At 45.0% G+C, this 120236-nt stretch overlaps 2 protein-coding genes across 2 annotated transcripts; one reads left to right on the top strand and one right to left on the bottom strand.

Annotated features, from left to right (window-relative positions):
* Positions 1–45308: 45308 nt before the first annotated feature.
* TSEN15 (tRNA splicing endonuclease subunit 15) lies at positions 45309–57961 on the bottom strand. The gene is made up of 4 exons (XM_062581465.1): positions 57807–57961; positions 56303–56384; positions 55078–55213; positions 45309–45763 (listed from the first exon to the last, which is right to left on the bottom strand). The coding sequence occupies exons 1-4, from the start codon at positions 57936–57938 to the stop codon at positions 45559–45561; spliced, it is 555 nt and encodes a 184-aa protein (XP_062437449.1). The 5' UTR covers positions 57939–57961; the 3' UTR covers positions 45309–45558.
* Positions 57962–62443: 4482 nt separating this feature from the next.
* On the top strand, positions 62444–119503 carry COLGALT2 (collagen beta(1-O)galactosyltransferase 2). Its single transcript, XM_062581079.1, has 12 exons — positions 62444–62639; positions 99676–99786; positions 101372–101489; positions 102265–102399; positions 106281–106485; positions 111190–111309; positions 111817–111893; positions 113670–113776; positions 114845–114977; positions 116507–116634; positions 117163–117369; positions 117838–119503. The coding sequence occupies exons 2-12, from the start codon at positions 99773–99775 to the stop codon at positions 118112–118114; spliced, it is 1521 nt and encodes a 506-aa protein (XP_062437063.1). The 5' UTR covers positions 62444–62639; positions 99676–99772; the 3' UTR covers positions 118115–119503.
* Positions 119504–120236: the final 733 nt, after the last annotated feature.

The following is a 120236-nucleotide window of genomic DNA, read 5'->3' as shown; positions in this document are numbered from 1 at the left end:
TACGCGCTGCCCAAACCTTGGCCGCTTGGGCCTGTGGGGTAGCTGGTGACGGCTGTTGTCAGGCAGCTCTCAGAGGAGATGGATGGGACACATCGGAGGGAACTGCAGAGTCCAGCCCCGGGGGCTGACTAGTTGGAGAGCAGCTCTGCACAGAAGGGCCCGGGGGTCCTGCTAGACAACAAGTTGGACATGAGCCAGCAATGTGCCCTTGTGGCAAAGCTGGTCCACAGGGTCTTGGGCTGCATTAGGCTGCCGGCAGGTGAAGGGAGGTGATCCTGCCTCTTCATCAGCCTTGGTGAGACCACATCTGGAGTGCTGGGTCCACTGCTGGACTCCTAGTACAACAGAGACGTGGACATAATGGAGCGAGTGCAGCAAAGGGCCGTGAAGATGATTAAGGGACTGGAGCATCTCTCAAACGAGGAGAGGCTGAGAGAGCTGAGACTTTTCGAGCAGGCTCGAGGGAGGCTCATCCCTCAGAGGGGTCACCTTTCCCCGCAGCTTCCCTCTTCCAGCACCTTTCTCACTTCAGCCCCCCCAGATGCCCCTTTTTGTCCCCTCCGTGTCCAGGCTGGACGTCATCCCTGGCTGCGTGGGGGAGATAACCCACGGGCTCTCTACTGAGCGTGTGCAAATTGCAGTTTTTCGAAGGCTCGTAACTTGGCCGAATGTGGGCGGTTTTTCTGAACGACGCAACACGCTCAGCATGGAAAAACATCTCGGCCCCAGCGGTTGGCGTGGGGCGACGCTCGACGCCAGCGAGGACGGCCAGGTGGCAGGCGCTGGGGGCTTCCCACGCAGCGAGGCCACCGGCAGCACCAGCCGCTCCAGCTCTGCGGGTCTGCGCCGTCCTTCCGGGACCGCTGCGGCGCAGAAGGACCTTCGGGAACTCGACACCAGGCACGGGCGACGCCACAACTTCCATTTCAGTTTAGTCCGGACCGAGACCAAACTCATGGTAAATTAAGTCACCGTTCTGCACAACCCTCTGACCTGTCTAGACTTTCAAATTTATCATCTTCAGGAAAAAAAACTTGATAAAACGTGTTGTCAAGGACCTCGTTATACTGCAGTATAAACCTGGACGTTGCCATTGGCAGCGTCAACCCTGGCCAAATCTCCACCTCCCCCAATCCGAGCAGCCCCCGGGCCCCGTCGCCTCTTCTGCAGCCCCCCGGGAAAACGGCATCTTGCCTGCAGCCAGAGCTCCTGCCGCTTCGGTCCTGGGGGCGGTTTAGCCCGGGAAGAGAGGGAAATGCTCGGAAAGGGAGTACTCATTGCTCCATCTCCTCCAGGAACTGCAGGACCCTCGTTGCTATTTACAGGCTGCCCAAGCTTGGCAAGAGGCAGGGTTGGGCTTCCCGGGATTTTCCACTTGCTCCGATTGCCCGAGGCATTACAGTTGCATTGAAGGGTTGCCCAGCAGGGCAAGTATTTATTTGAGAGAAAGAAAACAAAACAAAACAAACTCAGAATAAGAGTGTTTCCCCTTTGGTATTTATTCTTGCGTTAACGAACAAAGTCGCTAATGGTGTCGTAGGCCTTTTGCTCTTTGGGGTTACCTGTGCCTCATAATTTCGTCGTCGCTTGCTCTAATGTTCAGGATGCTTAAATATGTCTACACACAACGTGCGATTAGAGAGACCAAAATAGCCTCTTGCAGAGCGTTGGCTTGGGGTAGCATCTGAGTCAGTATTTTGGCTCCAGTTAACCCTGTTTTGATGGTTTCAGCGGGGATGAGATAAGTCTTTAGCTGGCCCCGGACGCCTGGTACTTGGTGTCTAAGTGATGCTCCCTTCTGCACCCAGGACTGCTGCCTTTTCCTGACGGGCAATCGCAGCCCGAACAAAACGCTTAGACAACCCGTGGGAGCAGCAAAACTCACCCCTAAAGCAGCCACCTCCAAGCGCCAGCCCCGGTCCTTTGGGAGCCTGGAAAATGCCTGCCAGCGACGCGAGGAGCAGGCACGCAGTGGCGATGCCTCTGCCCAGCAGCGCTGGAGGAAATTCCCACTGCTCCAAATGCCAAACGAGTGCCGCGCTTTCGCGGCGTTATTTTTGCTAAACTGGACGACTAGCGCTGGGGCTGGGGGGAGCCGTTGTTATATGGATATTTAACCCTCCCGCCTCGCCGTTTGATTTGACGTTAGCGACAAGCTTGCTCACCGCAATCTCAGCTCTGCGCTGGGGCGTGGGAAAGCGGTAAGGCGGTGGGAGGCGAAGGATATAGGGGGTAGAGGAGGGCGAAAGGGGGCTGGGAGTGCAGGAAACGCTTAATTTAATAAGCTTTGAGCAATTTCTGCGTGGACGTCGACTGGCGCCAGCCCTGCTAGAGCGAAGCGCAGCCGACACGAGAGCGCTGCAGAGATGGGACGTCAAAGCGCGCGCTTCAGCGCCGCCGCGGCTCCCGCCGCCGCCGCCGCCAGCGGCAGGCCCGCCTGCGCCGCGAGGTCGGAGAAGATCCCTCGGTCGGTTAAGCGGCTCGAGCTGCAGCTCGCTGGCTTGCTGAAGGCCGTTTCCAAGATGGGTCAAGTATCTGGAAGCGTGAGAAGCGGCGTTTTCTAGGGGAGCCTCTGAGTCACTCCCAGATCTCATGCCTCCGGTCCCCAGGGCTTCTGGAAACAAATGGTGAGTATTTTTCTCCCGATGTTTGGAACTTGCCCGTGCCAGGAAGCAACAGGAAAGACTGAGCGCGGAGGGCAAAAGGCCCTATTTTTTCCTTTCTGTTCATTCTAGCAGGATAAATATAGCCGCCAGCAGAGCGGCCTCCTCCACCCGGGGAAATCTGCGTGTTGCCAGCCGAGACCGTGAAGTTTCGCTCTTCCTTGCTTGGAGACCGGCTATTGTTTCGCTCCGCCGCGAGGTTACGTCGCCCGGCTCTAAATATAGTTAATCAGCCCGAGGCCGGCTGCCTTTGGAGACCGGCGACGGAAGCTCCTTATTTCGCTTGCAAACTGGTTTCGTCTTTACCGGCGGCGAATAAAGACCGAATGAAGACATGAGCCGGGCTTCCCAAAGACGTGTTTTTGTTTGAAGACGAGCCTCCCATTGACTGCCCGGCTGAGGCGGGTGGGTGTCCAGGTCCTCAGATCGGTTTTTCCTGTTGGCTCGGGTCCTCTTCGATTTCTGTCTTCTGCCATCCGCGCAGAGCCGAGCTCTCTTCCCAAATCCCAGTCCGAAAGGCTGTGAAAAGCGCGTCCACGTACAGCCGAAAGGTGCCGACAGCACCTCCGAAGTGCGTCACGGTGGCGTCGTGGGGAGCAGAAGAACGAAACCTGAAGAGTCAAGATCACCGAGTAACAGAGCCACCGAGGTGGGAAGGCACCTCTGGAGGTCGCCCGGTCCAACCCCTGCTCAAGCAGGGTCACCCAGAGCGAGATGCCCAGGACCGGCTGGGATTTGAGTATCTCCAAGGACGGAGCCTCCACAACCTCTCTGGGCGACCCAGTCCTGTATTCAATCTCCCCTCACAGTGGAAACATCTTTTTTCCTTATGTTCAGATGGAATTTCCTGTGTTTCAGTTTATGCCCATTGCCTCCTGCCCTGTTACTGGGCACCACAGAGAAGGGTCTGGCCCCGTCCTCCCCCCTCCCATCACGTGCTTTTAGGTAGGACGGGGCCAACTCAAGTATCCTCCCTGAAGCGCAAGCTGCAGCTCAGGGGCAAAGAGCTGCAATGGATGCATGTGATAAATGATGTCTCTGAGTTTTACCCAGCCCTGGCGGTGATATTCTTCGTCCGGGGCTTAAAAAACAGTCGCAGCCTCTGACGCGTTTTCCCGTAGGGGATAGTCCGAATTAGCTTGCGTTCCTGCTAGTCCGTCTTGTCAGGGAAAACCGAACAGCGAGATAGTGGTCGCATCAAGCCAGACTCCCTCTCCGTCTGGCCTTCATTGATTTTTGTCTTTTCCGATAGTTTTAGTACTTCTGTTTTCTAAAATGGGAACGGTAACTACCCTCTAGGTGCACTGAAGTGCGGAGCTTTTGCTTTGAGTACACAATTACGGCTAGTTCATCTAAGCTAAAAGCTGGCTCTGCTACCGAAACGCTGTTTACTGCCCCTCTGGGTAAGTCCCGCTGATCGTGGAGGAGGTCCTCGGTCTGCCTTGCCTGGAGCGGGACCTTGGAGCTGCTGCTGTCAGAGCGCGCCGTGATAGCCCGAAGCTTTACACTTAATTTGTGACTCCACCAGACCCCGATCATAATCATTTATATCACATGGAAGCGCAAAGCGTGTTTGCCAGATCATCTGAAATAATTACACTTGCAAGCCAAAATCTGCTCCTTTTTACCCTGGGAAAATGCAAGAGCCATTTTCTCTGACTGGGTTTACCCCAAAGTAATAGAAAATAACTGAGTGTGGAGCATGATCTGGGAGGGAAACAAGAGTCTTTTGAGGGTGCTGGGTAGCGGGCTGGTGCTAGACAGCAAATACCTGGTCGTGCAAAGCCCAGGGCAAAGTCCTGCCGGCATTCAGTGTCCTGGGACCTCCAGAGAGGGAGAGCATCTCCATCCACCGTGTGCTGATGTGGCCGAGTGGGACTCCGGCACGCTCCTGATGAAGGGCGCTGGACGAGCTGGGTGCTGCTTAGCTCCCTTTGGTGCTTTCACGGGAGGCATCAGCGTGAAAAAGAGGAACGTGGGAGCGGGAAGCTCAGCTGTATGGATTTTGTATGGATTCCTGTGTTCAGGCTCGCAGTCCTGTTTATTCTGGACTTCTCATTTCTTAAGGAAGAAGACAGTTTGGTTCTGAGATAGCTTTGAATAGGACTTTATCCCCTGTTTTTCCTTTGATTTAGAGTTCTCTAATCATAAACGATGCGCCTTATCATAAACATAGATTGAAGTTCCCTATGTTATGGAAAATGTTCACTTCTCTGAACCGTCAGCTGAGATATGCAGCAAGCGTGACATGTAGTTCCTGCTAGACCATGAGCAGAGACGTTCCCCTGAGTCATCACAAAACCAAGCCCTGAGCAAAGGCCGGAGGGTTTCATTCCTTCACTGAGGTATAGGGCCCCCTTCTTCAGCGGGTTGTACCGAGATAGATCTGCGCAGAATTCGCTAGCAGTCTTGCGTCCTGCAGATCTAGCGGATTAGCAGGCTTATCTTTGAAACGGGCTCCACAACGAACCTGTTTCTGAACCAAGATAGAAAACCAGAACTGAAGAACACGTGGTGAACAGGGCGTAAGACAGTCGGTAGGACGCAGCCCGGCGACAAGGAGTCATCAGTTAGGTAGGAAGCTCAAAGCCGTAATCTGTTTGGAGGTGCTTCTCCCTGTGAAATAACGAGCTGAGCCAAAGGGTTACGGACTCAAGTCCTGGCCTTAGGTAAATGCTTCCTCTGACGTGGTGGGCCCTGAGCGGATGCGAGCGACAGCAGAACTTGAGCTCAAGGACTTGGTTTGAAGTGCCCTTCTCGGCTTCCTGTTTTCGTGGGATCACTGGATGTCATAAGTGCTGGCAAACTGACTATTCCCAAAATAATCAGCAAGCTGAGAATTAAATGGAGTCAGAGCACCACTTTGATTTCTGAGCGGAAAAACATGGGCGTTGAACCCTGTTTTATGTACTTTTTGATTCTTTGCATGAAAGAAGTTCTGACCGTGGAGCTGGGCTTGCTCAGCTTCTCCATCTGAGTCCAGTATCTAGTCAATGGTACTCTTGAGCAGCCTTTCCCTTTCTCTCCCTCCCACACTGAAGGCTGAATATATGAATTATTTCTAAAGATGCCTGGTATTTTCAAATATATTAACTGCTTAACTTTTGTATTAATAGTCAAAAACTACTGAGCAGTGTCCCTATCTGGTAGTACCACCCGCCCTCTGCCACTTAAATCTGTCGTCTCTGGATACCACAGGTCCCTTTAAAAGAAGCAGCACGCTCAGACCCTAGAAGCTCAAACAGGCTTGAGATTGCTGCTCCTGTTTTCAGGAGACAAGCACAAAATGTACCAGCTTGGGATGCACCAAAGTAGGTCTGTGCCAGCAGAATGTGCCACTTGCTTCTATGACAACACCGGAGACATAGAAGAAATGATATACTGCACATCCCACATGTTAAAGAAACAAAAGCCCCTGCCAGCCTGAAGTGACCGTGAAGTTCCCTCATAAACTCCAGGACTCGAAGGCTACGCTCCTTACCCACGTGCCCGCACGGTTAGGTTGTCCCAGCCCCGAGCTGAGTCTCCGTTCAGGAGCTGGCGAGACGGGACCGCTCTATCTCCTGCCGCAGGCTGGTGTCTCCACACTGGGGAGTCTTGAGTTGGCTGTAGCCGTGGTGCCTCCTAGCTATATTTTAAGAGCCTTCAAGCAAAGCGATGACCTCCTGGCTGAGGAAGACTGTAGGCAGCCCTGCTTTCTGCTGTCCTAATTATGTGGGGAGAAGACGATTTCCCATGCTGGAGGCAAGAGCGCGCAGCAGCCTATTACCGCAAAGCTAAAATACTCTCTCTGCCAGAGATCCTCGAGCGGCTGCTCGAGTTCGGCTCGAGAGCGACGTGTTTCATGAAGGCGATTCGACGACAAACCGGTTTGCTTGCTCCTTGCACACCGCAGAGCCGAGCGCGAGGCGGGGAAGAACGTGAGGAGGCACTTTGGGACCTCCGGAAAGCGGCGGCCGGAGCCTGGCTGCATGCAGACGCTGCGCGCCTTTCGCCGGCCTCCGCGAGCGACGGGCCGGGAGGCCCCGCTCGATGTCGGAGCAGTAAGACGCCGTTTTTGCCTCGACAGTAGGGACCCCAGACCCCCCCCCCAAATCCTCCCGTGGCTCCTCACGGGAGGGCCTTGCTGCAGCGGCGAGCGGCGCGAGGAAAGGAGGGTAACCGGACCTCTAACCCACCCCCAGGCGCCCAGAAAGCATCAGCAGGAATGAAGAGCGGAGCCCTGGGGGTAAGAAAACCCATCGTCTCCCGCTGAGGAGCAGTCTGGTTAGCTCGGAGGACCAGCCACCGTCTGCCGCCCTGGAGGTGCCTGCAAGCGGGCGGCGCGGTTGGGCCGGCGTCTCGCTGTCCGCTCTCGCGGCGCTCCAGGAGCGGGGCCGATCTGGACGTAACGTCCTTAATCGGGTTTCCTGCTTGCTCTGAGTAGCTAAGGGGAGGGTTGTTTTGCTGTCGCAGTACGTCTTTCCCCCGGCTGCACCTCTCCTCCTCCATCCCCGCTCCAGCCGGCGGGAGCGACGGAGGAAGCTTCCCGACGAAGGGCGACTCGTGACTTGGCAGCTGGCGGGCTGCAGCAGATGAAATCATTTGCGTCGCTGTCTGCGCCGGGCTATAAAGCAAGGCAGAGGAGGCAGCTTTAATTAAAGCCGACCGCCGTAGGTCACGCAGCGATCACGTTAGCGACCTGCGGGCGCCGCGCGGCGTGGCCCGGAGAGCGCTGGGCTGCGGGGAACCGAGGCGGCCCCCCGGCGTGAGCGCCAGCAGCTACGTGTACGCAACGAGCGCTGGGATTTACTGCGGCGTAAATCCGCCAGCTCCGCTTCTTGCTTTTTTTTTTCCCCAGGAGAAAGAGACCTTTCAGCAGCCTGCTCCATGCGGGAGCCGCCGGCACCGAGCGCGAGCGCTGCTTCCGGGGCCATCCGCGGCTCTCCGAGGCTGCTCCGCTGTGAATTTTATATACGCTTAAGGCTTCCCGTAGTGGAAGTCCGGGAATTGCGGTTCCTGTTTGTGGAATAGGACTGATGCTCCTTCAGGTTGCTGCTTCTCGCGCACCAAGTAACCTACGGTGTTCGAAACGGGGTGCGCGGAGTATGAAAGCTGCAAGAATCCCGAGATGCTCTCTGACGGCGCTGGAAGACGGTGTCCTACAATGTCAGCCAGCATGTTTGGTCTGCCTTTTAAAACGAGTCAAACGGGACAATTCAAGCGAAGCTTTAGCCTTGCCTTGTGTTTTTTTTTTTTAGCTAGTGTGTGCTTCAGGCTGAGCTAGAGCAAAGGTCTCTGTCCCGCTCCTGAGCGTGGATCTGCAGCGCTGGGGTCCGCCCGGACGCTCAGCAGAGCTCAAACGGGGCATGAGCCTCTGCTTTTCATTAGAGGCCTGAACTCACTGAAAACAGCTAGATGTATTATTCATGAATGTCTCCTACAGAAGTCACAGACCAGCTTTTCCTATAGTCAGTGAAACGGATTTCAGCCCGATATAGCTATGGGGTTGAAAGGCTTGCGGGAAGCTTCTGCTAGCTGTGTGCAAAGAAGCCCAAGAAAGTCCTAATCCACAAGAGACTACAGAATTACTAAGTTCGCTACCTCCAAGAATTCAAAAATCATAAGTCAGGCCTCGGTCATAACTTTTTTTAAATACAAAGAAACCTCAGGGTCTTTTTTTGCTTACTGGCTGCTGAACATTGAGTTCTTGTTCTCAAACATTGAGGCCCTCATGGTTGCGGAAAGGAGCCTATTGCTAAATGAAAAGCCAGATTCTCTTCCAGGAGCAGCCTTATAAAAGCCGATCTTTAACTGCAAGTTTTATAACTTTTGGGGGGTAAACTGAACGCTCCTATGGTTCTAATGCTACCACCTCCTATTCCTTCTCTGTTTGGACTTGTATGTAGTCTAGGTGATCAGCACAGACATTATGAGCTGTGAACCGGTTTTATGAACTTCCCAAGCAGACAGCTTGTCCGAGAGAAGAGCTATATGCACGTCTCCAAAAAATAGCCAGCAAAAAAAAGAGGAGGTTTCTCGCTTGAGCAAGAAAGAAGGAGGTTTCTTCTCATGAGCAGCCAGAGCTCACACGGGGGCCTGGAGCCGTCGGCAGGGGCAGGAGGGCTGCCAAAGCGTGGTGCAGTCCCCTGCCTTCTCCTTGGGGCGACACACAGAGGGCTGTTTCGAAATCTGAACTGCTGCCAAACTTCATTTAAAATATATATATTTATATATATAAAAGAAGGCAAGCATTCAAATCGTGGGACACTTCCGGGAATATTTTAAGCATCTGGATAGGGTGACACGTGTTTCCATTCCCGATTTGCTCCTCCCATCCGCAGACCTGGTACTTCTGACTTGTCTCTTCACTCTGTCAGAAGCGCGGTGGAGAAAAGATGCAATGAACATTTCAGATGCAAGCGCCCAGGGACTGTGTCTTATTGCTGTTTCCAGCAGGATGCTGCCCTTAGCTGTAGCAGGGCAAAAAGCAGATGCCGACACACAAGGAAGGTTTCGAAACCTCAGATGTAGTGAAAATTTCTTAACAGACGCCGAGAGCTGCCTTTACCCTAGAGGACAGCATAAGCAAAGAACATTTTCAGAAATTCAGCTGCTTCTGTAGGACACCATCCTTAAAGGTCCTTAACTGTGGCAAGTTTGGGGTTGCAAAGTGCCTTCTGGAGCAGGTACATCGCAGTCACCTAGGGCCGGCGGTGAACCCGGTGCACCAGCTCTCCGAGCTGCGCTTAACCTTCAAGCACTTTCCCTGGTTTAATTTCAATCTCATTTGCTGTTAATCACTTTGGTTCAAAGCTGATCTCTGGACAGCAGGTCCCTGTTTGCCAGATAACCGTGCGTCCCTAAAGCAACGGGTACTCAGCTTCCCGCGTTCACCTGGGTTTGCATTTCAGCGTCCGAGCGTCGGTTCTCGTCGCGGACGTTTGGCACCGCTTTGCTGGCAGCCCCCTCGCAGCCGCCCTCTCCCACTGGCGACCACCACCGTTTGTCAGCCCGGCCCCAAAGGCCCTTCCTGGGGCATCCCGCTCCTGGGGAAAGGGATGGGAAGGGCTCCCAAGGGTTAATTGGCAGAAACTGGAGGAAACTGGAGTAAAAGTATTTACCCAGAACACTTTCCACACCAAACTTGGAGATAGTTTAATGGTAGTTCTTTGAGATGCTCTTTGCAACTTCCGTGGTGGTTTTGACCTTTGAAGGTCTCTAAAATGAAATTATGCCAGTGAGAGCACTGTACTGATGTGGAGACATGTGACCTTGTCACTGGTTTTGCCATGCCCTTTCAGTGGCCTTTGGCAAGTTGCTTTCTTTCCTTGGATATTCCTTTCTCCCTTGGCTTAAACACTTGGTGAACATTTTTTTTTAAAAAAAAGAAAGAAACAAAAAGACCTGTAAGAAATGCAATATTACCATAAAGCTTAATTACTTAGGGATAACGGATTCCCTGTAACGTGGAAATGTCTTCTGCAAACTTAGCACAGGATATCAAATGTAGAGTATACTTAAAATGTACTTTACATAAAGTTGTTTTTTTACTCCTGCAGACCCTTTAAATGGCTTGTGAGAGTAATTAAATGCTGGCTGGCTCCATACGAGCCAACGTATAAAGATTCGTCTCTGATTTCTTCAGATTTCCTTGGAGCGCGCAACACATGAAGCACAAGCCTTGGATCGAACACGGCTAATCCCGCACAGCACCCTTGGCTAAACGTTGCTCACGTAATCGTGCCGTTCTCTTGCTAAAGATAACCCCAGAGTAGGGCAAAGCAATGATATCATACTCAAATTAAGGGCTTTGCCAGCCCGCCGCAAAGGGCAGAGGACACTACGTGCTGCTGAGCCGGGCGCGCTGTGTCCCGGGCCTCGTCCGAGGCTTGCACAGCGCGCTGACGTGCGTTATAATTGTCCCTAACAGGTCTGCCTAGTCTGCTGGCTTTACTAGCTGTAAACAGGTCTCCAAAGCAGGTGACACAAGCTGCTATATCTCTTAAGCAGTTAAGGAAATAATATGTTTAACTCGTGACTGTTTCCCATCAACAATAGTAGCTCCTCGCCTCTGCTTGCAGGCGGATGCTGTACAGCCCTGGGAGCAATGACAGCCACTCTGAGGCAATTAAAAAATTAGCAAGGGCTTTCAGGTACAGCTGCAAAGCTCGATGCAACCAGCTGCTATTCTGAGTGGGGCTAGAAGTGTGTGTGCCTGAGCTGCTGCTTACCCAGATCTCCAAAATCTGGGCTGGGAAAGTGGTTGCAAGCACTAAAGATGCTGATCAGACCTACAAAAAAAAATAGTTTGCCTTATGCAGATAGCGAGTAGCATCACTAATGCGGTATAGTCGTGGGAAAACCTCACGGGTATCGATATAGATCTCAAACAGTCATTTGAGGTAAACTTAATAGTCATGTTCCTCTGCTGCGTCTGATGAACCTGGGGCCCTATGGACATCGATGCAAGAACGGCGCTTGTTCAGAGGCTTCCTGTGAGGTTTTAAATGTCAATGTTGATTAGTGACATAACGAGAGGCGTATGTGATGTATGCGTAAAGAGGTGCTCCAGTTGCAGTATCCTATTAAGATTCAAATATTTCCTACCAGCCATCAAACAAAATAATAGAGCAACACGATACTAAAAGCTTACACTTTATGTGAGCCAAGTGCCCGACTGCATTTTCTTCAGATGGTCCCTAAATTGCAAAGACATCTACTTTTTCATGTACCTGAATTCATAAGTGTTGCTTTTTTTATTCTAATTTATCCATAACTGTCTCATGGTCTGGTATTTTGTGTGCAAAAAAATGATCCCCTCTGGTGCAAAATTCTCGCTTGTAAGCAAATGAGCGAAAGGACTATTAGCAGCAAGCCATCCTACAGATTTAGGTAGTGGAAAATTGCAAATGTCCTTTAAAACAGAAAACGTACTGGAAAATCCTCTGAAAACTGGATGACTTTATCTTTGCTGACACCAGTCAGCTCTTGGGTTAATAAATCAGTATTTTACGGGCTAAAATATCTCGTCCAGAGGGTCAATAGCCTGCTTGCTCTTTTGCTCTGCATGCTCGGTGGGAATGGACTGACGACTTCAGACTCTTCAGGGACCAGAAGTTCCCTTTGGAGTCCCAGATTCATCCTTTTTCTCCATCTCTCTTTTTGGATTTTGGCATTTATTTCTGGGGTTTGTTGTATTTTTAGATGGTTCTTTTGTTGTTGTTGTTCCAATTTTGGACAGGAGGTTGGACTAGAGCCTTTCTGAGGTCCTTGCCAGCCCGAATGATTGGTTTATTCTAACGAACTGGTGTCAAGAGGAGCCAGTGCCGGTGGCCTGTTAGAGACAACTATTTTTGCATAGATGTCTAGCTGTTTTTCCACTTCAGTTCCTCAGCCAGCTCTGTCATTGCGAGGAGGACGGCGATGACGGAAGACGCACGAATGCAGTGTTTCCATACTTGCGCTACCACAGTTCCTTGATCTCTAGGCTCTGTGGACTTAATTTTTTTTTTTTTTTTTTTTTTTTTTTTTGCACTTCTTCGTGGTATCCAAATAGTGCCTCCGAGGTTGATTTCTTGAAGTGCTGATCCCATAAGGCATTAAAAAAATAACGTTGCTTTACCTGCTCTACAGATAGCTAGTGGTCACATGGGAAAATTTGTCCATCTGCCTTAGCACCTTCCCAGAAAAGGCCACCTCCAGAAAGAGGGTTTTTTCCTCTACCCTAAAACATTCTTTCTAACTAGTTTTCTTCCTTCTCCTCTTCACCTCAAATATCACTGGGGATGTCAAGTCTAATAATCCAAATTAAAAAGATAGAGGAAGGTCTACAGCTGGTTGAAAAACAGTGACCACTTGAATTTTCTGGATTGCTTAGCTGAACAAAACTGAAATTTGGAAGCCAAAGCGTTAGGGGTTTCAATTTTTTCTCCTGAGCTTTCTAATTTCTTCTTCTTTAGGGGTTAAGAGAAGGAGGATGCTTCCTCTTGCCTTGCTTTCTTCCCCCTCCTTATCTCCAAATCTACCTTCCGGGGAAGCTTTGGACTAGAAGAATACGGTTCTTGCGACTCTAAAGGAACCAGTACACTGGTGCACCTTCCCCACTGATTTTGCCATAAGTAAAATCTTGTTTTAGCCTTCTCAAACAAAACAAAACAGAACATACACACACACACACACACACACGAAGTAAAAACTCAAACAAACAAGAAAAATCTGCCTAGGAAGTAGCAGGCTTACTTAAACCATAATACAGAAATCCAAGTTGTCCCGAAGTTGGTTTAATAATTCTGCAAAAGGCCACAGTTCCCTACTGAGCTCTTCCGCTAGCATCTAATTTTGAGTTTCCTGACAGCTCTTTAAGTGGAGGCTCCTAAAGACCATATTACGGCTGGTCACATGCTGTAACAGGAACCTTTGGGGCATTAACTTTTTTTTTTCCTGAAGCAGTGACACGTAAGTTGATTAAACATTTTTGTCCGTTTTACCAGCCATAAAATGGATACATGTGACACAGTGGGATTTTGCTGGGCTTAGGCAAATCAAGGGTTTCAATTTATCAGATTTGAGTCTTTGATTCAAACTCGCTTAGACTTGTGTTAGATGTTTTTCCTTCTGACTACTTCCCTGGATTTAAGGTGTCCACAGATTGACGCGGAGGTGCCTGATCTCCCTCCCTTCGGATGTTTTGTGTTGGCAGGGCTTAAAATTTAAACCGTAACACCTCTCTCCTTTCTCCGTGCTAAGGAAGCCTTCCTCTTTCCCTCCCCTCCAGGAGATAGCGGAACACACTTAACTTCAGTCTACTGAAACCACCCGGTGAAAAACACTGTGTGAGAGACTGTGCTTATACTCAGAATTCATCTTTACTGAAAGGTGGGAGATTGGGCGGGTTTTAACGGCTAGAAACAAGGAGTATTGAGTCCCCAGAGCTGGGGCCGAAGCAAGGCTTGGAAACAAAGGTATCAAGGATGCCCTGGCCTCGGATCTCCTTCAGACCTTTACCCTCCGCAGAGGGTGCAAGCAGGTGCGTGTCTGTATCACCCCGCACGCACGCACGCACGCACGCACGCAGGGAACCATTTTGCACAAATTGCTTCATTCGCTCGCCAACGAGGGGAAAAAATTACGCCTGGAGGGGCCGGTCTGCCCGCGAAGAGGAGACGCCAGCAGGGTACGGAGGAGTTTTCCGGCGCACCCGGGGCGCCTCGGCGCTGCGGGAGGTGGCGGTGGGGCTGAACATCCGTCCGCCCCGATGCGTGCTGGGTTTTGCGTTACCCGGCAAAACGAGCCGGGCAAGAAACCGGCCGGCTCGGCGGAGCGCGGTGCTTTCCGAGACTTCCTTCCGGAAGGACGAGGCGGCCTCTTCCCAGCGCTGGAACCCGGAGCTGGGGGACCTGAAAAAGTTTACGGAAAAACGTCAAAACGAGGTACAGTTCCCCCTAGCAGTGATGGCTATTTTTTGGCAGCGCGATGAAGCTGTGGAAAGCAGCGATTTTTCTCCTTTTGCCTGAGAGATTTGTATTGAGCGGAGCCGCCCTGCCGAAAAGCAGGTACGGGGCTGCGTCTTGGCCGAGTCCGACGTATCCGGATGCCTGTCTGCCAAACCTCACCCCCAACAACCTTCGGAGGGGATCTGCGCTTCCTCGCAGCCTCGCAGGCCGGGGCTGTTGTCAGCTCCTGGAGACAAGCGGCACTGTGCAACAATAACACACTCTCCTTCTTTCCTCTTTCCCTGCCTTTTTTTTTTTTTTTTTTTTTTTTTTTTTTTTGCTCAGAACAGGGAGACTTTGTTCATCCGGGCTGTGCTAGCCCCAAAAACCAGCCATCGCTTGGAGGAGCGTTGGCTTGTGCAGGAGCACGCCGGAGACGGCGCAGCCCCTGTCCTGGCCCCGTAGAGAGCTGTTCAATCCGCTCTGGAGCTGCAGTCCCGGTTCTGGAAAGTCCTTAGGGGTGCTTTGAACTCTCAGGCACTTCAGCACGTGCAAGTACTTGCAAAACACGTTCCCAAACGTGGCTGCTCTCGGTTGCGCCCCCGTTGCTCAGCTTCGGCGCTCACGGCTGCCCCTCGCTTCGCCCGCCTGCCTGCGGTAAGCGGTTATATTGGGGACAACCAAGGATCTCGCGCTCCGTGACCAAGCGTTGAACAGCGCGGAGGAATTCCCGCCTCAGACCTGTGCCTCGGTGCCGTGGCCTCGTTCGCACCGGCAGCAGTGCGCTTGGGTCCCTTCTAGCCGGCGTGTTCGGCGTGTGCTGCCTGTGCTTGGATACGTGAGGATGGCCTCGGCCATGCGGGTGACCTCCTGCGGGAGGAGCTGGTTGAACAGGGGATGGACAGGGCAGATCTCCCTTGTAGCTGGTAAAACCCTGCGTGAATTCCACTGATGTCCAAGCAGCGCAACTTGGCCCTGAGAGGGAGAGGGTAAACGAACAACAAAAAATAGGTAGACATTAAAAAGGATTAGGCATTTGATTGCAGCTGGCTTCTCAAACAGCGATTTCAGAGTACCCATCCCCTGTGCTGCTGACAAATGAGTGCTGACAGAACACTCTGAGCAACCCACGTGTCCGCGCCTGTTATCATCATCTCTTCATAATTTTTTTTCAACATCTGCGTTTGTCCCTGAGCGAGATGGCAGTCTCCTTGGGGCAGGGAGCGCGTTTTCTCTGGTGTGCTACCGACAGCGAGGCTCTCATCCGTTCGGTTCTCTGGCACGGCCGTAACGTAAATGGATAAAATAAGCAATTCACCCAGAAGAGTTTAATTACCCCAAACAGCCTTTTCATTCCTCTCAAAGGAATTTTGGCTTCTGTAACTCATGTTGGATGATGCTGCAGTCCAGAGGAACTGTTGCACCGAGAGATGATGCATTTGTGCTGAAGAAAGCACCTGCTACAGCACTGAGCTCCGGTGATGACCCTCGCCTGTGCGGGCTTGCACGTATTGCCCCGGGCCCTCATGGAAAGAGATGGGTCTAAGACAGCCCTGCGACATCCGGGGAGGACTCCCCGCAGCAAGCCGGCAGCAGGCTGATCTCGGTGGCGGTGCTGCAGGCTGCCGTAGCAGCCAGCAGAGCCCACGCGGGCTGCCAGCGCTCTCTGCCTCGCGCAGCTGGAGAGCTCTCCGGGTATCGACCACGCAGCGCCGAAGCTGCCTCTGCGCTCACAGGCTAGAAATGGGAGCAAAATAGCCTTGCATGCTCCTGTTTTCTTTCTGTTTGTCCTTTTTCCTACTTGTGGGGTGGCCAGTCTTTAAAAACAAATGTAGGAAGCAGGCCCCCCAAGCTGGGTCATGTAATCTGACCCTGCACTTGGATAATGACCTTAGGAAGAGCCAGTCGTCCTCGTCCCCTGCTGGGAACAAGTTAGTTCCCAGGGCTGCAGCCGGGGTGGGGGCACAGCAGATAGCACGAATCCTACACCCTGCTTAGACCCCAAGGCAGTGTTCAGTGATCTTGCTGGTCTGCCAGGACAGCCCCAGTTAAACCAGGACATCTGGCCACCTCATCGGTTCCTCCTGAGTCTTGTCCCTTGCCCTGCGCTGCCTGGGACTCTGAGCTAGCCTTGGAGCGATCACGGTCCAGGTTCTTGTTCAAAAGTTGAAAAGAAAAAAGAAGTGTGTACATCTCCGGTCATCTTATTCTTCAGAGGGGTACGCTCTGGGCTAGCTAGCTAGCTAGCTTGGGAGCCTTTTCTTTCTTCAGCTTAACCCAAAAGAAAATAGAAAAGAGTTTTTCGACACTGGATGAATGAATAAATGAATGAATTGTGATTCAAAGCAGCAGCCTGCCTTCTGCATGGCACCATATCAGCAAGTACGAAGAGGCAACACAGTCTTATTTCTGAGGCACAGGAGATGTCTAGACATCAAGGTTCGACTCATGACCCTGCTACCCATTTGCTTTCTGATCTGCCTTTCAGCTTTGCTGTCTGTAAAATGCAGAACAATCCCAACTGCAGGGGAATTTGAAGACTAAGAAGGAAGCAGTAGATGTTGGGGGTTTTTTTTGTTTGTATAAAGCAATATTTAGTTCATGCCCTGTGGGTCTTTGTAATCTGGAGAGTAGACCCTATAATCCTTTACTCTTCCAGAATATCATTGCACTAACTCAGCTTTACTTACCTGAGTCAGATCAAGTAGGAAGGCTGTAAGGTTTTCAGTTGAAGGAAGAGAGGAGGAAGAATTCTTTCTCTCTCCTAATTTTTAAAAATATACGGGGAAAATGCATGTATTTTAGCACTTAGGGTTAAATTTCAGACTGACCGCTGGAAGTGCTGAGCTCCAGCTGATGCTGCCCTATGGGGCAGCGAGGCTGGTGCTTTAAAACTGGCCAAAGCTTGTTTCCTTGTGATGCAGCTGAGAATTGTGAATTGGGTGTTTGTTCCAGTTTCCAATCAGTGCTTTGCGCTCGCACGCTCTGTACCGCCGCTCACTTGAAGAGCACTTACAATTTTTTCCTTAATTCTTCACAATTCTCATGCTCTATCTGTATCTCCTCCAGGCCTTTAGCTGAAAGCATAGCAACATCTCCTGGAACGGGATGGCTATTGCAAGTTCCGCTGTCAAACTGTCCTTAAACGCTGAATGGAGATGTTCACCTCATTTGGAGACTCCAGGTTCATCCCCAGTGCGCAAGTGCAGAGGATGGGGCAGGGGAAACGCGTGGTGCTGCGCGTCTCCTCACCTCCACGAGGAGGAGGAAAGGACCAGCTCCCCAGAACTGCCCAGTCGTTTTCTGGTTGTCCCTCCCCATCAGGTTTGTCACGTCTGATGATGCCGATCACCATATTGTACTTCAGAGGGAAACTAGGGAGAGAAAAAAAGGAGAACCGGACTGGTGACACCGGACCAAACGAGGTGGGAGGGATCCAACCAGGCAACGAGCGCGTGAGCTGTCGAATGTCTGAGTTTAGCTACCACTAGGTTCGCAACATCTCCTGCTGACACGGAAAACGTTTTTCCTCGGCATGAATAGTTGGTGCACACACCGCACACGAGCTACGGCCCGTGTTCGTTCGCTCGCTAGCGGGACTTGGCTCATCGTGCTCCAGCTGGTAGTGGTGCTATGTGCAGCTAATGGTCCAGCTAGCTCACTGACGCTCTTCACTTCCCCTTCCCCCCGATCTTACTAGAGAAACTGTGTTGGCACTGACTGTTCTTGCTGAAGATACGTTAAAAAAAACTCACAGGAAACAGTGATTTTTTTCCCCCATTGAATCAGTTCCCCCCAGTCCAGTGTTATTTCAGCTGCAAGGACTAAAAACAGGTGCTTCCAAAAGGGAGAAAAAAAAAAAGAAAGGTGTCCAGCAGTGGCGTCTGTGTGCAACGTGGGCAGAAGTTCCTGCCACACTCACGTTACCTAAGGGATAAACAAATTCCTGAAGCAGGAGTGTCATATCTTTACAGTTTTGCCACGTAGGTCATTGCCTTCTACCTTTCTGGAGCCTTCCCCCTTTTTTCCTCCCACAAACAGAGACAGAGGCAATAATAACAAAATGTTATTAGTGGAAAGTCTTATTTGGCTTTTCTGCTGAAACTCCAAGAAAGACTTTTCGTCCGAAAGGCACCGGCCCGGCACAGGTTGGGCAGCTCAGTGCTCCTTGGCCAAGAAGCCGCAGCCGGTGTCTCTGGTCGCTCCTGCGCCCGTTGTGCCCTCGGCAAAGGAAAGGAAGGGCCATGTATTATTTAAACATAGCTGCGCTTTTTGGAAAGAGAAGTCTTTCCTTTTGTTGCAGCAATTAACCTAGCGGATCGCATCGCCGGAACGTAGGAAAAGCAGGAAAGGGGCCTGGGAGCATGGCTGTGAATGCAGATGTGTTGTCTGGTGGGGTACAAAGACACTGCTTGTGCTACAGAAAGTGCAGCTGCGTCAGCAGCCAAATGTTTTGCTTAATTTTTACCGCTGTCCCTGTGAAATCTTGACTTGCTAATCACTGTCTGAAGTGCTTGTAAGATAGTCGAGGTGTTTTCCTTCGGCTTTGGCAGAGGGGTCTGCCGCTATCACTAGCCCTTCTTCCCGCCCGGTGCGATCACCTAAGAAAGAGTTCTGCTTCCAGACGGGTTGAATTCTTTAAAGCAGGAGGAAAACTGAATCTTCTTTGCTTATTCACGCACGGAGTACTCTTATTTGCATGAGAAGAGAGAAGTCTGGAGAACAGCATTCCCTAAAGGCTGTGAGAGCGGGAACCTCGGCGCGCTCGCAAACAGGGACAAGGAGGCCCAAATGCAGATGAGCTGGATTATTGTTCTGCACTTACCACGTGCTTTATTTTTTTTCCTTTTTATCCCGTTTGCAGCATTCAAAGTGCTCTGCACAGCTAATACCTAGCAATAATGGTCGAGAACAACACCGGCAGCTTCGGCTGGATTTCACCGGGCGATTGCTTTGGTAACATGCAGCACAACTACAGAAAGGTCAGGGGAGGAGGATGTCCTAAATGACTGGACTTAACAAATAGGAACGGGTTTCTGAATGAATGGAGCATTTCCTGGTGACCAGCGTGTTGTAATGCGACACGCTGCTACAGCTCAATCCCCGGTAACCTTAGGAGGCATCGCTTGGTGACGGGCAGCGGCAGCGAGCCAGGTGGACCTGCTGCACCTGAATGCTACCGTGGGGAAAGTGTTCAACTGCCCAGATGAACTTTACATTATCCTGAGAGAGAAACTTAACTGATAGTTTTTGCAAGTAGTATCTGGCAGTCGTCCAAAGGACAGGGGAAAAAGAAAGCTCATTCTAAAGATCTTTCAGTTTTTTGAACGTAGCTTTGCATAAGCACACAGTTAATAGCTACTAAAAATAATTTTCAGTGGTCATAGTTTTCAAAGAACATGGTTACCCCAGTTGCTGTTTATTAATGATGATGGGAAGGTTCTACAAATAGAAGAATAAATACATTTTTGTACGTGCGCAGTTATGGATGTTCAGTACACAGAGGCACTTCCCAGAAGTTTTGTGAGAACAAAAAGCCCTTTAAGTGACTGTTTACAGATGACTTGCAAAGAATAAGGAAGAGGCCTGAGCCTGGGTGAACTGGGCAGCTGCTGAGAATTCAAATAGATGGTCACAAATCCTGCTTTCTGCACAAGCTCCGCTTTCGGAGAGGCAGGAATGAGAAAGGTCACAGAGAAGGAAAAACCTGCTTTCATTCCCAAATGCTTGACTCGCTCTTCGAAAGCTGCTTCTTTAACCGTTACCATTTCCAAAAGCTTTTTAGTCTGTAGGATCCAGCCACGATCTCACGGGCTTTGATGCGATTTTTTTTCTCTTTTTCGGCCTGAAAGGAGGCGAGGTGAACGATGTGTCTGTACGCCACGTGCGCCACGACGTATCAATCCCTACGATAACCCATGCACTTATCGACACCTTTGGTCTTCCCTCGTGTTTATTTTCGTCTCTCGCATGTCGCCAGCGGGGCCAGTTCTGCCTTGCCGGCTCTTCGGGGCTCTCCGAGCGCGTCTGCTGTAGCTGTAACGCTCTGTGCTCTTGAATGCAGGATTTCTTCCGAAGCCAGGCTGGCCCCAAAGCCCCGTGCTGTCAGCACCTGCATTTGAAAGGGTGGAAAACAAAGTCACACGTAGGATGTGCGGTATGTCACCAGTCATCAGAGCTAATAAGGTAATGCCTTGTTAGCCACAGGGGAGCTGTCTCATGCAAGGCTGTAAAAACAGGTTTTAATCACAGAGCTGTTACACTGCAACATCAGCGGTCTGTTTTTTTTCCTAAGTTTGTTTCATATTTCTTGACTGTTCATGGATTCGGGAGCCTCTGAAGAGCTCAAGTCCTGTTCAGGACGTTTCTGTTTTTCCAGGTGGGGTTTCTGGGCCCTCAGGAATACTTGGCTCAGACTTCGCAGGAAGGAAGCTAAGAGCTCAAACACTGTTTAAAACAAAGCAAAATCAGAAGAAAAAATGCATGTGTCTTGAAGAGGTGTTTCTCCACTGCAGGTGTGGCACATCCAGAATCCCTGTGAGGTGCCCCAAAGCGCCTTAGACTTAACCTACTTACCATGGCGCTTTTAGCACACGAGTAGAAGACGTCTCCGAACTCGCGCTACCGATGATGTGGTAGAGATGTTTTCTTCTCTTCTGTCACGTAGTTTTGGCCATGCTCCAAGCTCTAGCTCTGCCGCAATAGCAACAGCACTCTGAAGAAAGGGTAAATCAACTGTGACTGCCTTCTCTATCATGCATCAGTCTTTAACATGAAATCTCCTACCATCTTGGCGTAACATGGAAGTGAAATAATAAAAAGGTTAAATTTCCATCCTTACTGTAAAAGGTGTTTTTCAGACAAACATGATTCAGTGTACCTCAGCTTCTAGCTTCACCCGTGTCCTGCTTTGGAATACACAAGTTGACTAAACTTGGTCTGAGCTGGTGTCCCTTGGGTGGGAGTGGGTATCACGCTGATCTGTCTTGCGCAGAAAAGGGAGATCTTAGCAGCGGATCCAAAGCAGCCGTTGCTCTGCCTGTTGAGGACAGCTTTGGGAAGGTACTCTTTTTTTGGTCCTTGATGCAGCAAATGCCCAAGAAGTTGGCTGTTACAAAAACCATCAGAAGCAAATGGAATAGATGAGTTGAGGCAAGGTTCAAAACCCTTCTAGACTGAAAGGTCAAGTATTAGTGAAATAAACTTGGGGCCAAGCTCATCTGGCCAACTTGAGCTCACTTTTGTGTGCAGTTAACTAGACCGTGCTGCAGACAGAAGCTTTGTCAGTGGTTGTATTTCATCTGGGGACTTTTCTGTAATTCTCTACAGACAAGGGGAGGATTTCTGAGCGGGAAAACCCATCTGGGGTCCCGTCTGCCTTCCTGGAGCAAAACTGCTGTTTGTACTGCTACCTCTGGAAAGTCTGTGCTCCCACACAGAAAACTTTGTTTCCCATGCCTACATGGTGACCACTTTAATCAGACTTCTTCAGGAAGTGCCTGCATATTCAGCATGTGAGTCTTGAGGTCATGGTGGATGGTGGGCTAGACTGAACTAAACCTGGTTCGCATGACGTGAGCTCATGTCATCCATTCTTTGGATCAAAGACTGATTGCAAAAATGCATAATAATGAATTAATAGAGACCTAAAGGGACTAGGAAGTCAACCGTTTGACAGCAGAGGTCTGGTTGCTTGTTTTCTGACAGTTTCCCTGTCAGGCTGTATTACATGGTCACTTCCAAGTCTGAAGGGTGACAAAATGGATTAGCATGTCCAAGTTAGACGGTGTTGAAAACAAGCATCTTCTATCTGTTAGACATCCTTTATGGAGCCATTCCCACACCGATCACAGCAAGGGCCTGTTCGAGACTGCACGCTTTCTGCTCCTTTCTTCTGCAAAACGGCTCACATGCAGTAACAGCCTCCAAGAGTTCAGAAAGCTGTCTGCCAGCGTGAGCCGCTGTCCTGGGCTCGTCGCCTCGGCTGGCTTTCTGCTCGTGGCTTCGCAGCTCGCAAGCTGTGCAGCTGTAGATAAGCAGCTTCGAAGTGCTCTAGGGCTCCCATACTCCCAGTCATGAAGACATGAATAACTCATAAGGCGCTACAGTGCCATCAGCTGTAATCAGCAAAGCATGTAAAGGCTATTGAAATCAGAGGGAAGATGCTCTATGGTCTTGAAATACTGTAGGCTTAATCTTGAGATCCTTGCTAATGGTCTACTCCATTCATGATCCTCCTGAAGTCAACAGGAGCTTGCTTGTTAAACTATATATCCTTTTTTTTATGTTTGCCTCAGATTAACCCTGAAAAAATGTTTTTACATATCTGTGCTCAGAACACTGATTTTGACACGTGAAAATTTACCACTTTGGAAAACAGTAATGTTCAGCGGCAGCACTGCAAATTTGTAATGAGCTCTGAGCTGACCCGTTGTGTGCATCTGTGGCGGCTCTCAGAGCTGCCGGTTTAATTGAAAAGCTTTTACAAGGGAAAGCGCACACAGGGTGAAACCTTGCACGTCACCGCAAAGGCAGCCACATTTAACAAGGGGGAAATGCTATGAGGATTGAGGAATTGCAGCAGCCCGGCTTGGCTGACCTACCCCGTTTTGTTGCAGTCTTGTTCCCACACCAAGGTGCATTGGGAGGTACGTTCCTGTGCATCGTGCAAAGCTAACTCCTTACGCTCCTGAGCTCTCCAGAGGCGTTTCTTGCCATGGCCCTTCCAAAATGTTGGCCTATACCAACACTAGATGCCAACAGTAACAGTGCTCAGCTGGTTCTCATTAGCTGGTTCTGTCTTGTTCTTTTGGTCTTTGGTGTTTACAAGCGCTTTTCGGCCAGGATTCTCATTTCTCCTGTTTAAACATGATTACCTGATCAAGGCCTAGCACCTAAGAGGAGCAGGGTAATAAGAAACCCAATCCTTTTTGTGTTCCAGCAATACACAGATTGGAAATTCATGTTTGGTCTGCAGCGCGCAGGCTGATGAACTAACTGGTGGCACCTCTGCTGACGACTGCTTCCCCGTAAGTGCGGCACAGCCTTTCCTAGACAGTCCTGGAAGACCAGTCTTACCCAGAAATTATGCCCAGGAGCTTTTCAAACGAAGAGCCAGGATGCTCATCCTGTTCCCTCTGTGTGGCAAGTGGTTTCAGAGTGACCCAGTTTTAAATGAGGAAGTTCCTGAGCTGCTTGAGAGCGCGGTTTCCTAAGCAGTTGTATCAGCACAGCCCAGAGGCTGTGAACTGTGGCAGCGGAGAGAGGACGAGGAGCAGGGAGTGAGCGAGGGAAAGGACCAGCGTAATCTAGATTTGCTGCTGCAGGTTCATCAGGTAGACACTTTCCCACCCCAAGTCAGTGCATCCATTAGGCTGGTTGTGTTAGAGCTTGAATTAGTTTGTTGTCAGTCATCTTCTGTTAATAAAAGTGAGTGTAAGTGCAAATGAAAACCCAAAATGACACATAAAGTTCAAAGGTGAGCCACTGCTTAGTAGTGTCCACAATCTTGTCTAAAACTAGGTTGATTGCCAGTGGGAGCGACATCTCTCGTACGTTTGCGCTTGTTCCCTGCTGACCGCGGAGCTAGTTCTGGTCTCACTCACAATGACGTACCTCCGCGGTAGCACCAGAGACGTGCTCTCCATCCCTTTCTTATGCTGAGAAGAGGCCCAAACAAATGCGGTTTAGACTCTCAGTCTGGGTACCGCAGTGCTGGACTGGAGAAGTCACCACTCACAGCTCTATGAACAGAGAGGGAAGCATGATGCTATGAACACATTTAGGTGTTAACACGATCTCTCCAATGGCAGTCCTCGAGTCTCGAGTTTCTGGTGTGAACCGAAGTATATTTACAGGTATGTGAGCTATGGCCAGTAGTCTGCAGCCAGAAGCTCTGCACTGCAAAGCTCAGGCCATTTCCAATGTTCAACACTGCACGTGTGATGCCAGAGCAACCCTGAGCTGCTGGCGGACAGCGGGACGGAAGGGCCGTGTTTGTGCCAAGGGCTGCGACCTTGACCGCAAGAGTCAAATTCAAGTCCTCCGTGCTGATATCATGTTGTAAAGAAAAAGTCGTCACGGCAGCATCTAACGCTGCCTGTGATCATGCCTTTTGACACTGCTATCCATAAAGCCCCAGCTCTACTCGAACATCGCAGGAGGTGCGCTTCTACCCATTTGAACGATCGGATTTGTTCCACCACAGACAATAACAGTAATTTTCCGAGGCAGAACTGACATTGAAAACAAATTGTTGGTTAATTTCCTGCTTTCTTAACATCTTTGATCCTATATCTATGCCCTTAAGCAGCGATGCCTGAATATAAACTACCACAGCAGCAAAATAACTCAATTTGGATTCGCAGCACAGCTCTCTTATCAATAGACTTCAAATCCCATCAAGAGTTTTAGGGTTACTCATGCAAAAATAGTCTGTCTGCTTGAGTGAGCTTATGAGGGCTGTTCATCAGCATCGTACTAGAGGTGTCAGCGTTCGCAAACGCCACGGTCGTGAGTTACGGCATAGCGTCGGAAAAATCTGTCCTTTCTGATCCGCATAAAGCTGTCTGCAGGGACTTCCTCACTGAACTCTGAGTAATATTAATGGGCCCAGCAGCAAAGTATTACCCCACTTTACATACACAGCGCTAGCTCAGCTTGTTCAGTTCCACACAATAAATCCGTGGCAGAACTGGGAAGCTACTCCGGTGAGGACAGAGCTGAAATTCACCCATAGGCCTGTCTTGGTGGCTACTCGGTGTGGTGCTAGGTAGGGAAATAAGTGTTCAAGAGGGGCCGAATACTGCTGTGACTGATGAAGCAAACCCAGTGATAGACCATGACCCCACAAACGTGGCTCATGGAAGAAGTTGTGTGCATTTTGGGAGAGGGACAGGTTACAGGCTACTCATCTGTCTCAGGAGCTCACATCTCCTCTTTGGACTTGCAGCACCTGCAGAAGGTTTGTAGGCCGTGGTTTTCCATCAGGCACATCCGGAGGCGCACACTGTATGGCAAGGGAATCTCACGGGATACTCAGTTTGAGGAGGAACCATAAGAAAGAAGCAGAGCTGAGGCAGCAGGGCAGGGTTGAAAGACCAGCAGATGGGTCCTGTACAACCTGTCAGTAGAAAGGTTTTCTTTCTTTCTTCTAAGAGAGGTTCTCTCTTTCTTCTTTTTTTTTCTCATCCAGTAAATTTATGGCTAGTTTAGTATTTGGATTTAAAATCACTCAGGGGAGAGGTTTTAACAATTATAGTAGTTAAACCATGAAGACAGTAAACCTTGAAGACAGTGGTCTTTAGCTCAGTGGATTTCAAGCTCTCTTTAAAACTCAGATGCCCTCTAGAATTCAAGCCCTCTCTGGACCACCCAGCCAAAACTGGAATGAAGCAGCACCCACGTACAGATAGCCTGGTTTCACCCTGTGGCTGAGGAAAGGGCCTTTACATTCCCGGTCCTTTGGAAAAGGGACCTGCCCCCAGGCAGACACTGTTGGGAGTGACTCTTGGAGAAGCTTCGCAGCAAAAAATAAAGGAAACTGGAGAAAATGTGTAGGAACGTCCAACAGCGGGAGAGTAACTGTGCAAAAAGGGGAGCACGAATAGCAGAACCGAGCGATGGGAGGCAAATGAAGAGCCCGTAACGTGAAGGGGCTGAGGCAGAGAGCGGAGCTACGGGACAGTGCCGGAGGCTGCTGCTCTTTCCCTAGAGAGCCTGCCGTGCTTTGCAAGGCCGTGCACCACGAAACCGCTTCTCCCCTTTCTGCAAAACGTTACAGATGGGAGGTTAGAAAAAATTATTCCATTTGGTTACTTGTGTCCACTTGAGAAAAAAGAAGGTTTAAAAATATTCTTTTAGGTAAGAGAGAAGGACAGTCCAACCTTTTTTCTTTAGGCAGAAGGAAGGGGGACTTGGTTAAATAAATGTTATCTTAAGGTAAAACAATTAGCTTTTACAGTAAAATCTGACCACTTCAGGCTTTCTGCTCTGGGAGATGGATTTGGCTCACGCCGAAAGCCAGCTTGTTTGTAGGAAAGGGCAACTGCCGGAAAATTGGTTTGTGAGACTCTGTTAATAATATTGGCAATGAGAAATGTGCCGCCCAAGGTCGGTGGGAACTGCTGTATGGCAAAATAGGCAAGTTTCTTATGCAGCCTTGTGTTGTTTTCCTAGTTTGTCAGCTTTGGGCTATTTTTAATCAATTAAATATTAGCGATGTAGTGCCACATTCGGTATCTATTCAGACAAAAGCTGACTTATGAGGGCAGCCCGGATGCGTCACTGGAGACACCTGAAGGCATACTTGTCTCATTTATAAATGATCCACAGAGTTTCCCTTTCCTTCAGAACTGGGCTGATTTATGCTAAATAAGTTTTTTTGCCATTTTGTTCATCTTCTTACTTGATCTCTCAAAGGGCAAGTGAGGGATGAGCAGGTTTTGGTCCTGCAAACTTCAAGACGCCCCACGCAGCTCCTGGTTCCTCAGGAGCTGAGAAGCGGGAGAATAATGTTGCTTCTCCAGAGGTATGTGCCCAGAGCATCAGACCCTTAATTATATAAAGAACTGGAGCCAGCTTCCTCCTGACTTTTTGGATAGGTAGTTTTGCTGAGTTCACAAGAGATTATAGCAAGCAAAATTTGGCACCTGGCTCCTTTGGCATGAAGGGGCTCTTTTGCCCACGCAGACTTCTGCCATGGAAATTGTGCTTATTCAAGGATCCACCCTAGTGGATCCAGTTGCCGTGTCAGCAGATTAGTGCATACAAAAGACTAGTAATTCTGGGCAGAAATTTAGCATCCTGTCTCCTAAGGCTGTGAGCTGAATCCTAAGCACACTTATTTATCCTCTTAATACCATGTGGGAAAACTTGGCTTGAGCCCATCTTGCTCTACTCCCCTCGACTTTCATAGCTGGAAAGGCAGTACACAACCCTCCTTCTCAACATGAATGTCTTCTTCCTCAGTTGGTTTGTTGCTGCAGGCTATTTTGCTGAAGAAGAAACTGGTTATGTGTGTATTGTGATACCTGGGCCATGACAAATTGCATAAGCCGTAAGAAATCCTGCAGGCTCTGTAGTACTGACTTGGCAACTCAAAACTGAATTGCACTGTCTGATCATTAGAATATGCTCTTGCTCCACTTTGCTGCAGTCATATACTGGATGGTTATAGTAGGGTAAATAATCAAAATAAGGGCATGTTATCCAGAAGCATCACTGGCAGCAGAAAAACAGGGCAGGCCTGACACTGTAGGTATTACAGGCAGACTGCAAAAGGAGCTGTCGCTCTCGTACGTTTTGAATAATTTCATATCCAGAGGGCTGTATTTAGCTGAAGAGAAATCAGATCTATAAAAAGGGTCTTTTAAGTTCCTATGGATACAGTAAATTGCTGCATATACATGAAATGTGCAAAATATGTCTTCAGAGACTTTGGGATAAGAAATCCTAATAGGAGAAACTTGGGTGGAGGCTTTTGAAATTGCCTCAGTGTTGGACTAATGCTGCTAATTGAAGTGAATACTAAAACTAACACAGACTTCAAGGGGAGCAGTTACCTCAAGGATGAATCTTGACGATAATTATGGTACTTTTCCTGGATTTCAATGTTTACATGGAGGAAAGACTTCATAGCTGTGCATTTACTGTGGCTGCATGTGAGGGAAAGCGACATCTGAAGAAACATATGTAGGCTTTCTTCTCCAAAGAGAAAATTGGATCAAGACAAAAATGACCTAAATAAACATTGGAAGATCATAGGAAAAGGCCCCCTTGAGGCAGAATGGAGGAATATATACTTGTAGATAAGCACTATGTGCAAAAGTTGAGTATTGCTCTTTAGAGAATTTCAGTGCATCAAAGGAGCCTAATATCAGTCCTGATAACATCAGAAGAAATGTTTTCTGAAGAAAATAAGTACACTGGGTGAAAGAAAATCATCTGGGCAGGGATGATATAACGGACTCTCTACAACGGGAAATTTGGAGGTGGCTTCTGCCCTTTCTATGTTTTGCTCACACGGCTCAGGAAAGCATGACTTCTGCCTGTTCAGGTGCTGTTTTGAGTGGTAGGAAGATGATTGACTTCATGGTGGGGCTAGAAAATTTGACAGTAATTTGCTGAGTCGGTATGGACTGAGTTTTCTGTTACAAGCATAGACTAAAATCAATTCTGCTTTTGATGGCATGTTTCTATACGGCATTGTTTCATTTATACTTTTTTCTGCATCTGCCATTAGTTACTAATTAAATTTGTCGAGGGTAAAGTAATTTAACTCTAGTCTGTTACCCGGGGATCGGTTGGTGTTAGAGACCACGACAGAAAGGTAGCTTGCCTGCAGAGTGAGGCCACATACTGCTTTTTCGTCTTTGCACGTTGTGAAACAAGGAAAGCAACCCGCGCAACTCACGGCTGCGAGCTCAGTAAACTCATAAGACATTTGAAAGCTGACAAAAATACCGTATCTGCTTTCCCTATGGGCAGGGAACAGGTTCTTAACCCTTTCTGTAGGCACCTGGAGCTGTCATGGGCAGGACGCTGGTTTAGTAACCAGGGTCACCCCGGGAACGGCTTGTATTGGCCCGGGTGTTCAACCAGGGAAGGGCGCTTTGTAGTTGGGTGTTGCAGCACTTTTTTGAGGAGGAGGCAAAAGTCGATAAATGGCACTAGGGGTACGGAGGGAGCCAAATGACCTGGCCGGGACAAGAGGCTGGGATAAGGGCAACAAGCGATGCTTTAAGAACGTATATCCGTAACTTCCCTACGTGTCCTCAAGACCTGGCGATGCGCCCTGGTTACTCTGTAGTAACCTATGCATGGACACCCCACATTACCAAAACTGAATTAACTTTTAAAAGTAGACTGTGCTTCCGAGCCCAGCTCAGTTTCTCTTCTTCAGTTTACTTTTGCTTGTGTGCCAGTAATGCAGCAGTCAGTAGCTTATTTATATGTGCTGGACCAGTCAGTCCTGCTGGCACTATTCATTTAAGAGAGCTTTGAGTAATTGCTGAGCTGTATTTTTAGCTTCAGGTTTCTCTAGTTCTCATGCCTGAGCCTGACAGCACCACTCCGCTCGCATATTTTGCATGAGTCACTTTATCATACGGCCTGAATTAATCCTGCTGTAGGTCTGGAGTTTGGCTTAAAAAATGGAGGAGGTGAGGAGCAACCAAATTCTGCCCTGCATGGACTTTTTTTCCTTCTTTGCAAAACACCTGAATTCTGTCCCCAGATGACATGTCGTGATATCCTTTCAGTTGCAGTCTGAGGTCAGGGCTCAGTAGTGTACATCCTCTTCAGGGTTTCAGGAAAAAACGCTCTGATTTGCCACAAGAGCAGACGAGGGACTGCTCTGTTTGGAAGGAAAGAGGTCACTCGCCCTTTTCGTGCAGCTCCGCGCTCTGCTTCGTCAACTCAATTTGCCGAGCAGCTCTGCGAAAATGTCTCCCTGTCTCTTCAATTCCGTCACTTACACTATTCGCTTCAGTGGATTTTTCCTTGCTGAACTATCCCATAGGTTTATTACTCTTCGAAGCGAATACGTATGCCCAGACAGAGGAGCACCGTTCAGAGGCAGAGCGCGGCCTCACGGCAGCAGTTGATCCCTCTGTGCCTACGCCTTCACCCCCTCCCGGCTGGCTCGGTGCTGGGAGCTCCGGCTCCGCTCTCCCGCCAGCTCCACTGACTCCTGACGAGCCCACGCTCTCTCTGGATGTGGCTGTGGGCCGCGCGAGGTCTAGTTTATCATAATTTTCCCAATATTTGCTACCTGTTTGCATAGCTCTTTGCTAAGGATTTTTCAAGCGGAATACACAGGAAATACCTTGGAGATCTGGGGAGAAAGCTGGCCCAGCTTGGAAGACCATGCACAGCCCCAAGACGCTCGTCCAGGCCGTCACTGCCCCTAGAAACCAGACAAAGGCAGAATAAAGTTTAACATCTTCAGCACGAAGTACCGATGAGTAGGGTGAAACACTCTGGAGACATGCAGCTTAACTGGCAAGAGTCCACTGACCACTAGCCCCAAGAGATACAAGGGCCAAGGAGATGAGAAAACCTGGAAGGATCAGGCCAGCCACTGTTTGTGTTTTAAACGACACCTTTCTCTTCTTCCTCTCTCAGCTACATTTACTGCAGCGGCTCGTGTGAGCACTGCAGGGTACACCGTGTTTGCAAGCCTCTTACCTCCTGCTCGAAAGATGTGGAAAGAAGCGGCATATTTAGATACCTTTTACAACCTCAAAGGCTAGGCAAGTACATCACGATGTTCCGCATTTCAGGGCTTTATTAGTCTAACAAATTGCACAGTAATAAAAGGGTTCTTCCCACTGAAGAAAACACAGTGAAATCCTGTTGTCATAGTTACTATCCAGGGAGAAACTTGTCATGCCAAAGGCAAAACTGGCTGTGGTACATCGCGGGAACGTGCCCTGAAGGGAGACAGATGCCTCAGCATTTCATTTAGTAAAATGCTCCAAACTGTTCTTGATCTCATGGCCATGATCCCAAGGCGATGATAACAGGGAGTCTTTCTGAGGGGAAACTGCCACGGGCAGATCTTTCTAAGGTAGCTAGGAAATAGCCCTATCCTACTCTTGGTTTGTGGACACCAAGGAGTAGTCACACACTTCTCCCAGGTGTTCCCTCTCTTTTGTTTCTGTACTCACTCCAGGATGCCACAGGCACCGGATGGTGGAGTAGACGCCCCAGTGACGTTGGGGAGATTGCCCCAGGGGAAGCAGCGGGGTGTTTGGGACACCCAGACTTCTCTCTGCAGATCTCCTGGGGCTTTGGAAAGACAAAACGTGTGTTGTTGCCATGAGGAGAGCATCAGGAGAGTTTCTCTTTGGATGTCTGTGAGAGCGCTCGGCCCAGTTTCATTCAGGTCGACCAAGAGGTGTGAGGGAAGGTGGGTGGAGATAGACTACATGTTACCCTTTCTCCTTGTTTCCTCTGAAATTGGGCAAAAACAGTGCTTTGCTAATGCATTGCTTATTTAACTTGTTGCTGGAAAGCCAGATGAGTTAGAATTGCAAAGCTCCAGCCCCTCCGAACTTTTTCAAATACACAACAGGGAAAAAAAAAAAAAAAAAAAAGAAGAAAAAGAGAGATCCAAGAAGCCAGGCCATGGCCGTCCTGGCGTGAGCCGCAGTGGCCGCTCTGAGCTTTCCCTGCCGCACAGATGGATTGCAGCGGGCTGAAGGCTCAGTCCTGAGCCCGGCACTGCCCAAAACCAGGCCAGTCCCCCCCTGCCCAGCTGTCCTCCTACCCCAGAGGTGCCCAAGGCTGGGCCTCCTGCCTTCCTGTCCCGGCTTGACAGGGAAGTTAACCCGGGCTCTGTATTCGGTTTGCCGAACAAAAGCGCGATTGGCAGCAGAAGATTGTGTCCATGGCAACTTCACGTTCGGCTCTGAGCACGTGAAACAGGCATTTTCTTCAGCTGCTGCCCTGCGCGTTGGTTTGGCCGGCCCGCTCCGGGCGTTTTCACGCGCCGGGTCGGGGGACGTGCGGAGCACCGCGCTCGGCCAGCACCGAGCGGTGGCACAGCCCTGCACGGGGATGCTGGCGGCAAGCGTGAGCTGCAGGAGGAACAGAGCTGCTCCAAGGGGAAACCCTGGCCCGGTACAAAACAGAACCCGGGAAGTGTCCTAGCTGTCCTTTAAAATAATGCTTTCATCCCTAACGCCTTATAAGATGTGAGCGGAAACGCTGGTCGTCACTGGGGCTTTTTCCTTCAAGACCTTTTGTAGTAAAATATTAACCATTCAGTAAACGGAGAGTCACTCGATCGTCCTTCTGATCCTTCTCATCGGAGTATTGCATTATGTATTATTCATCGAAGAGCATCCAGACCTGACTCTGAATCCAGAACTCCTGTCTTTGGGGTGCTGCGCCGGAATATCAAAATGAGTCCCAGGCATTAGTGAGCTGCAAGCGTTGTAATCCTATGTAATTAGATGATGAAATTAGACGATGAAATTAGACGGTGGTGATACGGCTCCTGTTTGCAGCTAGAGATCGGAGGAACAGAGATTAGGCTGTAAGTGTCTATTAATTTTTGGTGCTCAGTTTCAGATAATAAGAGCTTAACTTTTTAATTTAATTCAATTTAATTGTTCATGCCTAGCAATTAAATTGTACCTCACTGGTCCAACCTGCTGTGGAAACAACAGCTCAGCCAAAAGTTTCTGCACCTTGAAATGAACCTCGTTTTAGGGGGCTAAAGTGGTAAAGTGGCTTGTTCAACATGAGCGTGTGCTCCCACGACTGCGAGGTACAATGTGGCTCTTCTGCTTATGCCAGTCTCCCCCGAGAGCCCCCGGAAGGGAAGCCCAGCTCCGGCCGCGGAGCACGTCCCTCCGCACCCGCCACCCACCTGCCCCTGCGATGGGCTCACGCAGAGACTGAGCTGCAAAAACATCTCTGATTGGATTTTTTTTTTTTCTCCATAGGGTTGTTTTTCTACCAGCATAGTCAAATATTGTGGGATTTTTTCCAGACCTCTCCAGGAGTGTTATTTTTCCATTGAGTGTACAGTTCTCAGATCTTGGTTGATTTTTTGCAGTTTTGCTCAGGTCTTTTATTGCCTCCAGGCCAAAGAAACCCCTGTCCACGTTAAATCACCCAAAGCCTTATAATATCCCAGTAAATGCCACTTTCTTTCACTTTTCCTTAGATCAACGCTTTTGCTAGCCCAACAAAATAACCACACGAAGGCACGGGGGACACTCCAAGGTGTGTGGGGAGTTGCTTCTGCAATAAGCTGGGGTAGAAGCCAAATAAAAGCATGGTGCAACTCGAAATCGGGATCTGAAGGCTGCCAAGATGAGGGCAACAGAAAGGAGACGTGGGGCAAACCCTAAATTTTGCAGTGTGCTTGTGACGCCATGGACTGACCTCAGCCTCGAGCCTAACAAACTGTAAAGCCATCGGGCGTTCAGATATCTCTGACTGGACTTGACTTCTAAGCTCTGCACTCATCTCTAATGGTGATGTGTATTGCTTTGATACACATATTTATTTATATACATAAACTCTGTTCTTTAATGCCTCCTACAGCAGCAAGCTGTTTTCTCTTCTCCCAGAGTTTCCAGATGGTGCTGAAATCTTCAGAGCTTTGGGGTTTTGTTTGTTTATTTTTAGACAACTTCTGCCCTAATCAGAATGCCTCAGTCTCTCTCCACATACCAAACACCCGCGCTTTCGTTTGGTTTTTGCCCTCTCTGCCAGGTCCCTTCCCAAATGAGTCGGCTCTGAATCATCACTTCTTATTATTAGCGTGGGTGCTGAAGTTTGCTTTCTAAACCTCAGGTGTTCTTCCTCTTCCCAAAATAATTTGCAGATTTGCAAAGTCTTTTTTTTTTTTTTTTCCTGCGTTGTGATCTCCATTTTTTGCTTACCTGCACACTGGAGCAAGCCCAGGGATGATCTCCAAGTGGATTTGAAGCCCTTTCAGCAGGAGAGCAGCTAGTAGAAAAAGTGACCGATCCGATGCAGTGGTTCCCATCGGAGTGGAGACAGGGAGCCCATGAAACAAGGACTGCCAGGCATGTTTTTGCGCTGTGCAGAATTAGCTCGGGGGGCTTCGCATGGCAAAGCTGTCTGTTCTCCAAGAAGGCTTGGTTATTAAAAGCAAAATAAAAAGGAGAACAACTGGTCTCATGTGCTTTTGGAATAGCACTAAAGAAATAAATTCTTTTTAGCACTTGAGGCTCCTTTATTTGTTTCAGAAAAAGAAAAGCATAACCTCATATTGCTGAGACTCATTTTAAGTCTCTAGAGGTATGTGCTTCCACCTCTGCACTCGGGAAGGCTGGGATGGGTTTGGGGCCCAGTCCTGGTCCCGGCTGCCTTGCCGCTCCACCAAGTGCAGCAGACAAACAGAGTTTTACCGATGCTTTCTCCCAAACTTCCTTTTCAGTCAGCTGCCTTTCAGGTGTGCAACAGATGTTCCTTTTTCTAATTGGATTGTTAAAAAGAAATAAGAAACCACAAATCCTTCATCCTTTAGGACTCTGATTTGTCTTGCTGAAGTTTATATCAATCCTATTTTAATTGTATTGCTATTCCCTCACACAGAGGCTGCTAATTTGAGGGGAGGCCAGCCATCTACAAACAGTAAATTGATTTTTGCCTACAATTTGCAATGCTAGAGGTTAGCAGGCCAAACCACCGCACCACATCGATGAGAACAGGAAAGCCAGCTTTCTCAGCAATCCAGAATATCATAGTCACTGACGTGCTCTGGACTGCATATGATACATTCCAGCACCATCTGCACTGCTCTGGAGATAACCCCAGGTATTTTATGCTTAGAAAAACGGGCATTTTCACTGTGGTGCCGTTCTATTGTAATACTTCAAAGCTCAGGTGGGGCACAGCAGGGTCTCAAGAGGGAGGACTGGGAGAGGAGGTGGTCACCACCAAGGTGAACTTCTTCCCAGGGGATCTCCCAGGTCGAGACTGCGTCTCCCCGGCAGCCACGCCGGAGCACTTGGCCGGGACGTGGGGCTGGCTCGGTCTGACGCAGGGGAGGCCCAGGGACCCGTGGCTGCTGGCCCCTGTGAAGGTATTGAGACTATGGAGCCAGGCTCTTCACGACAGTGCGACTGCTCGTGGAGAGAATTTAATGCCCTCACGTGGAAAGGATTCAGAGGAAGTCTGACTTACGGCTCGGGATCGCGCTGGGAGGGATGGCTCCTACGGAAGAGCTGCAGACCTTACAACCGCCAGTAATGCTTTCCCATGCATTCGCAGCCTGCAGCTGTCTTTGGTCCTTGCTTATTCCTGGATGGAGACACACAAACCTATGGAGTCACTGTGGTTTTCCCCCTATTCCTATTCTTAAACGAATATTCACCGAGAATTGGATGAAGACAAGTGAAAAGCACATCCTTGGCTCTACTCTGGTTTTCTGTTCGATTTGCTCAAGGTTCATCTTTTCTCTCCAGAGCTTCTCCTGGCATGACCAAGCTGCCCTACATTAGTGTCAGGGCTTTTCTGTCTCCTCTTGTATTCCTAAAAACTGGGATCTTGTGGAACGGGAGAGAAATCTTTCTTTGGCCTTTGCCAACAAAATTCAGCTCCCTGCAGAGAGCAAGGGATGTGAGAGCCCCTCCTCCAGCGCTGCATAGCAAAATGCAAATACTCTCTTTTTGTCCCAGTTCTCCCTTCTGACAATCCCCTAGAACACAATTATTTAACCAAATAATAAGTGTTTGAAAGACTGGTCCCTGCAGACTGACAACAAAGGCGAGAAAAATGCTAGGCTAATTATTATCTTCCTTTTTTATGCAGGCCTTTCTGCGAGGCTCAAGCAGTTGAGGAAGCTGCTGGGGAACAAGCTAGACAGGAATTTGTCTGGCTTGGGGAAATTACCACCCAGACGTTTTGGGGTTTTTTATGCTGCTTGTACGTAAATTCCCTTCGCTCAGCTTAAACTCTTTTAACCAGATGCATTGCTTTCACAACTCATTTTAATAACTGGTTTTAATAAATACACTTTAAAAAGGGGCATGTTTCCAGCTAGCTCTGATCCTGGCCCGCATTTCTGCTGGTGGTCTTCAAACCAAATTCCTGGCCTTGCACACTTTCCTGGCCTCCTGTCTCAGCTCTCCCTTGCCGGCCGTGTACAGCTCCGACGGAGACGTACAAGCCAAGAGGATAAAATGCTTGCCTGATTATTCATGTATTCCAGTCACTTCTCTTCCTGTGAAAACAAACCCGTAATCCCAACATAACATCAGCACTGTATGAAATAGCTGCTCTGTGGCAACTGTTTTCTCTCGCTGCCGCTGCCATGAAAAAGGGCTGTGTGTGGAAGCCTCCGAGTAATCGTTGCCTTCTCCAGCGTCAGGAGCGGCAAGCTGAGCGTTGGCCGGCGGGACAGCCCCTGGCACGGCGTTATCCGCAGCCTGTGCTCCGGACAGGCTCCTTCGTGGGCCCAGGGACAGGGGCTTGACTCTCCGGTCAGTAGACGCGTTTGGGAGACGCCACGCTCCACGGGTGATTCTGTTTGCAGGGTTAGGTTTCTCCATCTGAAAGGGCCATCACAGCAGAAACGGACCTGGTCAGATGAAATGTTACGGGCTTGGTGGTGAGGATGGGTACTCAGCCTCCTTCAGCCTCTTTTCTATCTCCTGCTGCCCCCAACCCCCCAAAGCACGACCTGCCTAATCAATACGGTTCAGCAGGTTTGGGGAGGACTGCCAGAGCAGGGGGAAGAGAGAGACCTTCTCCCGCAGAAAAACTGTAGGAGGTTTAAAAATCTCAGTAATAAAACACCTAAGAAAACGAACATGAAATTTAGCATGGAAGCAAATATCACTCGTGAAGAAGGATTCTGGGAGTTCCTCATGAGAACTGGTTTCGTTCAGATGATAAAGAAACCTTTGGTAGAAAACATGCCCTGCATATTCTGCCTGTTCAGCCTCCTGCCCAGGGACCCGCTTTGCAATCTCCAACCCCCATAGCAGCTCCTTCACGCACCTGTTCTAGGAGGAGTTCACCTTCACCGAGTGCCACCGATAGGACCTGGGTGCCCAGCACTGTGTATAGCATCGTAGAGACTGAAGTGCCTTACCCAATGGCATTAGTGCTGGCAGCTACTAGATTTCATACCTCTGCTGGAAATAGTTCTCCCTAAGTTTGGTGTCTGCTGACTCTCAGTGTCATTTGCTCCTTCTCACGTGGTATTTTGCTCCTCTTTGTGTTTTTCTTGCTGCCTTTCCACTTTATGGTACCAGTAGGCTTAATTAGCTTCATGCTTGGGTTAGTCTAAGTTCATCAGTAAAAACAGTGAATAATACTAGACCCAAGATCAACTCTTGAACAAATCCATGAGAAACCTCCTTCCGTCCTGATTCTTCCCTGATGTGCGCAACTCACGATTTCTCTTAAACAGTTTCTCATCTATCTTACATTTTTATCTACAAATCCACTTTGCCAGTGTAAATTATGATCCCTCTGTTTGATGGTTTAGTTTTAGCAATAGATTGGACAGCATGTCAGCTCAGCCCATGAATTCTTTGCTTTTTAGGACACTAATGATTATAAATGCTTAACTAGTAGAAACCTAGTTAAAAAATCCCAGTAGTAAAATACCTAAGAATATAAGCATGAAATTTAGCATGGAAACAAATATTAGCAGGAAAATAAACAATGTGTTTTGAATGCTGGAGTTCCTCATCTTTGATGTAATATTTCTTTTCAGTGCCTTTATGAATAGTTCATGTGTTAATATCTATTCTAATTCAATATTTGATTTTGCTTTGTGGGTAAATTAATCTTTCTCAGGAGAATGACCATTTTCGCTTTTGCTCTATTATTTTCTGCAATGCCCCGTATTTCTAAAGTATAACTAATATTTCCAGCCTCTCCCAGTTGCTTTGGTTTGAGTCAAGAGAATAGGCTGGGTTCTTTGACCTGAGTCCGGTGCTGCAGATAGAGTCATGGCAGAGAGAAGGGATAGGACTGGGGACATGTGAAACTTTGCTCATCTTGGTTTGATGACTGATTACTGAGCTTAGAATATGCTCTGTCAGCACAGATATAATCAGGCTATTTTGCAGTCATAAACGTAATTGGCATTGGACCCTAGTGCAAACACCACCGACTTTTGTCCATTTTCCTTTCAGCTCCATCTGAAGAATTTAGCAAGAAGATTGGATCATACGAGAGGTTTCTCCTCTAAAGAGGAACAAGAGAGCAACAAAAATGTTTGTTGGCCAACAGCATAGCAAATGTATATAGGATGTAAGCGCTTTCTTTTTTTTTAAAGTTTGATCTTTCTTTTTTAACTATGATCTTCTATGCCTAGCTGCAAGCTGGATTTTCCCTCTGGATATTCAGTCTAAGTAATAGCTTTCGAAAAATGCAGATACGAATCCAGAACTATTCACACAGATAGCAAGGTTCTGCACAGGAGACAGGCAGCAATGGATTACCTCATGCCAGGGTCAACTTCCCATCACAGCTGATATAATTTTGTAACATGTTGTTCTCGAGAAACCCTTTTAATGGGTAGTGTGCACAACGCAGTGCTTAAACGAAAGGCAGAATTTGGTCCTGAATATCTCCCCAGCTGTTTTAAAGCACAGTGGTAGCATGCTTGTTGGGAAGGGGAATTAAATGGGAAAGAGTGAGTCTGGGGCAGGTTTGGAGGAAAAAAAAAATTATGCTGGCTGTTTAGTTGGAGGATACCAGAGTATCTAATATGTGCAGACAGAAAGGGCAAAGTGTACTGGCTGGGTAAAAAACGCTTTTGTGGTATTTTGCTGTCAAGCTTGGCAAGGCTGCCCTTGCTTCACACCCTGCCTTCCTTGCTAAGGCACTGTGATGGAAAAATCATCTGAGGAGAACACAGACCCTGACTGCAGAGAGGGAGTTAAATACTACAAAGACTTGTTCTTGCCTTTTCTAATAGATGGAAAAATGGGCAGTCAGCGTCCTGAACACTGTACTGTTCAGCCTAATTAAGTCAGATAATGCTATTAATAACAAGGGAGGCTTAGCTGAAACTCTGGGAAAAACTTAGATCAAGTAGTCTTTGATTCCATTATTTAAAAGTCAGTTGTGATGGAAAATCTCGGCCAGCACATGACTGGTGATGCCATGAAAAGGCCGCACCACACCAGCTGTTTGCAGAAGAGATGCTCACCTTTCATGGGGAAGGTGACACCAAGGTAAAAGTCTCCTGAGCTGACTGTCCTTTTGAGGGTGGCTCTGCTGGTCAGGCTAAGAGCATGTTAACAAGGAAGGATGGGGAGAACACGGAACAGCTGCAGGTCCTCAAAGTGTTTGGCATCCACTTCCTTCAGAAATCGGTGGCACTGGGAGACAAACACGTTCTGATACATTTAGTTTCCATGGCTTTCAATGTGTCTATTGTGTATTAAAAAGTAAGAGTCACTTGTGGACCTCTAAATTAATAACTGAGTTATTTTGGCCTCCCGTACAGCTCAGGGTGCAGAATTTCACCTTGTGAGTCACTACCATGCTGGAGAAGGGATATAAACCCCATCCCTGCCAAGGATGTGGTGCTCCAGCTGCAGCATGGTGTCCCCCAATTCACACACAGGCAGATGAGGGCAGCCCTGGCCTCTGCTGCCCTTTGGCTAGTTGTTTTGGGAGACCCAAAACTAAACTAAAGCTGCCAGCAGGTGAGCTTTGCCTGTGAGCCAAAGTCTGGTTTTCAACCCAGAAATGCTGGACACCATTTCTTTAGTCTCAATAAGGCTATCTTTTTTGTAGTGTCATTTCAGCATTTGAGAAAGGAAGAATGCAAACACCTGGGATGCTGTTTACAGATTTTTTTTCCTCCTTTTGTTTGCAAGAGCAAAGCAGCAGAGTGCAAGTGAAGTTTTGCAAAGCACTGGGTTTTCCCAAAGAGGAAAAACCCTGCTCAGCAGTGTGTAAGCGCCCTCTGGTGCAAGCACAGCCAGCTGGCTTCAGAGAGCTCTGTCCCGCAGAATTACTCAACACAACGACAGCTGGTCTGAAAATCTCCTTGCAGGTGGTGACTTGGGTGTTTTGGATAGAGGAACAAGCTACAGCCACCCTGCACCATGAAAGCAACACCCTCCAAGAAATAAGGATCCTTGGCAGGTTGGATATTGGCATTCCATTCGTGAGTCCTGGCTTCAAATTGGATTGAGATCTGCAGTGGTAAATGGGCTTGGTCTGGTGGAATTGAGATGTCCAGTTGATAACCAAATTAGGAGAGGGAAACATCTTACAGCTCTTTGGCCAAGCTGCGGGCACCCCAGTGGAAGACAAGGTGGTAGCAGGAAGGCTGGAAAGGAAGGGGAGCTCAGATGGGGCAGATGGCATGAAGAGATAAATTTGAAGGTAATTAAGGGATGGCCTGGTTTAAGGGGTGTTACTCATGAGGCATGGGCCAGAAGGACAGAGAATGACGGCTAAAGACTTGCTATCAATAGGACTAGGGCAGTGAGAAAGGGAAAAAAAGGCCATGGAAGAGATGAGCAGAGCTATGCAGGGTTAGTAAACTGAGCTTTACAGCCAGACAAGAAGTATGTGGAGAAAATTATAGCTAGGTGGGAATGCCAAAGAATGATTAATGAGACAATAAATCATTAGGGCAATAAATCATGTCTGTTAGATGCAGAGAACACAACATGCAGTATGTAGCTAATCAGGAGTTGGAGCGCTCACTAATTCACCCAAGCAAATAGGCTGTTATTCAGGTTTGCTGAAGGTAGGGGCTGAGACTGGGGTTCCTCAGGCTCATGGCACTGCTAAAGTGGAAGCATCTGAGAAACAGGGAAAGCAAATGAAAAAGAGTTCAAATCCTGGAGAAACTCTGAAATGTGAGATGCAGTTGTAGCTGTTTTTGAAGTGTTAGGAGGAAAACCTAGTTGCTCACAATTATCTTCCTTTCTATATAAGGGGTATTTGCCAGAACAGCAATCTGCTGCTGTTTGAAGTAGTCAGAGATGCTTGGCAACCTTGGTCTGTCTTGCTTCACCTCCTGGGTAACCGCTGTAGCTGGGAGTGCCGAGGCAGGATATGCATCCAGGGATACACCAAACTCCTCAGAGTCCTGCAAAATCAGGGCAGGCTGAGGTGTGAAAGATAGAGATATGAAAGGTAGTAACAACATTACTTAAAAAGTAAATAGGAGGAAGATAAAGGAAAATAGGTGTCTATTAACAGAAGGGATTGAAAGTGCCAAAGAGTTTGATGTTCTTGCTTCAGCCTTCCAAAGTAAGCTTTATCATGATGGGATGATTAAGATGAGATAGCAATAAGGAAAGAGGTGAAAGGCTATTCAGTTTGAAAACTTTAAGTTAGTGAGGCCTAAATTTATCTTAGTTTATTTTCCTTGGCTAATGACTTATGGAAGTTTTAAACTGTTGGGTTATAATGGGGGACTGAAACATCCCTGGAGGGTACAGAAGATTAACAGTAAGCCCACGTATAAAAAAGAGGACTTATAGGCTAGTTGATTGAATTTAAATTCCTCAAAACTACTGGGACAAACCATTAAATAGCTAATTCCTACAGACCTAGAATACTCATAGATGATTAATAAATGGACTGGTTTTTAGAAAAAAAAAAGTTTTAAATTAAAACAAAAAGCTTCTTTGCTGGACTGCTGACACAGAAGGGAAAGCAATGGATTGAGATAGCTTGGCTTTACTAATATTATTGATATTTCCGTGTTGTCCAAGCTAAAAATACTGTGGAAAATCTCAGCCCAGCCTGAGAAGAGGTCATAAGGAGGCTGTGCCTTTCCTCCAGTGATTTCTGAAAAATAGAACGGTTTTGTAGGGATGCTGAGGGCCTCTTTGGAGGGGACAGCATCCTGCTTAGGATGCATTTTGGAAACAACATACCTTCATCTGGTCACTGCTTGCCAGCCTACCTACAGCTGCCTTTGGCCCAGCGAGCATCTGCTGCCAGGGCTCCGCTTGTTCAGGCGGCACTGCCGGGGACCGCGCTGCTGCCGCGCAGACGTGCCCTTACAAGCAGGGCAGATCACAGGATGACTTCCTGGCATCCACTGCTCACCCAGCTGCGCTGCACTGCCGGATCACGCGCAGCACATGCACAGTCACGTACGCATAGGTGATTTCAACGGGAGAGGCCCACTACCCAAACATGCACGTGGTTTTGCTTACTCAGCACGTTAAAGGGGAAGCTTGTGGTAGTTGCTCACTCCTGGCAGCTTACTGTCTGCTGCAATGCATATTTCTTATCTGCTTCTTGCGACCACAGCCTCTCTTTACACATCTGAAGAGGCTTCCTCCTTCTTGGCTGGTGTTTTTCCATATAAAATATTCTGCGTGCGTTGCATGCAGTCAGGCTGAATACAGGAAAGTTTGGGTGATGGTGCCAGTAATGCCTCAAGGAAACCTAGTTTGCATAAACCAAAGCAGACGTTTACTTATGTAACTGGGCATCTAGTCACACTGTCAAATCCGTACAGAAAAAAAATCACTTTGCTTTGCTATCATTCCTTACTTGGTGAGGAAGCTCTCAGAGGAAGCTTTTTCCCTCTGAAGAGAGAAAAGAACTGAAACAATCATTTACCAGAGAAAGGATACACTTGTTCTAAGATTTTAAAACACATCTTCTGTTGGTCATGGGTCATTAGTAACACAAATCAAGCTGTGCTTAGCAACTAAAACTTTAAAGATGGCAAGATGTAGCCTCTGAAATAATCCGGACTGAAGCAAGATGAATTTGAGAAGCAGTAAAGATGACGTGTCACAGGTCACGTTTCTTGTGCTGCTGCAGATGTTTCAGAAACATTTAAAGCAGAGCAAGTCCTTGACACTAAAGCACAGCACCAAGATACTATTGATTTGGGAAATTAAATGTGCTACTGCTCTAAGCTGGTACACTTCCAAGGGAAGTCTTTTCCATTCTTTATTCAGTGCCTAAAACTGACTTGACACAGAGAAATAATACTACACTTCAGGGGAATGTAAAGGAACAGCACATCTGGCTCTAAACTCATATAAGTCCAGGTGCTTGCATTGCAATACATATTGGACAAACAGTGCAGTGATATTTACTCTTCTAGCTTTTGTTTGTTTGTTTAGAATTACAGATTTTTTTTTTCTTAGAATCTGAAGAGACTGGAAAAAGGCCTATACTTGCTTAGTGGGATACAGAGCAGAAATCAAAGCCTGTGGCCACTTCTTGTTGGGGACAAAAATATAGAGTTTCCCCAACTCAGCTTCTAAAACCAAGTAAAACTAGGTAAGTAGTATTATGTATCTAGAAAAGAAGGCTTGAATTATGCCACTTTTTCTGTACCTGGAAATAATAAAATGAAGGAGAAAAGCCAAGCTAGCATCAGTCCTGCAGCAAACTACAAAATACATGCATTTCCCTGAAAATGAAGGAAATGCAGAAGAACTTACTTGGGGTTAAGCACATGTAGCTTAAGAATAAATTCTGCACTGCGTTTTATTTGTTACAGCCTTCTTCACACAAAACCAGCTCTTTTCCAGCACACACTCACACTGAGGTTGAAGTATTTGACTGCTTATGCAAGGACAATTTAGCTGGTGGTATGTAGCCTAGCAAAGCGTAAGATTTACTTTATGGACTGAGCAGTAGAGTACATGAAATATAGACATTAAGGTCAAATACAGCATGTCAAGAGTCAGTACACTGTTACCTTTTTAAGGCAATCTGGCTTTGAACCAAAATAAAATTATATTTTTCCTCCGTGAGGGGAGAAAGACTGAGAAAGATATTCTTCCAATTTTTTCTTTGCATTTTTCCGTGACTGAAGCCCACAGAGCTACAGTCTCCCTTTGTTGTATGGAAATGCCAGAAGGCAGCGAGTGGAGAAGGTGAAATGCCAGAAGCAAACCTTTCTGAGCTCGTTTCAGTGGAACCATAGTCCAAAAGCAATGAGCTTACCCTAAGAAAAAGTGCTGTCACGATGTATGCCAGGGAGACATGCTACCAACAAAGAGATGAAGAAAATACTGGTATTGCAAAGGGCTAATTTTGTAACTCAAAGAGTTGCTAAAGAGCTTTAGCTCTCAGAAGCAGCTTACCCAGACTAGCAGGGTGAGGTGCAGAGGCCTCCGATGAGCATAGCAAGCACCTGGACACGTACACCAGCCTGTCCTCTGTAGCTTAACAAGTTCTCTAAGTCAACAAGGTGCCCCCAGATGACGGTGCTGGTGGCAAAGCTGCTCTAAGAGGTTCCTGTGTCACCTTTGCCTGAGGGTGCCATGCAGCGCTCAGGGTCACAGCGCAACCTTCTCCCCTCCTCCAGTTTTGCTGGCAAAATGGAGAGGGGTCGATGTGTGCTCAAGGGCAGGAACACCCCAAGGGGGCTGCAGTCAGAACAAGCTGGAGGAGCTGTTGCAGGCTCCAAGACAGGCTTCACGGGATCCACGCCTAAACACAATGCTGAAGGCCACACTGGGTGTCCTTCCAGAAGATGGAGCTAGAGCCCAGATCACCTTCCTGCCCTGTGCTTCCCCAGCTACACCACACTGCCTCCTGGCATATTTGTCTAAACTAGATCAAACTCCACAACCATAAAAACACCAGGTATTTCCAGCCATTTCAGTCACAGGGATACTAAAGCTCTGAATAGCCTTTCATTTCCAGCTCAATTTTCGGGTTTCTCTCATGCAAAAAAAAAAAAAAAGAGTTCTTGTGCTTCAAAGTTTGAGTGTGTGGTCCTTGGCCACACAAATGTCAAATGGGCATTTTTTTACTCAAGAAGCTGCTTCTGGGATGGCATTTGATTGGCAAGAAGTTCTAAGTTCAATCTGAAGATGATTGTTATATGAAAGACATGGAAAATTCCTGTAGAAGAAACTGAAGATCAATTTAAGTTTTTTTTCCCCCTTAATTTACCCCTGACCAAAGCACAAGACAGCCAATTTAACTAGCAGAAGCTACATTAATTTCTACCAAAAAAAAAAAAAAAAATTTTACAGTGAGTGTAGGAACCCGCTTGCTGTGCTGAGCAGATAAAGGCTAGTGACCACTCAGAGCCTCAAAGGTGATGTACTTCATTGATGCAGGAAAACACACCCAATTACTCTCCTCTTCAGAGGACTTTAAGCACTACTATGACAGGGAAGCACTGAAAGCACAGTGAAGCAATTTTACACACAGGAGCCTAAAAAGAGGGCAGGGCATCATGCAGACAACTTCATTATACTGTGATTCAGCTCTTATAGCAGCCTCCAACACTGTGCTCAAGCCTGGTAGATTTTTCAGATCCTGACCTCTAACATGGTGTGTGTTCAGCTACGTCAGTGACACCATCCTGGATCAATCAAACCCTGAAGTAATGACCCAGTCACAACCTACCTCCACTTGAACCTACTAGCAGAGGCTGGTACTTCTTCATGCAGATGCAAGGACTCCAAACCCTCTTATTAGTTTAGGATTTGTTCTAGTAGCTAGTAGCCTCTGGTATTGCAGTAGTCAGTTTTCTCTCTGCAGAAGAAAAAAGTTTACAATTGGGTGTTTCTGTGGAAAAAAAAATCTTCTCAAAAAACTGGGGGCAAGATGGTAAGTACTCAGCAAAGGAAACTTAGAGACAGCATGAGCCTTTCTACACTGTTAAAACAAAGGGACTCTGTAAGCTACAAAGCCTTTAACTTGATATCAATACTCCTGCCAGAAATCCTTAAGATTTGCCTTTAATAAATATTTATAATATGGGTAATGATGAGTTTATTCTGTTATATAACTGAATAAAGGAGAGACTAGCTTTGAAAACTTCTCAGAAGTACATTTATTAGTCAGATTAGTCAGGAGCAATCTGTCTCAGAAGTGTGACCCATGTAATATTTTAAATAGCATTTTATTTCTATACATCTGCACAAGCCTCCATTCTTCTCTGTGAACAGTTGCTTGATATGCAGAAGTGAGACTTTATCACATTACTTATTTACATGCATAAGTTCCTGGATTTGTTTAATTCTGAGGATAGCAGTTCAAGAAAAGTCTATTTGTCTTAATCATTTCAAAAGCTTCTTTCTTTTCTTTCTCCACTGTTTATTGTCCATATCTTCAGGATCATCAGGAGGATCTGGCATTACAAAGCCATCAGTTACTTTATAGTAGACTACTGTGGAATCTGACTCAACTATGGCCAGAGTAACTGACTGTGGGGTTTCGGGTTTGTCTTGTGGGAGAGATGCTTTCTGCATGATTTCTCTTATCCTAGAGGGGAAAGAAAGAAAAAAGATAGAAATCAGTCCATAATCATATACTCATGGCACAAAACCAGAAGCGTACCGTCGATTATTTTTTGTAGATTTTGATGCTGACAATATTGAAAACAGAAAACTGACCTTTTCTTACTGTCAGGTAAATCCTCTAATTTCATCTACAAACATCTACAAAGTAAACTCTACAAAGTAGAAGCAGGTTGGTTTTATTTTCTGATCTTTAATATTGTCCCAGCAGAAGAACATTTGCCCTAGAAAGCAAAAGGCAATTCCTAAAAAGCTTGGGAGGATGAAGAAACAGTAGAAGCTCATGTTTGAGCCTTTTAACTGGGCTTTAACACAACTGCTATTTAAAAAGACGGAGCAGGGAAAGATTATCCAATAAAAAGTCAAATTTTATTCTGCAAGTTTGTCTTCACTGAAGAATATAACATCTGCTCTAGTAAAAATCAAAGGTCCTATAAACTAGTTTCAACATGATGCTCAATAATTCTGGAGCAACAAACAATTTCTTAAATAACAAACAACCTTGCTTTTACTTTAAAATATATTCAGGTGCATAAATCTCTGCTGGAAATTGCTCAGTGCACGCTTCTAAGCCTTCCCCAGGTATTCTCACATATATGCCTCGACCACCCTTCCACTACCATAATTACAGTACAGTAATTTCTAACGTTCTTGTTTTCATTAGATTAAAAAATAAATTATTTTATGCACACATGATAATTAGACAATACTACAACTAAGACTTATTGTTTGTAGAGATAAGTCTTTCAGTCTCTGCATGACAATTCTACCTAATTAAGTTCCCTCTGCATAAATTATGTTTTTCCTAAAAATTCAAAACAAAGGCATGCCATTTTCCCGCACTCAATTTGAGTTAAGAATAACACGCCAATTACTTTTTAGATCAGAGCTGAGGACAGCATTGTTTCTTGGAGTCCTTGTACTACAGTTCTGATGGGGGAACAAGTACTGAAGGAGCCTAATAGGTGTACGGCCTAGGGACAGAGCAGTAACACTCCTTAGAGCAGGCACTACCACAGAGAGATTTATCCCTCACTTAAAGATCTGGTGTGATTGGGATTGCTGGGACAGGTTACACCCTGCAGAGAGGTCAGCTCTGCAGTGGGAAAAATCTCCCCCTTGTTTCATGTGCCCATGAGTTCTCAGGCACTAGAAAATGCATGTTTTTCAAGTTGATCTTGTAGCTGAAAATTAGGGTCTTTCTAAATGCATCAGTTTTCAAATTTCAAACATCATCTTCCCTTCCAAACCTCTTTGATCCCATAATAAAAGCCAAATAGAAAGCGGCAAAGAATAAGCAGCAGCCTGGAAAGCCTATGCTGTTAAACCCATGACTCTCTTAAGTATCCATCTGTGCTCTGAATTGTTCATAATTCAACTTGGCTAAATTCAGGAGTGTCTTCTAATTCGCTTCCACTATTGGCCCACATATACCACTAGGGAAAACAATATAGTGCAGAGTTAGTCAGTCAGTTGTTTCATGTAACAGAGACATTAAGGTTTTATGTAAAGAGTACAAAGACATGTCTTTGCTTCAGGATGATCTACTAACACTTCCATCCTCGGGGCCCAACATTATCCACCACAAATGGAGCATCAGCTGCTATCACCTTAAAAAATTAAAATTGTAAATGCAAGATTCTCCTCTTCGCCCTTTCTTTAACGTAGGGAGAACCAAAAGAAGAGTTCTCATACAGGCATACCACAGCTAGCCATAACACAATGCAGCACATCTGCAGATTAGTGGGAGGGTATCTTTTAAAAGAATAAGCTTTGGAATTCAGGAAGTCTGTATCAGATGCCTGCATTTCCTCTCTCAGCCTCCACATACAGCATGTTCCCAAAGTTTCTTTACAGCAATGGATTTTTCAAAGGAGTCAAAGAAGAAGAACAACCAGCTTTATGCCAGTTTCACTACACTTGCTACCTGCCATGAATGGAAAAATGAAATGTTTCTCAAAAGGTGTAGGATTTTTTTTAATCCTTTTGACACATCTAATACATTCTGTATGAGAAAAAGGAAGAACTATTCTTGGCCTTCTGAAATTTGAAGGAATGCATTTGTTTGACGTCCTGAACAAGGCCAGAAACCTTTACCTCCACAGATGCTGCCATATACACTCACCCAGCTCGCGCAACAGCCTCAGTGATTAAAATGAAGTCTAAAACAAAAGCCCATATGTAACATCTCCCCCTGAGAAAACTATCTGACCAATTAAAAGGATTTATTGACTAAGTTCACACTAACAAATTACTATAATGACTGGTGAATCTGCTAGCATGTACACATGATTGCAGTTGTAAAAGATAGCATTTGCTTAAGTAACAGTGTATTTAGTACTTCTGAAACTGTCAAATATTAGAAGTATTTGGAACAGAGGAGTTCAATACATACAGTACTCTGGCAAACTCCATCAATAGTCCCAGTATCTTCCATTCATCAGCATCTTAACTAGCCCTTTTCTCTTCACCATCCCAGCTTTGTTGGACACACTCTGCAAACATCATTCCCAGTGATGCCAAAGGGGCTGCAATCACTCTGTCCTTGGTGCACAAGCCTTTATAGATCATGCTCCAACAGCCTGCTCGCCATGCAAGTCCTGGTGTCAAGCATTTGGCATGGACTGGCTCCACCTGGCTCCTCCTTTTCAAAAAGCATTGAAGTATGATGTTGCAATTCCACTCCACTAACTAGACACCAAGTCTTAAGCAGAATTTCAAGACTCACCATGGGAAAAAGGTACAACCGAGAAACTGTTACAACTGTGTCCGAAACAGTTAATACTGTTGTCTAGTTTTTGAATAAAATCTTAGTATGTCTTGAACACATTCTCAAGTAAATCCCAGGCTGGAAGAACGTACCTTTTCACCTTGTCATATCCAGAAGAACATCGTACAACAAAGCACTCGATCATTATAGTACCTGAAGCCCAGAATAGCCTTGTTCATCCACAGGTTCAGCCTGAATAGGAAGACTGGGGACAGACACCCTACACATGCTACCTTCATGGGATTTATGCCAATGACTGTCCAGTAAAAATAAAGAGCTCCAAGAAGGCAGAGAACAATCAAGCATGTGTGCTGCTGCGTGCACAGTGGAAGTTTGCAGAGCTAAAATATCCTGCAACCACTCTTCTCTCCTCCCTCTCCTCATAGAGAAAAGCCACTGCTAAAAGAGACAATCCTGAGGTTTTAGGTTTCACAGAAGTTGTATGTCTTGAACAAAGGTGCTGTGAAAGTAAAGTAACATATCTAAGCTGAGGGAATGCAGGTACCACAAGTACTACTGGAAAGTCTGCCTTTCACAAGCATGATTAAAAATGAAGTTCCACAAATAGAGTAAAACTAAATATATTCTGAAAATAATAATTTTCCTCTGTCCTAGATCCTATAGTACAGTTTTCAAAATAGCTTAGAAATCCATTTAAAAGTGGTAGATTTTGCATGTTCACTGTTATAAATCTGCATACTGTTATATCAAGTTAAAGAACTGGCATTTCTAAAGCCCTCTGTATCAGAGAACCTTAGAAGGGCTTTCCAAGTACCTGCAAACTACATCCAACAGGAGTTGCTTCTCTTCTACCAGTCAGTCGTGCAGGCAATTTTAACTTAACATCACACAAAGACAATTGCAGCTAAGGTAGCAGTGCTGAGTGTCATTCTGCATCTGCCTTTACTGCTGCATTCAAACTAAAAGGCCACTGGGAAATTACTTGCAACAGTAATTAAAGAACAGGTAATAGCTTAAAAAACAAAGCAAAACTCCAACAAGCGCAAAATCATACTCCACACCCCCCAAAGAAGTTTTTTTTTTAAAAAAAAAAAAACATTTCCCCAATTTTAATTTTTACGAACAAGAGTCTTTTGTGTCAGGTAGGCCTTCTATGTACATCAGAAATTTGTAGCACATTATATAATGATTTGCTACTAACAAAGCGATGCTATCCTTTTCTGCGCAGAGGGAAATAAAAACGGTTTAAGACTGGTGATCTTTAGTTTTAGATGGTAACTTGAGGTTCCACTGACTGTTCAAGAAATAAAGAGAATAGAACAATCGTAAAGGAAAGCTATCAGCAGCAGCAAACTGCGTGACAAACAAAGGTGTTTCAATGGTATATCCCACACAAGTACCTCTGAAAAGCAAAAGGAAACACTGGAAGCTCGGAGTATTTTTATGGAAGTTGTATAACTATTTGGCTTAAACGGAACTACTACCTTCCTTACCTGAAAACCCAGAAGGTTTTCAATCTGCCCTTTATGTCTGGATGAATAATTCATTGCAGGCTTTGTCAGTTAGAACAACCTCCACCCCTTCCATGCAAGGCAGGACTGGAGAACTGATACAAGTTAGTTTCTGCACCACTACATCAGAAACCATTACCCTATGCACTGGAGTGTACCATTGTACTAGGTTCCATTATGGAGAGGACCAAAGCTCTTATAAAGCACAATACCTTGAATTTAACTAGCATTTCAAAAAACAGCACAGCATGTCCTCTAGGCTCATCATCAAGAAAACAATACTGCTCCAGGCATTGCTGCCTGCCCCAAAGTTGGACTGTGCCTTGAAATATTTGAGAAGTAGGGTTGGGGGTGGAGGAAGGGAAATGGACACATACTGCTGCTTGGGATATGTTTCTAAACTACAGCAACATGAGATGCCAGAAGAAACTCAAGATTTTGTTATTAACAGCAACAAAATAAAACACACACAACAAATAACACCACATACCTCACTGGGCAGGAAAAGGAAAGTCACTTCTAAACAACTGCTAAAGAGTTTGTATTTAGAAACCATTAATTACATTTTCCTTGAGTGATTTACTATGTGACTAAATTCAAATAATGCTAACAGCAGAAAAAGCTACCAACAAAACTGCAAAGGGGAGGCAAGATAAGAGGATGTCATACTTAAATACTACCTATGAGGAAAACCACTTCAGATTAGAGGAAGATCTATTTCACAAACTACAGATTTAGAAGAGGATAAATCACTTCCAACCCTCAGACTTGTTTCTAAGGATGCTTATTAGCTTTCAAATGAAATATTTAAAATAGTAACTTGATTTTGGAAAAAAAATATTTAACAAAATACCAAAACGTATCCCAAGCAGCAGTATGTGTCCATTTCCCTTCCTCCACCCCCAACCCTACTTCTCAAATATTTCAAGGCACAGTCCAACTTTCCCTCCAACTTTCCCTCCCAAGTTGAAAGGGACTTTACAGTCTTCATAAACTGGTGTCACTGACTTCATCAAGCTTCAGCTCCCACACTTACATACAAGAAAAACAGAACAGTGAAATATCAATTAATCTGAGGGTTTATTAGCCATGGACATTTTGTTTAGACAATGTTACTTTTTTTAGAACAGACACTGCCTAATTCCTGGGGAAAAAAAAAGCAATTTTTTTAGCACTTTTTAGAATATCCAGGTGTCAACGTTGCAAAGTCATTTGCTGACTTTGGTTTAGGCAAATCATTTCTGCCAGCTTTGAAACAGGACTACCTGTATTTAACTACTTTATTCCATGCAGCGAACTGCAATTCTGGGATGTACTGGTCATTAGCTACTCAGTACACACTGAGACTGTCTGCAGTAATGAAAGGCAAACACCTCACAGTCAGTAGACCCATGGATTCCTCTTGCAGATTCATAAAAAATTATGAATTACTGTTCAATACAACAGAGTACAAAAAGAGGTTCTCTGAACCTCAACCAGCTATGTGTGTTTGGGAGAGTGGTCCAAGACAGAAGGAAGCTGCATTTCGTTCTCCAGGTCTTTACTGACACAAGACTCGGCAGCCTTCACATTAAGTGCACATACACGCAGCATGAAATCACTTTTCAGACTGTGTAAGACTATTATTTGCATTGGCAGTCACTTGCTCCAGACCCCATAATTTCAGGATTCAGCAAAAGGCATGCTGAATTACTGTGCAGCATTACACTGACAGGGCAGGACAATCAGTTTCCATCTGGTTGTTTGTAAAGTGGGCACTGAGCTTGTAGGCTGAACAGCTTTTGCCTTAAACAGTTAATTGTCATAAATAAATTGGACAAGACGAAATCTTAGAATAGGCTAAAACAACAACAGCAACAACCACCACCACGGAGCAGTTACAGGTTTTGGTTCTGTTATTTTAAAGGACACTCACATTTACCATTTGCTTATATATCTTGCTGGTAATTTCCACAGCAACTTTATTATGATCTCTAAGGGCACATTCCTCTGCTGTCTGAGTGACAGCCAAAGAGAAATCTTCATGAGACACCTGGGAAGGCAGAGTTTGGCAGCTCTTTGCTGAAGTGGCTCAGAAAAGAAAACTACTCCAGCAGCCCCTACCGTGGTCTTACTGGTTAAGGAGGGAAGCGTGGCCAACAAACACTGCCAATTGCTAGCTGCTTTTGCAGTTAGCGTAGAATTTCCAGATTCAGCAATGGGGACAGAACATTTCCAGCTTCCCGACCCCTTCTGATGGCTTAAGTTTCAATGTTAAGTGAGTTGCATTTATTTATACTCATACTTTTTCCCTCTACCTTAGAGAGGAGGGTAATAGAAAACCACAAAACATTGCTTTGAACAAACAGCAAAGAGGCTAAGTACAAAAGCTTTCCTGACCACCAATAACTTGTGAAGTCAAATGAGAAATTTGACTTTAAGACATTTAAGACATCAGATACCCCCAAGACTCCGCTATCAACAGTCACAACAACAAAATATGCATCATTATCAGGAAAAAGAGGCAGCAATACACAAATTAGAGCAGTACACAGTAACGTACTGTGCTTCCAACTCCCTCTGTACGATGCATTTTTAATGTCCGAACTCTACACTACATAACTTTGAGCTGCAGTTATTGTCCATAACCCCTTTTTTGTCCCCTGTTCTAACAAAGGAGCTGAGTATTTGATGCTGTCTAACCTCTATGATGACAGATCAGGCCTGGTTGGATCAGCAGCAACCTGCTAATGAAATTCCAAGTACACATACGCATGAGCATAACACAGTTTAAAATGGAGTCCTAGAGTTACACAAGACTCCAGTCACAATCATTGTATTATTTTACTACTGACACTTAAGACAGCAGTTCCTGAGCCCTGAAGACAACACGTTCAGTAACACAAATACAAGCATACTCTTTACTGTTGTCAGGCAGAAAGATAGTGTATCCAGAACATAAAAGTCTCTAAAGCACCCATCTAGCACTACAACCCTGTACTAAGCTCATTTTAGTGACAATACACACTATGTATTTGCTCTATAGCAAAACCTGGTCACAAACTGTACTTTCAATCAATGTGACGCATTCATTCTTTGCTTCTCTAACACACATCCTTCCAGTAATGGATTCCATCCACACTGGTGCCAGAAACAGAGCAAACAGTATCACCACAGTACAAACAAGGTCAGAGGCTCCAAATGAAAAGCCCCAATGAAACAGTAAAAGATAGGACATACACGCAGCACATGCAGCACAATATCTCCCTGTCATTAAAAACCAATTAGAAAATACTTGCTGGCATTAACCCAATGCCAGGAATCAAAGTTTCCAACCCAGGAGGAAACTTACTACATTAAACAAGCACAACAACTCAGCACACAGGAATAACTTCTCAAAAATCCTGTCTCGTACCTTGCTGCCTTCTTTCCCCACCCAAAACCCAGTTCAAATCTCAACACTGTTAATTATGTATGGATCTATGTTCCTTTCACACATACGCAGTGATCTACTTCTTGCAGAGCAGCTGAATGACGCTCAGACCTACAGGCCCTCTCTCAGCAGCTTTGTTCCTGTTGCAGAGAGAGCACCATATTTCTCTGTAAAACCAAGTCTACAAGAATGATTGACCACTTTTTGCAAATGGAAGATTTTTTCAGTAACTACACAGTACTTGAATCCGTCAGTATCTAGTAAGGTATTTTCTCCTCCCTCAAAAATGAATTGCTTCTGAGAACATCCTTTCAGGAGAACACATGGCAGAATTAAGATGAAAATCTGCTTGTACGAGACAAACTCATCATTTCTAAAACTTAAAGAGAAAGCAAAAAAAGCCACAGTAAGTCTAAAATATCATTCCCAGAGCATACACACACACACATCTGCTAAGTGTGATTAATTAGCCATCTACCACTGTGCCAGGCTGCTGGAAAAAAAAAAAAAGAGAGAGAGAGAGAGAAGGATGATACAGCAAACACTGACAAGATGTTCTCAAGGCTGGCTTTACAGATGTTCTGAGGGAGAGTAAGAACACAGAATCAAAAAATGCACTACCATATGATGCAGCTGAAATAATTCAAATCTTCAGAGATATCACAGGAAGGAACAGCAGATACCAGTAACAGACAAGGCAGATGCAATCAGACAATAAATCATACTGCATACTTGAGGCTACTCCAATAGTCATATAAAATATTCTGTAAAAATACTGTAATGGAATTTCTCTGAGCTGGAAATATTTATAAGATCAGAAAGCCATAGCTATGTTTCTCTCCACTTGAGAATTATTTGGCCTTGCATGTGCCACCAGGATGTTAGGTACCTACAAGGCATTTTTGAACAGATGCAAGTTAAAATCATAGCTCAAGAAACAGATACACACTAGATTCTGGGTAAATAAGAGGAATCTCTGGTTGAAAGTAGCTGGATTATATTTCAAAAGCAAAAAGCAAAACAGACCAAATACACCAGACTTATTCTTGAGACTCAACAATACAAAAAAAAATGTTTATTCTTAGACAGATCCAAGGGGACTTTTTTTTTCTTATTTTCCTTTTAGGTACTTTAAAGCCCACAGACAGAAGAAACTATTACTAGATTTCCCAGACAACTAAAATTCAGCACAAGAATGTTGAAAGCATAAGTTCTGAAGCTCTTGTATTCTAATCTCGTCTCTCAAATGCATACTTTGATATCCATTGTTATCTCCGAGACCACATGCTACTTTTAAACAATATGAGGTGTTTATCAACAAAAAGAGGTAGTTGCTGTGGGAAACTTGCATCAAAGGATTACCACTTCCCAGGAGGAAGCAGAGAAACTGATGTAGCTCAGAAAATTGAAGAAATATCAATTTCACATATGTTTGCAACATATATGTGTCCTAGAGTCCTAGAGTAACTCTGCCCACAGATTGAAATACAGTTTCTCTCTGATTTCTTGTTTCCCTTCCCATTCCCTCCATAGTTCCCAATGAAGTTACCAGAAGCCTGTTAAATATGTCTATTCTTCATTTTATCTTACTGGTAATTTAACCCAAACACTGATCATATCCTTACCTCTCATGACTTAATGATATGTGCACAGGTACTGGCACCACAACTTGTTGACTGTCCTCTTCTCTTTCACGTGCATGTAAACATACGAGTTGCAGTTCTGCTAATCCAACGTACTTAACTTCATGCCAGTTTCTCCCTAGAAAGGTTCATTGATGAGATGGACCAGAACACAAAAGACAAGTTTTTACCATTCATACACCAAGCTTGGAATTTAGTTTAACATTTCAGGTTCTGTTTTCCCACCCTCAGCTCATAGAGCATTCCCCATGAGAAGATGACAAAAGTATTTACTTGTTTTAAAATCATCTGTACCATAAAACTGTAATCCAAGTTTGAAATTTATCATGACCTAAGCTGAGAAGGAGCAGGTGCTAAAAGCATGATAACCAATGCTACATAATTTTTCCCTTCTGTTTGAAGGGATAAGGCTAAAAGTTTTTGCTGTCCAACTAGAGGAGTCCTCTCTTAAGGCTTTTTTTTTTTGGGGGGGGGGCATTTTCTGTGGAGGTGTAACAATAATGATAACAAATACAGTGATTTCTGGTCTGTAAAATTTCTCCATTCCTGACCTTGAGAACCAACCTCCAAGAGAAACTGCAGTAGTTTTATTATGCTGGCTGCCTGCCTATGTACAGTTCCTTTTCAATAAAGCCCATTTGGGAGAATCGCAGACAGAGATTTATGCATCACATAACTCTCTGTATTTCACTGTTGTAAGACTGCAGAAGACTACACTAAGTTTGTCATAATTATTGCCACTAGATTTCAAAATTGTCTTCTTTCCTATAGGAATATTTCCCTTTTCAAGGGAAGGGCATCCTAATTAGGCTGGCACACATCAACCATTTGCTAAGTGGGATTCCTAATAATGTAGTAAGTTAAACATTAATCTAGAAATGAGGATTCTATTACCAGCACAATTACAGAATTAATAAGTTTCCCTTTCTGTATCCTTCTTCTTTCCTTTAGTCCTCTTTTGCTGGAACACTCACATCTCTAACTGCAACTGCTGGCTGAACCCAGCCCCAGTTGTGGTAAAGACCCTAAGCAGGTACATGGAAGTCTTCACCGACAAAATACCACCCACTCACTATGTTAAGGTTCAGAAAGAATGTTAAAATCTACTCTATAATAGATCTTGCTGGTACACAAACTTTAATATTCTGATACCTAAGATTAACAAGACATTTCTTGAGATGTCCATTCATTCACTTCACTGAATTACCTTCTAAGAGGTCCAGGTAAACTAGGAATGCAGCATAGATTTGAGCACTGTCAGATATATCAAGGGACATCATCTCTGTGAACTGAAACCCAAAATATAGTAGTGGTCAAAGAAAGGTTAAGTTTTATTAAAAATTCACAGACCAAGCCAAGAAACCATTTTAAAAGACTAACAGGTGATTTTGTTTTCTAATAATATTAAAAGGTCCCCTTTTCAACATTTTCTTTTCTGTAGGCCAAGATAAGGGGAGGGAAAAAAAAAAAAAAAGAAAGAAAAGTAATCACAACTATCTCTGAAACAGAGCTGGCTTTGGGGAGAAGGTCTACCTATTTTTGCTACAGTGTATCAACCTAAAGGTGACAGCCAAAATAAATAGCTCCGCATTTTCAGTACACTAAAAATGAATACAAATTTAAAGTTTTAAGATATTTGCCTTTTCCCCGCTGCAATTTCAGCGTTTACAACCCCACCCCCTGTAAAGCCGGTATTCCCCGGCAACCCCATGAGCCTCACCAGCTCGAAGAGGAGCCTCCCCCCCCCCCCCCCTCCAGCGGGCCCGCGCTCCAAGCGGCAACTTATATACACGGTACTATAGACGTGCCGCCCCCCAACCCACCCTCAGAGCGCGCGGGGTCCTACGCCCGCCCGCCCGCCGCCTCCCCCAACCCTCAGCGCGCGCGGGGTCCTAACACCCGCCGCCGTCCTCCCCCCAACCCTTAGCGCGCGCGGGGTCCTAATGGTCGCCCCCCCCCCAAGCCCTCAGCGCGCGCAGGGTCTCAACGTCCGCCGCCTCCCCCCAACCCTCAGCGCGCGCACGCGGGGCCCTAACGGCGGCCACCGCCGCCCCCCTCACCCCCCCCCCCCCCCCCCCAGCGCGCGGGGCCCTAACGGCCGCCGCCGCCCCCCCCCTCAACCCCAGCGCGCGGGGCCCTAACGGCCGCCGCCCCACCCCCCCAACGCCAGCGCGCGGGGCCCTAACGGCCGCCGCCGCCCCCCCCCAACGCCAGCGCGCGGGGCCCTAACGGCCGCCGCCCCACCCCCCCAACGCCAGCGCGCGGGGCCCTAACGGCCGCCGCCACCACCCTCACCCCCCCACAAGCGCGCGGGGCCCTAACGGCCGCCGCCGCCCCCCCTCAACCCCAGCGCGCGGGGCCCTAACGGCCACCGCCCCACCCCCCCAACGCCAGCGCGCGGGGCCCTAACGGCCGCCGCCACCACCCTCACCCCCCCCCCAAGCGCGCGGGGCCCTAACGGCCGCCGCCGCCCCCCCTCAACCCCAGCGCGCGGGGCCCTAACGGCCGCCGCCCCACCCCCCCAACGCCAGCGCGCGGGGCCCTAACGGCCGCCGCCGCCCCCCTCATCCCCCCCCCAAGCGCGCGGGGCCCTAACGGCCGCCGCCGCCCCCCCTCAACCCCAGCGCGCGGGGCCCTAACGGCCGCCCATCCCCTGCGCGCCGGCCATTACAGGCCCCGAGCGCCGCCGCCCCCGACGCGCGCAGGCCTACCGTGGGGTGAGCCACCATCCAGTTGCCGCCAGCGCCCCCCGCCCAGCCCCCTTCTCTCGCATCCTGCCCGCCCGCGGAGGCGCCCCCCGCGGGACCGCTACCCCCGGCCGCCGGGCCGGCCTCCGGCTCCATGCGCTCCCCTGTGTAACACGACTTCGCTCCGGGCAGCGCCTCGCAGCCGAGCGCTCCCCTTCCAACTACCGCGCCACTCCTGTTCCGCCTTCGCTCCGTTCCCCTCGGCCAGAAGCGCTGTGTTAAACACTGTCTGATGCCTGCAGGATATATCTTATCACGGTCGGTCCTTTCGCAGACCATTTTCTACCGCAAGATCTTATTTCACAAGGAAACTAGAGGATTTAAAATAAACACTGCAAGCAGGAGGAGGAGGTAGCCTGGAAACCAGGACTGATGCTGCCCTGTCTGGTGTGAAGACTCAGCAGGAGAGGAGGCTGCAGAGGAGACCTGGTGCTGGCAGAAGGAAAGGTTTAGGGAAACAAGGCACAGATTTCAGCCTGTCGGTGCAGGGCTAGCAGGGTAGCCAGCATGGCCATCCTGAGAAAGGCAGGTGAGCAGAGCCATAAGGCTGGAGGGAAATGTGTGGAAGCCATGGTAAATGGTTGAGAGGGAGGTACTAAGGGGAAAGCAGCGACGTCCACATCACTGGAAGGCATCCATGATAAAGGAGGAAGACTAATAGCTGGAGAAGAGAAGGAAAAAATGAACATGGGGAGAATAACTTGCAGATGCACATATGAAAATCTAGTCTGACTGAAAGTCCCTCTGGAATTGTTTGGAGAGAAAGTATAAAAGGAGAAAAAGAATAAAAACAGAAACAAAAGCAAATAGCATATATTCTTAATGTATAGTATTCAGAGTATGAGCATGATTTGCCTGATGCAAAGTGTCTCAGGTCTATCTGGAGTTCAGCAGCTCCATCTGTCTTGGCACTCTTTTGATAAATTTCAAACACTGGCTCAAACTAAGTCAGACCGTCTCTGGTGGCATTTTGAATAGTTTCAAGCTGGTGTTCTTGCACAGAAAAGCTACATGCTGTTTTTAACAGATCTAAAAAGCAAGCTGTAACATCAGATGAAAGACTGTAAAGCGCTGACTATTGCACTGTGCTTGTTCTTGATCAGGATACACTGAGAAAAATCTGGCAGAGATTGAAAACAGCCAGTCAGCTACACTGATGAGAGGAAACAAAACCGTGTTCTTGACACGATCGGACTGGTGCAGGGCATAGTGAAAAATGAACAATGCTGTCTTTAGTCCATCTTATTATATAATAATCATTAAGCCTATAAACAAAGCATAAATTAAAATTATTTATTTAATTACAGGTGTTTACTGAATACACAGATTGGTGTTTCACTCATAGCTGCAGGAAGTCATCATATTAGACCGATCTTGTTCTTCTTATTCAAGCAATTTTGAGGAGGTTGGCCTGTTTAAAAAGCATAGTTTTAGCAGACCCTTTGGTTCCCTCTGCACAAAAGCAAGACCTGACTGAAAAACCAAACAAACAAACAAAAAACTTTTCCAATCTCTGAGACTTGCAGGGAAGAGTTGGTGGTTTACTTAGCTGCTGGGAAAAGGACTGGACAGATCTGGGAGCTCAGAGAAGAAAAAATGAAAGAAAATAGATGCTTCTAGGCCCATGTATATGATATACTTTATCAGAAATGTGGAGCATCTGTATTTTCTACTGATATGGAAACCAGAAATTCTAATTAGAAGAGAGCTATCTTTGAGAGAATTTGTTTACCTGCCTAACCTAGGGAGTATGCTCCTGCTAGAGAGACAGTTCTCACAGTTGGAATGTTTCTGTTTGGTGTGGATGTTTAGCATAAGATAAAACAACTGGCCCAAATTTATTTCTGTGTGACTTAATTTGCAAAAAAGCTGTTTCTTCCCCAGAGCTAGACTATTTCAACCATAGGCAATTAATTGTCTTGTCACAGCAGGATTCGGGTCTGGTGAAAAAAACACAGACTATTACATTCACCACTAATAAAGAAGATAAGAATTTATATAATGTGTATGTGTGTATGAGCGTGTGTTTACATATGTATACATACACATATGTATTGATGCATAAGTGTATGCATATATACATATATGTATATAAGCATGTGCATCTGTAAGAACTGTATAAATTGTAACTGTTGACCTCTTCTTTTAATAGAAATCAGACATTTCCAAACTTTCAACTATGCTACATGGCTCTAGGACTAAGAAATAAAGCTGATTTCTCTCTCTTATGCTTGGAGAAACACATCTCATGTTTCAGCCATCTACTGACCCTTCTCCAGGTAAGGACAAATTTTCTTTTGTACACCAACATGACACAGCCAGCGAAGCAAATTGTGTGGGTGAGAAGAAAGTCACTTTGAAGTGGAAATTACTGGTTGTTGGATGCTGCTGGAGGCATTGCATTTGAAGAGATTGCTATGGTTCTGATGCTGTTCACAGAACAAAAGGTAGGAAGAAGCCTGCAAACTGTGGAAGCCACTTTAGATTTTGCTGAGGACAACAGAAGGCCAAAATGCATGCTTAACCTTCAGTGAACACACAGACCACAATAATGCGTAACTGGATAGTCTCTTTACACTTTGCTTTGCACGCAGAATAAAGCCATAGCTTTGCAGGCTTTTCCTCCTAGATCTTCCCTTGTTCCTAGGAGGAAACAATCTGTGCTTGGCCCTGACCTTGAACTAACTCAGCCAGGCTGGCACTGGGTTATGGGGGCATGGCAGACCTTGTATTTCCTCACCTGAGTAAGAAAGCGCTTGCTGTGTTGTTCCACCTGCAGCTACAGAGGAGGTATAGCAAAATGGAATTACGGGACACTCACATCCCCCTGAAGGTGCAGCATAGCCTCTTCAGAGCTGGGTTGTGACCCAGCTTGAATATACATGAGTTAGTAGACTGAAAAAAGCTGGCTGTCAGCCCTCTGTGTCAAGTATAGTTTAGTAGCATTAGTCTCCATTCTCCAAATGCGAGTGGTCCCGTGGGCTACACTGGTACTATTTGTGTGGAGTAGGCTGGGTCCTGTAAAACTCTAATGATTTCATACAGACTACAAAGCTGTTCCTTCTATTTGGTTAATGAATCCAAGCATAAAAGCAACATGTGGTTGCTTTCATAGCAAAACTAACCATGAAAGAAAAGCCTCATTAATGTATTGTTCTAGAAGGACAATTATAAAGGTGTCATAAAGGGCAAATAGAAGGAATATATCCTCATTAATTGTTTAGGAAGATGCCTGCAAATTGCAGAACTTTCTTGAATTTCAGTGCAGCTGATTTGACCTCTGGAGATTTTTTATTGAAGTTTAATGTTTTCTCAGGATGTTCTTTTTTGTTTTATTTTTGGGGAGAGTCATCTGATCAGGAAACTGAGACAATGTAATTTGGTGTTGGTAATACATTCTATAAACAAAGAACAGCAAACAATTCACAGGGTATGGATGTTTACAGATTATTTAGTTGCTAAATGTTTACTTTTATCTGAATCTTGCAAGCACATGGGCAACAACTCCAGGAACTAGCATGACTCGCTTTAAGTGGATCTGTTCAGTTTGGAAGGAGCACCTACCCACGGCAAAAAACAGATACACAGTGATAAGGTCCTTAGAGTTAATTAGGGATTTGATCTTGAAAAGGGTTTAACATGCCCAAATCCTATTAACTTCTAAAGGAGTTGTGATTACTATGCCTCTTTTAAGATCATGACCCAATAACTTTAATTGCTATAACATAGTTTAATTTATTTCGTTGTTAAACTGTCATCCATTCCTTAATGCCAATATTTCATGTCCGTTCATGGGAACGTTGCTGGGGAGGGTGACTCAATGAAACATGCAGAATATTTCCATCTTCCAGCCAAATTCAAGCTTGGATAATTTTATGCTGCTTATCCTTCCTGCAGTTTCAGATGGGTACTATGTATGAGTCTGCTTCACATGGGCACCCCGAGGATGCTTGTAAAACATTTTTTTTTTAATATAAAAGCAGTAAAACAGTTTCCTTCCCGAGTGGATGGGATGGATGGGTGTGAAATCTTCACCTAAGTAGCACACGCAGAGATCTCTTTGTGCTAGTTTCTATACTCGAAGAGCAGCCTACAGCAGGACTGGCGAAGGTCTCGTTCCAAAACGCAAACGTCGTTGTTAAACGCATTTCGCGTTCCTCCTGCGCGTAGCGGGTGCAACCCCCCGCCAGGGGCTCAGGCAGGTGCGCAGAGGCTGCGCCAAGCGATCCCCCCCCGCCGCCTGCCCTCCCACCTGGCCGGGCCCGGGCAGCGCCCCCCGACCCCTCGGCACGGCCCGGGGGCTGCGGCGCGCTGCCGCGGCGTCGCGCCCTCGCCCGGCAGCCGGCTGGGGGGAGGTGCGGCGGGCCGGGCCGGGCCGGGCTGGGCCGGGCTGGGCCGGGGGAGGTGCGGCGAGCGGCGCTGCCCGCGCAGGCCGGCTTTGGGGGCGCTGCTGCTCCTCCCCGCGGCGCCGGGCGCGCTGCAGCGGCCGCCCCGCACTGCCGGCGCGGCTCCCCGCGGCCGCCGCGCGCCCATCATGGCTGCGTGCGCCGGGCCCCGCGCCCCCCGTCCCCTCCTCCTGCTGCTGTTGCTGCTGCTGCTGCTGGGCGGCTGCGGGGCCAGCCTGCCCCCGGAGCCGCCGCCGCCGCCGCCGCCGAGCCCCCAGCCCCTGCCCGAGTCGGCTCTGCAGAAGCCCACCGTGTTCCTGGCCATCATCGCCCGCAACGCGGCGCACGCGCTGCCCCACTTCCTCGGCTGCATCGAGAGGCTGCACTACCCCAAGAGCAGGATCGCCCTCTGGTAAGGGCGGCGGGAGCCCGCCGCGCCGCGCCGCGGCTTGCCGCCCCCTCCGCCGCCGGGCGCAGCCCCTGCGTGCCCGCGCCGCCGGCGCGCGGGGCTCGCGGGGAGCTGACGGCGTGGCCGTGCCGCGGCCGGGGAGAGGGCTGTCTGCGCGCCCCGCGCCTCCTCGCCGGCGGCCGCGCGGGCCGGGGCCGCGGCCGCCCCGCTTCCCTGCGGCGGCGCAGGTAGCAGGGCTCGGCGTCTGCCCGGCCGGGCGGAGGGAAAACAGCAAAAGCAGGGCGCAGCTCCCACCTCCGAGCCGGCGAGCGGGAGTTTCGCAGCTTTCCAGCGACCTGGCAAAAGCCAAAGTGGCGAAGGAGCTGGCGCACCTGGCCGTGGGGCGAGGGGCCCCGGCCCGGCGGCCCCCGACCCACGCGGGCAGGACACCGGCCCGGCGGCACCCGGAGCAGCAGACGGCTCCGCGGTAGCGGGCTGGGCAGCCGCGCTGCGCGTTGCGGGGCGAGCGAAGCTGGCCTGAAGCCTGGGGATATTCGCCCTCCTAGCGTGTGTGCAAACGCACAGACGTGATGCAGTTGTAGCTCAGTGAGGAGAACTGGGCTGGGAGAGCGGTGTTCTGCTTCCTGGCTTGTAAATACGAGGCTTTGTGGGGAGATTGTCCGGGTTTGCCAGGGTTGAAGAGTGGACGTGCTGAGTAGGTGCTGATGGGCATTGAAAAGGAGCATTGTTGCAGGGCTCTAGTCTGAAAGATGTATTCAGAAATCACAGCATGTGGGCAGCTGTGCCTCCAAGTGCGTGTCCGGAGGAGGAATTAGACCAGTTTGGGAGCTGGTTACTCTGCCCTTATCTATAAGGAGGGGAGGGGGGAATCTTCTCAACTTGACATAAATGTTTGGAGCAACAGGAGCTGCCTGAAAGGAATCAAAAATAATGTGGGGGAGCGATGTAAAATAAGAAATGGTGATTTAGGGCCTGATCCAAAATTCACTAAAGTGAATGGGAAGTTTTCTGTTGACTGCAGAAGTTAATGAAGTAAAGCCCTTTGGCTGAAGGGCTTTGGGGACTTCCTCCCCCACCCATCATATGACTGATCCTAAAACATCATTAAACAAACAGGGTTAGATATTTCTGTAAATACTTCAGGGATGTGTTTGTCACTTCTCTTGAAGTCCTCTACAGATCTTAATAGAAAACTAGTGGCTTGGTTTAGTCACTTTGTAGCTTTTTCTTAAAAAAAAAATAGAGTGCACAAAACAAATTCTGATATGGGCATAAATGTGGTGTTCTACACAAAGGAACTGGTTATAGAATTAAAACCTGATGGATAGCGGTGGATCAGTCTCAAACACGTTTGTGTGTGTAGGTACCTCGTTCTAAGTGCATTTGCATCACTAAAAAAAATTTGCTGTTTTAGCTAAAAAGCAAGATTATAGAAAAGTCTTTGATTTTTCTTTTATCAGATGTGTGTAAGAGTAGATATTAATGCACCCTAGATATCAACTGTCATTCAGTGAAGTGTGTTTGCATGGTGTTTACAAAATTTATTGTAATGGAAGTTGCAAGTGTTGACCTGATCACAAAAGCCAGGCAGATTCTCACTCCATCTTGTAGAAGTACAAAATAACTTGTTTTGAAGTCCTGTTAGGTATTGACTGTACTTAAAATTACTTTTGTATGTTCCCTGCACTATGCATATTTTTACTTATTGTCTTTGCAGTGTTGTGTAAATGTATTTGTGGCAACTATTCATGAAATTGTAGTGCAGAATAATTTAAAAATATGCTGAGATGATTATAAAAGTGAAGTGGTATTCTCAGAAAGATTGTGCACAGGCACAAACCTTGGTTGAATGGTAAAAGTTTAACCATTTCCCATGGTTAAACTGGAAAATGCCTCTCTTGAATTTTTAAAAAGAAAAGGACAAAATGTCGTGGCCACTGAAAATGAAATTTTTAGACTCTGAGTTGCCACAGAGAGTGAGCACTACTTACAGTGTGGCAGTGATTCCTTGGAGGGGTTTAGTCCTGTTATTTGAACATCCCAATAGTGTGAGCTTTTTCAGAAGGGCGATGTTTACAGTTTACTCACCAAGAAGCAGCTGACAGATGATGTCTGTCAAGTCTTTTGGAAACAAATAGAATAATAAAATCAATTTCTGGAGGTAGATTGCATTTCGGAGTCTTTTTGTCTGACAGTATTCTTTCAAGTGATAAATTCTAGGACTTACCTTTTCCCTGTGTTGTTGCATTACTGGAATTGTTGGTTTGAATGGCAGTGGAGTGGTGGTTGCCAGTGTTGTCTTCTTTCACCACCATTTGTGTTCTACTTAAAAAAAAACTGACCTACTCAAGAAATTTTGAAAATATCCAAATGTAGATCTTGAGAATTAAAATAAAAATGTATATCATCTCTTAAACTTTTACGTGCCCTTTGTATTGCTAAGGGCTTAAATTTGATGGTGGATTCCTTGGACAAATTTTTAGGGTGGAAGATGTGTGTGTGACAGACAGCAAAGAAGGGTTAAGAGACAGTGAATGAGTTTGAAGATTTGATAGCTTTCAATTCTTAGCCTATGTTACTTAATGGTGGTGCTCCATCTTTGTTAGCCCAATACAGAGCACATAATGTGCTCTGGACAGTCTTATCCTCTCTTCTTTCCTTTGGCCTTAGTTCTGAGTTCTTCAGTTTCTGCCATTGTGAGCACCCTTGGAAGGACTGGCTGACTGTGTGTGTCCTAATGAATCAAGTGGACTATCTGGTCTGAGGCCAACTGGCATGACATGACCCATGTGTTTTCAGTTAAATGCTTCCTTCCTCCTCTCTCCAAAACCAGGAAGCTGCATCCAACGTGACTATTGGGAATGGTCCCTGGCCCATGTTAACCCCAGTCATAGTCGTCTGGGAGAGCAGGACTTGGCACAGGCCGGATCATTCCAGGATTGTGTTAATGACTTAATAGTGGGGATTTTTATGCAACAGTGCTCAGGCTTTTGTCCTGGCCCAGTTTAGTTTACTTGGGTAGACTTGGCCATAGGCAATCTGCCTGTGAGCCATTGATGCTAGCCACTGCCTTGTGGTAGCTCTTGCTTGACAACAGAAAATGAATACTTCTTGTGGGGCTGGCTTTGGCTAAATGCAAGCCTGTACTACAGGTGTGGCATGCTGAGCTGGCATGCCTCCATCGCTGTCCCACAGAGAAGGCTTTGGCACCCCAGCGTTCCCAAGAAGAACTATGTCCTATGTCCTCTAGAGGTGGGAACAGCAAAGGCTCCATACCTTGGCAGCAGACCCCAACTTCCCACTTCAACTTTCTGACAAGCTGGTGCCTGTGGAGTAGTCAAAGAATGATGGCAGTTGGGGCTTCTTGCGAAGGAGGCGTGATGGGAGTAAGGGGCTGGAGCCCTCCCCTTAGATGCCTGTAGAAAGACCAGACAATGTTTGGGTTAAAAATATGTAATGTAAGAAACAGGCTAGTGCCCAGCACCAGCAGAGAGGCTTGAGAAAACAAAGAGTATTGGATCTCAAACCTGACTGGGTCTATGTATTGAAGAATATTAATCGCCATTCTCTTTTAATGTTGTTTTCTAGCTAGGGAGTGTTCTTCTAATAGACTCCTTGTATATTGGCATGTCTACTGCAGTGGGCTGAGCTTCCAAGGCCTGTGTTGGAGATACTGTGCTGTAAATCCAGACTCGCTGAGTTAAAAAATTTGGGTATGTTAAGAAGACATTTTCGCCCTTTTTTTTTCATTAGTGTCAGAAGAGAACTCCAGAAAAGATGGAAAATTTGTGGTCTTTATTTTGGACAAAAATGACCCAGAAGTTATGTAGTCAGTGTGCCCCAACCCGTCTTTTGGATGGTTTGGAGACTTTTCTTATTTTGAACAGTAACAATGCTGAGTTTTAGTTTTCCTTGCTAATTCCAGAATCTCTCTGTTAATATCAGCAAAGGCTGAGAAGTGTGTTCTAGCTCTCCCAAATGCTGAAGTCTTCCATGTAAAGTAGTTTCCAGGTTGTGTTAATTAGCTGCATAATAGATATTGCTTAAACTTCAAGTTAGAAAAAATGGACTTGATTCATCAGTAACGTTTCAGTAGCATTAGTTGCCACTGAAATCATGAGAGATGCAGATTTTTTTATGAGATTCACTCAAGTATAAAGGATTAATTTGTCAGGTTCATCGTGGCTGTAGTAAACACTTGCAAAGTAGAGGTGTATGTGTGTTCATCAGAATGAGAACTGAGTCAGTGCTGGTTGGACCTTGCATTCAGGGGAAGTCTTTCATTCCCTTCCAAAGCATTTTTCAGTTGTTTATCACACTGGCTTGCACTTTCCTTGTCCTTGTATTAGGTGATGGTATAACCAAGACAGTTGACCATAATTTCATTTTTAAATATCTATTCTTAACAGTGAGCTGTACCTTATCACTTTCTCATCTTTTACTAATCTGGGGAATTAAGTATCTGCATAAATGAGTTGGAGCTTTGGCAGTAATAAATAGGTTCTGTTGTGGATATTAGTGCACGTTTATACTTTGGAAATGATAACATGTACTGTATATGAGATTGCTAGAAAGTTGTAATAAATCCCAGGTGATAGCTTACTGTAACACTGGCTCTAGTGAGTGAATGGCTTAAACTTAAAAGAACTAGTTGTAGCTGAAAATATTAGCTGATGAGAGCAGTATAATACTGATAACCTCCATAAAGATGTATTTTTAGCCTACAACTAGCTAATAATAGTATATCTGAGTATTTTCTTATTCTGCAACAGTTTACTCTCGAATGTGAAAAGCTTTACGTAGGTGACAGTTTCCAGTAAGATGGAGAGAATATTTGAAACCTTAATGGATATTATTACTCACTGGAAAGTTTTGGTTTTCCAGTGTACTGTGTTTTCTGTGCTGGTTTCTGTTAGTGAAGCAAGGTCATTTTAATCTTCATGAGCAGTATCAATCACTTAGAAATGCTGATAGTCCATTCTGCTGCTTTTGTGTGTTGCTTCTGTCCACTGGTGTTTTGATTCTATTTAAAAATTGCTCACTTACTACGGTTTGCATATCAAATGTTAAAACTGAGGTTTTAAATTAACTTTTCACTTGCTTGTCTTTTAAAACTAACCTTGTTGGGTTTAACTTCTCTTTCATATTTGTAAATGGATTTTCATGTTTTTTTAGCTTTAATAGCATAATCATAGACTATCTAAGTAAGAGTTAGATGGGTCTGTACTGCTTTGGAATTACAATTACAGTGATGATCATGTTGTGCAAGATGTTGTATAGCCTTCCTTCTAAAGTGCTTGCATTTAGATAACAACACCAAAGGAAAGAACAGGTCGTCTAAAATACTTCAATTTTCTAGCTGGGGAAGTTGGGGCAGAAAGGTTAATTAACCAACAATATTCTTGAATTTATTAGGGTCAGAGATAGTAGTCATAATTGACATTTCTTGATTGTTCTTTCTTACCGAGGTAACTTTTACACTATTTTTGCTCTAAGTTGTTTATATATGAAATGAAAAACTAGAGAAAGCAAGCTATTTAAAAAAAAATCCCCAAACCCACCAACTTTATGCTAAAGAAATGACCCCATGCTCAAAGAGCATCTTGTCCTACTTTTTATGTTAGAGTCTGTTAGATATGAGTAGGAATATTGGGACCTTTCAATAAATGAATAATGGAGCTCCCCGGGGCAGGAGGTTATGCCACTAAAAATGAGATGCTGAAATGTGCAGCAATTCTATGAGACACTTTCTAGTGAATATAATACACTACATCTTTTTGGTCTGAATCCTGTATGCTTGATATCTTTGAAATTGCAGCCATTTATTTAGGCTGCTAACTTTTGGCAACCATATTTTGAGACAGATAAGTGGAAAACAGGGTAGACAGACCGATCTTCATGTAACTGTCAATGTTTTGTAATGCATGTGTGTGTTTGGAAGCTAGACAGCAGTAAAACACTGTGTTGTGACAATGAAACAGTGGGCGAGAGAGTTCTATATTGGGGTTGCTGTTCATTGTAAGTCTGTGTATGCTTTCAAAGGTCAGAGAGAATTAAGGGTCATCTTGTTCATTCCTGCCCAAGGCAGGATCTCACACCTTCCTGAGATGTTTGTCTAGCTGACTCTAAAATTTCTTGGGGCTGGGATTCCACACATAGTCAAAGCTGCAAACTGTCAAGGTTGTGTAGTGTCATGTCTTCTGAAGCCTGCTCAACTGTGGGGAAAGAGGTAAGCAGATGTGTTAGTGTCTTGGAGAACCAGCTGCAAACAAAGTTGGCTATAAAGTGCCAGGATTAATTAGTCCTTTAAAAATGACAATTCCACTTGCATGTTCTTGGTGTACAGGCTATTTCAGCTCCTTAACTCGGATCTGGAAGGTGGGTCAGTTAGATATGATCCAGATGAGATCTGCACAATTCCCGCTGCCATTCGCCTACCTCCAAACACTCTTTCCCTTCTATAATGCTCTTTTGACTGGGATGTCTCTGTGCTAATGCATGGATCTTGCAGAGCAGCTGAGGTTGGAAGGTGTCTCTGGAGAGAGGTTTTGGCCTGGCCTCTGTAATTCCAAAGTATTTCTCCTCTTACTCTCTGAGTCCGTTTTCCTTTTGTTCTTTTTCACTGCTCCTGCTAGTACTTACTGATTGCCTGGTATGCTGTCTCAAATCTATGTCCTTCTACCACCCAAGCTTTCTGTGTGTCCTTGAGTCTCTCCCAACTTAACTCACTCTAAGATCTGAAAGGTTGGTGTCATCATATATGCTTATTGTTGTTCTCAGGGAATTTTCTTCTTCCTAGATTTGGTGCTCTCCAGGGAGATGGGAGCAACGGGATTCTCTCTGAACTTCTCTCATCACTTCATGGGGAATGGTTCTAGTTAAGCAAGCAATTTATTAAATTTCAATGAACCAACATTGTTTGCTGTGGGTGAAAACACAGTCCTTCTTTATGGCACATAAAAGCTTCTTTTTGTAGTGTTTCTCCTGCAGACCCCAGAGTATACTTTTTTTAATTAAAAAATGCATGCCTCAGACAACATGCTTTTTTTTTTTTTTTTTTTTCCCCAAGTTTGTATCTGTGAATTCACAGAGGTTGTCATCCATATTAACTTTCTCCATCCCTCCTAAGTTAGGAAGTGGATGGTTTGACTGAGTGTGAGGCATACTGTTTCTGATGAGTCTTGGTGTTGGCTTGTATCTGCTGAGCCTCACCTCAGTCCCTGGAAGGATTATGGAGAAAACCCTGCAAAGCCATTTCCGGCCACACGATGGACAGACTGTGAACAGGCAGTGTGGATTTGCAAAGGGCAAAATGTGCCTCTAATCTGGTAGCCTTCTAAGAGGCGATGACTGGCTTGGCAGATAAGGGGAGAGTACTGGATGTTTTATGCTTTTGCTTTACTTAGCAAGGTGGTTGATGTTGTTTCCTATACTATCTCATAATTGAATTGGTGAAATGTGGACTATAAAGTGGGTGGGAAATTGGGGTGACCACTGGGCTCAAGAGAGTGATTAGTGGTATACAGACCAGTGATGTTGATGCTGGGACTGATACCATTTAGTGTCTTTACTAACGGCGTAGATGATGGAATGCAGCCTCAGCAAGCTGGAGGTGATAGCAAATTGGACAGGAGGGAAGTGTTTGATAGTGGGGGGTCAGGATTGTCATTGCCCTTTTATGTACCAATTGACGTTGGAGTAGAGCAATTAAATGATTTTGTTGGTTAGTGAAGCACAACATTAAAGATGATCCTGAGAAACTGAATTGCTGCTGAAGTCAGTGGGAGTTGAAAGTACTTTTTGAGTCTGTCTTTGTTCTAGATAAAATATTTTAATACATATAAGCTCTAAGCTACCTAGCGAAAGAGAAAATTAAATAATATGTCTATGAAGTTAAATAAAGCAGGGATGAAAATCAGTATATTAATTTTATAACTGAGCAGGAATTTGAACACAAATTAACATCATGTCTATGACCTCACTAAACTTGCTCTAACTTGCATTGACAGAGGATCACTCTGTGTGAGTGACAAATTTGGACAGATTACTGTGATAATTCAAATACTATATACCAGTCTAGTTACTCAAATGGTTAGCGCATTAATACATTAGGTTAAATTGGTAGAGGACCCTCTGGATCAGCTAGCAGGAAGGTAAAAAATGTCTTTGTGCAGATGTTCAAGATTTGTTAATGCACAACACAGGAGCTATTAGATGTGACATTTTGCCTCCTCTGTAGCGAAACACAGCTGTATTTAATGTGTGTATGTATTTAGTGCTGTTGCTACATTCCCTATAATTTTCTTAGAACTCTATTTAAAACCAAAACCCCCTAAAAAGCAGCTGAAAGATAGGTTTAATTCTTTGTACAGAAGAGAGCAGATAGATATTCTTTAGCCCTGATTGATTCCAAACTAGATCCCTTAAATGTAGACGGAACAGTTGCAATGTAGGTTGTTATTAAAAAGATGAGGAAACTGTTGGGGAATCAGGCTGAGAGCTTCTACTAAAAGGAGTTTCTCAGAAGTTGGTGGTGGGCCTAGCAGGATGATATACCTTTTGGAGAAAGATAAACCTGCATGCGGACTGTTGTCCTAGAAGTCCTCTTCCCCTCCCCGCCCCCTTTTTTCATTCACCTTTGCTTGTTTTACTGTTAAATTAAACGTGTTCTTTTCAGAAAGCTACTTGATCACTGCTAGTCAGTCTCTGGAAGAAGAGACCCCTGGTGTCTGAGCACAGCTGGAGCTGTGGGTGCGAATGGCTTGGCTTGTTCCTGGGAGGTATGGCACGCAGGGCCTGCCTTAGGAGAGGGAAACATGAAGAGAGGGAGCTTTGGCCTGAGGGACCAGAGCGCAGGGCAGCTAGCCCTGTTGCATGTCAGAATGTACCATATATTGAAGAACATTTTTGATGTTTTACTTAAAGTATGACAACAACTTTAATTATTTATCTGAACCCCTGAGACTGAATGTCTTCACGTACTCAGTCAGGATTCTCTAAATGCACATGCTATGCAGAAAGTTGCGAGCTGTCCATCGCTAATGTGTGCCTTCATTTTTGGTGCTCTGGGACTCTCTGAAAGACCATATGGGCTACAGGGCAGAGAGAGGACCAAGATGAGTGCAGGTTGCTGTGCCTGACTGAACTTGGAATTTCCTTCCTGTGGGATGATGTCTGAGACCTAATGTTATTTCAACCTATTTAGGTGCTTTTCATTTCCTTTATTTTAATGAAGTATAGCTTACACCAATGATGTTTTTATCCTTATCTTTAAAGGTGGATTACAGCTAAATGGGGCCCACATGCATCAAAGTTTCAGACTAAACAAAGGCAGGAATAAGAAACTTGTTAGTGTTCTCTCCAATGTGGATTTTTGGCTATATTTTGCCAAGATGCCTAGCTCCTTCTAACAGGCACATGGCACTACTAATAATAATTAGTAAAGAAAAAGAATAGATTTTTTTTCAACATTCAGTGCTGAAGTTCAGTTTTAACAGTGGAATGATTGGGTTTTGTGTGTGTGTGTGTGTGTTATTTATTTATTTATTTTTAAAGTTCCCAAGCTCTAAGTAATGTGGTGTTCTTAGACCAGAGTATCTTTTATTACTGTAGAATTCCTCAGTTTTCCTCCTGGAAAGTTAATGAGGGGAGCCTAATATGTGGCAATTTAAACTTTTGCCAGCTAACTGTGAAACTGGTATATGCTTTCAAATGCAGTAGAGTTCAATTACCAAAGCTTTCTGAGCATCAGTTTGGTTATTACATGTTTTGTAATATATTGATGCTGTTCTGTGATTCTGCTAAATACATGGCTTAATGTTGTATTAGATACTGAATAAAAAGTTTCACTGTGCAGGGCTTAAATGATCGTCATGCAGTATTTCTTATGTTTCTTTGAGAGGTGTTTTGTTTAAAAATGATCACCTCTTCCAAACTGCCTTAAGGCAGCATGTAGGGAAATAACAGATACCCTTGTTTAGGCATGAAGGCTGGTATATCCTCTACTTTAATTCTGACTGGTGGTTTATACAGTCAGTTTGTCTTCTCTGCTCACTAATGTACAACTGTAATGTCAGGTAAAACTGCATGAAAATCTAGAATGTTATTTTGGGAAAGGAGTGTGTTTTTTGCAAAAGTCTGCCAGGGTTTCTTTTTCAGAGATGCTTCAAAAACTGGCACTGCTAAAGATACCAGTTCCTATGTTATTCCTGATGAGCATGTGGTTGTCTTATATGGAAGTAAATGCACCTCTAACTCTTTTTCGTTGTCACTACACACTGATAGAAATAATGCACCTCTTCCTAAATGTAACTAATCTTCATCCAGCCTAAATAAGGAATTAAATTTGAGGCCGTTGCAGCTGGCTGTGAGATTGATAAAAATTCAAATTCATGCTGAAGCAGAAAGTAGGGGAAACGCATGCAAACTAAAATGCAATGGTAGACCTCTCGCAAGTCCTCTCGCATTAGTTTTGAAATGGTCTGGCTTCAACAGGGCTTGATACTTTTTTTTTTCTTTCTCTTTCTTGGTAAGGAGAATTTTTTTGTTTTGTTTTTGTTTTTTTTGTTTTTGTTTGTTTTTTTGAGACGGAGTACAGGCTTCTTTTTATTCTAAAATGATTGTTTGTTTATTTTTGCTCTTTGATCCCTCTGCAGAGGAAGGTTATGTGTGGCTGCAGTCTGGTTTGAATCTTGCCCAGTGGCAAAAGCTAAGTTGTATTCACTATGAAGTGTTAGCTTGCGTCTGGAAGCTGATAGCAGGTGGTTATCTCTTCTGTTAGCAGATCAGAATCTTGTTTTTGTTGCTTGCTCAACAGCTGCTCTTAAAACAGATATTGCATTATACTTTTGGGAGTGGAATTTTTTTAAGGCTGTAGTTTGAGTTACTTCCTTAGCACTTTAAATCATGTGTGTCCTTAGAAGCACTTTGAAAATTAGAGGAAAAGGCTGTTTTCTAGCATTTACACTTTGAATGGCTAATTCTGACATGAAAGTTAAATGTTAAACTCTACCAAATGCAAACACTTTGACTTTTCCCCCTCCCCCATTGATTGGTTTGAATCTATGAGTTATTTCTCACTAGCTTTCCACCAAGTAAACTTAAGTAAATTCCCATAGTCAGTCTGATAAACATGTTTTATCATTTAAAAAATCAAAAGCTGTCTTGCTGCAAGTCCCAGAAGGAGAACAGCTAGGAAGCATGAGCTTTAGACATTCAGAAGAAGGTGTGAGAACCCCCCGCCCCATATTTTTATGCCTATGAGGCAAAGAGGAACATTGAATATTTGCCTTTGATGGTAATGTTACTGACATGTCAGCAAGCCTTTTATCTCTCCTTTAATCACCTTTCCTTGCATTCTCACATAACTTGATATTATGTCATCTTTACATCAAAAAAAAAAAGTAAGATTAAAAAGTCATTGGAGGGGAGTCACTATGTTTCCTAACTGCTGCAGAGGGGAGCACAGGTGCAGAGCATTGGCCTCAGCTGCCCTGACTTAGGCTGTCATGACTAGTTGAATATTTTCCCTGATGAGTACTGAGTGTGGTCCCTGGCTTCTTCATCTTGCAGTTTGCCAACAGGGAAGTGACTTTTCAGGGTTGTTATGTCTCCCAGCTGTAGCTCTGAGTGAGAAGATAAATAAATGCTTCAACAGTAACATTCACAGCCCTTGGAAGGGGAAAGATAATGTACAATCTGGTATACTGAGTTTGTAATCTCCCAGGGTCCTTGTCTTCAAGGACCTTCATGTCCTAGGTGTGAATCTCCAGGATCCTGAGGCTGAGCTTCATGTTTGCTACTCAGGAGAGTTTCAGTGTTGGGGTACATATTAGTACTATTAACTCCCCATGACCTTTATTGAGAGATGTGGGGTTTTTTTTTTGTTTGTTTGTTTTTTGTTTTTTTGCTTTTGAAAATTCTCCTTAAAGGAATAATACCAGTTCTTCTAGACCAGCCAGAATTGGTAATTGACAGTAGAACCCATAATGACAATGACCAAAAAAACCCTCCAAAACTAAAGATAAGTGAAAAGCATAGCAATAACATATACAAGTCATTATATTAGGATAGCAAGAATGCTGACAAAATGAGCTTACTAAAGGATGAGAAACAAATTTGGGAAGTGTGTGGGTAGGGCTAAGGCTTATGTTTGTTTTTCAGAAGACAACAGAACCCATGTTACTTTTCATTTCTGGGAACTGAGAGGTTAAAAAGAGTGCTAGTGTCTTCAGGAGCCGATGGCCTGTGCTCTATTTTTCCCTTATTTTTTTAGAATTAAGGCTAGACGTAGTGATTGGTAAAAGGAGGATTGATGTGCCTAATATATTACTGGATACTCCAAGATTTTGGTTTAGGATTGCAGTAGCAATTGTATAGTATTACATTTGTGGTAGCCTCCCTTGTGGGAGGTGTGGTGTTTTTGAGGTACTGAGTAGCCAGGTGAGCAAGCTGTGGGAGGAGATGAGCACACTGCACCTTTTGGGGGGATGAATGGGAGGGAAGCAGGGTCTTCACAGAGACCCTTCAGGGCAAAGAACTCAAACTTCATGTTTAAGGAAGGAGGAATGTAGACTAGCAAAAAGGAGGAGGCTGGAAACTCAGCACTTCTGGCAACACATCAAAGGCCTTTGTCTGTGGTTCTGCAACTACAAAACAGGTATAGGACTCTACAAACAGGTGAGGAAGAGGTTGTCCCATCAGAGACATGATCAGAGCCAGCTGAGTCTCAGGCAAGTGTTCGCATGAAGGAAAAAGAGGATAATAGTTGTTACGGATACAGCAGAGGCTATCTGCTATGGGGAATGCCAGTATCCACCTACCAGCCTGCATTATGTTTTGGGAGGTTTGCTGCTTGGATTTGGGATGCTGCAGAGAGATTGCCAAAGCTTCTTTGGTTTTGTGGCTGTGCTGCTCATCTGTGTGGTCATCAGTGATCCTGCCAGGAGTTGACCCCGAGCTTAACAGGAGTAAGTACTGCACTCTGGGGCTTAAGTGGTATTTTCCTTGGTAAGGAAAGAGGCAATGAGGCAGAGAGGCTCTTTTATTATCCCAGCCCACTCACCCCAACCTATGATTCTATGATGTTGACTAGAATCAAGGTTAGATTGCTGGTCAGGGCTAAAGTTTGGGGAATTAAGTAACCCACTTTATTTCCAGATTTGGTGGTACCTGTGGGATTATGATGAGCGTTGGTGCAGGAAAGAACCATTATTTTTGGTTTTAGTGTTTGATTCAGTCCTCTCAGTACCGTTAGGATCTGGGGCAAGATGGCAAGATCTCTTTTATTGTGTGAAACAATCCCTTATTTGGTTAATGTTAGACTTGAGTTTATTTCTTGAGAGATCCATTTACTTCTGGCTTGTGCAGAACCTACAGATGTAGAGAGGGGGCTTATATTGATGGGATGTGTGTGCCGTGTTCGTATGTTATGGATTGATCCCCCTGGATTCAGCTAAGGTTTATTTTGGGTTTATGTTAGGGTTAAGACTTAGATTTGAATTTACTCCTGGATTCTGTGTGGCCAGCAGGATTAAGGAGGAGGTTGGTGCATTCCCTCTTCTCTGTTACTGTACGTATGGAGTCTCTGGTAATGCTTTTACTTGAGTTAAGATCTGGAACTCTCTAGCTTCTATGATTTGGCTTATTTCTGTGTTCTTCAATGCCTTCAGATTGAAGGTGGGATGTTGGTAGAGGTAAATTCCTTATGTTCTCTTTTGCTTTATGGAAAGACAATGCATCCAGTGCTGTATGGATACTTGGGTTTGGGTTTGGCTATAAAGCCTATGATGTAGGCTTTGGGGAATTCAAGCTCTTGTAAACTAAGATGCGAGCAGATTATTCAGGTCCTGTAGGTTTAGAAAAAGGCTTGCTGCTGATAGGCAGCAAATACTGCACGTTCTTTTGTGCTGGGTTTGCGTCTCCTGTTTGCAATCTGCATTAGGCTCAAGGCTGGGACATCCAAAGATTCCAGACCCCAAAGTGTTCTGCAGAGCTCACAAAACTAGGAAAGGGCCAGGGGCTGGTGTGGGTTTATGCCTTATGTTGTCTTCACAAAGTAAAAGGCTTGGAATTTCCTTGGGCCTGAAATGAAACAAGCAGTCCTAGTAACTGTTGGGAAGAGGCACCAGCACAACCAGTTCTTGTAACTAAGCAAGGAACAGCAGAGGAGTAGACAAGCACTATACTCATTTTTCCCAGTCTTATGCCATTAAACTTACTTGACTCACTCACATAAATCAGTTTCTGGACACCGTGAGTGTTTGCAGCAAATGATGATACATGCTTTTTCAGTAGGAAGTTTGGGATGAAGTTTTCACTCAATTGTCTCCTAGATGATTGGCTTCAGGGTTCTGCAGAAGCCTACTCGGATTCTTCTGAGTAGGTTAGTAGAGAATAATAATTGCTTTGGGGTATTTTTCCTCTTCAGATATTTTTTTTCCTCCCACTCTGGCTGTTTATGAGGCTTTGGTTACGTTCATTTTTCAAAACACTAATCTGAAATGAATTCAGAGAGTGTGACTGAAATATGAAAACATTGCTGCTGCTGAATACCTGCTCTTAGTTTATAATTTCTTATTTAAAGCAGGACTTATATGCAAACTGTCCTTGTTAAGCCATGGAGTGGGCTCCTGATATGTTTAATCCATTTCTCACTCTTGCTCACTCACTCTCATTTCTCATACAAACAAGTTAGTTGCTGCTTCCACAAAAAGTCTTGTCAACGAGTTGTTATTTCAGGCTAGTGAGCTCATAACTGTCTGCTGGCAGAACTCCGCTCTGACTTCTTCATACAAAATAATACTGTTGCCAGGATTTTTTGCCTAATACCTGAGCCTTAGGGAAGTTCTTTTTCACAGAAGAGTGAAAACTGCTATCAGGGGCGTTTCCTGCTCTTTTGACTACAAAGTTCACAGTTGTATTTTTGGGCCAGCCTGTCTTTATGTATAATACAGATTTTAAGTATCAGAAATGTGTTCAGAGGTAGACCAGGGCTAATAAAAACAGTCATTTCTTTAGTGCACACAACAAATTGCAAAGCCAGTGCAATTGTGTTGGTTCAATTGTGCTAGCTGAGATGGTATCTGATCCTGCTGCCTGGGACAAGCTTTGAACACCTTCAAGTTTGCCATATTGTCAGCAGCAAGGTGCATGCTGTGTGGAATATCATCCTTTGCTGCACTCGCATTATAAACTGCATCTTTGTTTGAATGCAGACTGCCCAGCCACTACAGAGCAGTTGTATTTAAATGGCAAATGGCAGCAAGTGTAAATTCAATGTGCCACAGAGGAGACTTACTGAGAGGAAATATGTTTTAAGTCTCAGTTATGTTTCCCTCTAACAGAGTGAGAACACAAAGGGAAAGGAAGTACGTGTGACATCTACCATCAGTAATCATGTGCTTGACAAAACTGAGCAGCTCCTGCTGCAGCATGTGTGGCCAAGTTGGTTACTACACCAACTCGGCCACTTTTGGAACCGCCCACAGATAAAAACATCTGATTACAACAATTTGGGCTCAGAACTGGACCAAAGCCCAAGCCTTTTTTACTCTGGAAGATATATTTCTTCTAGATCTACTGAACTGACAAGATACATTTCTTCCAAGATCTCCTGAACCAACAACACAAATGGAGCTATAAAGCAGTGTTAACTCTGGCATGGAATTATGCATATACTTGGAAGAAACTAGTTAAGGAGCCAAACAAGCTGAGAGCTAAGACCATTAGATTCTCTGTCAGTGATCTGAATGGCTTAATCAAATATCTTAAAACAAAAGACCTATCCAGCTCACTGCTACAGGGCAGAGGTAGTTTATGCTGAAATGGGCTTGTAAGGTGTACCTGCCTTTGGTGTAAGTTTGGAGCCTGAATAAAAAGCATCACTAACAAAACATCCTCAGCAGACCTGATTGCTGGGAAACCCTCTATCATCTGCTCTTCCAGTTCTTGCAGGCAGTGACTGAGAGAGAAGCTGGCACATATTTAGGAGAGAGTAAAATTTTTCAACTGAGGCAAAGTTTTCCCCTTGCTTTTCCTGTGAGGAGATTAGCTGCTGCATCTCTTTCATATATTTAGCAAATCCCTCAGTGGTTGGTTGTTTACATGACACATTGATTGCAGCTGGTTTATTTGAAAAGTGCTGCTTCAGAAAAAGAGCCTCTAGGAGTTTCAAATGAAAACCAGTAAACATGACATGACTTCTGAGTGGTGAGCAGGTGATGCTAAGAGCCTTAGATTACCTTCGGGGGCGTTAGGCAATGCTTTGTTGCCTGCAGTATGTAGTAGGTCACACTAACTGATCTGTTGGGCACCTCTGAACACTTTGCTGAAGCTATCAAGTTGCTTAGAATTCAAGTGGAATAAGCGATTAGGTTTCAGTTTCTGTTATCCCACGATCATGTTGCTATGTATAACTCAAAGTCTCTGAAGAAGAATCTATGTTATTTTATATGTAAAAGTTGTCACGTGTTATCTGCCATTTTGTATTGGAGCATGAGAATCACAGTTAGGATGGCGTTTATCACTGCATTCTCAAAGGGAGAGTTTGAGATCAGGTTCCTCCAAGCTTGGTAGGATCAGTTTTCCCAGCCTTTGAAATTCCTGCCTTGGAGCAGGGAAGCTTGGAGGGGAACCCCAATGTCAAGGCAGTGGGGCCACTGCTGGACAAGTAGCATGATACATGCAAGGGCTATTTGGGTCAGAGCATGTCCCTGTTGGAACAATCAGGTTAAAAGTCTGCAGACATATGCATTAGAGTCTTTCCACTGATGTTAGAAAGCTTTGGCTCAGGCCTCGTCTTTCAGTGCTTTTTCCCTTGGCAGTGACTTATCTAGGCTGTGAATCCCTCCCACTGCAGATAGCATAGATGGAAACCATGTTCTTCAGAATAAAGGCAAATGAGTATTTTATTGGGCTTGCTTTATCCAGTAATTTTAGAAGGAAGTAGCTACTGAGATTTAGTAAGCATCCAGTTCCCTTCTCTGTTTAGATCCATGCAGTGAAGGGAAAAAATTAGCTATCCTCAAACTTCATTTGTGGTCACAATTAAACCTTAAGAAGCTAAAATGGATCGGGTGTTCACATTCTTTTCCACATGCATTTACCACATTGCTGATGCAGTACTCCGTGCCCTGCTCTCCCTGAAATTGTCACATCTATACTAATATTTCCTAGAAACTTGCACAAAGAGAACAAAGAGAACATACTACAGGGTCCTGTAGTATAATTGGAACAAATCTCATCCAAACCTTTTCTTTGTTTAAATGTCACTTGGCTCCTTTTTCCTAGTTGGGGATAAGGAATGCACGTTTTTTCTCACATTGCTCTGCGGTCATCTTAGTTTACAAGGTTAGGGAAATGTTGAGAAGCTGACATTTGTGTTTTTCTCTGTTCCCTGTGGAGTTAACTTACTTGTCAGCATAGCAACAGTTTTTGATGATTTTCAGTATGAAGGCAGTCCTTTACCAGAGAAAATATTTTCTCAATCAGGAATTCACAGTATGTCACATACGTTGACTGAACAGTAGCCATGTGTCATGCACATGTGTACTCATGCCTCCCTCCATAGGGAGGCCATGTGAATTCCTGTATCTGTGAGTGCAATGTGAGATCACAGATGAAAGGGATTCAGACTCAGAAATTTCAGAAGTTTTAGCTAGTATTTGAATTTTAAAAGTGGAAATGCTTTGCTTAGACATAGCACTGGTAAATTATGAGGTGATTTATTTTATGGTATCAGTCTGGAGAACCTACACTCTACTGCGTGTTATTCTGCTCTGCATTCTGTTTCTGAAGAAAGAAAAATCCGTTCCACCACAAGAGTGCTGAGAAAAACGGAGTTTAGCTGTCCAATCTGACAGCTTGCTTTAGAAGCACCTTCAAAGTGCAAAAAGATGAAAGGCAGTTAATAAACTCAGAATCTCAGCCCTCTGTTATCCACACCCCCTTCTGAATTTGTGGCTGGAGCTAGGGACAGCTCATGAGGTCAGCAAAGGGAGCACATACTTAATGAGCTCAGCAGATCTGGGCTAAATTTGGAGACCTTAAAAGAGCAATAAGCTGTGCTTAGCACTGTGGAGTTTGGGGTCTGGGATTGAGCTATTGAGTAGAATTCATCTAATTCTTGCAAATGTGTGCAAAGTATGCCTAATCCTGGAGGTGTGTCATTTCTCAAGTACAAGTGCTTTATTGCTTTAAAAAATAATTCTGGAACCACATCTCCCAAAACCCAGGGCTCTTTTCCGTGACAGAGGCAAAATATTTTGATAGGAAGAAAAGCTTTACTTCTGAATTTCTTAAAAGCAACATGGAGAAAATGTTCTAAAGATTGCCTTGGCCATAAATTTGCCACTAGACTGACACGTACTCTATGAATGTGTTAAATAGCTCTACAAAAGCTGAATGTTTGTAATTTATTTTGAGGGAGATCCTGTTCTGCCATGTCTAATGGGAGCAGCATAGCACTGGTGCGTTATTCCCAGCCCTGACACTCACTCCTCTTCTGTGATTTGTGAAAAACTTATTGATCTCTTTGCTTTTGTTTCCTGGGTTACCTTTTCTGTGTGATTTTTCATAATGTACTGCAAAGTGGAGGCTGTAATGCTGCCTCAGTGCTGTACTCAGTGACCTTACTGAGACCTTTGCCATGGATTTGAGTGGCCTTTGGGCACTCCCTCTAACCTGCCTGATTCATGCAGCCTAATTCCCAGAAAGAGCTTGAAGATTGAAGCGAGAACACTGTGTAAAGTCAGTCTCTGGTTGGAAGTCAGAAGTCTTTGATAGGCTGACTATTTCAGGCTTGCAAAGTGCCTTTTTCCATATTCAGAACATCTTTGTGTATGAAGTGTTGTCACTTTTCCAGCTCTTTCTACATTTGTAGAATGTGATGGACAAAATTACAAGTGACATTCAGCAAAACCCTCTACTTCATATATGAAGGCTGAGTATTTCTTTTTCCTGCTTGGCTGAGCTGTGTGTGTGGCAGGTTTTTTTTTTTTTTAAAAAAAAAAAATCTTATTTTGTTTTTTTTACTCTTACTTGACTGCATATAAAACATTTTCAGTTGTTTGCCAGCAAATGTGACATAAACCATTTATTTTGAAGCACTTTATCATGCCATGCAGTTCAAGTAACCTCCATTTTACAGTGTAAGTGGCTACTTGGGAAAGGTTAGGCCAAAACTGAACTCTCAAGTTCCTAGCTGGCTTCAGCCAAGTATAATTCTATGATAACCTACTCATGACTGTGAGCTTTAGCTTGATGTCAGTGGAAAGCAGAACTTGGCAGGAAAGAGTTTTTACCAAATGAAACCTGTGTCAGTGAGAGGGTAATGAAACCCACCATATTTTATTTTGCTGAAAATTTGCAGTAGATGAAGAAATGCATAGTCTGGTGCCATTACATGCTGCGTACAGTTAACTCCCTGTTGTGGATTCACATTACTTGGGCTACTAAACTGTTAAGTTTTTTTTGGGAGGGGGTAGGGGTATATCTCCAGCATTAATGCTTTGGTTGCTTATTCTTTGATTCTAGAATACAGGCAATTAAATGACTTAGTTGATTCTTGGCTGTGTTTCTTTTCAAGAGCTCTCTCCGAGGCTCTGGTGATACCTGAAAAGGTGGTATTATCTTCCATTCCAGACGCTGTGACTAACTCCGAGTGGTTTGGCCTCTGGTTGTTCTGAACTGCCTTGGCTCTGCCAGTCTCAGGAGCATTAATGGAACAAGCCATGCCCTGATCGTAGCCCTGGCTGGCATAACCTCCATGTTGTTGGGTAGTCGTGGAGACAGACGTTTAGGGGGGCTGGTGAAGAGGAGGGCTACCAGCCATCTGAGAAATAAACATGGAGGGAGAGTTGGGCTCTGAATGTCAGATTTATCAGCCGCACAATAAAGGCATGAATATAGCAAAAGCTTCCTGGAGCTAGCAAAATGTGTGCAAATAGACAGATTGAATTAATGAAGTCCATGATGGCGGCATGACTAAGTCTCCAAAATCTAGATAGTGAATACAGTATGATGTAAGATGTAGATTTACCCATATTAGTTGTAGGTACTGAAGAGTAACTAAAGAGAGACCCTGACCTCCCAACCTTCTCCTCCTATAGTTAACCTTGCTGATTGTGTAACCCTTTTCTCTGCCACACAGGTGAAAACTCTATAGCCACTTACCTTTTTAATATTTGGAGACAATATCTAGCTAGCTAGAGTTACGTCAAAGGTTTGACTTATTTTTAGTTCTCCTGGGTTACCTTTTCTGTGTGATTTTTCATAATGTACTTAAAATGTAGTATAAGGCCAATGTACATGCCCTGCTTTGAACACAGATTGCCCTGGCCTGCACCCATCGTGTCCTTTCATTTCCTTACCATATGGCAGGCAGCAGTGTCTTACGAACAGCTGCCCAAAAGCAGCTGTACGTTCTGTGATCATCCTCTTAGCTGTGTTTTCAACCTCCTGCATCTGGCTCCAATCATCAGCAGCTGCTGTAGACACCTTACACATCTTTGGAATAAACCAGAGAGATCACTGGGTGCATTTGATGCCTAATTCCTCAGTTTCCCTTGCCAAGGAGCATCCAGTATACAGCTGTGGTTTTATTTATTTATTCGAGGTTGCATTTTTGAAATTTATTTGCTTGCTTTTGATATTGTTGGTCAGATTTGTGCATTCTGTAGAAAGTGTTTTGTTCCCCACCCCCAAAACAGAGATAGACAGACTAGTCACATGAATTCTTGGGTGTGCTGTGACATTTCCCACCAGGCCTGCACCTGGGTGGTGTAGAACATGCCTCAGCTCATGGTGACATTAAATGCTTCTCTATGATGGGAGAAATAATCCAAAGACCATTATCAGCTCTGTGATTTGCCCACGAGATGGTATTCAAAGCCCTTGTCTTGGCTTTGGAGCTGCACTTTCTCCAGTATTAAGCAGGTACTGGGGCTCTTGCGTGTCTGTGGCAGACTTTCTCCTGGCAGTTTCCCCCTATGCTTTTTTGTTCATGCTCTTGGTTTACGGGCTGGCTTAGATGTGCCCAGCACTGCTGGTGTTTGTGAGGAGGCAGGCTGGTGATTTGCTAGGCACAGCCTGGCGATGAGGCAGTCATGGTCCCGCTCCTCACCTTGCCTCATGCTGTGCTGTCTAGTTCTGGACCATGCCTTTAACTGACATTTCTTCTGGCTGTAAAAGTGATTATAACGCTTCTCTGTCCCAAAGGCTAAAAAACGTGAGAATTCTTTGCTCTCTAGTTGCTCTAAGGTCCAAGACTCAAAGTGCTTTGTGGTCTGTAGAGGAGGAAGAGCTTTGGCAGCAGAGAGAGGCTTGCTTGCTTGCTTACTGTTTTACCTGTGATCGTCCCTGATTGGAACAGTAAGTAGAGAAGTTTTGCTAAGCCCGTGCCTGATCCTTTTTGAAGTATAAGACAAAACACCTGGCAACTTTTCTGTCCAAGTAGTTTGTTGTAGGTCCCTGGTTTATTTGTACTTGCTGTATCTCCTGGTGTTACTTTAAAAGCAAATTCTCTGTTAACACTTTCCATCCCAAAGGATGCTGACCTATTTCAGCACGTGGACTGTGAAAGAACCGGATAAGAAACTCATTTCCATCTTTATTCATCTGTGTCTGTATTAAATGTTATTAGCACCTAGGGTTTTATTTTCCTTATGCTTGTCCAGTTTGCTAGTAGGCACCCAATAATCCACAGCCTTCCCAGGAACACCGGTGTTTATTATGTATCCATGCCAATCTTGATCCAGTCAACTTGCACTACAAGGATAAGTTGAAGTTATTGTTACGGCATTGAAAGGTGTAAGAGCTTCTACATGCCTGGATTGCCTGTCTAATATCTTATTAATGTTGATGAGGGTATTGATATCGATTCTGTTACAACAAGTGAAAGGAGAATGGTATTCTGTGGGCTCAGTTCAAATCCAGTATGTTTTACCTGTGGGGATGCAGACCCTTACATAACAAATTTTGACTTGTGCACACTAGGCTTATTTTCCTTAGTTACCTTTCACAAACATGTTAAAAACAGTCCACAGGTGGCTGACCATAATATGAAAACCACTGCTCTTGAGCCATACTGAAGTTGCATTCCTTTGAAAAAAGTCGTGGTAACTTTGACTGCTTCTGTTTTTGTAAGTCAGATAGCTGGTACCATACAACCTATATTCTTCTAATTGATCAGCTCTAGGAATTGGCGAGGAATTAGCCTTCCTGGCTGGATTGACGTTTATATTCCATACCATCTGTTCTTGGTGGCAACATTGCTGATTGAGAGTGGACAGAAATTACTGTGCTACACTTCCTCTAATGGGTGCACAAACAGTGAAGGAAAACTTGTCTTAATAATACTGCTGGAAACTGCTTTTGCCTGTGCTGGGCAAGTCTGGAGCTCTGTCTCGTTCTCTAAACCTTTGAGTTTGGCAAAATTCTTCATGTGAGAATGTGGCAGAGGGGGCTTTGTGTTTGACAACAATACCTTGTGTTTTGACACTAGGATTTCTCAATGCGTCTTTGATCTGGTCATCTGGTACATACTCCTGTCACAGCCTTCTCCATCCTAAACAGTGAGTCCTTTCACAAAGGAGAAATGTAGTCATATTTCTGAGAGCAAATAGACCAGAAGATTTATTTATAGTGTAGGCTCTGCCAGGCTCACTTCTCTTAACTGCTACGCCACAAGTTATTCGCACAGGGCTTGGAAAGGTTAGAAGTAAGCAAGCACCAGTGTGCACATTGCCAGAAAAAAGGAGGAACCAAGGGCTGGTCCTCATCTGTTGGAGGGTATGCTGTGCAAAGGGCCAAGTGTTTTCCCACCTGATGCTGAACACCTGCTTTGTCTCAGTGTCTTTCATGAACAGGCCGTTCCATAGGATGTTACAATAGAAATATAACAATCTGCTCTGGGTTCGTCAGCCCACATGCCCCAGGAGTGCTAAGAAGAATCTCGGTCTTCTAGTGCTTGGCAAGATATTTTTTATGATTGCTAGTGCGCCCAGGCACCCCTTAACTTGGGCTGGTGACTAAGCCCAAACTTTCTTTTTGCCTTTAACATCCTCTTTTCAAGTCTTTGTGGATAAAGCCAATCTGTTGCTTCTCATAAAATGGATGTGTTTCTGTGGGGCATGTATATGTCTCAGCTCTTCTTAACTCTGTGCAGCTGTTAGTTGAGGAAGCCTTCTCTGGAGGTAGGGACTAGGGTTGCTGGACAGCATGAGCTCCTCCATTAAGTAGTGTAAGTCCAGTAAAGAGCGCTGTAATACAACTGCTATCCAAAAGTCTACAGAAGTGCTATTCTGCCAGCTGTTGCACAAGTGAGTAGCTGAACCTTTAAACTCATTCAGACCTACTGAACTGGAAGATTTCTCCTGGCATTTGTGCCATGTTTTTCAGAAATCGCTGCGCTTGCACAGAATGGTTTACTGTTGAGATCTCTGTGCACCTGAGTATGGAGAGTAGATCTAGTGGGCTCTGTGCTGTTTCCCTGTTCATAGTTCTTCAGCCTGCAGCAACAGCAAAGGATTTCGTCAGCCTGTCAGAAAGGTGAAGGGTCTGGCTGGAAATCTGCTTTGACTCTAGAGCTAACTTAAAATAGATAGTTTGGGTGATGGTTGCTGTTGCCTGGTCACTGTAGGGATTTTGTTGCAAGCCAGCTAACACAAAGTAATTGCTTTGCTGTAAAACAGGCCTTGATTGTTTTTAAACCAGCTGGAGGTGACCAAGGTGGCAGTGAGGTATGTCCCTTCAGTTCAGGAACATCAGGGACTTTCATTGTGGTGTTTGCTTAACAACTGTTGGTTTGTTTCATTCATTTTTGCTTGTACATGTTCCTTGCCCTCTCAGCTGACTGCAGTTTTGTTTTGAAAGAAGCCTGCACATCACTTCCATCTGCGGGGTGCTGAGGGCACTGAGGACCTATTACAGCAGCACAACTCACCTTTGTCAAACACACAAGTCCTGATTCAATGGCTGGTGGAAGTCCCAGTGGTTTGATTACGTTGTGACTATACCTGGGCTTTCAGTAGGAGAAAGTCTGCTTTGAAAACGATCATAGGCCAGAGTCTTTGTGTAAGAGTGACTTGTCTTTATTACTGGTGCTCCACATGTATTGCTACTTCAAGGGAAAGCTTACAGTTTGAAGAGACAGATAAAAATCATAAATTAGTAAACAGAATGAATGAGGTCCATCCTTCCTCAAATATCAGAAGACTAGTGAGCTGTGGTCTGAAGTTCAGTGGAAATTAAAGAAATCTCCCATTAATTTGAGCTTTGTATCAGGCTATGTATAGAGTTTGGAACTTCAGGGGGACTGCTGCTGATGTGAAAATACTAAATGCCATTGCTTTTCAGTGATTATTAACTTTGAGCATCTCTTGCCCTTCTAAACATGTTTTATTTGCTCTTCTGAGAGGCAAAATCTTTCTGAATAGCTAAGCTTCCTTTGCTGCTTTGCCTGTAGTTTATAGCCTGCGCTTACATTTATTCTTACAATTCCTTCCTATTTTGAAGAGGGTTTCTCCTCCAAGTGCTGAATTTGGGGTTGTTTCTCAGAGAACACTGTTACTATCTGTCTTGTTCTGCTTTGAGATGGAAATCACTTTGCTTTGTGTTTCTATAAGGCTATGGGAAGTGTAAAACTGGGTTGAAAACCTTTGGGAAGAATATCTTTCTGTATCAACAAAGTTTCCATGTGAAAGCATCAATATAGTCTAAAACCCCACTCTAGTGTTATCAAGTATCCCACCAGTTTCCAGGTCACAGATCGGATCCTTGATTGGTAAAAACTAAATTTGCCCCTGCTCCAGAACTGGCCTGATATATTTTAAAACAAATAATTTTCTTATTGTTATTCTAACTCCTTCCAATCAGTAAATCAGACGTATAATATTCTGACAGCCTATGATTAGCAAATGGCTAAAAATCACTTTTATAGCCATTTAATTCTACAGTATTTGCATTGCATGAAAAAGTACTTCTGTGTGTGTGAAAGTGAATTTAATTAAAGTTTTGTAGGGTATGATTAGAATTAAAATGTACTCATAATGTAAAGAAAGTCATATTTCATCCCTTAAAAGTTAAGGGATCCTAAGAATGTCGTGTCTGAAAGAGTGCTTTCTAAAAAACTCTTCAATGGAAGAGCTAAGTGTACCTATCTTAACCATATCACTTAGTTATATTCAGCTAATACTGTTCTCTTCAGACTGAAAGAGATATCTTGAAAGAGATATTCATTTGTTCTTTGGTTGTCTCAAAGAAGAAATGCCTGTTGATCAGGGTTAGTACAGCATGGACAAAGGCTTTGTCCTGGTGTGAGGAACAAGAACAGGTTCTGATTTGCAGTAATAACAGCAAGCGTTTGGCCCTCAGTGTAAGCTTAGAAGGGAGATGAAGTTCAGGGAAAGTAGGAAAGTAAATGAAGATGGGTAGGGTTATTTGGTTGTGTGTGTGTTTGTTTTTTTTTTTTCTTGTCTTTATATTCTGAACACATAAATATTGCATACTTAGAACTTTAAAGGGAAATGTGTACCTCCACAGGAAAGCTTTCATGTGGGAGTGGGGAGGCAGACATTGTGTATTTGCTGATGCTTGTAGGGCAAGGTTATACCTTTGGAGAAGAGAAATGAAATTAAAAGAAGTAAACTACTGTGCAGAATAACTTGGATCTACCCTTCCCTCCAATACTAGTTGCCTAGTGATCCATAGTCTGAGGCTTACTGGAGTCAAGGCAGCCTTTGGGAGCCTTGCAGTCCTTCCTCATCAAACTTGGTGCATAAAGACTGAAAGCTTTTTCAGATGTTTCTGTTTTGGAGAACCCTTGATAAGGTGGTATGGGAAGTTTCTGTTGAAAATTGGTCATATGAGGCACCTAAATACAAGCATATTCTGCCTTTTCAAACCTATCTGTCTTTTGTTACTAGAACCAAAAATCATTCTAAATATTCATACTCCTTCTCAGTGGGTTGCATGCTTTAATCTGAACAGCTGCATTAGCTGGTGTCTCAGTGTTGGTGGGAACAAGCTTTCATTTCCACTAACCCTTCAGAAATCAGGGAACTGTTGAAATTAATTCTTCGGATGAGCAAATTGATTTTGGAGGCCAGCAAAAGCCCTGATCATGTGCATATGAGGTATACTACACATTGTGGGAATTGTTCCAGTGAAGCCAAATATGCTTGGAAGTATTTGCAAGGTCAAATGCTGATGTTTTCGCCTGTTTTAAAGATCTGTTGGAGGGGAAAGGGCAGCAGAAGAGTAACGTGAGGGGGCTGTGCGCAGAACTAGAGCAAGAAGAAGCAGGGAGCTGGGATTGAAGTGGTGTGAGCCTCTTGCACGCTGCATGGGAATTCCTCTTACCATGTAGGAAGCCATGAAATGCTGGTTTCTGACTCCCAGTGTGAGGCCGCCACAGGTGGCCCTAGTCTGATGCCTTTTCTGGTGAGATGCTGATGCCTTTGTTTGCTAGAGCCTGTTGTCTGCACCCACTGGGCTTAAGCAGATGTCTGTCGCGGCACTGTACTGTTAGAGACTGCCTGAGGCTCCTGAGGAGTGAAGCACTGCTACTATATCCAACAGTGCCTTTATTGTGAAAGGGAAGCTGCCCTAGGAGGTCAGTCTCTAGGTACTTAATCTCTTCTTCCTATAGGTGCTAAGCTCAGCCAAAGAGCTGTGTTCTGCTTCCTCACTGTTGCATTACTCTTTGGGTTGAGAGCCAAGAATGGATGAGAGATTCCTCATGGCAGTGTGAAAAGAGCAAGGGTCCTGGTGCCTGTTTGCCTGCACACGTTTATATATGTCTGGGAATCATTCTCACTTGTGCTTGGAAGACCATTGAAGGTTCTTAAATTGTTGCTGCTGCCAGCAAAATCCATTATCCACAAGCTGCTGAAGGATACAGAGAATGAGTTAGAGAAGAGACATACTTCTTGCATTCCTGTTCTGTGAGGTCCTGTTCTTGTACAGCTGCCCAGCCTGGAGAGTATCACTCTTGTTACTAGCTCCACACTCCCACACAATTCCCTGCCACTGAACTGAGCTCAGACTGCCTCTCCCCTGGGAAGTGACACCTTAGGGACTTAATTAAAATAAAAAGCAAGCTACTCCTAAGTATGCCCTTAACTAAAGAAAACTCTGGAACAATTAGCAAGTCCTTGTAAAGCCAAAAGGTCATAAGCACACACCTGCATTTTAGCAACTTGCTTAAATGCTTCAAGAGTTCTCTGGATTTGGGCCTGAATGTTGAGGCTTTACTAATGAAGTCAGTGAACATAATTGAGCTAAAATAAGTGGTAGCAGGAAAAGTTTATCTGTTAATAGCCCCTGGACTGCAAAAGCTAGCTTAAGTCCCACGATGTGTTATCCTCTGATCCCATTGATGTTTGTGGGGCTTGGGGTGTCTGATGTTGCAAGCTAATGGATACAAGCTAGGGCTGGCAGTCCAGGGAGCAGCACAAGTTTCTATAAAGCAACAGAGTATTTCTAATGAAAAGAAAATTGTTTTTTAGCTGAGTCTTCTCAGTGCTGGATGGACAGGAGTAGCATCTACCTGCTAGTGAAACAGTGCTTGAAAGGTATGGTGCATCCTGTTTGGTTTACTGTGTTGTTGTGAAGATCTTGAACAGGAGAATGTAGAATAGTAAGGGACAACCCCATTTACTCCTCTCTGGTAAGGAAGGAGGTGTTCCAGCTGAATGAAACATTAAGAGTTTGGAAAATCGGAGTGTACTGCCTTAACTGGGGAGATGTTAAACACCACTTCCCCGTCACCTCAAGCCGTACAGAAGGCAGTGGAAGTCAGTTGCTTTTGGGTAGCGCGCTGTGGTCCTCAGTGGAAGGCAATACAGCTGCACCTACCAAAAGCTTTGTCTTGGGCTGTCATCGTAGTGCAGCTGCTTCCTGTTAGTTCTCTGCTCTCTTGGAAGACTCCCTCTCACTGGGTTTCAGAAATGTTTTGCCTCAGTCTTGTTTTGTTTCCTCTGCCCCTTTAGGATCCACACCTTCTCTTCAAGTCTCCTTCTGCTGCACTGTTTCCTAGTCAAGCTAATTCATTTTTGGTTTACAGTGGAAACTGCCAGTTTGGTGGTTTTTGTATTTTCAAATTGGTTTTCTACGTCTGGCATCATTCAGGCAAAAAGGCAGGAAGAAATGATTCGTCTGTTACTTTATTTACCACTTGTTTTGGGAAATCTAAACCCAAATTCATATTTAACTTATATTAGGACTCCATTGCTGGATTTTACTTTTTAAGTTATTTTTGGCAAGGCTGAACTTGCGCCAGAAATAAATACAATCATCAATCAGGACAGCCCATTTGACACTGAGCTTAATTCTCTACTCAGACTGGGGAGCTCTTTCTGAGCTGCCCAAAGTGGCTTCTGGTGCAGGATGCAAACAATTTTGCAGGCCTTTAACAAGTTTTATAAACCTGGAGGTACCTTAATGTGTCCCCTACATCTGCTCTCTCTTTGGTTTGACCTCAACTGTTAACATTCATATACCACAGACCAACAAACAATTATCTTGTAGATGACTAAAGCAAACAATATAATCTCCTTTCTGCCTTCTTGCCAGCCGTGCTCTTCAGAGCATTGGACACTTCTGCTCCTCAGAAGGATCAGACCAGTTGGTTTGTGTAATTCATGAGTCCGGCCTTGTGTAACCTAATGGTCTTAAGTGGACTTTAGTTGTGTAAACTTCTGGGTGCTGCTAGATATGAAGTCCATGGCTGTTTTTGATGCAGTGGGCTTTGCAGTGGGCATGTCACTGACTCTGTGCTGTTCTTGTTTGTAATTGCTGCTATGGTAAGCAACTTTGGACTTTGTAGCAACTCGTTAGGAATGACCATCACTGAATGAAATAGCATGACCTTTCTATATAGAAGACTTACTGTCAATATAGTCTCTGAGCAGTAAAACTGGGGAGGAAGGGAGACCACAGGTGAAGAGCTCCTCATTCTGACTTATCTGAGGTATGTGATGATATGGAGGGATTCCAGGTTCGACCTGAATGACTTGGGCACCTCTACTAGCACAAGTTGGGGAACACAATATGCAAAAATAAGCTTTAGATAGGTATGTGATTGTCTGCAGCTCACAGAAAGAAACCTCCATCACTGTTTTGAGAGGTAAGTGAGGTCCTTTGAATGCTTTATCACAGTCTCTGTTCTGTGAAAGATGGGCCATGTGAGCTACTGGTATTTTCTCACCAGTTTCTGTGTTATAGTTGGTAAAGGTGACCTACTAACAGACTTTGTACTGACTTTGGATGAGGCCTTGTGGGTTTGGGGTGTGTGGCCAACCTATGACTCTTAATTCAGTGGAACTTGATGTTGGGCTAAATCCTGTAGCAGGCCCTGTAAACTGAGTCACTGGCTGCAAGAGGAAATGAACTAAGAGAGACGGCTGAAACAGGTATCTCTGGGTTTTCCTGGGACTCAGAAAACTTGTCCAACTCAGTCCTGTTTCACATAGAAACTGCATGGGCCTTGGAAAGCAGTGGCTGCCCCATTCCTGTGAGTCATTCTCAGTGCAGCCCCAACCATCCGTTCCCTGACTGTCCACCATTCAACGTACGCGCTTGATGTAGGGTGAGGAGATTGGTCCACCTTAACCTGGGTGTCTAAGTTTGGCTCCCGTCAGAGTAAATGAATTGGGACCCATTGACTTAAATGGTGGAGATCCAGTCTCCATGTAAATCTTTCTGTGCTATTTCTTTGCGCTGGTGGAGAAAATAAAGCCAATACCCTCCTCAAGTCTTAGTTTTCAAAGTGCTGCTAGGAAGGAAAAGGATAGTTTTCATAGTCTCAGTTTTTGAACTACCTTTTCAGCTACCTTCAGTTCTGACTCTGCTTTATACAACATGATTTTTGAACATGAAGTACTTACCACTGTTAGAAGGCCTTTCTCCCTACCTATCCACCAAAGTGAAAAGTTGGTGAACACTAAGCTTCATAGGAAAATTACTGTAGGCCCTTGGCTGTGGAATTGCCCAAGCTTGTTACAATGCAAAGCAGCCGCAGGCACACAGCGTTCTTTTTGTCCTGCAGTACTTTTCCTGTAGAGATGGTAAAGATGAACTATTTTCTCCTCTGACCCACTGCCTGAGGTAAATAAACTGTAAATAGCTTGGGAGGGCAGTCTGGGATGTGAAGAAGTAAGAGCTGGTGTGTGGTGGGGTTTGTTGTTGTTTGTTTGTTTGCTTGTTTGTTTGTTTTTGAGGGTGAGAAGAAGATGGAAAGGATCATCAAAGCCTAAATTAGCTCCCTCTTGCAAACATAGAGTTTGAGGAGACATTATCAGGCTAAAAATATGAGCAGTCTGCAAAAGAAGCAGTTTTCCTAGTCTGTTGCTGCTCACTTATTCATTTATTAAAATGGTAGGTACTTACTGTTGTGCTTACTTTTCCACCGTTTATGGTAGTTGAGTTTTTTTGGGAAGTGGCACTTTGCTAAGCCTAGACAATGAGGGCTTGTATCCATGGTAAGACTACTGGTAAAAGCCAAGGTAAATATTGAAGTGGTTGTAGTTATGCCGACATAAGACCCTATATGAACGCTCTTACTCGAACTTTTTTAAATTTAACTTCTGTTTATTGGAAATGGGCTTAAATCTGCAGAAAAAGCTGCCACATTCCTGGAATAGGTGTGTCCATTTGGAGGTCTATTTCAGTTTAATCAATTGAATTTTCTTTCCCTGAACAAGCTGAAAAGAGTGACAGGAGTTTCTTGTTTAATTATTTTCCTTGCTTTGTCACAGGCTTTGAGTTGTAAGTCCTGCAGGAGACTTTTGTCTTTAATCAAATTCTAGACATTGTTAATCAGCTCTTGAACATGAAGTTGCCTCTTTTTTTTAATGTAAAGGTCATCAATGAAACCTGTCCCTTTTGAAAGAAACTCACTGTTTCAATATTCTACCTGAATTAGTAGTTGCAGACAGTGTACTGGCTTTGAATGGGAAAAGTTGTCCACAGAGAATATCTTGAAATTCAGTAAGGACAGATGTGTGGTCCTGCATGTGCGAAGGAAGAACCCTTTGTAGTGACACAGGCTGGGGAGCGGCTCTGCCAGAAAGGCCTCGGGGGTCCTGGAGGCCTGGTGGAAGGCAAGCTGAACTTGAACTAGCAGTGTTTCCCAGTTATGATTGCATCAAACTGTTTGAAAACACTAGGGTCTGACCCAAGGATGCCCAGAGGCATCCATAAGGGAAGAGGAAAATATGGTAGGGTTGTTTTCTCTGTTTGTTCTAGATCAGCTCTTTTTATCCTGAATCTTGTTGCATTTCATGTTTGATTTCAGTCTCTGATTTCGGACTCAAATATGTGATGGTAGTGTTGGCAATTTTGATGGTTAGAAACTAACCAAGTTACTGTGTTAGATATTCAGGGGGAGGACAAACACCTTTAAAACATGGACTCAGAGTTTCATGAAGGTACTGTCACTCTTTGGGGTGCAAGTGTGGGATATAGCCTGCAGCAGCTTTCCTGGCCAGTACAGTATAGACTGCCAGGCAAAGAGGACAGCTTGTGCTGGTAAGTAGAGGTCTGTCTAACCCCTCACTTTGCTCTATGGATGATGGTAGCCAAGGATGACATTGATGAGCTTGCTTAGGTTCTTTAGTTAGTGCCCTATGCTATATTTTATTTATCCAATTTGCTCCAGTTGATGTAACTTACATGCAGTCCTTTTTTTTAACTTGCTTCAACATGGTGTGGAGGCAACTGGATCATGTCTGCTGTGGATTCAGGATTTCATGGACAAGAGTATTTCAGCCTGTTTGTACTCCTCCTTGCCAGCCAGCAAGCCACCTCACCTCTTTTCCTGTAACCTTGCACTTAATGCATCTTCTCGTAGTTCCTGCTTGGTCCCCAATGCATTGATGTTTCAAAATGTTCTGTTGTTCAAGAAACTACTAGAACCTGATGTCAGGCCAAGAATAATACTGATAGACTCAAATAATAACACTGTGCTCACCTGCTCTTCGAAAATGTAATAAAGATTTCTAGGTACTAGCTTTGCCTAAGGGCCATGTGGACTGCTAAGCTAAGTGGAGCCAGGTTAAGGTAGCCCACTATCCTCACCCAACCGAGCAGATACAGTGGACCAGTTAAAGATCGGAAGACAGAGCAAGGACTCCTCTTTGGGTGAGTAAGTGAGGAGGGATGGTAACACCTCTTATGCTATGTGTTCTTACTGTCAACCTCACTTGCACAGCTCCCGGAGAGCTGTTGGCCTGTGTTGCCCCTCTCCACTAGCACTGTCACACAGGCAGATTAACACAGCTTTTTGGCAAGTATTTGACATGCAGCTTTACCGCCCCTGCTACAAAAGTCTTTCCGAAGAGAATTGAGCTCAGAACACTTCCAGCACAGTTTCTTTCATGTGTTACTTTCTAACCCTCAGTGTATAACTTGTGAACAGTCTCATCCTGTGGCCCCACATCACTGTACCAGGCACACTACATGCAAGGGCTGTTCTGTCTGTGCAGCTCAAACCTTCCTGACTGGTGTCATCACCCAGAGAAAGGACAGTTAATTTTCCAGCCCTGACGAGGTCTGTACCACTGGCAGCAGGTTGGTGGTTTGATTTGCAGCAAGGATAACCATGCTGTCTTGAACTTGGATTAAAAACTAAGAGGGTCCAACTGTTCCAACTGTCTGAGTTAATGCTGAAGTTTTGACTCTAATAATCTGTAGGACTTGAAGAGGCTGAGTGTCCATGAGAGAGAAACATGATTTATAACAGAATATCTTGTGCCTCCCGTGACTTCAGGAGCTGTTGTTGCCAGTAGGAACTGAACTAATATTTTTATTTGCCACTTTTTCTTAGCAGTGGTAGTCACTTAAAATTGCAGTACTAGCCTGTTTATCCATACAGTGATATTGCAAGCACCATAGTTGCTAATTTTTTCTGAGGCAATGGTTCGGACACTACAATAGAAGCAAATGTTGATTTATTTTGATGTAGTTGAAAGTGTATTGTTCTGAAACTAATAGTGATAATTACTTTTGAGAATGGCTTGATTGTTGAAACTTAGCTGGAATTTTTTCTTTTTTGCCAGATTGCTAGTCATAGGGCATGTTTCATCCAAGGCATGACAAACTTTACTGCCTTTGAGAACTTTAGACTTGGAAATGTTGCTGAGTGGATAGCCCTGGAGACAGCAGCCCTTTATTTGTGCCAGAGCTTTGTCTCCTCAATGTCTTTTAAAAATTCCATGGGGATGTGAATTTACCTACTACATGACAACACCGTTGCAGCTTGGGCCGTTAAATACAATTTGTACTCTAACAGCTTTTTTGGGGGTAGATTTGGAGATTTCTCCATGTTCTGATTCATAGGTCTCACTTCTATCCGGAGGCTGTTAGCTGCCAGAGTCTTCTGGGATGAGGTTTTTTGAGGGAGCACCACTCTGTGAGGAGTAGGATGTTGAACACTTGCTTTTAAGGGCAGACCTGCAGTTCAGATGTCTCCCAGTGTCTTCTGCTAGTCAGTGTTTTGGGCTTGGTGAAACAACTCTTTGATCAACAAGACAGAGCTGTTTCCCAGTGACTCTCTGAGGCTGTGTGACCCAAGATTTTTGTTTTCTTTGTCAGTGAAATTACCTTCCAGTTGTGAACTTGGGGATTTCTCTTGCTTTTCTTCCCTGCAAATAGCTCCTTACTGATACAATATGTGCATGTGTGAGTGTGCACGTGTGTGCAAAGCTGAATGGAGAAAAATCTCCTGGCTGAGATAAGGAAGGAGCTGGGCCTAACTTGACAACAGTGCTGAAGCTTCCCCTCTCCCTCCCCAGACTATAGCAAACCCTGGCACATCTCCCCATTGAGCTCCTCTGAAGTAGAAGCATCAGCATGGGATTTGCCAAGGGAAAAGGTTATGTGCCTGTCCTGGCTCTGTGGGAGTTGTGTGCTTTCTTTGAAGGCTGCAGTGTTCTCAAGACTAGCCTGGGCCAGGCAAGTGGTGTGGTAAGATGAACTCTGATAGTGGGTACTGTCATCTGTGCTCAGTTTTTGTGATACCTAGTTGCAGTGCTGTCCCCCGTATGTTGTGTAATGAGAGCATGCAGCTCCAGTAATGGCCGGAAACACAGAGCCGCTTCCACGATTCTGTGATATTTTAAGAACTTTACAGAATCACAGAATGGGTAAGGTTGGAAGGGACCTCTGGAGATCATCGAGTCCAACCTCCCTGCTCAAGCAGGGTCACCTAGAGCATGTTAGACAGGGTTGCATCCAGGCAGGGTTTGAATATCTCCAGAGAAGGAGACGCCACAACCTCTCTGGGCAACCTGTTCCAGTGCTCCGTCACTCTCACGGTGAAGAAATTCCTCCTTGTGTTCAGGCAGAACTTTCTGTGGTTCAGTTTTTGCCCGTTGCCTCTTGTCCTGTCACACGGAGCAACTGAAAAGAGCTTAGCCCCATCCCCGTGACACCCTCCCTTCAGATACTTGTAGACATTGATAAGATCCATCAGTCTTCTCTCCTCCAGGCTAAAGAGGCCCAGCTCTCGCAGCCGTTCCTCATAGGGCAGGTGCCCCAGCCCTCTGATCATCTTTGTAGCCCTACGCTGGACTCTCTCCAGTAGCTCCATGTCTCTGTTGCACTGAGGAGCCCAGAACTGGACACAGTACTTGGAGATGAGGCCTCACTGGGGCTGAGTAGAGGGGCAGGATCACCTCCCTCAACCTGCTGGCAACAGTCTTCCTAATGCACCCAAGGATACCCCTTAATACCCAAGGATTTAAGAGGCTGTCATTCATTGACTACGCAGCCCAGGTGTAGGAAGAAAGGAGACCATGACCACTGAAATGGCCTATAGGCCTAGCTGTGGGAGGACCACCCAAATGGCCTGAAACAAGGATTTGGTGGATGATCTGAAATCCATAAAATATATGAAGCAAACTTGACTTGTCACAGTGTTATACCAAGTCAGCAACAGAGCAGTTATTAGCTGCAAGAAGACAACCTTCATTCACTTGTCACTTTTTCATTATTTATGATTTTAATAAATGGAAGTAAATGTTTCACAAACAAATATCCTATCATTAAGTGATCCCATTCTTCTAATTATAAATAAACTTAAAATCTGAATTCTCAGTTCTCTTTTAATTTAAAATAAGTTAAATTCCGTAGGCGTGATACCTTCCAGTTGCACAAACTAGAAGGAGTTTGTTTATGCTCTAATTCTGAATTGTAGGTGCATATAATGATTTTGGGCTGAGGTCTTTTTCTGAAATGGCTTAAGTAATTCCGGGGTTTGGGATGTGGCACCTTTCTCCCTTCTGCACACCATCCCTTGACTGTGGGGTAGGCTGGAGGATGCTGTGAGAAGTGCCTTGGGGTCTTTGGAGCTGGAGGGCAGCAATAAAGAAAGCCACAGTGAATAGGGGCACCTTTTCTATGCGCTTCCTTTAGGGACATTTTAAGTGGATTCACATTTCACGTAGTCCTTGCTACGGTTCTGTCAAGACTCCTGGTAAAACTAGATAAAAGGATTGTAAGTTCTCAGTGGAACTTGCTGAGGGGTGGATACATAGGCTATGTCCCATGGTGGGGCTGTTCCCACAGATCCTAGTACTCCGCTGCCTTGGCAGGAGAAATGAGCAGCCCTTTAGATCGAGGGAATTTGCCATGGCCATATGAGCTGCCAGGTCTGTAGTGTGCAAACACCCAGTGCCAGGGAACTGGAGGCTGGAAAGGAGCAGCTGGGAAGTGACTCAGCTCACTTGCTCTATAACCTGAAGATCTGAGGCTCCCAGGCAGAGGTGAGCTGGTGGCTCTTTTGGAAGCATTTTCCATGCGACTGCTGCCAGAGACACGGATAAGCGTATTGTGTTTGAGTTTGCAAAACTCTACTGACTAACTCCTAGAAGAAAAACACTCTTTAGATGCTGCTGCTGCCTGGGAGGATGGCAGAGACTGTAGTTGAAGCAGGTAGCTTTCTTCTCCCCCAAGGTCTGAGGCCAAGTGTTGACTGTTTTAGTAGAATATAGTGCCTTCACAAGGCTTCTCAGCAGCCTTTGTGTCAAGAAACAGCAAGAAAGCAAGTTGCATCCCTCTGAGTTTGAACCTTGCTGCTTGCTGGCTAAAGCAGGGGGGCGTGAAGGAGGTGCCAGTCCTGGCACATGTTATGCATTTCTGCCTTCCCTGCCACCTCTGTGCTTGAATAGCCCATACAGAGAGCAGCTGTGAGGGTCCATGCTAATTGCAAGCTGCAAATTGGAGGGGATGGGCTCCCTAGACCCTAGCTGTAATTATCCATACTGTAGAGCGAGCTGCCAGCACAGTGTTCCTGCCCTCCGCCTAGCTGTGTGGTAGCAGGGGACTCCTTTCAGTGTCACTGTGGAGCCTCCCATCCTGGCATGTGTGATTCCCAGGCCTCAGGATGAGGCAGTACAGTGTGAGTGCTTGGAGCCAGGCTGGGCAGCATTAGCAGAGGACTTGCAGAACAGAATATCGAACAGAACAAACTCTTTGTGCTTCTAGATACATAGCCTTTGTGCCTAACTTATCCTGGACCGCTCATCCCATGTCTTTCTCCATCCCATTCTTTCCACAGGATGAACTAATCAGATTTGGAGGGATGTGACTCGGAGTCGGGAAGGAGAATTTACCATGCTCTCATGGTAAATTCTGTGTCCACTCAGGTCCGTGACAAAGCTGCTATGATTCCTGTGAGAAAGGATCAGGCCTCTAAAGCAAGGAGTGGTGTGCAGCATTGCCTAGGCTAAGGGAGCAGTTTGTGAGGAAGTGAAGTTCTGCTGGACTCCTGTACAATGACTTGCATATCTGTGGAGTTGCACTGAGTTCTGCCAGAAGTTGGATGTGCCTCTAAGAAACAGGTTCTGTCTGAGTTTGAGTCATTTACCAGCTGGGAAAAGGCGAAGAAGGTCAGGAACACTACTTCTGCAGTACCTTGTGAGGTCTTGTAGGCCAGGGCAAATGGGCAAACTCCTGAGGGAGTTAATAGGTTCTTCTCATGCTTGCTCCTTACACCTGAATCTTCTGTTAATAGGGTTCTTTGTGCTCTTATTTTCTCCAGGGCAGCCACTGACCACAGTGTTGATAATACCACAGCAATCCTTAAAGAGTGGCTGAAGAACGTGCAGAACCTCTATCACTATGTGGAGTGGAGGCCAATGGAGGACCCCTTGTGAGTACTGCAGTGGGAGCTGACCGGAGCTATTAGGAGTATATGTCAAACTTTCTAGGTTTTCTGGTTGCAAACCAGGGCATGTATTAAACATTTTTGCATTAGAATGCAATTTTTGCAGGGTCTGTCACACTAGGACTCTGCTAGAGCATATAGAAGGGTCTCTGACCCCCTTGCTCTGTGGCAATTTGTACAGAACTTTTGAGCAGAGAGTTTCTATTCAGTTGTTTAGCATCTGCAGCTGCTGGTTGCGTGGTAAACAGATCACATCAAAAGCTTCAGGGAATAAAAAACGACATTCTTTATTTGCAAGGGAGCAGAGAATCATAGCCTATTCCCATAGTTTATGTGAAAACTATGTCCCTGGCATCAAATGTTTAATAAGTTCTGAGCCAGAGAATTAGATTTAATTAAGGATAGCCTTATGCCTTTACATGACTTGCAGGGTCATTACTTTGAAATACACTATTAGATTTAAGGAGAATCCTCTGTTAAGGAATGAAGGATGACACCTATTTGTATGCAGAATTTCAAAGCAGAAGAATGAAATGTGTGTTTTTTTTTTTTTTTTTAATCATCATTGTTATTTAAGATCAACTGTTCTTTTTTGTTCTGTTTTCTGTTTCTCCGATCAAGGAAATGTATATCAGTTTCCCCCTTTTTTGGGCTTACTTGCATTTTCAAGGTCCCTAATGCAGTGGTAGAGTATTTGTCCTGCAAACCAACAGGGAATACTTGTTTAACTGAATTGTTTTTTAAATCCTTACATTGAAATTCTGGTTTTTTAATGTTATTGAACTTGACTTTTTTACATTTTGTAAAAAGTTTCTGAAATCTTTAGCTCTTTTGCTGATTTATGCTGGCACTATTTCTGCAGGTTTATCAGAGATAAACCTGAATGTTTATCTCACATAAGGATCTGCCCCTAAGTTTTCTTCCATCTCTGTTATGAAAATTTTGCTTTTAGACCTGATTCTGAAAACAGATATATTCACATAACTTTGCTCACGTGGGCCCTTGGGACTGGGTGTTTTTGTAGATTTAAAAGCTGGTATCAAGATGTCTTAAGTTATTAGTAATGCTTCAAATCCTGAAGGAATCCGAAGTAGTGTTTCTTCTTTGCATCCCCATCTGTGTTGATTCTGCTGGGCTTTAAGAAGCCTTATTCATAGTCTTAAACTTAAAGCCTGCCAGAAGACAGAGGACTTTCTACCAGAGAGTCAGATGAGGTAAGTCAGCTTCAGTTTATTCCAGTGGGGTAACCCCTGCTTACGTCATGTGGGGGCCTGGCCTGCTGCACAAGCTGCTGTTTTTGTTAGTGCTATTTTGCTTGTGGCCACTTGGCAGGAAATGCTGCTGTGTTGTTTCTTCTCCAGTGCTCTGGGTACGTATGCCAGCATGAAGGTTGGAATCTGTTTCTCTCAGAACCTGCCTTTCATTTTTTGCTCTCCTGGGTTGCCTCAGGTGACCCTAACTCTGTTTTTCTTTTGACTTGAAGGCAGCAAGGGAACATGACGACTCTTTTTGACTACATTAATAGGGATCAGATTGATGCAGTCACTGGTTCTTGTTTTTTCTTCGCTAGATCTTACCCAGAAGAAATTGGACCAAAACATTGGCCAAGCTCCCGATTTACCCATGTCATGAAACTCCGACAGGCTGCCCTTCGTGCTGCACGAGAGAAGTGGTCAGACTATGTCTTGGTAGGTCTGAGGGAAATAAATCAAAATTTGATTTATTAACTCTCTCTAGGCGAAAGCTTCCTGGGTAGTCACTGGAACTGGGGCTATTTCTTCTCCATCTATAGAAAAAGCTCTCTGTTTGCAGTGAGATGCTTTGTGCCGTTTCTTGGTCTGACGAGCACGAAAATTTGGAGCTGTGGGTAAGTCCCTGAGTTTCTCCACAGGCTTTCTCCACAGAGTTTGGGGCTCAGGCTTGGGAGCTGTGTTTGACAAGGCTGAATATAGTCCTGGTGGTGGGTAGGTGCCCTGCAAAGAGTCCCATAAATTAAAACCCAACCTGTTATTGATAAAATTTGAGGGGAATATTCAGCAGATGTGGGAAGGTGCATGCCTTTGGTCACTGCAGCAGCAGTTAATGGTGGTGTTCTCAGCTTCTGAACAAGATGAGGCTTTGAGGCCTGTTTTTTTAATAGCTCTTCGTGATCGTCTTGGCAGAAAAAGCTTTTCCTAAATTTTGGATAACATAATTTTCTCTTACAACTTCCTTGCTCCAGTTTTGTAGTAACATTCTGTTGGGTCAGAGGGAAACTCTGCATCTTTTCCAATCTTACAACTGTACTGTTAGGGGTGCCACTCCTGGGTTTACTTCTAAGGGGCATTTTTCCTGTGATCAAAACCTCCAGCTCAGTGGGTTTTTCTACCATCATCTCATGTCTCTGACCACCTTGTTCCCAAGAAAGCATATAGTTTTGTCTAATGATGAATTTCTTTTTCTCTTTCCCTCTCCTTTCTCTAGTTCATTGATGCAGATAATTTACTGACCAACCCACAAACCCTGAACCTGATGATAGCAGAAAACAAAACACTGGTAGCACCAATGCTCGAGTCTCGCTCTCTCTATTCTAACTTCTGGTGTGGCATCACCCCCCAGGCAAGTGACCTCGTGAACAGTGCCGGGCAGCTGCGCGAGCTGTATGTTTTCAAAGGCCTTCTTGCCTGTGAAGCAGTGGGTGTGTTTTCTGTTTTGTGGTCTCTCCCAGCTGCTTTTATAGTGTGGTCTGCTCCCCTTTCTGAAATGAAGCTGCTCTGTTTCTGAGGCATGCAGAGGTAGTATCACGTAGCATTGATAGTCGTGTCACTCACTTGCCTGAACTTGCATCTCTCTTAGAAGTGGGATACCAGATCTTGTGCTGGTATATTTGGGAAAGGACCATATGTTTTTAGGGAATCTAGGGGTAAGAGAGAAGAGAAGATTGCATCCTGTGAATGTTTGATTTTCAAGCTTTGTGTTCTAATGGTATGGTTCTAGGTATGAGCAAAGCTGCACATGTTCTGCATTGAGTTTGCAGGCGTGTAAATAAAATTTGCTTCCTCATCTGAGATTCTTCACTTGAAAAAGCTGAATCTGGAGGAAGCTGAGCTTGCTCGAATGATGCTGTTCCTAATCAAAAGTCCTGGAAAATGATAAAATTCCACTAAAAACGTAAGAAAATACCAATATACTCACAGTCACACCAGTATTTATTTGAGGTGGTTCCATATGCTTCTGTAATCTGAATGGGGTTGAAGTGCTTGGTACATATTTTTAAACTGACTTTCTTCTATATTGACACCAACCTGTGAAGAATTTGCTTTTCCTTGTGCAGCTCCCCCCACACAAACAAGGTTTATTGTAGTGGAGTAATGCCCTTTGCATGGAAGAACGTGTGTGTGTGCTGGGGTACTTGTGTAAAGGGTACTGGTGTAAACAACAGAAGAGCTGAGCTTAGAAAATAGAATTGCATGTTTGTATTTTCAAGCCCCAATACCGTGGGAGGTACAAAATATGAAAATGTTGTGCATAGTAGAAATAGCATTATTTTTAGAGCTAGTGTGACTCTGAGCTATCACTTTACAAGCTAATCTATATAATCTTGTCTATAAAAGGATTTTAGTATGATACTCAGTTATATAGAGTGGCAGGTATATTTCCACAAGTCATTTTTTGCCTTTTTTCACTATTTTATTTGAAATGATTTGACTAAACCCTAGATGGCCTTTCCAAAACCTTCAGTCAGGGACAGGGACTCTAGATAATGCTTTTGTCTCCCAGCCCACAGGTAAACCTCAGTAAGAGATCAGTAGTTTTTTGATCTGTTCTTTGATCTACGGCCATCGTATATTTTGTTACCCTTTAGAAGGCAAGATCCTAAGCTGTATGTCTTCTAGGACAGCAAGAGTTTTTTATTTTCTTGGAAATTCACCCTTTGCTGCCCATATTTGCCTTAGAAAGCTTTTTCTTTCCTTCCTAGATTGTTGTCTGTCTGTCTTCTTAAAGAGAAGCTTACTGTACTGCATATGCAAATATGTTTAAGCCTGAGCTGCACATATATCTGTGAGCTTTCCTGGGGCTTGCAAATATGAGTACTTTAAGAGTGATTCCACAGTCCTGCCCTCCCCTACACTCTTGTTTTATTCCAGAGACCTAACCACATTACTAGTTGTTCATTTTGTAATTAATCCTGGAGTGAAACAAGGAGCAAACTCTGTTCCCCCCTTCTTCTATTTACCTGCTTTAAAATGTCACTGTCCCAATATTGCCAAGAGCATAAGTAGGACTGCAGGTGGAATAAAAATGTAACAACTGTATTGAGTCAGGCCAAAGGTCTGTCTGATAGCAGTGATTTCTAGCAGATGCCTAGGGAATAGTAGAAAAACACAACAAGTATGTAAGTGAATGATACTTCCCCAAAATATTTTTCTATCCTCCAGCATCTCATTTTCTGGGACTTCTTGAGATTGATTTTTGTGTTTAAAGCTTTAAGTGAAGTTTTCTTCATAGAAACTGCTATTTGGACCCTTTTTTGACACCCACGCTGTCCTGTGGCATGAAGTTCCTCAGCTCAGACTAATTGAGTAAAAATAACAGGAAAATATCTTGAACCTTCCAAATTCTTTGGAGTTAAATGTATAGAAAAGAAAAGATGGTAGTGGTAGGCAGGGATTATTTGCTTGTTTCAATTATTGTTTTAAAATGGGGACGTAAACTTCATAGTGAGGGCATTTTTCTTTATGTTTTTAAGGTTAAGTACTGAACCAGTCAGGTTCTACACTGCTGTAAATTAGGATTGCTCCACAAACTGTAGTGGATCTCTGCCTGTGTGCACCAGCCTCGGCGCTGGCCCTTAATGTTAACTTCTGCAGTAATAAGTTTCCATCATTACCAGTATTAGCTGAGAGAAAGGGAAAAAAAAAATAGCAGCAAATACATTTTGCAGATTTGGGGCGAAAAGCTGCTCAAACAACCACAAAAAGTTTCTACTTTGTTTTTATTTTTTCTTTTATTTGCTTTTGTTTCTGAGCTATCAGTCCCACAGCTTCAAGCTGCTCCCAGCCTTGCTGTCCCTGGGGGTTTGGGGAGGGAATAACAGCTGGAACACACCCTGAAACACAGCCTCTGGTGCTGAGCAACAACAAGCCAAACCCAGCTCCAGATAGCCTGACATTTAGATGTCATGAGGCTAACCTTAGGAAAGCATGGCAGCGGTGCTGACAAGTTGGCGTCTTTCCTGATTACATGTGACTTATGTGCAGCAAAAAGCCCCAAATTCTGTAGTGAGTGGCTGGAGGAAGAAAATCAAGTTTCCAGCATTGTTCACCTGTGGGCATTCTTGAATGTTTATTGAAGGTTGACTATCTTAACTCTTCTGTCAGCTGGAAACCTAATATGGTGTCTATCTGCTCACTTCTCTTCATTAATGTCAGACTGGCTGTGTTTGAGACATAGTCCTTACAATATGTTCAGAAGGTATTTGAAGGCAGGAGGGGGGATCAGCAGATACACAGACAAGCAGATGCACTGTATGATTGCATGCACCACACTTGCAGAGAACCAAGGTAAAGTGGTTCTGCAGAGATTAGCTCAGCTTTTGTTGCTAGGGTACTCATGGAAAATGTATCATTTATTATTTTAACTTATTTTAGTGACTCATCATTTCTGTAAAGACCAGAATCTGCTCTGAATTGAACTCTCGGCTGTGTTCAGATGTCTAATTGGTGCATTAGGACTTCATATCTGGAGGAATTTAGGGTATTTATTTCCCAAATGGATAACTTCAGATGTATTGCACCTGCAAAACCAGCTGTAAGCCACACCATGTGGGTGATGCACCCACAGTGCTGGAAGGCTAACAAAGCTTGTGGTTACAGTGAAATTAGCTGACTTGAAGTGCTTCCCCCAGAAAGACTCTGTGGGGAGAGCTCAGGAGTGGGTATTAAAGCTGCCTGCCCACAGGGCAAAACTTCCAGCTAGTCCCTGGGATGGAGGAAGTAGCAACTCTTACACTGTTGATGAAAGCTGGCATGTTGCCTTCACTGCAGTGAAGCAAATGCTTGCTAAAATGATGGTCAGCATTAATTTACAGGTCCTCTTCTGTGAGACATTGTGTCCTTCATGCCTGTCAAACGTGGAGGATGTTACATGGGCTCAGCACCTTCCGGCATCAGACCTGAGAATCTGTGTGCAAAAAAAAAGGGGGGGGGGAGGGGTTTCATGAATCAGGAGAAAATAGTCCCAGGTTTGAAGCTTTATTGCAAGGGATTTTTGCAGGGGAAAGGCTTGGGTCTCCAAGGACTGCTAAAAAGACAAAGGGTCCAGCTGTAACTTCTGTGACAGTGATTGTTTTTAAGCATTTGCTTCAGTCCTTTCCCAACACTTCAGAATCTGAGAACTAGGCACTGACCCCTCTTTGCTGTGGGCTGAGGGCAAGAGTTTTTGCTAGGGAGAACCTGTGAAGCCTCTTGTAACAAGTGTCCCAATTACTGTGTTTGCAGGGCTATTACAAAAGGACCCTGGATTATCCCCTGATTCGGGAATGGAAGAGGACAGGCTGTTTTGCTGTCCCAATGATTCATTCCACATTCCTCATCGACCTGAGGAAAGAGGCCTCCACCAAGCTGATGTTCTATCCACCCCACCAGGACTATACCTGGAGCTTTGATGATATCATTGTCTTTGCCTTCTCCAGTCGCCAAGCAGGTATGTCCATTGCCTCCTCCAGGGAGGATTCACCAGCAGAGACACGCAACTCTTCAGTTCCAGTTTATAGGTCAAAGGCCATGTGTGGACTTCAACCCTGAGTTAATGTACGGTTCCCTTTTTCTAGTCCAGTCAGGGATAACCAGCAGCAAACAAGAAATTGGTTTAGAATCGCAGCTAGCTTTAAAGGACTTGGGAACTATTCTTGGGATAAGGGCAGTGTTTTAGAGACAAAATGTCTGGTTCTGTTCATCCACCCTTAATCTATATCAAGATAAGAAAACTGTGAACACAGGTGAATGCTGTGAGAGTGAAGGGCATTCTGAAGACTGCTGGGAATGCATCTGAAATTGCCACTTCCAGGAGACTTCATTAAGAGGTGGAGGAGGGCAAGAAACTTTAGGTGTGATAGCACTCATGAGGAATAAAAAACAAGTTGTTTACATAGCACTGATGAGGCCTTGGTTCATGGTATCTCAGCAAAAAAATGTCTGCAGGGTTTTTTTTGAAAGCCAAATCAGTTTAACTTTCAGATGAATGATGTAAAGTCAGGCTGGATGGGCTGTGCTGAGAGGAGGAAATGTCTGCCAGGCCAGGGTGCATTAGAGCTGGTGTGTGAGGGGTTAAATCACTGCATACTTGACGTTGTATCATGTGTGCTTTTGGAGAGCTGGTCAAGCATGACCCTTGGGGCACAGCAGAGGGCAAGTGTGTGCTACTGACTGATACTGGGATTGCTGTCTGGTATGTGGTGTGAGGATTTCAGTTAGATCTGAAATATAAAAGTCAGGGTCTTTGGGGGCTAAACCACAAACTCAGCATCACCTTCCATTGTCTGGAAAAGTTATTTGTGGGTCCTGTGAGTGATGTACAGCTCATACTATCCATCTCCTTTTTGCAAAAGAGGCAAAGTTAAGGTGGGAAGGAAGAGGGACAGACAAGAGGAGAGAAGCTGAAGTGAAGCACTGTAGCTTGTCACTGCTAGTCACTTCTGGAGAAGAGACAGAGCGAGCAGACTACCTTTCCCATTTCCAGACCAGCACAACAGCCACCATCTCTTTGCAGCTTCACTTTTAGTGATCTTGCTGGTTTGAAGCTCCTGGCAACACTGCAAAAGACAGTGTTGTCTTGGCAGACTAAGCAGGTCTTTTTAAAACTCAACTACAACAGGGTGAGAGGATATAAAGTGAGAAAGGTAAATCATAGTCAGAGGAGAGGCAGCGAGAGCTGAAATTATAAGCCTTAGGAGGCAGAGGAAGGTAGAGGAGGTGAGATATGAACTTGCAAGACCTTTAGGGTCTAAGTGACTTTCAGAATCAGGATGTTGGTATGTTGGCTCTAGACAAGAACAGAGGTGGAAGTTTGGATAGCACAGCAAGTTCCTTCAGGTCTATCTGCACGGTTGGTTCTCTTCTGAAAGCTCTCCCAGAAACGTAGCACCCAGCAAGTGCTATAGCTGCATTGTATTAACTCCAGCTGCTTACGAAATACTTCAGAGATTTGAATCCACCTTTTTTCCTTTGTATCCTAGCACTCTAACTTTCTCTGATGCTGACCTATGGCATGAACAGTTTTGTTTCAGCAGTCCAGCCCACTGGTGTCAGTTTGCTGACTTGTGTCCTGGGCTTAGTTTTGTCACTCAGGATAAAAGTATGACATACAAGTTCAGAAATGTGAAAAATGGTTGGATTTAGAGATAAACTTCTCTTTAGAGTAATTCATTTACTTCCATGAAGTCACAGTAGTGTTGGCTTGTGTCCAGGCCAAATACCACGCTTACTGTCTCAGATCAAACCATCAGTCTTCAACAGTGAATCCTGCTGCTTGAACCAACTGTTAAAGGATGCTCCAGAGAGACCCTCTCGAGTCTGCTCAGAGGAAACAGATGCTCCCTTAGTGGGAGTACTGATTTTGAGTGAAACTTGGTGCAAGTGTTTTGTTGAGTAAGGGGCCTAGATACTGAAGTGAGCTTTCTCCTCATCTTCCTTCCATCTGCCTGAGAAGGTCTTATAGGTACAGCTGAGAGCAGAGGAAGGTGTACAAGCCCCTTGCACTTGCAAGGTAGCATTCAGCTCCTCAGCTTCCAGTTGACCTGAGGCTGAAGACCTGGAGCCAGCCAGCAGGAAGCTCAAATCACAGGAATGTGGAGGATATTTTATGTTACCTAAGTATGGCTCTGGATTTTTTGGCGTGTGGTTGTCAGTCCTGGTAACTGCCTTACAAAGACTGATGATGATAATACAAGTACTTCTAGTTTTTTCTGGCAGTAGTTGTTTTTATTGTAAAAAACTAAGAGCTGCAGAGTGAATCCCCTTCCCCACAAAACTTTACCATTTTAAGGTAGCTTTTATCCCAGAAAGAACAGAAGTATTGGCAGGAATCTGCACGGATTAAGTGTGTTTAAGCCAGCGGAAGATAAGACAAGAGATCAGTGAGCCAGATAAGATTAGTTGATTAGATCAGTGCCAAATCCATTAATGTCAGCAGGTAGTATTTTTTATTCTGTCATTTACCTTAATTACAGCTGACAGCTGAATGTGGTTTGGCAAGTAGTGTAGCCAGCAATTTACTTGCAGAACTTAAAATGGCAGAAACACCAGCATCATTAACACAGACAATTTAGACCTGCTAAAAATACCAGGGATTAGGGGGAGTAATGCATGAAAGCAGTGACAAGCCAGGTAGCGTCTGCTTTGCTTTTCATTTATTTTCTGAGGAGAGGGAGGTGGTTGAGCGTGTTTCTTAAAAAAAAAAATAAAAATAAAAATAATTTTAAAAAAAAGGCTTTCAGATTTTGGAGTTTGTTTTTGTTTTTTAATTGGCACTGTGAATTTTATGGGTTCTAGCACAATCTTTCAAATTGTGCCCAATGAACCAAGGCCCTTACCAGAGCTCAATGAGAACAGTTTTTGTCTCTTAGATTCCCTGGAAGTAGTTTCTGAACTTGTTACATGATGTGACACTAGGCCCAGTGCTGGTCTTGTTTTCATTGATAACAAGAGCAAACTTGAGCAGTCAAGTGCTTGATCACAAGTTGCTGGGGCATCCCCAGTGAATGACCTGAATAGTGAACTGATTTCCGCCTGGCACAGGGATCTGTTCCGAGAAGAGGCTTTGTGTTTTCTCTTCATGCCATCACACTCTTCTCTTTTGCACCTCAGATGCAGCTCCTTGAGCAGTTTGCAAAAACCTTTGAGAAAAAGGAAGTCACATTATAATTTCTATTTGAAAGCATCTTTTCTCATTGCTAGTATCTCTCTAGGATTTTCCTCTCATCTCCAAGGCACTGTAAAAACTAGTCCTGAAGAGGGAAGAACCTCATCTGGTAGTAGACATAGCACTTCCAAAATGGTTGTCATACATATTCCTCAAGCTCTTTGTCAACAAAGGTGAAAATATCTCGTCTTCCATTTTCCAGCCCAAGTGAATAGAAGGAAGATGCTTGACTGCAAAAGTTGGAGCGAATCCCCTGCTAGGCTAGTAACAGAGCCTTGTAGCTATAGTGATGCTCTGGGCTTTGTGATAACCTCCTGCATGATCCCAGGAGAGCTGAACTGCCTGAGCCCACATTTGGCCAACCATGTGCTTTTGAAAACAAGGGATCAGACTTGGCTCTTCTGAGCTGGTAGAGTCATTTCATATTTATTCTATGTGACAGAGAAGCCTTGGCAGAACTCAGACAAAAGCCTCCATCACCTCTAGCCACGCTGGGTTAGTTTGAATTTTTTCCTCTTTGAGGTTGCCTGATCAGACAGATGTCTGTGCACCCCTCTTTGTCAAGCATGCGGGGCCTGGTCTGGGCCTCCTCTCCCTGCAGGGAATGGGGTCTCTGATAGGCGAAAGGGAAGCAATCCTGAACCACTTACAGCCCTTGCAGGTTTGTAGTAAATGCAGACTTTCTGTGTTGTGAGGGAGAGTACTGCCCACTCATGAGTGGAAATGCCTGCACCCTTCTCCCTGAGCTCTGAAATCTGCATGTTTCTCCCACCTTTGGGTCCTTTTTCCCTCCTCTCTCTGGTTTGCAGGCTGTTGCTGAAGCCCTGGGTCTGTACCAGGAGAGAGGCTCCAGGCCACAGGATTGCTGCTGTCTCTCCTTCAGCACAGCTACAGATGGAAGTCCTTTCTGCTCTTCTGCCAGCTGTTTCATTAAATGAGGCTGGCTCACTCAGAGAGGGAAAAGCTGTAAGGATCATTCCCTGCTTTTGGCTCTAGGTTTGTGGAGGGATTGTGTCAAGTGACGTGCCAGGTCTGAGCAGTACAGGTGGGATTTTGAGGATTAGAGATTTCTGTGGTTCTGTAGTTATCTGCAACAGTCCCACTGTATGTGCCAGATGCTGCTTTTGGTAAGGCTAGTTCTGCCCTCTGCTGTAGGATTGTTTTTATAGCATGAGATTTCAGAAGGTAGAAAGCAAAAGCTGAAAAAGACTCCTCTGGACTAAGAGGTGTGCCTTTCCTAGGAAAAAACTGATTGCAGTTAGAAAATGCCTGCTGTTAGGGAGCAAGCAGAAATGCGTTTCATAGGAGAGGCCAGATTCTGCCAGCCAGATAAAACAGAAAATGGTACTGTGATGTTTTTGAAGTGCTTGCTTGTGAAGCAGTACGTCCTGGGAGTGAGGTCCTGGTATAAATTTGTGGCTGTGTAAGAGCAAAGCAGTAAAAATCTGCTGCTAAGAGACCTCACTTCTGTTTTTACTTGATCCCCAGGAATTCAGATGTTCATCTGCAACCGTGAACACTATGGTTTCCTTCCCATGCCTCTGAAATCGCACCAGACCCTGCAAGAAGAGACTGAGAACTTTGTGCACACACTAATTGAGGCCATGAGTAAGTCACTGTGCCCTGCTGCAGTGGGAGTGCCCTTACTAATGTTTATAGAGCTCTCTCCTGCCAGCAGCCCAGCTTGTTCCCCCTGCAAGTCCAGGATAGTTTACAACCTGATCTGACTGATGTCATAACTGTTTTGATATGCAGGTTTTTATTTTCCACTGTTTTTCTCCCTAGGGGTGCAGTCACCTTAAGGACAGATCAACCCCATACAGAAAGTCCCTCAATTTCTCCAAATCAAATTAAAAAAAAAAAAAAGAAAAAAGCATCTGTAGTATGTAAATGATGCTGCAGAACCTTGACTTTATTGTGAGGTCTCTCTTCTGCACATGGCTGCTAATTTCTGCTTTGTTTTGTTGATGCTTTCTGGTACCTCCTCTGCTGCACTGACATCACGTTTCACCTCCCTGTCACTTCAGGCCCAGTGATAAAAACATGTGTGGATATGTTACTTTAATGTAAGATGCATTCATGAAGGTGATGCTTGGGATCTCTCATCTCTTTCAGTTGATCGTCCTCCCATTGAACCCTCTCAGTATGTCTCTGTTCCCCCGAAGCACCCTGACAAGATGGGATTTGATGAAGTAAGAAATTTGTTTTGCTATTATTGTCTTAAGTCACTTAGAGGACCTGGATTCCCCTTGCAGCTGAGCTTTGAGTATAGATCTTTTCATGTAGGTAGCTGTTTCCCAACCATGTATCATTTGGATTGGAACTTTTCTGCAGGGAGAAAATAGACATGTTTATTTTGGGAGACCTTCTGCTGAGCTCAGGGGAAGGGGAGGGGAAGGGCTCAGGGAGCACTCTTTCCCCTCTGGCATTTGCTTCTGGGACATGAGGCCAATCAAGTCTATAAGTGCTTAGCACTTTCTCCTGGTACAAGAGCTCTAGTTATCAGTGTTGATTTGTGTGCAAGGGCAGTGTATAGCAAAACTCTGGGTTTTTTGTCTGTTTATAGTGTGGCTAGTTAATCCAGCTTGGAGGGGATGGCAGAACTGAGGTTCTTTAACTTGTGCTCTTTCTCCGAAATCTGACTCTCTAGGGCAACTTTGCCGTCCGTCCCTTCTGCAACAAGAGCTGAGACAGCCACTGGAGAACCAGGGGCAGCTAGGGGAGCCAGCACCTGAGTTGGACTTTAACTCAAGCTGACTGTGCCCATATGTGCTGTTTCCTTTCCTTGCTGTGGCAGCTCTCCCCTCCTCCTGTTGGTTGCCATGTTTTTCTGTTATGGCCTTACGTGAAAATGAACTAGGAGGATGGTGTTGACACTGGTAGTGCTCCAAGACCTTGTAGAAATTCCTCTCTCAAATTCTGCCTCATGTTGTGGAGAGCATGCATTGAGAGAAGATTGGAGAGGGATGTGCTGTGCTTTAATGTTTTGCTCAGAGCCAGAAACCCCTGTGTGCGCAGGGCACAATGACTGAGAGAATTATAGTGCCTAGGGAACCTTGTTTTCTTGGCGTATTCTGCTGTATCTTTTATATGGCTTTTATAGTAAAGTCTGAACGATTAGGCTATGTGTGCCTGCGTTTAGAGCACAGGTGCTGTAGGTTTTTTCCATGTTGTCCTTTGTGGTTGCCCTTTATTTACCCAATTTATTATTTTTGCGTTTGTACTGAGCTGGAATTTTATCCACTTCTTACAGGGATGAGGTTTTGCTCTGTGGGCTACAAGGTTGCACTTGTCTTTCTGGGACTGAAAGCGGTTCCCTGACCCTCTGCACTTTAACTGCAAGCAAGGGCTTCAGTCCTCTGCCCTCCAGCCAAGGAGTCTATCTTCTCAAGGCTGGACTGAGCCCTGCCCAAACCTTTCCATTCCAGGCCTTGGTTCTGTACTAGGCTTTTTACTCTGGCAGGGGTAGCAGTAGATTTTGAGCACCTGTAGTAATTACAAAAATGCTCTCATTACTGTGTCCTTATAGTTAGGTGACGGCCCCACTGATAATCTTAAATAACAGGCAGTTGGGCAGTTGCAGCCCTGTGAAGAGACACGTGCTGGCTGGTATACCAGAGATGGAGATAGCCATTTACCCTGTTTGGTAAAAGGGAAAACATCTTAAATATTTGGAAAACATAGACTCTACTGTAACTAGCTACCTCTCAGCTTTCTCTGTCCTTGAAGAGCAACTTTTCCCCATGAACATCCATAAAAAAGATTTTTTAGACTGAGAATAAGCCTGCAAACTTTCAACTCAAAACCAATCCCAATTTTTTGTCAAATTCTAAACAATCTGAAATGAAAACACACGTGTTATTTTAATAAGATCTGCACTTCCTATGGGGGCGCTGGAGAAGAATGGATTAGGACCCCTTTTTCTCCTCTCCCAGATCAGAAGGCTAATATCTTTTTCCTCATCCCAGATTTTCATGATCAATTTGAAGCGGCGGAAAGACAGGCGGGATCGGATGCTGCGGACTCTCTATGAACAGGAGATTGCAGTCAAGATAGTGGAGGCTGTGGATGGAAAGTGAGTTTCAGCTAAGATTGCTAATATTTCCAAAGAGTGTGTAGTGCTTAGCTGCACCGTCTCCTAAGACACCCTGACCTTGTTTTGGGTGGGGAGAGGTGATACCGTTTTTATTTTCCCATGTAATGCTCTGTTTGGGGCAGTTTTGTTCCATTTTTTTTCTACTTTTGAAATAACAAGAGATCCATGGGCATTGTAGTTCAGGTGAAGATGAAAATCTGATGAAAATCATGCCAGTTTCCATGAACAGTAACATTTGCACACAGTTAAAAGGGGTCAGCAGTGAAAGCATTTGGCAACAATTGTCTCCTGGTAAGATCTTCCATACGAGTGCTATAATGCTGCTGAGATACAGTGTTAAGCCTGATACAGCACCTTCTCAAGTGCACCCTACTCTGAGGTGAGTTAAGACTCTCATATAATGAGAAATCAAGGCACAAAAATTTAGCTCTGGGAGTTGCAAAGAGGCCTGAGGGAGTTGGAAAACTAAATACCATCTAATGGTCTTTAGAACTTGGGTACCCATCAAGATCTCTTAGAGAAAAATTCTAGCAGCTGACAAGCCGATGTCCCACAAGAAGTCATTAGCAGAGTTAAAGATTTGATTTGTCTGTGTTCATATCATTCTCTGCCTCGTAGGTTTCTCTAATGCAGTGTATTAGAAAGGGAAACAGCCTGCAAGCAGCAGTGGTAGGGACTGATGTGGTTTCTGCTTCAACACCAGTAGTTCCAAAGCAGCCAGAATCTCAAGCGACAGAAAGCACAGGTGACGCCGTATCCTGGGGGTGAACATCTTAGTGGTGTTAAGCGTGCGTGGAGGGGAATGATGATGGAAGGCTGCAGCCTTCTGTAGGTGTTAGTCCTCAGTCATGTCCAATGTTCAACTTGATTTATAAATGTAGATCAAGAAATTAAATTTTCTTCAGGTTTTTGAGTAAAACAAGCACAAGAATTTCTTGAGATGTGCCTCTTCTCTGAAAGCCAGCAGCATTTCCCTTTTTGCTTTTGTGTTTGACTTAAAATTTGCCTTTTTTTTTTTAATGGTGAGAGTTATTCTCTATTTCTCAGAGCACTGAACACAAGTCAGCTCAAAGCTCTCAGCATTGATATGCTTCCTGGTTACCGGGACCCATATTCTTCCAGGCCACTAACCAGGGGAGAGATTGGCTGCTTCCTTAGTCACTATTACATCTGGAAGGAGGTAAGGAGTTTGTGGGTGCTTGGGGTTCATCTGAGAGGGTGCTGTGGGCAAATGCATCAAACAGGTATACAAGTCAGTCTTAAGGCAGAGCATCAAATACAATACAGATTTTCCAAAATGTTAAATATAGCTGTTTTCCTCAGTTTGTAGGGGAGCGACACGTAGGGTTTTTCTTGAACGCAGTGTTCATCTTTTTCTTCTCTGCTTTTGATTTGAAAACAACTTTGAATGATCTCATCAAAATATTTTATGACTACTTTTGCAAACTATCTGATAGCCTACTTAGAGCAAGTTTACTTAGGAAAAAGGCAGGAAGGTTTTGAAGAACAAATGGTGTTACAAACTCCTGATTTCACCCCCCGACACACACATCTACATCTGTGGTAATACAAGTTCCAGTGACTCTACTGATCAGCTTTTTAAAGTTGGTGTATTATAAGCATTCCTGTTAAGAGCAGGGGCCACCGTTACTTGAGCTAAGAGATCTTGGTTGGGTGGTCAGAATCCATAGTTTCTTTGTGTCCCTGGTCACCACTGGAGAGTGACTGAGAGGATCTGGGCTGTGCTGGTCAGAGATGGAGGAGTTGTACAGCCCTACATCAACAGGAGGGACTATTGCAAGCGCAGTGTGGGGTAGGCAAGGATTAACACTTAGTACTGAAAGAAGTCTGGGCAGTGGTTGCCCATATGTGACAGTGAGGATTGAAGCTACCCTTTATAGATGCATAAGGACACAACCTCTGCCTGTGGAGATTTTAGTTTTAGCACCTCCCAGCAGAGCAAGGCATTAATACAAACAGCCCAATGCCAGCAGAAGTGATTTGTTATGGGAAGTCAGACTAGGCTTTTGAGCTTGAAAGTTTTTAAGCACCTGTAGTCAGGTGCTAACATGGGAACTTATTTGCAGTGTGTGTTGTGCATGTACATTCTTTAAGTAGTTAGGATCAGACTTCAGACATGATGGATTGTCCTCCTTCCCAGATTCCAGGGACAGTCTTTCTCTCAACAAAGAGGCTTTTCAGGATAGCAGCCTTGATATCAAATGCTGCTGCGCACTCCTTGGAGGAGGTCACTGCCATGGTTATGCTGTGTGGCAGCTCATGGGTTCCAGATGGAGGGTTTCTCTAGGTGGTACAACACCGTATTGTGAATGCTCAGCCCACAGGGTATTTTCATGCCTGTTCTCACTGGCTCTTGCAGTCTGTCGCAGCTGAGATGTGAACTGGAGAGTGATTCTCCTGCTGCACTGTCTGTGTGGTTCAGAAAGCAGTACCAGGTCAGGGTGACCTCCAGCCTATGCTGCAGGCTGGCAAAGGGAATCCATGTGCTTCTTGATCAGTGGATCACAAAAGATCAGCTGCAGTTACCAGACAAGAGATTCTCTGTGGGTTGATTCTCTGCCCATCTAGTTATAGATGATCCACAGTAGATGGCATTGCGTTGAATGGCCTTGCTGCCCCAGCAGTTTCTGGGTACAGAGTGTGGCCCAAGTAGGCCACTGTTAACACTTTTGAACTCTCTTGTTTCAGGTGGTGAGCAGAGAACTGGAGAAGACACTTGTTATTGAGGATGATGTTCGCTTTGAACACCAGTTTAAAAGGAAGCTCATGAAGTTAATGGATGACATTGAACAAGCGCAGCTAGACTGGGAGCTTATGTAAGTAACTGTGACCTCTTGGCCACCTGGGAACTCCTGGGCCTGCAGGGGGCTTCAGCAGTAGCTACTGTGTCAGGATAGAAGGCAGGGTTAATATTGAATGCAAGGAAAGGTGACAGAGATGTCTTGGTGGGTTCTACCTCTCAGGACAAATCTGCCTCTGACACTGGAATGACCAAGCTGTAAGTGGTACCCGCAGGATTTGGGAGGAGAGCCTTTGTGGGCAGCTTTGGTTGATCTTAACAATGTCCAAAAATGCTTCTATGACCAAGGAACTGAGGCAGCCCAGTGCTGAGGCTTGGGCCATGACATCTTAGCTCCCTTATGAAGTCTTTTGCAGCTATACATCACCCATAGGGTTAAGATATGGGTGTGTCAGAGTGGTGCAGGCCAGAGATCTGTGAGCTGGGTTGTGAATTACTTCTTGGATTGCCCCCTTTGCCCTTACCCTTGTTGAAACTGTCTTGTGGTCCTAATCACTGCAGATACTCTTTGGTTCCGATTTCCATGATCTTTTCACCCTTTCAGCTACATTGGCCGGAAAAGAATGCAGGTACAGCAGCCTGAGAAAGCAGTTCCCAATGTCATGAACCTGGTGGAAGCTGATTATTCGTACTGGACCCTGGGGTATGCAATCTCTTTCCAAGGAGCTCAGAAACTCATCGGAGCAGAGCCTTTCAGCAAGATGCTGCCTGTAGATGAATTTCTGCCAGTCATGTACAACAAGCACCCTGTGTAAGTAGAATGCCTTTGTTGCTCAGGCTGGCACGAGCCAGGTCTTGCCGAATGATCTTCAGTCAGATAGTGTTGGCGTGTCTCGCTTCTGTAGCCCAGCTGGAGGGGGAAACAGAGCTGCTCCTTAGTTGTCTGCCGCAGAGCTCCTAATACAGGTCAGGTGAAGTGACAGGGCTGCTGCTGTGGGGTTGTCCTACCTGCCTGGTACAGGGCTTGTGAGCTGGCTTTAAGACACTCAGCTATTGTCAGGTAACAGAGGCTATGGTTGTATAGGTTGTGTATGGCTGTGGTTGTAAGGCACATGCTTATAACTGTATAGGGTCAGACCTGCTTTAGAGCCATCTCGTCACTTAGGTCATATCTCAACCTACTTGTGTATTCTCAGTGGACTGGCTGATAACCCCAAGCAAAACCAGTGGCACAGATGAGCAGTCACTCCGTTACTGATGGTTTTTCTCCCCTCTTTAGAGCGAAGTACATGGAGTACTACGAGTCCAGAGACTTGAAAGCCTTTTCAGCAGAACCCTTGCTTGTTTATCCCACCCACTACACAGGGCAGCCAGGCTACCTCAGTGACACAGAGACCTCCACAATCTGGGATAATGAGACTGTGTCAACTGACTGGGACAGAACACATTCCTGGAAATCCCGGCAGCAGGGCAAGATCCACAATGATGCCCAGAACAAGGATGCCCTGCCTCCCCAGTCATCTCTCAATGCACCGTCCTCCAGGGATGAGCTATGACTGCCCACTTCCCCCAGGACTCTGTCAACAGCTGAACCTGCCTCACACATTAGGTTTTTACCCTAGAAGCTTGTAGAGTTGTTCATGTGGTCTCCTTTCCCTCTACTTGAAAGGCAAAGCAGGGTGGTTGGACCCACTTGTGTTGTGACTAACCAGGCACTTTTCCAGGACGGGGGAGAGCTGAAGGAGGAAGAACAAGTGTTCCAGACTGGCAAGCAAAAGGGGAGAGATCTGAACAAAAGCTCTTGCAAGCTTTTGTTAAAAAAGGAAGAAAAAAAAAGTGATGTCTTTCTACAGTTCCTTGTGTAGAATACTGTATTTATAAAGATTAATATATAGAGGAACTCTGAGGTATACAAGTATTGATACCTTTCTGGATAGCTGTCAGTGGGCTGCTGTGTAACTGTCTTTGCAGGTTTGTAGGGTCTTATAATCCTGTTTACTGAGAGAAACTGCAGGCAAGCATTTGGGTTATTTGATTTTGTTTATTGAATGAATCCCTGTCAAAATCAAAATGGTTTCCAAAAACCTTCAAAGCACTGGAGCAGCGCTCCTCTCCTTTATTGCAGTACTGTAGAAAGCTATTTCTGGCATCCCCTCCATGAATCTCCAGACCTCCTAGAGCCTGTCTGAACAGGTTTGCCAATCCAGAACGGATGTCTTGGCATATCTAAAATCTTGAAAACTAACAAGAGGAAATGGTGCTCCCTTCAGAGAGTGCAGAGATGCAGAGTTAGTCCAAGTCTGTCCTGCTTTGTTCTGCCTCAAATTATTCCTCAGAAAAACAAAACAAGCCAATCTTTTCCCAGACCTATTTAATTAATCCACAAATATCAGGTGTAGGACTTCTAGAAACTTTCATTTTTACAAGTCTGGTTATGAACTGCTTGACATTATTCTTAAAAAAAAAACAAAGCAATGTACAGAAACATTAGTGGTGTCAACTGTACTCAGCAGCCTCAGTACTCTGTGTTTTAGGACGGAAAGACAACTTGTCTTTTGATATTTTTTCATGTGAGGAGCAAACTTGTCTTTTTTTGGATGAGTTCTGATGTATTTGTTATTGGGTAACATGTCAGCAGAATATGCTGTTTATTTGTTTGAAATGGTTTCCCAGGGGCCGGGTGACCATGGACTACATTGCTTTGGTTTAGCTGAAACAGATCTCAAGCTGCAGGGTGTTGTGTGGAGGGGGGAAGCCCTCCTGGACTAGCAATCTAAAGAGACTGTCGCCGGCTGGCTGATCTGTACAGTTGGGTATGCGTGGGGTTTTTTTTACACATTTGGTTTTGTCTATTTTTAATAATTGCTGATCAGTGTTGTGCTTTCTGCTAAAGAAGTCATGTTATTATCTGTCAGCGGGTCTGATAATACATAGAACCTGATGCAAGATAAGCAGCTGCGTGTCCTTTTTGTTGGGTGGGAGCAGGTTGTGGTGGGGAAGGCCGGCTCTCTGCCTCTGACAGCTCAGCCCTGTTGCTGACTCAGGCTGGGAAAAAAAAGGCATTTTCAAAAAAGAACAGCGCATGCGGGGATTGGAGCCTGCCGTGGCTTTGGGATGACAGTGAAGTCCAAACTAAGGAAGTCGAGAGCTTTGTCAGCCGTATCACCCCACCACAGAGCTGCTGGCTGTAAACGTGACTGTTCTGCAGCTACCGCCTGGAAGCCATGCTGCTTCCACCCTCGAGGACTGTGAGGCGCGGGGAGTGTGGAGAGCAGATCGGCCTGAGGCGTTCCTCTTCGCAAACTCTCCCACCTCCTCCCGGTCAGGTCTCACCTTAGCAGCAGCCAGTGTGACCCCTGTTCCAAGCATTGTTGGCCATTGGTGGTCCCAGAGACATCGGTAAGAAACTTGACGTGGTCTTTGGAAGCAGGAGGTTTGGGGGCCTGCTGACTGTCCAGCGTATTGTAGTCTTGTTCTTTAATTTTTATTATATTATGTCATTGAATGTAAAATGTTATGGTAGCTAAACAAAAGATAAGTCACTGTGAGGGATTACTTGCTGTCACATGTCACAGTGGGAACGGGTGCTGTTATGAAGTTGTTCTTTTGTGTCATGCTTCCCTTGGGACTGGGGCTGATTTTGCCGCAGCGTGCGCAGACGTGCTGTTTCTTCAGGTC

The sequence above is a fragment of the Rhea pennata genome, chromosome 8 (assembly GCF_028389875.1).
Source record: "Rhea pennata isolate bPtePen1 chromosome 8, bPtePen1.pri, whole genome shotgun sequence".
Classification (NCBI taxonomy): domain Eukaryota; kingdom Metazoa; phylum Chordata; class Aves; order Rheiformes; family Rheidae; genus Rhea; species Rhea pennata.
This window is presented reverse-complemented; position numbering and strand designations above follow the sequence as displayed.

What these genes read in the sequence shown, in the direction of transcription:
- COLGALT2 (XM_062581079.1), top strand. An exon ending in AGTGGTCAGACTATGTCTTG is followed by an intron (nt 101,490 to 102,264) that starts GTAGGTCTGAGG and finishes TCCTTTCTCTAG; the next exon opens with TTCATTGATGCAGATAATTT. An exon ending in ACTATTACATCTGGAAGGAG is followed by an intron (nt 114,978 to 116,506) that starts GTAAGGAGTTTG and finishes CTCTTGTTTCAG; the next exon opens with GTGGTGAGCAGAGAACTGGA.
- TSEN15 (XM_062581465.1), bottom strand. Translation starts at nt 57,938, where the DNA reads ATGGAGCCGGAGGCCGGCCCGGCGGCCGGGGGTAGCGGTCCCGCGGGG. An exon ending in TTACCTGGACCTCTTAGAAG is followed by an intron (nt 55,214 to 56,302) that starts GTAATTCAGTGA and finishes GAACCTTTCTAG; the next exon opens with GGAGAAACTGGCATGAAGTT. An exon ending in ATATCATTAAGTCATGAGAG is followed by an intron (nt 45,764 to 55,077) that starts GTAAGGATATGA and finishes TTTCCCCTCTAG; the next exon opens with GATAAGAGAAATCATGCAGA.